General features: G+C 44.9%; 2 protein-coding genes across 2 annotated transcripts; both read left to right on the forward strand.

Annotated features, from left to right (window-relative positions):
* Window positions 1-10,331: 10,331 nt before the first annotated feature.
* On the forward strand, window positions 10,332-95,882 carry CORO1C (coronin 1C). The gene is made up of 11 exons (XM_036734943.1): window positions 10,332-10,487; window positions 45,303-45,502; window positions 71,755-71,877; window positions 83,283-83,412; window positions 85,882-86,063; window positions 87,302-87,421; window positions 88,083-88,187; window positions 90,725-90,870; window positions 92,189-92,246; window positions 92,336-92,584; window positions 93,701-95,882. Exons 2-11 carry the CDS (start codon window positions 45,308-45,310, stop codon window positions 93,818-93,820), a joined length of 1,428 nt encoding a protein of 475 aa, XP_036590838.1. The 5' UTR covers window positions 10,332-10,487; window positions 45,303-45,307; the 3' UTR covers window positions 93,821-95,882.
* Window positions 95,883-125,422: 29,540 nt separating this feature from the next.
* On the forward strand, window positions 125,423-141,322 carry SELPLG (selectin P ligand). Its single transcript, XM_036741785.1, has 2 exons — window positions 125,423-125,613; window positions 139,602-141,322. Exon 2 carries the CDS (start codon window positions 139,607-139,609, stop codon window positions 140,849-140,851), a length of 1,245 nt encoding a protein of 414 aa, XP_036597680.1. The 5' UTR covers window positions 125,423-125,613; window positions 139,602-139,606; the 3' UTR covers window positions 140,852-141,322.
* Window positions 141,323-143,642: the final 2,320 nt, after the last annotated feature.

The following is a 143,642-nucleotide window of genomic DNA, read 5'->3' on the forward strand; positions in this document are numbered from 1 at the left end:
TCTCTCTCTCTCTCTCTCCCTCCCTCTTCTCCCTGCAACCTCCCCCCTTCTTCTCCCTCCCCCACCTTTTCCTCTTTCTCAGACCTAAGGCCTGGCATCTTTGGAACATCTGACGCTGTCAGGGGGAGGGCCAGGGAGCTTTACAGCCTGCCTTCTCACCTGCCTTGGGTGTTTGGGTTTGTAATTCCACCCAGTTTTCATCCCCAGAGCAGCTTAATCCCCTTTGAAGCAGCGTCTGCATTTGCATACATGAAAAACACTGTCAGAAATGGAAGCCTCTGGGAACAAGGAGCAGATGTGGGCCAAGGGTAGCTTTGAGAATTGAGCTTATATTTTCCTCCATCTCTGAATAATGAACGCTCAAGGGGAATGAATGGAGGCTGATGGGGTGGGGGTGGGAGACACCAGTGAATGGCAGTTTCCTGCAAACAGATGGCTCCTCATTCATAGGGTCATAGACTTAGGGCTGGGAGGGACCTTAGAGACCACTGAGTCTGAACCCCTCCCCCTCATTTTACAGATTCAGAAACTGAGGCGCAGAGTAATTGACTGACTTGCCCAGAATCACACAGCTAGTAATTATCTGAAGCACCCAGATTTTTCTGACTCTCAAGGCCAGTGCCTTTCTACTCTATCTACTATACTGGACTGCCTCCCATTTTAAGGACATTCGTTAAAGGCATCCCGTAGGTAGGCCCCTGATTGGGATACACAGACAGATGAAACCTTGCTAGCTCTCAGAAGGAGCAGAAAGGCAAAGGACAGTCTTAGCCTCAGTGGTCTTGGGGGTCCTTCTGTTGGGATCCATAGAAGATGGGAGGAACCCATTCCCTCCTTCCTAGCTTTGCACTGGTAGGAGGGAGAAGAAATGCAGCTACGGGCCTGGATTGGAAGGCCCAGGGTTCAAGGCCCAGCTCTACCACTAACTAATTGTACGGAAAGTCTACAGGCAAGTCCCCTGTGGAATAATGGATGAAAGCAGCCTCAGCAGTCAGGTCAGAAAGACCCAGGAGCTCATGCAAGTTACCTGACCACTAGGGCTTGGGCAATTCTGTTAGGATATAAATGACCAAACAGGTACCCATTGGCTTTGGAAGAGGGAGGGGCTGGATTGAGAATCAGATGAAACAATAGAAGTTTTCCTGTCAGATGAGGGGTTGGCCTACCTCATCCTGAAGGCCTCTCCCAACTCTGACCTTCCCTGTTCTAAGGCCCTTCCCAGCTCTGACCTTCCCTGTTCTAAGGCCCTTCCCAGCCCTGATACCCTCTGTTCTAAGGGTCCTTCCTGCTCTGACCTTCCCTGTTCTAAGGCCCCTCCCAACCCTGCCATTCCCTATTCTAAGGCCCCTCCCAACTCTGACATCCCCTATTCTAAGGCCCCTCCCAGCCCTGACATTCTCTGTTCTAAGGTCCATCCAGCCCTGACATTCTCTGTTCTAAGGCCTTTCCCTGCTCAGATGGAAGGAAAGAAGGGAGGAAGTATGTGCCAGACACTTCTGTTCTGAGAAGAAAGATTCAATCGATGGAAGAGAGTGGGGACCTGGGAGGACTATTTTGGAGAGAGAAGCCAGAAAGAACAGTGATTGGGATAATAGGGCAAGTGATGAGATATTGGTCCATGGCAGGATTGCCAGTGCAGATAATCTGATTATGTCCTAAGAGCCAGGGCTGGAAAAAGGGGATGGGAAGATAAGGTTTAGAGGTCTTCTCCTTCAACCCCCTCATTTTACAAATGAGGAAATCAAGGCCAGCGAGTGACTTGCTCAGGTGACCACAGGCATACACCTCAAAGCCAGAGAGAGCAAAGGACAGAAGGTCAGTCTTAGGGTCAGGAACACCACTGGGAGTGGAGTCCTGGTGGCCCTCCCATTGCTCAAAAGCCAAATGCTGGTGTTACCCTGACCACAACCTCTCGGTGCCCCCATGGCAGCCTTTTAATTCAGTTCCAGTCAACACTCATTTTTAAAGCACCTGCTATGTGCCAAACTCTCTGCTGGGAATCCAAAGAAAAACAAATTAAACATTCCTACTGGCAGCTTACATCCTTCAGGGCTCTAATCTGGGGCTATCTCCAGTCACTCTCATCTGGCCACTGGACCCAGATGGCTCTGGAGGAGAAAGTGAGGCTGGTGTCTTTGCACACCCCTCACTCGCTTAAATCCAATTCATTTGCAAGTCATGGCATCACCAACCCGAGGTCATGGTCCTGTTTGAGAACAAAGGAGAAACAACAACAAGGTGCAGAGAAGCAGCGTCTGTTCTGCATGATGGAGAGAGATTCCATACTGGGAGTTCCACCCTCTGAATAGATCATTACTTTGGACAAAAACAAGACAAAACAAAATATAAATGCTGGGGCTGGGTCGGAGGGCCATTAAGCTTCCTTTCCTCCTCAAATAACACTTATGAGGGTGACAACTTAGGACACTCAGTTTCCTCAGTGGAACCCAATAGCTTTCCCAGATTCAGGGACTTTGCATGGGAGCTTGAGGTCCTCCTTTTGTGCAATCACTCGATCCAGAGCTAACAAAAACCAGTCCTTCCTCCTTCTGATGGAGGTAAAGGGGAGATCATATCCTTCATCAGGTCAGGTTTAAAAAAAAAAACCAAGGGAGTGAATGTAAATCAATATTTGGCTTTGGACCTGAAAACTGAATGATGGGTAATTATAATGACCCAAGTTTGACCCCGAGGAAGAGATGAGAAAATCCACGTCCCTCCTTCGTCTTTGCAGAGATGGAGGACAGTGGGTGCTTAATAATTGCTTATGTTCAGCAACACCTAAGCGTGTGCCTGAGTTTTGTAGGACTGCCCTCTTTTTTTCTTGCCCTTTTAGTCTCTGGTGATGGAGCTCTCCAGGGTGCCCCAAAAATCTTAGTACAGTTCAAATTCATCCTTTTGGGGGGATATCCTGTATTTGGAAATGACAGAGAGAAGGTAGCAATGCAAATTCAAAAAAGGGGGGACATAACAGAAAAGTAAACCTGGAGCCATATTATCCCAGAAAAGGGAGATACAATATCTTGATGTGGAGTTCAAGAAGACCTGCGTTCAAATGTCACTTCCTCCACATTCTGGATATGTGACCTTGGGCAAGTTTGACTCCTCTGAGCCTAGTGTGGTACAGAGGAATGAGTGCTGCCTTTGGAGTGCCAGGGGTCATAGATCTTGAGCTGGAAGACACCTTAGAGGTGTTTCAGTGGCTAGTGCAATGGTCCTGGACTCAAGAAGAAAGACTTGAATTCAAACCCAGTCTCTGATCCTTATTAGCCGTGTGACTATGGGCAAGACATTTATCTGTCTGCCTCAGTCTGCTCCTCTGTAAAATGGGGATAATAATAGCACCTGTAGCCCAGGTTTTTTGGTGAAGATTGTGCTATATTTATAAAGTGCTTTGCAGACTTTTAAAGTGTTCTATAGTTGCTAGCTATTATTATTAGTCCACCTCTCTAGTCATACTCATGAGGAAGCTGAGACCCAGTCAGGTGACTTGTCTAAGGTCATACAGTCTGACTCCAAATTTTTCATTATGAGCATTTATACCTTGGAGGTCAGTCAATACTACAGATTAGTGCTTGATTTACTGTTTTTGCTGATTGTTAACACTTAAGAAAGTGTTAATATTGCAGATGGAACTTGAAAGTAGGTGATGGCCCATTTTTCCTTTTTGGAGAGAAGGTTGTTAAATTTTGACCAGCAAACCCCTGCCTCAGTCATGATGGAAGATGCAGATCAGTGAGTGATTATAATAGCAAAGGAACCTAACTAGTCCTTTGGGTGTTCTCCCTCCCTCCCCTCCTCTCCTCTTACTGAGGGTTAAACTGAGACCAAGGAGAGTTAATTACCTAAGATCATAGAGCTAATTTATGACAGACCCAAGAATAGGAGCCAGATGTCACAGAATCACAGAAGCTAAGCCTTGGACGGCACCTCAGCCTCCATCTTGTCCAAGTCTGACCCAGAAAAGAATACTCCTGACAAGCAGTCAGTGAATAAGCATTTATTAAGCACCTACTAGGTGCCAAGGCTGTGCTAAGTGCTGGGAATACAAAGACAGACAAAAGACAGTTCCTACCTTCAATTTAATTTTTTTTTTTTTGACAAGGCAATCTGGATTCAGTGAGTTGCCCAGAGTCACACAGCTAGTAAGTGTCAAGTATCTGAAGTCACATTTGAATTCAGGTCCTCCTGACTCCATGGCTGGTAGTCTATTCACTGCTCCACCTAGCTGCCCCTTTTTTAATTTATTCCTTTCTTAGTTCCTGCCTTCAAGCAGCCCCATTTTAAGGTCCCATATGTAGAACTAGAAGGGACCAGAGAGGCCACCTAATTCAAACATTTCTTTTTTATAGAGGAATAACCAAGACCACATTCTAAGCGGGAAGGGGGAGGGGAACAAACCTACTATGTGCCAGGCTCTGTGCTAAGTTAATTATTTGAATTCATTTGATCCTCAGGACAACCCTGGAAGGTAGGTGCTATTATCCCCATTTTACAGTTGAGTAAACTGAGGCAGATAGCATTGGAGTGACTCACCCAGCTAGTAAAGTGTCTGAGGGTGGATTTGAATTCAGCTCTTCCTGACTCCAAGCCCAGCAATCCACCCACTGTACAACCTAGGGAGGACAACATGTAAATAATCATGTGCCTGCAAGGTAAATGCAGGATGATTTCCCATGTATTATTGCTATCATATTGCTTGCCTTTCAATGGGTGGGGAAGGGGCTGGAGGAAGGGAGAGAATTTAGAACTTAATTTTTAAAAAAAATGAATGTCAAAAATAGAATAAAAACAAGTAATAAATTTGAAAAAAGATCTATGCAGGAGTTAATTGGAGGCAATGGCAGAGGGAAGATAGTAGCTGTTGAGGGACACCTGGAAAAGCTTCCTGGGGAGGGAGGGATTGGAGCCTTTCACAGAATTACCAAATTTGAGAGCTTAAAGGCCCTCCAGTGACCATTGGTTCCACTTTACATATGGAGAAATTCCCACGATCCTGTACCTGACAAGTACATCCAGCTTCTTCTTGAATGCTTCCAGTAAGAGGAAGCCCATCATCTCCTGAGGCAGCTCTGGCCATTTTGCATAGCTCAGACTAGGTGGCATAGATACACAGAGTGCTGGGCCTGAAGTCAGGAAGACTTCAAGAGTTCAAATCTGGTCTCAGACACTTCCTAGCTGTGTGGCCCTGGGCAAGTCATTTCACCCTGTTTGCCTCAGGTTCCTCATCTGTCAAATGCACTGGAGAAGGAAATGGCAAACCACTCCAGTATCTTTGCCAAGAAAATCCCCAAATGGGGTTATGCAGAGTTGGACATGACTAAAACATGACTGAACAACAGCAAAATTGTTAGGAAGTTTTCCCCAGGACATCCAGCCTGAATTTCCATTTTTTTTTTCTGATTCCAAGTCCAGAATGTCTGCACACAGAATGTCTCCATACCAATCCTACTTCCAGATGAAAATGGAAACATTTACCCAAACATCCAGCTGTTTTTTACATAGCACTTGTCTTTTTGTTATTGATGGGACAAGACCACTGGGGAATCAGATGAACATTCCGTCTTTTTGCTGCCATGGTCCAAGGGCCTTGTGAATTAGAGCTTCTGTTGCCCAAAGTACATGGCATTCACTGCTTTGTGGTTCTGATCCACTTGGTGCCTTCTATTTCCTGTTTGTGAGTAGTTGGGATCGGGGAAAGGAGTTGGCTGGCTTGGGTGTCATGAGCTCTGGCCAAGCCAGATGCAGACTCTGGGTCAAGGGCTTATGAACTCAGTAATGATAGATATATGCATGAGAGAACCCGCTTCTTTGCCAAGATGCATCCAAACTTGAGTACCACCTGGCAGGGCTTCTGCTGAGTTTATCTAGGAGTGTCATTTTTCTTATTGGCATTTATTGAACACCTTAGATTTTGGTGGGCTCTTCTTTTGGAGTGATGCCAATACCTTAACCCAGACTCTAGCTGGCTTTCCTCTTTGGGCTCTGCATCAGGTGTTGCAGAGGGAAGAAAACACCCCTCTTTACGTCTAGGCCCAGGCAGGAGGATCCTAAGAGCTTAGGTTTGAAGCCAGAAGGGACCTTGAGAACCCTCTGATTTTAGAGACGAGGAAAGTGAGGAGACACTGACAGGTAGAAGTTGTGTGATAGGGAATAACACAGCTTGGTAAGTTTCTGAAGGGGAACAGTCTCTGCTTCCAGCATCTCCTCTTATCCCTATGAAAAAAGCCTACGGGAGAGTTTGAGCAGGTGTTTTGTGGAGGAATATCGACCCAGGTGAGTACCTGAAATTGAGAAAGGAAGGTGGGAGGCGTGGGAGGATGGGGACAGATGCCACCTTCATAATCCTATCAGGCCGAATTCTCCTTTTCCCTCAGAACTAGCTCTCCCTTCTCTTCTGGGTTGTTTTTCAGTACTGGTAATAAAGGGCAGGAATTCTGTGAGGTTACCAGGCATGCATGGCAACTGGGCACACATCTATGGTCTCTGGAACTTAATCCTGGTCTCCTGGCCATCAACACCCTGGCCTGCGGGCAATACTAGTTGGACTTTACTCTGGCCTCCAGTGAGATGTTTATTCACCCCCCAACATTCCTTTAGAGAAGGAACTTTCTAACCCAGAAGTCAGAGGATTGACCCCTCTTATCTTTTAGTGAGAGAGGCAGCTGTAACAGAAAGAAAGTGGATTTGGAGGAGTTAGGAAGATTTGAGTTAAAATCTTGCTCCAGACACTTTACTAAGTCACTTGGCTTCTCACAGGCTTAGTTATCTCATCTATAAAATTTAGGGACTAACAAGAGCCTCTATCCCACAGGGTTGTGAGGATCAAAGGAGGTAATCCACGTAAGGCATTTCACAAATCTTAAAGTGCTATATAAATGCTAGCTAATATTATTATTATCTATTTATGTTTTTTTTCCACTTAGAAGGATGTAGGCTCCTTGGGGGCTGGAATAAGGACAGTGCCTGGTTAAACTGAATTGAATCCCCTTCAGTCTGCAGGCTAGAAGGGGCTGGTGGAAGTTTGTTTTTTTCTTTTCTTAAGGCAATCATCCTTCCCTGCTTATAAATTGTTCACTGGGTTTTCCACTATTGCCCATGCCCAGGGCATGCTGTATCTGAATGCTGTATAAAAATCAATCCTCCTGAGAGTGCACATTCATTTTCCCCTGAGCATCTCCAGCCCTACTGGTGCCTGACTTTGGATGCTGCTTGTTTTCATTCTGGGGGCTTTTGTGGGCTCCTCTGATTTGTGTGATTTCCTTAATTGTTTTGGTAGGATTAACTGACTTCTTTTTCCAGGTTACTCATGGAAAATCAGGGTTAATAGCTCTCTTTCCCAGACAAGGGAGCTGGAGGCTTTGCAAAAAGTCAGCTGGGGATGGGCACCAGAATTCCCCATCTCTTTGCATGCTTGTCAGGTTCAGGGATTGTTCATTTTGCTTGTATCTCCAGTTCAGGTGTCTGGAGCTTCTGCCTGGCTAGAGCATCTTGCTTGTTTGTCCTAGACTCTCCAGTTTACAGAGAAAGAGAGGGGCAAGTCAGAGGGCCTCCAGGGCCTCCATGCCAACTGGCCCCATGAGCTTCTTCCAAGTATCTCTTTCTTCCTGGCTCTAGCAGAGGCTTTGCTGGGAGGCTCCGGACGGCTGGGTGCTGTTTCCTCTGTTGTGGCTGGTTGTGCAATCTCTTCCTGCTGTCTCTGTAAGTAAGCAGCCACTCATCTGACCAGCTGATGAGGTGGCACTCACTGATCCTTGGGCAGCCGCCAGGGCAAAGAGTAAATCACCAGAAACGACACTTATGTCCTAAAAGTAGGAGTGAAAACATGCAGCTGAGTTTCTCAAATACCACTGCCATAAATGTGGAGCAGGTAGCCTGGAACAGACAGCAAGCATTTATTAAGTGCCTACTGTGTGCCAGGCACTGTGCTAAGCCCCAAGGGATACAGGGAAAGGCAAAAGCCAGTTCCTGTCCTGAAAGAGCTTACAACCTAGTGAAAGAGATTTCAGTAAACATTTAAGTGCTTACTGTGTGCCAGTCACTGTGCCAAGCCCCAGGGATACAGGGAGAGGCAAAAGCCAGTTCCTGTCCTGAAAGAGCTTACAACCTAGTGAAAGAGATGTCGGTAAACATTTATTAAGTGCTTACTGTGTGCCAGACACTGTGCTAAGCCCCAGGGATACAGGGAGAGGCAAAAGCCAGTTCTTGTCCTGAAGGAACTCACAATCTAGTGGGAAAGATGTCAATCAATAAGCATTTATTAAATTTTTCATAACTTTTTCAGTATTTTTTAATATGTTGGTGTCCTTTGTGATCCTCAATATTTTATTTTGTGTATTTAAAAACATGATTCTGAGAAGTGATCCATAGACTTCACCAGACTGGCTGCCAAAAAGGACCATGACACAAAGCAGGGTAAGATGCCCTGCTTTAATTAATGATTAGATGTGGGTTAGAGGCTCTGCCAGCCCAGAGCAGGCTTTGGTAATAACTGACTCTTATGAGGCTCCTTAATGTTTGCCAAATGCCTTGCATGTAACATCCCTTTTAACTTCACTCTGACCCTGTGAGGTAGGGTCTTGGGATGGCCTCTTTTTACAGATGAGGAAACTGAGGCTCAAAAGTGGTCAGGTTTTTTTGCCCATGGTCAAACAGCATTGTAGGTGAGATTCAAACTGAGGTTCCTGACTGCCAGCTCAGCATGATAATCTACTACCTGGTAGGTGAAACTGTGCCCCTGCTCTGAAGACCCGGCACAAAGGGAGCATAACCAAACCAAATCCACTCTTTTCTAGTTTCAAAGAGAGGAATCATAGAATCAGAGGATTTTTAAATGTCAGAGCTAGAAGGGACTTAGAAATCATCTTGTCTTAGTATCATGTCAATCAACAAGCGTTTACTAGTCAACTACAATATTTCCAGGCACTGTACTAAATGCTGAGGATACAAAGAAAGGCAAAAAGAAAAAAAAAATCCTCTGCCCAACCTCAAGAAGCTCTCACACTAATAATTTCACTTTAATCGGGTTGAGTTTGACACCTCTGATCTAGTCCACTCTCCCTTACATTTACAGAAGGAGAAGCTGAGTCCCAGAAAAGTAAAGATGCCTTGCCCATGGCTACCACTTGGCAAGATAGTGTGGCGCTGGCTGGTTTATAGATTTAGAGCTGGACAGGACAGCCCATTGTTTCACAGAAAAGGAAACTGAGGTCCAGAGAGGTAAATTTGGTTGCCACCAGACAAGACTATGGCAGTCAGAATTTATTTTACAGAGAAGGGAAACTGAGGCTTAATTAACTTGTTCAAGGTTATACACGTAGCAATAATAAGACATTTTTAAAAATCTCTTTTGTTGAGGCAGCTAGGTGGTGGAGTGCCCTGCAGGTAGGAGGACCTGAGTTCAAATCCTGCCTCAGACACTTGACATCTACTAGCTGCGTGACCCTGGGCAAGTCACTTAAACCTGATTGTCTCAGAAAAAAGTCTCTTGTTCCTCAGGACAACATTGGGAGGTAGGTGGCTTATTTTCCTCATTTTACAGATGCAGAAACTGAGTCTGAGAGAGGTCCAGTAACTTGTACAGGGTCACACCCTAAAGTACCTGAGGTCACATTTGAACTCAGGTGGTCCTGTAGGTCCAGAGCGCTATCCACTGCACCGTCCTGCTGCTTCTTGTAGCAAAGGCAGGATTCAAACCCATGGCCTCTCATTAGGAGTCTTGGCTTCTTTCCAGGTTTGCTGGTTTCCCACTGAATAGGGAGGAGCTTTGGGGAGTACTCCTTGTAACTGGGAAAAGAAGAGGGGGCGGGGTGGGACTGTGAGCCAGCGCCCAAGTGCAGGTGGTGGGGCCCTCTCAGGGGCCCCAGGCCGCACCTCGGATCAGGAGGCGGGGCTAAGGATGCAGTGGGCGGGGCCATGAGAAGACAGTAAAAGCGGAATGAGGGAGTTTCTGGGGGGAGTGGGCGGAGCTCCATGGTGCTAGGCTTGGCTTAGTCCTGAGGGGAGGAAGGAGAGACCGGGAGTAGGCGGAGCGCATGCGCGCTATCATTTGCGAGAGCATCGGGAGGCAGAGAAGGCGGGGCCTGAAGCCTCCCCTCTCTGCGATCCAGGGGCGAGGCTAGAGCAGGCGCGGTTCCGTCTGGTCCCCACCTCTGGGCAGGGCAACCCTTGGCTAGGGCGGTGGCCCTTCGGGGGGGAGGAGGCGGGGCTTGAGCTGGCGCTGTTCGACGTCGCCCCTCCCCTTGGGCCGGGCCGGGGGCGGGATCGGGGGCGGGGCCGGGGCCGGCGGCGGCGCTCGGGTCCCTCTAGGCAGCGGGCCCCGCCCCCGGGCCGCGCGCTCCCCCGCGCGCCGCGCCGCGCTCAGTGCCAGGCGGGAGGCGGCAGCGGTTGGACGCTCGCTCAGCGGCTGTGGAGCTTGCAGGACTTGGGCGGCGGCGGCGGCGGCGGCGGCGGCGCCTCGGGCTCCTGGCGCGGGCACCTCTAGGCAGGTGAGCCGCGCGGGTGGTGGGGAGGCCGGGGTCGGGGAGCCGGGCCTGGGCGGGGCCGGGGGTTGCTTCTGGGGGGTGAGCGCAGGTGGGGCTCTGCGTCCGGGGGATCGGGAGCCAGCCCCCTTCCCTTGGCCCTTTCCCTGCTCTGTGCTTCCGCCCCTCCCCCCTTCCCTTCCCCACCCGGGGGGAGGCTCCTCTCACTCCCTCTCCCTCTCCCCATGCCTCCTGTCCTCCTCCTCATTCCTCCCTTTCTCCACCTCCTCTCCCCCTCACCCCTCCCCATACCTCCCTTCCCCCTCCCCCCTTCCCATGCCTCCTCTCCCCCTCCCCCCCCTCCCCTCCCCATGCCTCCTCTCCCCCTCCCTCTGCCTTCCTTACTCCTCCCCATGCTTCCCTCCCCCCTCCCGTGCCTCCTTTCCCCTTCCCTTTTTCCTTCTTCCTTCCCCTTCCCTATTTCTTTCCCCTCTTCCGTGCCCCCTCCCCCTTCCCTTTGCCTTCCTCTCACTTTCCCCTCCCCCTTCCCTTCCTTCCTTTTCCCTTCCTCCCTTCCATTCTCTTTTCTCTCCCCCTTCTCTTCCTCTCCCCTTTCTTCCTTTCCGTGCTTCCTGTCTCTTCCCTTCCTCTCCCCCTTCCCTTCCCCCTTTCCTTTTTCCTCCTCCCTCCCTTTCCCCTTTCTCCCTTTGCCTTTTTCCCTATGCCCTCTTCCTTTCCCTTCCCTCTCCCTTTAACCCTTCCTCCTTTCCCTTCCCTTTCTTCTCCCCCCTCGTTTTCCCTTCTTCCCCCTCTTTCCTTTCTTCCCCTTCTACCTTTACCCATTCTCTCTCTATCCCCCTGTTAATATCTGTTGCCGCTTCTGTCCTCCTCCCTGTTCCTCCCTGTCTCTTCATTTCTCTTCCTAGCTTCAGTGATTTGAATTTGTTCAGGGAATTAGTCTGACAGGCTCAGCAGAACCCCAGAAGAAAAGGGGGCCTTTCCAGGCCTTATCCCCTTGTAGTCCTTCGGGAGGCTTTGGAGTCCTGGGAAAGGAAACCGTGCTGAGTGTACTGCGTGCATCTTGGTGGAGAACACTCACACACACACCCTATATTTGGCCTTACTGTAGGCCGCCCATTTCTTGTAGTGTATGGAAGTCCCTGGCATCTTAAATACTCAGTCTTAGTTGATAGCGAATGTGGGGGGGGGGATTCTCTTTGCTCACCCCCAGGACAGTTAGGCCAAACTTCCTTTTTTTCCTGGACAATTTTTTTTTATCAGAATTAAGTTTTGTAATCTTTTTTCTTTTACCCTTGTACAGGGTGAGGATATTTACTAAGGGTGGTAGTTATATAAAAAAAAATCATATCCTTTTATGGTGTAGACTTCATGCCTGAGACCACATTTGTCTTCTCTAAATCAGTAATGGCAGAAATCCTAGGCACTCTAAGAATGAATTTCATTGTCCTCACCCTACAGATCACTCACTCTCCTGACACCAACATCTGATATAATAGAGGGGAAAATGATTAAGTATAGGCAGTTGCTTTGTACCTTCTGTTCGGTTGTAGTACCCGCATTCCATATTCATCTATATTCACTCTAAAACTAAAAGGGAGTGGGTGTGGATTCTTGACAATCCAGACCTATTTCAAAAGAAACTGACTCAGGAAAAGGTTTCATTCTCTTACTTGGAGCTATATGTTGTAGCCTTTGGCCATGATTCCGGCAGTTATGGGAATATGGGTGAGGAAGATTTTTTAAAGAGTGGTAAAGGTCAGATACCCACATTTGTTAATAAATTTGGAATGGGTTCTTGCAGGGTATGTGTATTTTTGATTGCTTAAAGAAAGGCCTTTTGCATTTTAATCAATTGTAGAAATACTGCACGTGATAGTTTTTAATAATCATTTGTTAAATTGTGTGCTGATTGCTTTAATCAGCGTTTATGTCTATTCCTTTATATATAATTTCAGATAAGATTCTTTTTAGCAAACAGCCTTTCCAAACACTATTGGATTTTTTTTTCATTAAATCTTCATGCTTACTGCATCTGTCACTTCTGGGATCTGCTCCAAGCATGAGGTGGAGATTCACTATAATGCCAGTGAAATGGAATGCTCAAAAGGAGGGATAAATGAACGGTTCCTAGTTCTATAGCAAGGAATGGAAAAGATGTTATTAGATACTTTACTAGATGCTAATTACTTAACATTTAAAGCATATGTGTGGCTTTTTGGACAGTTTTGTCTCTTTTTTTCCTCCATTTATCATGTGAACATGAATTTGTACTCTCCTCATTCAGAGCCTGAAAAAACCTTTCAATCCCATTTGGTGACCTCAACATATGCCACTCCCTCCGTTTCAGAATGCTGTCTCATACTTGTGAACAGAACCTTTTTAAACCTAAGAAGTATTTTATAGATGAAAATCTTGAATATCTTTATGAATATTTCAGCACCGCCTAGTACCTTGGATGTTAAGTAATTGCATCTCTCAGGATTTTCCTTGCCCTAGTTCAGTTCAGATCCGTAACAGGGACCGAGCATGATTCCATATTTCCTTTTTCAAGGGCTCACTTTGTACTCTAGTTAGAAATTGTTTCAACCTTAAATCACAGCCTCATCAACCCTTTAACATGAAAAGCCAAATGTGAACTTCATTAGGGTTAGAGGAGGCTTCAAATTGGTTCTTTTTAATGCTGTGCCTTAGATGAGTGCAGGATCTGTACCCTGAGGGCAGTGGACGTCACTGACTATTACTAATGAATGAATAAGCTACCCTTCTTTCTTAAGGTTGAAGCAACTTGGGTGCTGGGCCCAGTTTTCACCCCATTTTTTGCCTCCTACCTCCTCAGCCAAACCCAGCACTTAGGAAAAAATCATTCAGATGTAAAAACCAAACGTGGTCAGCATTTTTCCCTAGGGCAGAGAATCCGATTTGTCTAGGTGTTTTTCACTTTATCCAGAGTAATGACTGGCACGGAGCCTATATTGGGGCAGATTGCCCGGGAATATATCGAGTGTGGTACATTTCAGTGACTAAAGAGAGGCAGTTATGTCACTGGGGTCACACCTGGTCTTATCTCAGGGCCTTTTCACAAGTGACAATGGACAGAAATTGGATTTTGCTGGCCCATGTTTTCTCTTTTTTGTGGGGAGGGGGATTATTAGCTCAGTCTTTTTCTCTGGTAATTTTGAAGCCATCTTTAGTGTTTTGCTTTGTTCTTTGTTTTTACTTTTTATGTTGCCTATTTTGAAATCATTTGAGAAAAGGTCTTTTGCCATATTTCCTGCGAATTCTGAGAAACCGTTTGGCTTCTTTGGGGGCACATTTTCTCCTGATGGTTCCTGCCCATTAAAGTGACTGGATACCCAGTACAGTCAGCATCATCTTGACAAATTGGGCCCAGTGAATTAATTGTTGATATTTTTAGAAAGTTTTTTATTCTGATGAAGGTTCACATTTTGATCGTGATTATTCTTATGGAGGCAGTGAGGTTAGAGGAGTTCTGGGTTTGAATTCTGCCTTTGATGTATCCTGTAGGGTTACTTGTGGATCCATCCCCAGCTTTGATTTGGGAGGGACCTTAGAGGCTCTTTAGACAAGGAGCTCTTAAAGATGATTCTTTTTTTTTTTTTAAGTTAATTTATTTTTAAGTTTACAGCAGTTTTGTTGTTAACAGTTTACATCAGTCACAAGTTTTTGAGTTCCAAATTTTCTCCCCCTCCCCCCCCAAGACAGCATGTAATCTGATATAGGTTCTACATATACCTTCACATTAAACTTATTTTCCCAATAATCAAGTTGTAAAGAAGAATTATAACCAATGAAATGAACCACGAGAAAGATGTAACAAAACCAAAAAGAAAAGAAAAAAAAAGAGCAAATAGTTTGCTTCAATCTGCGTTCAGATTCCGTAATTCATTCTCTGGATGTGGATAGCCTTAAAGATGATTCTTAAAAAATATTTTGAAAATGATTTCAATATAATTTGTTTCCTTTGTACTCTTGTGTATTTTATACATTTAAAAACTTTATTTTGAGAGAGGGGTCTGTAGGTTTTACCAGGCTATCACAGTGGTCCATGATGGCTAAGAAATTTGATTTAAACCAACTGGAACCTGAAAAAGAATCCTCTCTACAACGGACTTGAGAAAGCCATCCAGCCTTTGCTTAAAGGCCTCCAGTGAGGGGTAGCTACACATCGTCTCCCAAGATAACTCATTCCAGTTTTGCTTCCATCAAACCTGAATTTGTCTTTGTTACTTTTGCCCATTGCTCTCTTGGGGCTGGATTTGGTGTGGGTCTCCCCTCCCCCCAGTTTGCTGACCCCCTGCTCTAGGTTAAACATTCCTAGGTCCTTAAGCCAGTCCTTATATAGCATGGACTTGAGGCTCTTCAGCATCCTGGTGGCCATCCACTGAACAGTCTTCCCCCCTTCCTAAAATATGCCCCAAAGCAAACATGGCAACTTCCTGAGCCTCAGTTTCTTCATCTGTAAAATGAAGATCATAATATCTGTAGCACTTGCCTCCCAAGGTTGTGGTGAGGAACTAGTGATAGATCATGCGTATCATGTGTGAAGCGTTCTGTAAATGCCAGTGCTTATAGTGTCATGATAATAGACCGTCAGAGCTGAGAGGGCCATCTCAGTCCAACGCCCCTTTCGTTTCATAGCTGAAAAACTAAGTGATAACAAAGATGTTGCCTGGACTCTAGAATCTAGTAGAATAAGGGAAAGATGTCTTTTTTTCTGATGCTAAGAAGTTGTTAAAAAAAACCATGAAGTCTCTTAACCCTCCTGTCAGAACTGAAGTTGAATCGCTAGAGGATTATATGGGAGAGAGGAGGGAAAGACCCTTTAATATAAGGGAAGAAGAGAAATGTGGAAAATGTGAGAGAATATTAAGCTTGTCTGCACTGCATCAATAAGCCCAAAAGGCTTCTCTTGCAGACAAATAGCTCCAACTGAGAAAGGAAGTGCATTTTAAGATCATGGCCGAAGATGGATGCTGCAGTGGTTCTACAGGAAGTGGCAGTGTTGAGTGATAGCTGCACTTGTGGTTCTAATCGTTGAGGCAGAAGCTTGGTCTAAAGCCTGTTATAATCCTGTGGAAATGCAGGCTGGCTGGGAGTGATATAGGTTTTACATTCACATCTTTTGTGAATTCAAAGGAATGAGAAGCCTCAGTGGGAAGCGGTGGGTAGACCATTATACAGCCAAAGGCATGAGTACAAACATAAAATAAACTTTGGGGGGGTTGGCTAAGTATATTTTACTTTTTGCATAATGACTCATGTGTTGTATCACATTTTTTTTTAAGTGAAGGCTTGGAATCCTAGAATGTTAACATGGGATAAAATGACTTGGGTGCAAGGAGGTGTACCTGATCTAACCTCTTTATTTTTACTTTGTATTTTTAAAATATTTTAACCTTTTTATTTGATAGATGGGAAAACTGAGGGCCCAAAGTTTCTGCTTGCTTAAGGTCACACAACTAGGCTGGGTCGAGCCCCAGTAGAGGGCAGGGCTCCTATTGACCCTGCCACTTATTGCACTTAAAATATGCCACACTGTTTCTAGGTGGTGTCAATTCATTTATATTTCTCCATGGTTTCTTCACTTGCAGTTTGAATTTCAGTTTATAGTCTCTTTTTAGTCATTGACCTTCCTCTTCCTCAAAGCATTCCCAATCTACAATGCTTTAGTTCTTTTCTTTCACTTGATCAACTGTAATTTTTAGAAAATGACTCAGCTTTTGTGTTGCATTCTAATTTTGGATCCAGATTTTCAAGAGATTTGTTGGGATTGTGAAGATAGGTTATTTATTCTGAAGATAGGTTATTTATTCTGAAGATAGGTTATTTCAGAAATTCTTACATTGAGCTAAGACTGGTTTTACATGGATTTTCTCTTATAGGCGTTTGGATAACACAGATCCACCACATTAGTTTAAATAAGGTATCGACAAACCCTGGTAATAGTTGCAGCCTATTGGTTACCTAAAGGACTAATAATATTCCCGTGTTCTCTTGAGGGCCTGTACAGTTCTAGGATATGTATGATTCTTGGGTCTCTTCTGAATAGATCCTATTTTGAGTGCTCAGTAATGGCGGTACTGTATAGGATTGATAAGGAAAAATGACCAAAAGTCAGACCAGAGCAGCTAAAGTCCAGTCCTGACAAACTATAGCAGGTTGTAACAGACACAATTAAAACCACCAGAGATTAGCAAAAGATGGTAATTGGTTCAAAGCTGGACCAGGCTGGCTCTCTGGGGACTCAAACCAGACGTGATGGACTGCGCACACGAGCACTTTGGATCCAGAGTCTTTAACCAATGTGAAATTGAACTGCTATCAGTGAGGCTTTAGTCCTCGATCAACAAAACCATAGTGTCTGAATTATTCTGAACAGCTATAAACACAAATTTAGGTACAGGAAAGCAAAATGGTGACATGTGGCTTGGAGGGTTTTTTTCAACCAAGGTCCTAGGAGCTAGAAACAATTCATGCTTCCTTTCTTCTAGCAGGCTCCCCCTCCACCCCCCCCCCAAAAAAAAAACCCCAACAAAACCAAAAACAACCCATCCAAACCCAAACCCACCTGAGACAGAAGTTTGGTGTTATTTTAGCTGAGAGTTGGAATGATTCTTAGTATCTGAAAGGAGTTTTTCACTTCCCCCATATATAAGCATAAAGTAGTATGCTTGCTAATAATTTTTGTAAAGTAAAAATTCATTCACTATTTGCTTCATAGTAAGATAGAAAGCACTTACATTCCTTTGCATGATCGTCAGGCATTCCTTCTTAACAAAGATCGCAATTCCTTTCATTCTCAGGGACTTGAAAGAATGGGAAGCAAATTATTAATTTAAAGATATAGCTGTCTGATGCTACAGTAACATATCGTAGCGCTAACATGCACACATAAGTTGTCAGACATCTAGTAAGTAGGGGGATCTCTTAGGAAGCCCTACCCCTTGATAAGCTCCCTGTTGTAGCTTTTTTTAATTGATTATTTTTAGATTTCACCATTCACTTTTATAAAATTTTGAGTTCTAAAATTTTCCCCTTCTTTCACCCGCTGCCCAAGGTGGCATGTAGTGGGCTCCATGTAGTGTTAGTTTTGTGGTTAATTGTGGTATCTTTCCCTTGCCTTTGGCATATTAGTTTTTCTTGGCCAGCGGGAGAAAGTGTAGAGCCTCTTGGTGCTGGCCTCATCTTTTTAAGGTGGTGTTAATGAGATGATGCATTGGCTACTTTGGACATGCACAGTGTACATGGGGCCCTTTTCTACATTCAGCATGTATAGTAGTATTTCTCAATCATTGGACTAGACCTTCCCAGTTTTACAAACTGACTTCATTTCCTCTTCCTCCCCATGGCCCACAACTTCCCCATCCCTTCTTCCTTTGCTGTTTGAGTTCTGGAAATTAGTGGAGATAAAGTCTTTGGTGGTTGTTTTAAACAGATCCATGGTGGCTTTGGGCTTTACCTAAGACTGTCAATTTGCTGGTCCATAAGGCTACAAATAAAGAAGTTTTAAATGTATTTGTTGAATTACATTGTAAAATTGATGGAATGGAATTATATGCTGGCTTGGCAGATGCATGAACCACATGATCCTTCAGCAAAGATGGACATATTAGAACCCAGATGCAATTACTGTTTAGTAGGCAGCTTGGACAGCTGCTGCCCCTCTGCTTGTGAATGGATACTAACCCACCAATTTCTTACATCCATTGTTGGAGATTTAGAATTCCCTTTCCTTTTGAAACAATGTTATCAATGGCAGGTAGGGTAGGCTAGGCCACAGAAACCAACTATACTCCTAACGTGGCTGAAATCTCCCACTAACTTGAATTCTGAAACATTCATCAGCATCGTACCTTCGGATGGGGGAGAGAGGAAATTTAAATATAGTGCCATCCTTGTCCTCATAGACCTGCCTATTTAATGGAGGGATGAGCCATAAACAGCGATGTTTTATACAGTATCCCAGAACAAGAACATGAGAAAGTTACCAGAAAAGTGCCATGGGAGGTGCCAAGTGAAGGAAGATGGCCATGAGTGATTTCGTATGGCGAACCTTTGGCCTGGAGGCCACATGTGGTCTTTGAGGTCCTTGAGTGCAGCCTTTTGACTGAGTCCAAGTTTTACAGAACAAATCCTTGTGTTAAGGGGATTTGTTCTGTGAAGGTTGGCTTCAGTCAAAGGGCCACACTTGAGGACCTAGAGGGCCACATGTGACCTCCAGGCCACAGGTTTCCCACCCCTGGATTGTATTTAGGAAAACTTTATAGGGGGTAGCTCTGGAGTGAGGCAGCAGGCAGAGGGAAAAGGCAAGGAATCTCTGGGAGGGCAGGGTAACTAGTTAGATTTGGTCTCAGTATAGAGTATAGAAAGGGTTGAAACAAGAAGTTAGGTGGGAAAGTCAGGTTGGTGCCAGATTGTGGAGGGCTTTGCCAGGAAGAGGCTGTTCAGCTGTTTTTTGTGAATTAGTATAATTTAGGATCCTGAGGCTCATTTGGTACAGGAGGCCTCTGAGACCTTCATCCTTCTTTTCTGGATGCATGGCTAGTCCTAGACAAAATTTGGAAACAGGCCAAGTTTTTATCTTTGTTAACCTTCCCGCTAGTGTCTGCCAAAATCCTCCAAATTATCTTGTTCCAAAATTACCTAACTCTTCTCACCTCCTTCTCCATAGATGATCATTCCCATATAGAGGTCATGTGCAGTGGAGCCTGCCCATGGACAAAACTCAGACCTCCTTAGCATCACTTTTCTTCATTTCTCCATCTTGCACAGACTCAGAATTTCAGCATTAGAAGGGACTTTAGAAGCTGTTTAGGTCAATTGACACCTAAAGAAGAATTCCCTCTTCAACTCGGCTTATAAACAAAGGCTGCCAATGAAGGGGGAATCCAGTGCTCTGTAGGCTGCCTCTCAGTCTGCTTACAAGAAGGCCTAATGGAAAATTGTTTTCCCTTCAAATCAAGCCTAAATTTGCTTTTTTGTAGCTTCCACTCATTAACCTTAGCCTTGTCCTCTGAGACCAAGCAGAATAGTTCCATTCCTTCTTTCCCATATCAGTCCTTCAAACATTTGAAGATAGTTGTCATATTTCTCTTCTTCTCGCTCTCTGCCCCTTCTCCCTGTCTCCAGGTAAACACCTGTGATTCTTTCGGCAGATTCTCATGGCTTTGAGCAAAGCCCTTCACCATTCTGGTTACTTTTCACTGAACGCTACAGTTTATCAATGGCCTCTCTAATACTTGCCACCCACAACTGAATCTAATACTCCAGATGTGATCTGACCCAGGCAGAAGACAGTGTAATCACTGCCATATTCTTGGAAGCTATATTTATCTTGATGTAGCCTACAAATGTGTTTTACTTTATTGGATGTCATGTCATCCTATTGGCTCATTGAACTTAGGCCATACAAAACCCCCTAGATCCCTGAGGCCCTCACTCTACCCACTGGAGAACATCTTCCAGATCGACATCAGGTACATTCTTCACTCAGCTGTCAGATTTACCTTCTAAAATGCAGGGTCATCTCCCTTTTCAGTAGATTCTAGGGGCTCCCTCTTACCTCCAGGATCAAATAGAAAACCCCCAGTTTGGCTTTTAAAGCTCTTCCTACCTTCCCAGCCTTACACTTTACTCTCCCCTCCATGTCTGGGATTCAGTGACACTTGCCTCCTTGCAGTTATTGGAGGAAGACACTCCATCTCCAGCTTCTGTGCATTTTCCCTGGTGTCCTCCATGCCTGGACATCAAAATTGGGGTTTACTGGCTAGATTCCTTCCTTCCTCCCTTCCCTCCTCCCTCCCTCCTTCCCTTCCTTCCTTCTTTCCTTTCTTCCTTCCTTCTTCTCAACCATTTCACTCTGAAGCTCATAGATTGGACCACAATAGGTCCCTGCCCAAGCCCCATTTAATGGCCGTATTTTGGGGCCCTCCTGGCTCAGAGTGCATGTCAATGGTCAGTGGGCTTTTGACTAGCAACCTTGTTTTTTTTTTCCTTCTGATTAAAGGAGCAGTCTCTTGACTGGCTTCCTAAAGAGCCTATTCACTGAATGGGCATTACCTCACTCAAAAGTGAGAACCTAAAAAAACCTTAGCCTAAAAGGGCCAGTGTCTCCCACTGCATCCTAGGCCATTTCTAGTCATCCTGATGAATATCAGGCCACTGGACCTAGATGGTTCTGGAGGAGAAAGTGAAGCTGGTAACCTTGCACAGCCCTCCCTGACTCAAATCAAAGTCAACTGCAAGTCATGTCATCATTTCCCTAATGTCATGGTCCTCTTCGAAAACGAAGGAGAAACAGAACAACCCATGCCTGGAACATTCTCTCTCTTCATCTCCCCCTCCTGACTTCCTACAAGTGTTAGCGAAAGTCCTATCTTCTGTAAGTGGCCTTTCCTCCAGTCCTCCTTAGTGCCTTCCCTCAAAGATTACTTCTCACTACCCTTTCTGTATCTCATTTGTACAGTCCTTTGCATGTTGTCTCTCCCATTAGACAATACAGGGGTGGGGAACCTGTGGCCTCAAGGCCACAATCCTCAAGTGGGGCCCTTTGAATCTAAATTTCACATCCCTTAATAAGATTATCCTTAAATCCCATAATGAAAGGATTTGTTCTATAAAACTTGGAATCAGTCAAAAAGACCACATGTGGCCTCCGGGCCATAGGTTCCCCACCCCTTGGACTATGAGCTCTTTGAGGACAGGGACTGTCTTGGCTTTTCTTTGTATCCTCAGCCCTTATCACAGTTCCTGGCACATAGAAGGCACTTCTTAATGCAACTTGACCCCTTGAGTCTGGCATTCAGACCTGGCAACCAGGTTTGAATCCATCTGATTGTGCCGTCTTCTCTCATACAGCTCCATCTTTTCCATAAGAATCACATGGAAGACTTATCAAGTGCTTTGCTAAGATCTGGGTGAACTGTCAGTAGCCCAATAATTATCCAAAAGGGAGTGAAGTTAGCCTGGTGGGACTTTGTCTTGCTAGAAGCCATACTGCTTCCTTTTACCTTTGTTCCCTAGCCTCTCCTTGGCCATTCCAGAATTTTGTCTGGAATCATGGTTAAACTCACTGTTCTGTGGTTTGCAGACACGTCTCTTCCCTGTTTTGAAAGTTGAGACATTGCTCTTCTCCAGTCACGCCTCACCTCTCATGTTTTCCATGATCCTCAAAGACCACTGGTGATAGTAGCTCAGCAGACACATTTGCCTGTTCTTTCCTCACATGCTATAGAAATTAGGGACTTAATGACAGCAGTTCACTTTAAAAATACAGACTTTGCAAAGTGTGTTTGTTTCTTTAGTTTTATGTTTTATTCATAATTTAAGCCCAAAAAAAGAACATTTCCATCTATGTGGCAGAACAGAAAAGAGGCCTGTACGTTAAGCTGCGATTCTCCATTTCATAGCCCTAGCTTTAATGTAGGTGATCATTCTATGTTCTAGGCATTCACAACTGCCCCTTTTTTGAACTTCCTTTTGTTCCCCCTATTGGGGGCATCATTATTTCAGCCTTCTCCCTCCCCTGTTAAAAACCAAGAGGAAGGGGAAAAAAAACCCTTGCAACAAATAAGAGTAGTCAAGGCTGATTAAACCATATAGTGTCCATGTCCAAAAAATTTACTTCTCTGCCCCTTAAGCCTGTCATCCTGTCACAGATGGGTACATATGTCCTCAGGAGCTGGGCTTGGTCATTGCATTGATCAGAGTTCTTAAGCCTTTACAAGTTTTTCTTTACAATGTGTTCCTTTTATAGGTTATTTTCCTGGTCCTGCTTACTTCACATTGCATCACTTCTTATTCCTTATATTCAGGATTTTTTGAAATAGACTTGCATTTTCTTTGACCTACTTATCTCTTTCCTGAATTTGGGCTTTGTGCTAGGACCAAGTTCTGCTTTGTGCTGTGCATTCACTCTGAGTCTTCTGGGTCTTTTTGCTGGCCTCCACTTCCTGGATCTTTGCAGTTGAACATGTTCAATGTTCAGGGTCCTTCATTGTTTCTGGAACCCCAGGGTCTGGGCTGTCTTGGTTTGAATACCTTCCTTATGGTTTTATGACTTCTTGGGTCTTTCTAGGGGTTCCTCCTCTCACTGACCTCGTGGGTTACATGTGTCTATGTAGCCCTTGTCTCTGGCCTGTGCTATAGCTTGTACAATTCAGGCTCTTTGGAGTCATTGTAGTTTTTTTTTGCTGGGTTAGATATGTGAGACTGCAATGGTTCTTCTGTTCAGACCACCATTTTCACTGGAAGGCCACAGAGAATGTTTCAGTGACATTGGTGTTTTGTTTTGTTTTTTAAACATGCAGGGGTCAAGAAGATAGTCATTTTCCTTTGATGTTTGTCTTGAGAATACAGTGGATGGAATTCCCTGTATTGGCTTTTTAACATAATAGAAAGTATTGATATGTATGATATACTAAATCTTTAGGAGGTTATTTACTTAGTTCATTTCCTAACTTCATACTCCTGGATCTGTATTGCAAAGTAAATGTTTTGATAGGTTAGTTGTTTATTCCACTGATAGTTTATGGCAACCTTGAAAGGCCTCAGGCTTAGTCAAAAACTAAGCTAAAAAAAAAAGAAAAGCTAAAAAATGAAACGTTTGTATTGCTTCTTTGAGTATTTTAATTGATTAAAGAGAGAATATAATCTTTGCATATTGCCTGTCTTTATAGTGTAATTTCTCATATTTGGAGCAACCTTTCTGGATTGTCTTCAAAATAGTATATAACTCATTAGGCTGTGTTCTCATGAGTCCTGTTTCCTCCCTCCTTTTGTTTTTTTTTCTTTTTCTTTCTACAAACACCTACTGAATGACCAGCCTAATTGATGAGGCATGAGATGAAATTCCACTTTTGGGAAAGGTCTTTTTGCTACTGTTGCAGGTGATATCATTTGTATAATTTGTATCTTGTGGTTGACCAGATTGTTAGACATATATGGTGATGAGACCATTCGGTTAGAGTGTAGTCACATTCTGCAGAGGGATTAGTTTCTATAATTGGAAGGTGAAAATCATGTACAGTCACAATTACCCTTCAGGATCCCTTAAAGGGCAGCATCTGGTAACTAGGGTCTGGGGTGGAGCCAGCTTATGTAGGGGATATCAACAAGATTCGGGATCCAAGAGTATTGTGATGGCCTGGAACATTGGGCTCAGTCTCATAAGGTGAAATTTAAGGGAATAAATGTCAAGTCTTAAGTTACAAAATATCAGCTTTACAAGTCTAATATAGGGGGAGTGTGACTGGACAGTAGTTCTGAAAAAGCCTGTTGTGGGATTCTTTGTTTTGAGGGAGGCAGTGAGTAGGATGATGGTAGGCCCAATAGTCTCTGCTCTGGTCAGACCTCTTCTGAAGTAGTATCATATTCAGTTCGGGCCTCTGTCCAGAGGAGGGTGACCAGGATAGTGAAAAGCCTTGTGTCCCTGTCATAAGAAGAGGGTTGGTTGTAGGGCCTGGAGATGTTTGGCTGAGAGAAGATTCTCTCCACATATCTAAAAGGCTGCCCAGTGGAAGAGGAATTTGTGTGTGTGTGTGAGAGAGAGAGTTTTTTGGGGGGGGGGTGAGTAGGGTGGGCTGTGGAAACCCTGGAGAGGCTAGTTTAGGTTTGAGGTCAGGAAGAGCTTCCTGTCATTAGAGCTATACCACCAGTGTCAGGGATGGGTTTGAAAGGTGGTAGGGTTCCCCTCATTGGTGTTCTCCATTTGGTGTATGTGATGGTGATTTCCTTTGTGTCTAGATTGGTCCAGATGGCCCTTAACGTCCTTTCCAACTCTCAAATTCTGTGCTTCTGTAGCTTTAAGAGAAAGCAGTTTACAGCAGATCTGTTATGGTGGCTATGGAAACAAATGGATGTAAATTTTATTTTTTTTTCTATTCCCTGCTAAGCTATTGATGAAAAGAAAGGGGGAGGGAGAGGGCAGAGAGTCAAAACTGAAATAAAAAAACAAAATTAAGTGAAGACTTAGGTAGCAGGAAGACTGGTGATTAGCGAAAGATACCCTTGAAAGGTCTTCATGCAATAAGCATGTTTATATTAGAAGGTGATCTCACCGCTACTTAACTCTTTCTTCCTGCCTCACAGTAAGACAAAAGGCACTAGGAAATATTAGGGACTGAATTGGGGGGGGCCATGGCAGCTTGTGGCTAACCAGGAAGGCGAAGTCAGACTGCTGCTCTCCTTAGCTCTACAAGCCTAAGCAAGGGAAACCGACTGCCTGTGGGCATGGCATAGAGGAGTTTGGAATTACATTCTGCCAGGAGAGGTGTTCACTAGACCTCAGACAGCAGAGACAAGCCAACAGTAGATTAATGGCTACCGTCTCACGCTTGTTCCCAGGCACATACAAAATTGAGTGGTGTGATAGAATCACCTGTGCTTTAAAAAATGCCTCTTCCTTCCCGCCCCCCCCCCCCCCTCCACTTAAATGAATGAAGGGGCAACTTCTTTCTTACTAGTGTGTGTGTTTAGCTCTGCTTCAGGCTGTCCTCAGGAGCCTTCCAGGTGAAGTCAGAATAGCACATAGCACAAAAGAGAACACAAGAAAGAAAATCAAACTAGGGAGACAGAGTGAAGAAGCATCATATGAGAAGGCAGGATCCTTGGGTTCTGTTTTCAGTTCTATACATTTTACAGTTGGGAAAACTGAGGCCCCAGAGAGGTTAAATAAACCTTTTGCCCATCACACATATGAGTGGCAGAGCCAAGATTTGAACATAGGTCTTCTGACTAAAACCCAGTGCTCTTTGCATTATCTCATGCCACAGGAATCCAGAAAAGGGAGCATTCAGTATGGGTAGGTTAGAGTTTTCAGGTAAAGCTTCAGAGAGAAAGGAGCCTAACCTGAGCCTTAAGGGCTGGGTAGGATTTGTTTAGGTGAACTGGAGAACAGAGGAAGTGGCATTTTGTCCAAAGAGGCAGAATCCTGGGAATGGGAATGGTAGGATTGAGGTGCCCTTCCTTGCTGAGTTTGCTGTTAGTGTTCCATGAGCTGGACTTTCTCTTGGTTCTCCTCCTGCCTTTCAGCCCACTCCTCAGTCTCCTTTGCCAGTTCAGTAAGGAAGGGCATCCCCCAGCCTCTGTCTCTGGGGCTTCTCTCGCTCAGCAGTTTCTCCCTTAGTGAACTCACCAGCTCTCTGTACGTGCCTGGAAATCAGAGTCTTCAGCCCTGAACTCCGACCTGAACTCCAGTCCTTATTACCAACTGCCTGCTCCACATTTTCACCTGCATGTCCCATCCCTTAGGCACCTGAAACCTCAACATACTCCCCCACTCTGTTTCCAAAATCTTGTCCATTCTGCCTTTCTAATCTATTCACATCTGTCTCCTTTTCTCCCCTCACAGCCTCTGCCCCATTTCAGACTCTCATTCTCTCTTGTCTGAACTCTTACACTGGCCTCCTACTTTCCATATCTTCCCTCTTATCCATTCTCACACAGTTGTCAATTTATTATTCCTAAAACACAGATCTGACCTCGTATCACCCTCTGCCCCTACTCACAAATCATCAGTGGCTCGCTATTGTGGCTAGGGTAAAGTACACTATCTTCAGAATTGCATCTAAACCTCTCTGCAGTTGACTTCCATCTAGCTTAGTCTTATTTCAGTTACAGTGGAGAAGAAAAACAGTTGTCCGAAGAGATGGATGTGGATGCTCAGAGAACTCATCATCCTATGGAGTTTTTAAAAGATTTGTAGAGAGTGTAGAAGCAGGGCTGGCACCTTTCTGAATACAAAAACACCTTGGTGGAGAGTGTTAGGAACACCTGGGCCCAGAATGAACAACAAAAAGGTGACTGTGGTTTTTGACTTTTTAAAGATTTTATTTTATTGGAAGAAAGGAGGATTAAGGATGTGATAAATTGGGTGAAAGTGATCAGTCAATATGTGATTTTTGGGAAGGCAGAGTTTCTCATTTCTGATTTTGCTTGTTTTTTTTCCTGCCAAGGAGAATGAATGACCTTTCAGCTGAACAGGACAGTATGAAAATAGGGATTTGGTAGCCAAGGTAAGCACCGAGGTAGTAAGAGAACCTTGATGTTCTTAGTGAGCCCCTTTCACCCAGCCCAGAGGAATCCCATGTATTCTGGAGGTCCTGGTAGGGTGTGGGTGCCAGTCACTGAGACTGAAAGATCCTGAGGAGGTACACGGCACACCTGGAAATTGCCAGGGTCTAGGTTTGGGGTGTTGTTTTTTCCAAAGAAAGAGAATTAGAAGCAGCAAAGTATATCGGTAAGTGGGCTTGATTTGGATCCTTGGCAGAATTTTAAGAATGGCTATTAGAAATGGTAGCAGAACTGTCCAGAAGGAGAAGATCCCCTAGAGCTCTCCTGGTGTTAAGGAAGCCCAAAGCCTGCAGATTTACAATATGGCCCTTGTTTGGTAGGATACAAACTGGGAATCCGGGACATGCTCTGTTATGTAATGGACAGAGCATTTGGCAAAGTCTTTCATGATGAGGCATTGTGAAAGATGAAGAGATGTGGTCTGGACACACCAGTCAATGGATATGGAACTGATTGGCTAGATTCAAAGAATAGCTTTTAGTGGTTCATTGCCAACTTAGTGAGTCTCTGGCAGAGTGGCTCAGGGATCTGTTCTCTTTCCTGTACGGGTCACCATTTTTAGCAGTGATTTGGTTAAAGGTATGGATGGTATGATTTTTGAATTTGCAGGTGATTCTAAGCTAGGACAGATAACTATCAAATTGCAGGAAAGTTAGGATCCAAAAATACCTTGACAGACTAGACTACTAGATTTGGAGTTAGTTATGGGACCTGAGTTCAAATCCCACCCTCTGCTGTGACTTTGGGTAAGTCACTTAACCTTAGCCTTAGAGAAGAGAATTAATTTAGATGATCTCTAAGGCTCCTTCAAGATTGAAATTGTCAGTCTTTGAAATTTGTAAGATGCAACTTAATAGGGATGAATGCACTTGGATTCAAAAAATTCACATGCTGAGAGGAGTCTCTTACTACAGTGTATTGAGTAGAATTGGGGAATGGAGGAGGGGGCCACACCATGGAAATCTTTCGAGAGCTAGTATGAGAAATATTTATCCAGCCATTAGTCGGTGCTTGCTGTTTGCTGGCCACTGGGCTAAGTGCTGGGGATACAAAAAGAGGCAAAAACACAGTCCTGTCCCCTGCCCTCAAGAGCTCCTAGTTAATGGGGAAGATGACTTGCCCTTAACTAAATCCTTACAAAATGGGTGGAAGGTAAATGGAATAGAGAGGGGTGGGGGGTGGGGAAGACTGGGAAAAGCTGAAGATGGCTTTGAAGGAGGCCAGGAGCCGGAGGGAAAAGGAGAGAGCACAAAAGACCTGGGGTACAGCACGAGTGGGAAATGGAGGTTCTTGTATGAGGAGCAGCAAGCAGGTCTGTTATAGCTGTATTTATTACAGAGTACAATGCAGAAGATTTAGAAAGGAGAGAGTATAGGACAGGCCTTGAGGCCACAGGTTCCCCACTCCTGGTATAGGAAGACTGGAAAGGAAGGAAGGGGCCAGAGTGGAAAGGGCTCTGCAGACTCTAGGATTTTATGTCTGATCTGGAGGCATTCGGGAACCACTGGAATTGATCGTATTTAAGGAATGATGGGATCAGACCTGACTTTAGGAAGATCCCTTTGGCAGCTGAGTGGAGGGGCTGGTGGGCCAGCTAGAAAGCAAGGTGATGAGGGCCTGCCAGAGCAGATGACTGCTATGTGCATCCAGAGAAAGGGGCAGCTCTGTGAGATGGTGGGAAGGCAAGAAATGAGAAGAGCAGACAACAGATTGGATCTGTGTGGGGAGTTCAACTGAAGGGCCAAGAAGGGCACCAAGACTGGGCAGCTGGCATGGAGACGTGCCTTTGAAAGGAATAAGAAAGCGGGATAGAGCCAAGTGTTGGGAGGAAGGGGGGATAACAGGTTGTGTTTGTCCTTTGTCCTCGAAGAGGCCCATGACATCAGGGAGATGATGACATGACTGGTAGTTGACTTTGATTTGAGTGAGGGAGGGCTGTGCAAGGTCACCAGCCTCACTTTGTCCTCCAGAGCCATCTGGGTCCAGTGGCCTGATATTCACCAGATCGACTGGGGGATAACAAGTTCTTTATTGGATATAGCGCATTTGAGATGTCTCTTAAACATCCAGTTTGGGATGGACAAAAGACAGTACTGCGGTACTGACTGAGCTCAGGAGAGAGGTCAGCCCTAGATATTATATAACCCGGGAATCATCTGCAGAGAGGTGATAATTGTATTTTGGAGCTGATGAAACCACCAGATGAGATAGAGGGAGAAGAGGGACCAGGACAGAGACTTGGGGGAGACCCATTAGATCCTGAGCTCTTAAGAGCTCAGCAACATCTTCCAATAATGTTTTGAAACCTTTGTAGGTTATTCCCATGGCGATTCTACCACTTTCAAGTCCTTGAGTGTTTTTTAACTTTTTGTTTATTGAAAGAATCAAGGCTGGACTCATTTATAAAGGGATGCCGGGGATAAAACTGGGAGACATTATTCCCATTTGACCGAAGGCAGGAGGCGGCACGTTGAGGTCAGACAACCATAAATAAATAGCCAGCCTCAGCACCTTTGCAAAGAGCTTTCTTTACACAGGCTATCTCATTTGATCCTCACAGTAAACCTGGGAGGGGGGTACTACCATCATCACACCCATTTTACAGATGAGGAAACTGAAACGAAGTGACTTGCCTAGGGTCACCCAGCTAAGGAAGGATCTGAGGCTGGATTTAAACTCCACCCATTGTACCACTGAGCTCACCTGGGTTCAAACAAAAGCTTGGCTTTTGACTTTGACCAAGTCACCTGACCCTTGGGCCCTTGATCTCCTCATCTTTAAAATGAAAGAGTTGGGTGAAATGATGACCTTCAGTGGCCTTCCAGGTCTAAACCTGCAAACCTTTATGTAGGGAAGGGAACTGAGGAGATTCCCAGGTAAAGCCCCTTTTGTCTACTCAGGTAGTAAGTAGGGCAGCCCCCGGAGGGAAGGGAGGGAGGCAGTGCTGTTTTCAGGAACCTTTGAGAGAATCTCCTTTGGCCGGGAGCGGATCAATTTGGGAGGACATTAAAGTTGGAGCCAGGGAAATCCGATTGTCGATCAATCACATGGCTTTGTGACTGTGAGAGGCCATGTCACCTCCAGATTTCCTTAGAATCCTGAGTTTGGGGTCTCCAGACCTAGAGGCTGGTGCCACCTCTGCCCTTGGGATCTGGATGAACTTAACCCCCAGGGCCTCCTGTACCTACTTCATCTCTAAAATCAGGGGGTTGGATGAGATAATCTCGAGGCCCCTTCCATCTTCTCTGTCAGTGAGTTGGACTCCAAGTTTTCCAGCAAAGCTCTGAAATTTTGTGCTTCTGTATGTCTCTTTGTACAACAATAACATTTGGAAAGCTTTGGGCACTAATTGATAAATACCTTATTTAGCTACAGCTTTCCAGAAGATCCTCCGTTGCTTTTGAGGTTGTGTCAGTTTGGAGGTGCGTCTAGAAATGGCATGTGAGTGTGAGCTCTCAGCGGCACCCATGGCTTGATAGTTGTACTCCACTCAAAATCTTTTCAGCGTGAAACCGCTGGCTCTGTTTTGTGGTAGAGTCAATTTTCTTTCATTGGTTAGCGCTGCCCAGCCCAGTTAGTTTTTACTTGGAAATTTTGGTGCTGAAATTGTCTTTTTTGGTCTCGACACAACAAAAAAAAGAAAATGGGGTCGGGGTTGTCAGGGTTGCAGCTCTAAGAAACTGGGGTTTAAGATCCTACTGCTCTTAGAATGAGAATCCTCCCTCACTCCCTCCCCATAATGTGAGCTGCAGTTGTTGGGTTGGTTTTTTTTTTCCTGGAAGAGGCAGCTTCTTTGGTGAAACTGAGGTGACGTTTTCCTTGTAAAAAGCAGAGCTAGCCCATATCAGGTGTTGGGGAGTGGTAACAGTTTTATTTGGTAATAAACTCGTCTCCCCCAGCAACGAGTTACATTCTGGAAGTTTTTAGTCCCTTGTAAACAAAAGGGAATGTAAAGTGATAAGATAATATTTGGAAACTTAGTAAAAGGCATCAGGTGCCTATGTATGTATATTATATAATAGACACATATGTCTGTATGTGGGTACGTATGTACATACATGCACACTTGTTCTCAAATGAATCTGTCGGAATAGTCTGTCTTCCTTCCAGTGAGCTTAGATTTGAAGAGCAGGAGTTGTTGCTTATTTAATAAGGAAAAGCTCTCTTTGGTCTCTCATTCATGTCTTTCCTAAGCTGGTGAGGAGGTGTTGCCTCTGTCAGACTAAGGCCTAGGAAAGGCCTTCACTTACAAAGGCCATGGTCTCCCACTGCATCCTGGGCCATCTCCAGTCGTCCTGATCTATATCTGGCCACTGGCCCCAGATGGCTCCGGAGGAGAAGGTGAGGCTGGTGACTTTGCACAGACAGCCCTCCCTCGCACATGCGTGTCATGGTCTCACTTCGATGCTGTCGTGGTCCTCTCGACGGTGCAGTTCTGTAGAGCTTTAAGCTTGACAAAAGATCTTCCTCACAGACATCCTGTGCGATGGGAATTAGGAGTATTATGCCCATTTTGCAGTTGAGGACACTGAATCTTGGAGCAATGAAGCAATTTTCCTAAGCTTTCTCATGCAATTACGGAGCTAGGACTCCAGCTCAGGTTTTCTGGCCCTAAATAGAATACATTTTCCTCTTGGTTTAATTAGCACTTACGTAATTTAGTGCTTGCTATCACTAGACAAAGTGTGGGGTGGAGTGCAAGAACACTGGCCTGGAAATATTTAACAAAATAAATAAAAATACAGCAGGACATGGATCATGTTAGTGTGTGATGATCCTTATGTACCACAAGGCCTAGTAAGTTTGCCACCTGGATTAGATAATTGCAAAGGCCCTTTCCAGTTCTCAAATTCAGTTTTATTCATTGTACAAGGGACTGTGCCAGGTGTTGGGGGAACAGAGATGACAAAATAACCTAGTCCTCCATCCTCTGGATGCTTTGAATTTAGTTAAGGGATAAGAATGTGTACAAAGGGTTATTGTGGACATTTAGAGTGTAATAAGGGCACGAGAGAAGGTTCGGCACTCTCGGAAGCTGATTTACTTGCTACAGAAATGGGAAAGGCTTCATGTAGAAAGTGATGCTTGAGCTGGACCTCGAAAGAGCCGTTCGTCCCATCCATTCTAGGGGATGGACCAGGCTTGCCCAAATGCATCGAAATGGAGCCAGTGGAAAAAGGGTGGGTGAAGAGCTGGAGGGCAGAGGGATTCCTTCCACAGTGGTTGGGCCCCCCATGATTCCTGTTCACTTTGGACATTGCTCTGATTGTATCAAGCTGGGGAATAGCAGAGAATCTTTGAAATGATGTGTCCAGGCCCTCTTCCAGGCGCTGGGGTTGCAAAGACAAAAGGGAAGGAGGGAGATCCTGCCCATGAGGAGATTCTGTTACACAAAGAAGAACAGTAGTACGTATAGGGAAATAAGTACCAGGGAGCAGAGTTTTGTTCTGGAAAGTCACAAGGATGAAGATTGGATCTATCAGACAGTCCACTGTCATACATTTTCCAGAGTCAGGAGTAGGGGTATTGATTTACTGAGCCCAGAGCAAGGGGTGGGAGATGGCCAGGTGCTTCAGGATGTCTAGGGTAGACGTACATGAAGCCTGGGTTGGGGCTGGCCAGATGAGTTTGCGTTCCCTGCCGCCAAACTGAGGGGAGACATCCTTTCCAATCTGAATGGAGGCTGTTGTGGTGGGTAGCAGGCTCTTGTCCAGACTCTGATAGAAGGTGAATGGAGAGTCCATAAACAGCTATTCCATGAAGACCCCAATGGGATAGACCCTGACATTGGAGAGGGAGCTGTGTGGGCCCACAGTAGAATTGGAAGAGAATGGCTGCCTCAGTTGTACCACACTTTCCAAAGTCTGACGCCATTTGTTTAATTTAGTCCTTATTTCCTTTTAGAATTCTGTTAATGCTTTTGGTCTCCAAGGTAGCCATTTCTGGACACCTGCCACCGTCAGCCTTCCCGGTAACAAAGAAAAACAGACAGATAAGCAGACATATCTGTCACCGTCCCCATCCCACATCCAGATCCTTATTTGGAGCTAAGTGGGATCCAGAAGTGATCCAGAAAAGGGTGGGGCTTGACCCAAAGTGCTTGGGGCAGAATTTGAACTCTGGTCGCCCTCATGCCTGAGAAATGATCCTGAAGTAGAATTGACAGGATGGGGAAGGTGAAAAAAAGGGAGGAATCGGGCTTTTAGCTTAGGGACCTAGTGGCTCCATCAAAGAGATGGGAAAGTTGGGAGGAGAAGATTTTGGGAGCAGAAATGAGGGTTTCTGATTTGGACCTGTGTGCCCTGGATACTGGAGGGCTGATGCCAAGCAGGCTGTGGGCAGTGTTGGGCTTGGGCTCTGGAGGGCCATCAGGAATCCTCATAGAAATGATCATTGAAGCCATGGGAGTGCATGAAGTCTTCCAGGGAGAGAAGAAGAGAGCTAGAGAAGGTCTTGGTGAAGGAGAGGGAAGAGTGACTCACTGAATGACTGCTGTGCACCAGGCCCTGCTGAGGCTGGTGATAGCAGTACCGAGGTGAGATCGTACCTGCTCACAGGAAGCTTACATTTAAAAATGTTTTTCTTTTGTTATTCTAAACTTGAACAAACACGGACATCTTCATATACGACAACCAGAAAGGCAGCTTTGAAATGAAAACATAAATCAGACTTCTTGGGAAACTCAGTGTACAGCTTGTTGGTTTTTAAAGTGTACATTATATTGTATAAAGTATATATTGTATACTATTACAAAGGATATATTGTATAAAGTATATATTATATGTCGGTAGTATCAGCACTCCTGCTTGTCTGTCTCCTTTTGCTTTTCTCCTTAATGTACTTTTGAAAATGTTTCATCCAGATGTCCTCCTCATCTTTCTTCTCACGCCCCCCCCCCCCCACCCCTCGTTCCCCAGTGTAACATTCTCATGGGGAGTGGGGGGGAGACAGCACATGTATAGATCTAGGAGTTTGGTGAGGGAAGGGACTGTTTGGTGAGTCATGGTCACAGGGATGATGAGTAGATCCTTCTGGCAGTCAGTTGACCTGCCCTTTCCAGGAACAATGGAAGTAGTGATTTAATTACTGAGCCCAGAGTCAGAAGTTCAGGCCCTCTGCTCCTCTTTCCCTTTTATTTAATCTATTGCTTTCACCTCCTATTTGATCATACCTCCCTCCCTGGACAGCTAGGTGGGCAGGGCATAGAGCAGCTTAGACACTTACTAGCTGTGTGACCCTGGGCAAGTGACTTCATCCTGTTCGCCTCAGTTTCCTAATCTGTAAAATCAGCTACAGGAAATGGCAGACTATTCCAGTATCTTTGCCATGAAAACCCCAAATGGGATCACCAAGAGTCAGATGCTGGGCAACAAAAGCAAGAATAACAAGCACCACCACCCTGCTTCCAGCCTTTTTCCTTCACTGCCCATCCTTTTCTGCCACATTGATGTTTCTGAAGGGCACTTCTGGTCTTGTTCCCTCTCAGCAAATGGCAGTGGCCTCTTTTTGGCTCCAGGATCAAATGTAAACTGGCATTTAGAACTCTTAACTACCAGGACCCCTTTGCCCTCTGTAGTCTTCTTTCTCACTAGTCACTCCTCTGTGATCTCTGTGGTTGCTCCATGTTGGCCTGCTTCAGGATGGTCTCCGCACACAGGCACTACGCTTGTAACCTCTCCTGTGACTAGAATTCATCATGACTTCCGGCTCTTCTCAGTCAGTAAACATTCATTAAGCACCTACTGAGTGTCTGACCCAGTTGTTGCCTCCCTTGTTAGAGTATAAGCTCCTTGAGGGTAGATACTGTTTCCGTTTTGCTTACTTCCAGGCCTGGCACATAGAGGATACCTAATGAAAGCTCGGTTCCTGGTTGTAGTAGAAGCCGCAGGGATGACCAGCTGGCCTTCGTGGACTCCTGGGTGGGATGAGAAGATGATCTTGGCTTGTGGTCTGGGGCCAGCTAAATTTGGTGGTTTATTTAAGTATGTACTCACTAATTAAGACTGGAATGGGAGTTTCAAAAATGCTGCCACAATTGGGAGACATTTTTTCTGGATATGTCTGGAGGTAAAAGAAGTAGGGAAGGGAGACCAAGAATACAAGTGGAAAGGGCTTGAAGTCCCCAAACTTGAGTTCGAATACAGGAAGGCTCTCTGCCTTTCCTTTTGTAACTGTGAATGTAGGTGAGTCATTTTACCTCAGCCCCCTCCAGTCTGAAATAGACGAAGTGACTGAACTTTGATTCCAAGGGAATAGCAGGTTGGGAAGTGAGAGAAAACCTAAGGAAGCCTTCTGTAGTTATGTGGCTTGCTCAAGAGCATGTGATATGATAATTAGTAAAGTCACTAAAAGCTCTTTTTGGGGGCGGGGGCGGGGGGTGGAGAGTTGAAATTTGTTTTTATGTTTTTGGCTCCATTTTCCCTGGAACTCTCCTTATTTCTAAATGGGAAGCTATAGAGCTTTGACCAAATGTCCTAGTGATTTCATTCCACAGTAGAAAAAAGACTAGCCAAGAGTCACTATAATTTTATTCAAGAAGAAACAGCTGTCTTTGAGCCAGGCAAACAAACAGTGATGAGAACTGTAAGTTCTAGTCCAGTCATAGACTGTAATCTTCAGTGAATTGTTGATAAGGAAAGTAGGTCATCAGTATAGAAAGAGGGTTTGTGTCTCTCGACCAGTTGTGGGATGAGCTTAATGAGATTGTTGGGTTGCTCATGTCTGTGAAAGGTCTACATTTGTTGTCAGAATTCTTTGGGGATTAATGTGGAGCTCTGAGGGACCTTTTTTTTTTTTTTGAAAGTATAATCAAGAGCTCTGGGCTTGGAACAGGGGTCCACATGAGAGGCAGTACTATCAAAAGACAGCACAGGCCCTTTCCTATGGTTTGCCAATGTTGGTAGTTTTCCCTGGAGCCATCTGAATCAGTTTTCTCTCCTGAGGATTCTTAAAGGAGCTCCTTCACTGAAGAAGTCAGGCAGTGAATTGGAGGCCTCTTTATAGCTCATAAGTTAAAGATGTTCTATAGAATTTACTATTTATTAGGACCATCCGGTATGCTAGATAAACTGATGGAATATAAGAGTGCTTCCTGTTGAATTATCTCCCCCCACACCCCCTCCCCCAAATGCTTCATGCTTTCTGCCATTTGTAGAGTCAATGCACGTGTGTATCAACACATACACATACCACATTGGAGGATGTCTTTAGTGTAAATATTTGTTATGTTTAAGTATCAGCAGACGCCAACCAACCTTTTGCATGTGTGCAAATTTGCATTTTGCATACAAAGATAATTACAATCATAGATAGGCTTTCTGTGATGCCATTCTTTTTTTAATTCCTATTTTTTTGTTTTACTATGTTATGCATTTTCATCCTCCCTTTCACTCCCAGAAAGCTGTTTCTTATAACAAAAGAATAAAAAAAGAGAAGAGAAAGACAGTCCAGGAAAAATGGAGCAACATCTCTCCAGTGTCTCGCTCTGATCAAATGGGGAGTTCTTCTTTAGCTATAATCACCTGCCCCTGTACATGAGTGGGAGGAGATGTCTTCTCAGCTCTGCTTTGGGGCCAAGTTTGGTCATCAGAATTTTGCAGCATTTGCTTTCCATTGCCCTACTGGTTTTTTTTTTTTCCATTTACCTCATTGTCGTATGTATTTTTACCTTGTTTCTATGTATTTCATTTTGGATCAGATCATATAAATTTTCACATGCTTCACTGTACTCATGTGTTAGTGCTTATTCCTTTTAGAGAACTTTAATCTGATTTGTCTCAGTGTGGGGTTGTTGAAGCAAGGAAGTTAAGAGTTGGAAAGGACCTTAGAAATTTTGTGCACACTTACGTTGTTTTCCCTGGCTAGTATTCAGGCTTCTTGAGTGGTAGGGACTGTATAAAATGATTTTTGTCTTTGTATGCCCAGTGACTAACAGAGCCTCTCACTATGTGGGAGCTTAATAAATACATATTAATTGGTGATCTAGTCTCCTCATTTTAAAGATGAGAAGAAAATTGAAGCCCAGGGAGGTAATGTTTGGCAATAGCAGGAAGAGATATGGATTTGGGGGCAGAGGACCTGTGTTCAAATCCTGCTTTGCCACTTAACCCATCTGTGTGACCTTGAGTAAATCAGTTCACCTCTCTGGGTCTTGATTTCCTCAACTGTAAAATGATGATGGTGTTCCAGAGGAACTCAGAAGCTCATTTCAGCTGAATTCTATGATTCTGTGATTTTCCCCGTAGTCTCATGACTGGTGGCAACTCATCTGGCCCTGAACTCAGGGCTCCTTTTTTCAAGATGACATTTTTTTTCCCTCCCTCATTTGTTTTTAAGTTGTGTGAAAGAGATCGATTTTATGATGTGACCCCTTTGTCTTTGGGATTTCTTGGTCTTTGGTGTTTTAGCATTCATAATCATATTTGTTTCAACTTGTTAGCATCCATTTAAAAAGCCATAGTAGCCTCATCTTTAAAAAATCTGGTCAATAAATATTTTCCCATAGAGTAATGGCATCATTTCTTTTATGCTTTCTTTGCGTGCTATTCCTTCTTACTTCAGTTTTCTGTTTAGCATAGCTGTGTGAACCTGGGCAGAATCTCCTCATGCCTTTCCTGGGCCTCAGTTTCCTCACTTGTAAGATGACAGGTTGCCCTTTATCCCTTCTAGATAGATCTCACATGTAAAATTTTCACTTTCATGTTTATTTTCAATTTTTGTCTGGTATTATGATTGAAAAAGAAGATGGAGGGGGTCACGTGAGGATTGGATGATCCTTGTGCCCCACTGGTATTCTCTCATGTCAGGAGAAAGAGAGGCAGCCCCTGGGCACAGTAGAGGTACCTGGAGGCCTAGTGATGACCAGGAGGGGCGGGCTGCAATTTGAATTGTGGGATGAACCATACACATTAAGGAGGTCCCATTTATCTGAGTATTGGCTGACCCGGTATTTTCAGTGTGGTGTAACTGAAGACATGTTTGCCAGATTTGGACTTGGATTTAAATCCTAACTCATCTTTTTCAGTACCTGTGTCCATCAGGCAAGTTGCTCACCCTCACTGATTCATGATTTCCATGTTCGTTTGGATGGTGGCGCTCTTTGCGAGGTTTGTTTTAGGATAGAAGAAAATAGTCACTACATGGCAAGTATGTCAAGCCAGCCCTGCCGAGGGAGCACTGCCCAGTGAGGACTCCTCCCTGCGGAGCAGCTCAGGGGCAGAAGGAAAGGGCCTGCATGGCAGAGCAGGTGCCCATCGTTTGAGAAATGGCCAAACACGCTGGTAAATGAATGGGATGTAATGATGACTACAAGGAGTTCAAAGTAACTTGGGAGAACTTGGTGAAAGGATGCAGTTTAAAGTCAGTTGAACCAAGATAACCATTTACTCTGGGGTTTCCTTACCCTTTTGTGTATCATGGACCCCACTAGCCCACTGAGCTAGAAGGCAGAAGGCTTTGAAATGCACATTATTAAAAAATCCAGGCACCTAGAAGTAGTTATATTTTTAAATATAATTAGAAATAGTTTATTCTAGTTTAAATATAAACCAGAAATAGTTTATTTTTAAGATACGCTCAAGGACACCAGCTTAAGAACCCTGATTTACATGATGACCATGAAAATGTAAAGGAGAATAACATTGAAAGATTTCCAAACTCCAATGAGTGCCATAATCCCTTGTGACTTCAGAGGACTGATTGAAGAAACCTACTTCGGGGCCTCTCTCCAGAGGTTCTGAAGGAAGAATCAGTCCCATTTTAAGACAAGGTGGTGAGAAGAAGCAATACAAGGATACTCTCAACCTCTCTCTCAAGAACTTTGGAATTGATTGTGTGACATGGAAGACTCTGGCACAGGACCACTCAGCATGGTGTGCCCCCATCGGAGAAGGTGCTGTGCTCTATGAGCAAAGCAGAATTGAAACAGCTCAAAGGAAATGCAGGATGCACAAGTTTGGAGTGTCCGCCCTAAATGTTCACACAGACTATTTGTGCCCAACCTGTGGTAGAGCCTTCTGAGCTTGTGTTGGTCCGATCAGCCATAGTTAGACACATTGAATCTTGACTCAAGCGTAGTGATGTCATTTTCGTCGTCTTTGAGAAGGAAGGACAGCAACCATTACTAGGTAGGGTTTTGGGGAAGGTCATTGGGAAGAAACAGTGATGTTTGATTTTTAAATTGAAGCTTTTTTTTAAAAGAAAGTTTATCATTCTATATTATCTTTTTCTTTTTTCTAAATTTGTGTCCTTTGAAGTGCTGGGGATTGGGGGAGAGAGGAGAGGAGAGGGGAGTGGGCACTCCCAGGCTGTTTGGCTTGAAAAGCTGTTTCTGACCTGGGGCAGGTTCACCCCTTCCAGGCCGGTGGGGGGCCCCCCCCCAATTCCTGAATCTCTCTAGTAGGGGATTACTACCCTACACTATACCCAACCACCCACAATAGTCTTAATGTATTTAATCTTAACATATTTAAAATTCCACTTTTGTAAATAAATAAATTTTTCTTTGACTTTGTTGTTTACATTTAATGAACTTACATTTCTGCCTGGCTTTAGGAGATTTGCCTTCCAGGCTTTTTGAGATGTTGGCAGGCCATCTAGCCCAGCCTCCCACTTTAATCCCGTTTCTATCCCCTGGAATAAGTACTGAGTCATTCAGCCTCTGCTTCCACACTCCAGAGACCAGATCTGTTCCTCCTGCCCTCCATGGTTGTACTGCTGTGATTAGTACAAGCTTTCTGGAGAGCCACAGTTTAGGAAAGGTGATTCTGTGGAGAGGGTGAGGAAGGTCACCCCAGAAGCTCCTCCAGGTTTGGGGGTTTTGTCTCTAGCTCCCTTCTGCCCATACATAGAGTTGAAAAGCTTGCTGAATTGAAGGGCCTCAAGTCCTGGCAGGTTGGGAACCTGCTGAAGGCCCTGAGCTCTTTAGAGAAGACTAGAGGAACATGAAATAGGTCTTTAAATACTTGAAGGACTGTTATGTTATCTGGGCAAGGGATTAGATTTGTTCTGTTTTCTCTGGTCCCCTTCATGCCTGGACCTTGCTTTTCTCCAGTTTGTCCTGGCTCTTGTTTTTCCCACTGAGGGCTGAGATTGTCTTTTTCTTATTTGTACACCAAAAGGGCCTAATAAGTGCTTGTTGACTTGCTTTGTCCCAGAGAGTAGTATGAGTCAATAAACATATACATTCCTACTTTGTGCCTGGCACTGTGCTAAGCACCAGGCATACAAATAAGAAAAAGACAAGTCTTGCCCTCTGGGAGCTTCCAGTCAGGGAAGATTAGACCACACACAAAAGAAAACTGAAAGGGGAGTGGAGGAAGAGACTTCAACTAAATCCAAAATGAGTGCAGCCCTGTGGGAAATGAGGAAATGTCTGAGAAACCTCTACTGAGGAATAGTAAGTGGCTCCGCCTTCCAAGTCCGAGGGGCAGAAGGCACTGATGAGACTGACTGGATGCTGCAAGATGGGATTTTCTCTTGACAAGTTCACTTATTTTGAGGGCTTGTGTAAACAGATAAGTCACAAAGTGATCAGTTTAGGCTGAAGGCCCTCCTGACGCTTTAGAGCTGGGGGCAGGTGCATTGGGCTTCCTCTGGAAGGAGGGGATGCCCATTCCCTTTTTCACATTTTCAAGCAGAGCCTTTTCTCCAGAATGTTGTCATTGGATTTCTTTTTGAGCTATGGGTTACACTGTGGGTCCTGAGGTCTTCCAAATCTGATGTTCTGGGATTCAGTGTGATTCCTTGTTGAGCCAAAATCTGCCTTCTTGGAACTTCCACATATTGGCCCTGGTTCTGCTCGATGGTGCCAGGAACTCTTGGGTTTCACTGCACTTCTGTGTTGTAGTTTCTTTATTTGAATAATGGGGATCAGGACATCGACTACCTGACAGGGTTCCCAAGCTTAGACGTGGTAATGGAATAATAGCCGTTTCATATTTACTTAGCATTGAAGTTTGCAAAGCATTTTACATATGTTAACTCACTTGAGCCTCAGCATCCCAGAAAAGTCAGTAACTTTACTATTCTCATTTTACAGATGAGGGAAACTGAGCCTGGGAGAAGTTAAAGGATGTATTTGCCCAGGGCTACACAGCCCTGGCAGTAAGTGTCTGAAATGGAGATCGAACCTAGGTCTTGCTGACTTCCAGTCCTCTGCTGTCTGTGTGAAAATGCTTTAAAAATATTACAAAATACACTGTATCATCGTGCTCTTTGCTTCTTGACTAAATAACATCCCAAATCTTCAGACTGGTTCTTCAGTTTAGTGATATTAGTGTTTATACAGTTGCCCTGGGTATTCAAAAAATAAGCCTAGATTTTTAAAGTGTTTTACAATCAAATGATTGAGTCTTGCTTGTCTTTTAAGAAGGAAATATATATTTTTTTCCTCTATAGGCGATTTGGGGTTTACCTAATGTAACTATTGGCCCAGTCACTCCTTTTAGCCTGCTGCTGTGTGCTTCTGAATAATTGAACCCTTGGAATAATCACATGGATGCCAAGCAGGATTTTGCCGTTAGTGGAGGGGTTTTCCTGTATGTGTTCCTAGCAGGATGCATTTCCTCTGGCATAAACAGACTGCAAGTTCTCAAAGCCCCAGAAGTACATCTGTTTGAATCTTTAGATGGATGCATTTTTGTTACAGAAAAATTGGCAAAACTGTGGCCATTTTTCTGATCCTTGATGGAAGTAGAGAAGGAAGTTAGGTACACAGACATTTATTCAGGTGTTTTCAGTTTCTTTGTTGCCATTTAAAAGAAGACAAACCAGTGTCTTGCCCGCATTTGTTCTCCTAAAGCATAGTTCTTAACCTTTTTTTTTTCTCTGTGCCCTGAACACCTCTGGCTGTCAGTGTGCAGAATAAAATACATGGGATTACAAAGGAAACCGTGTATATTGAAATGCAGTTATCATGGTATTTAAACAAACGAAGTTCATGGACCCCAGTGTGTAAGAAAGAAGGGCTCAGCATCTAACGTGGCTTCAGTTGGGTTAGGAGGGACAGATAATCCAGTAGCAGTTCTGTTGGCACCAGCTTTGAGACCTCATTTAAGTCATATTCCCTCGTGTTGGCCTTTGAGGACTGAGTTGGACCAAGCTAATCTCTAAGGTTTCAGGATCTGTGTGTTAGTGCCCTACCTTTGCTGGATCTCCTGAAATGCATGGAGGGGCTGCAAAGAGACACCTCCTAAAAGAAATAGCTATTGCAGGAAGGCCTTAGATCACATAAAAAGTGGTTTGTTGTATAGTTTAGTGTGGAAAGGTGGAGTCCTTTGTAATTTGGACACCATGGCCCCTATTGTGTAAAAATTGGTTAGTTCTTTTCAGTTTGTTTATATACATAGTTCTAATCACTAAGGAGACTAGTGATAGACTTAGATTAAAAAAAAATTATCTGACTGCAACATAGGACAGATTATCTGCTGATTTGAAATTGGTAATTCCTGGATACTCAGTACTAATCTCTTTCTTGGCTTTGAGTATCATTTTTAATAATAAAACTCCTTTTTTAAAAGCAAACAGTTTTGTTTTAGTTATCTTGACCACCATATTAATGACCTTTCATTAGTGGTCTTATTACAACTCGCTTATCTTTTCTGTTTTTTTTTTTCTTTTTTCCTGGAGAAGAGCCAAAGCAAAATGGCCTTGATCCAAAGCCAAGTATCATTCTCTTTGATATGGAAATTGGTGCCAGTAAATCTCTACAGCTGGTGTTTAATGTACAAGATTCCTATAGAGAACAGTAAGTGGGGGTAGGCGACCCTAGTATGTACTTTGTGTACCATTCTTTAGATTGAATTGGGATTCTTAATTTTAATTAATTGGTAAAAATGAGGGCGACCTTTTTTAATCTCTTTTCTAAAAAGAAAACAGAAATTGAATAGAAAGACATAGAAAGAATGAGTTGGACAATTGGAAGTTTGGGGCAGTGCCTGGAAAATTGCAAATGGAGAATGCTATTGTAATTACCCAGAACATTAGCTTGTGTGGGTGAAATGGTTCTGTCACATCCCCAGACCTGCCAGCTTTCTGTATTCAGACTGTTTTGTTTTCTATTTGTAGCACTTTCTTTAAAAATTAGGGTTTAAGTTTGGGGAAACAGGTTTGAATAGTTCATTGCATGACCCTGCTGAGTTTAACTGGACTCTTTGGAAGCCTCCTGGTAACCAACCCTTGCAGCTAAAGATTTCTAACTGGATGTTTTTAAAAATGGGGCTCCAATATGAACTGACTGATGAAGACAGCTTCCTAGGAAAGGGAGTGGGGAGTATTCCTGTTCTCTGCATGCACTCCCATATTGCTTTTCTAATTTGGGATAGTTCTCTTTGCCTTAAAAGTTACTAGATTGCTCCATTCTAATGCCCAGTTGCTCCAAAGATGAGGTAGTCCCAAGCTTGATGAAGGGCCCATCATGCTCCAGTCCACTTGCCTTTCCTTTGTGGTCACAATGCTGCTGACCCCTTACTCAGCATGCACCATTTCTCCTCTTGAGTTTTCCCCTGATTCACCCTTTCAGTGATTGTCATTCTCTGGTAGTTATGTGGCCTGAGCCACCTCATTGTGCCCCTAATTATAGACTGTACTGAGTTCTCAGGAGACCACAGGGCCCTTTGAACATGGAGATGTGAGGCTCACCGATAACAGGAAACTGGCCCATGTGTTTTCTATGTTTGTGCTGGGGGAGAGGGCGGGTCATTTCTGACTTGTCATCATGTTATCTTGTGTGATGGAACAGGGCCTAACCACCGTGAAATAGCAAATTCAACAGAATGCTAATGGTCATCCAGCATCTCAGCTGATTAATGAAGGAGCTGATGGCCAGAAAACCCCAGCTCTGCCTAATGTCTTTAATACCAGACCTATTTGTTAATGAGCTCTTTTGGGAAGGCTTTCTGTAGTTGAGAAACTTGATGAGGGTTGTGAAAGGGGGATGAAATCTAAGGGACCGATCTGTATAGGTCGTAGACTGTGGAAGGGAAGGGACCAAAGACATTACTCCTATGCTCTGGGAGCATGCCTGCCCCTCATGGAAGGTAGAAAGCCCCCAGCAGCTCGGAACTGACTCTTACCCTGCACCACTTGTAGTTGGGATATGTGGATCCGTGAAAACGTTGCCTTCCTGGAAGCTGGTCTGTTTCACTCATTTAACTGTATTTTAGCACTGCCTTTTGTTAGGAGTAATTTTTAGTCATATTTAAGCCTATAGTGGACTATCATCTTTTCATTGTTTTCAGTTGTGTACAACTCTTTGTGACCCCATTTGGAATTTTCTTGGCAGAGAACCTGGAGTGGTTTGTCATTTCCTTCTCCAGCTCATTTTACAGATGAGGAAACTGAGGCAACAAACAGGGTCAAGTGACTTGCCTGGGTCACACAGCCACTGAGTGTCTGAGGCTGTATTCAAGCTCTGGAAGATGCGTCTTTCTGACTCCAGGCCTGGCACTCTATCTGTTGCAACACACTTAGCTGCTCTATCATCTCTACCAAGTACTTAAAATTTATGGTTACTGTAGGCAGCTGTAAAATCCTGGCAGCCAGTGGACTGAAAAAAACAGATGTTCGGCTCCCTGCCCATGTATCTGTGGTTGCAACCCAGCCTCATGCCACCCGGGCTGGAAAGGGCCTGCTTTTGCACGTGACTCTGAACTGAGACACTGAGGCTTGGGTGCAAGTATCTGGTCTGCTTTAGGGGTGGGCTCATGGCAATCTACTGAGAAATCTGGGAAGACAATCCGAAGATCTGTTTCTGCTTGAGCAGCCTGGATCCCAAGTGTGTATATGTGTTTTAAAACTACCATTGTCTTTACTTTCTCTTGCCAGAAGGCAAATATCACCCCTTATCCCTTCATGGGGGTGAGGGAGGGATGAAAGTGATTAGATTGAGAATTTTAATTTCATGGTTTTAAAAAAATTATTTTTGATTTCCCATGTGTAAGCCTTTCTGTCTCTTCAGTTTATCTTAGCCAGTAAAGGAGGAATGACTTGTTTTGACCAGCCTCTAGAGAAGTGAAATCTGGAAGATTTAGGCCCTTCTTTGTCCAGTCATTCAAGGCCCCGTTCTAGTCCTTTGCTGCCCAACACGGTCCTAGCTCTTTGAGTCTTTGAGCTGCCGTAGCCCCTGAATCCTGACTTTTGGGGATTTTAGTTTTTTCATACTTTATTTTGTCTTCTTGACATCCATAAGTTTTTTAGAGCAGGGACACATTTTATGCTCATCTCTGTCCTCTAACACTTCAAGCACACTGCTAGTCCCATATAGGAGGCACTCAGAAACTTGAGAAAGGAGCCCTGCTTCTCTGAGAGCTGGCTAGGATGTGGTGGAGGGGAGGGCCAGAGACCTCTCCAGCTTTGGGTTCTAGGGTTCCCCTGGGTCTCCTCCTTCTCTCTGGTGTTCTAGGGTGGTATTGCTGGTGAATTTTCTGGATTCTGATTTAGAAAATGCTCATTTCTAGATGACTTTCCCTGGCTTATTCTTTGCATGTTCTGCTGAAGGAAGTTCAAGTGGCAAGTTGAGTAGTTTGTGGGAGTGAGGAGAGATTCGGGCCCTCCCCTCTCTTCCCCCTTCATCTCCTCTGCCTTCTCATTTATTTCCTCTTCCCTCTCCCTTCACATCTCTTCTCTCCCTCTCCTTTTCCCTCTGCCCTGCTCTCTCCTTTCCTCTCTTCTCCCTGGCATTCCAGGGGTACTGACTGACTGACCAATGCATCCCCTGTTCTTCCTCTGCAGACACCATGAGACGAGTGGTACGGCAAAGCAAGTTCAGGCATGTGTTTGGCCAGGCTGTGAAAAACGACCAGTGCTATGATGACATCCGGGTTTCCCGCGTCACCTGGGATAGCTCCTTTTGTGCAGTCAACCCCCGATTTGTCGCCATCATCGTAGAAGCGAGTGGGGGCGGGGCATTCCTTGTGCTGCCCTTACACAAGGTAGGTGCTTTTGGGTCATCTCCCCCCAGGTCTAGTCTTGGGGATGATGTTTGAGGTTGTTTGAATGCTGAGAAACCTAGAGAGATGCTGGGGTGCTGACAGACAAGTTCCATGCACTTTGGCAGGCCCATTCACTTTCCTCCAACAGAACTAACCACTAAATGGTTCGTTGAGTGTTGTTTTCTTTTTTCGTTATTCGAGGGGGGAAGGCAGGGCAATTAGAGTTAAGTGACTTGCGCAAGGTCACACAGCTAGTAAGTGTGTCAGGTGTCTGAGGCTGCATTTGAACTCAGGTCCTCCTGACTCCAGGGCTGGCGCTCTACTCACTGTGCCACCTAGCTGCCTCCTAGTGTTGTTCTAGAGATGCAAAGCTCTCCTTATTGAAATAACACCAGAGCCCAAGAATCTTCCACTTTTGTTACTTCTCTTCTACTCTTCACAAATGTCTTCCTTTTGGACTTAAAGTCTCTGAAACATTTGGACGTAATGAAATCGAGTTGGACTCACTCGGGCACTACAGCATCTTTTTAGGGAGTTCCACAGAGGACAAAGGAACGGTGCTTTTGTTGAGCTTCTTTTTGGAGAAGAGAAGCCAAAACTTACGTTTTTTTAGAAATTAAAAACAGTTTTGGAGATTATGGTTTTTATCCTTGTCTATTGCTATGAAGCAGCGAGGGTCCCCATTAAAACCGAGAACTCCTGGTGCTTATTCTAGTCCAAATTTGCTTCCACACTTTGCAGACCTCCACCATTCTTTTCTTCATAGAACAGGGTGGCTTTAAGAAAGAGGTTCTGTGCATTCACTGGCCGGTTGCTAACATTTCAGAGCAAGATATATTTTGGCTTCCAGAGTTAGAAACAATGAGAGAATATGAAAGGATGGAAGAATTAGTGAAAGAAAAGAGAGCCTAGAAAAGATCTTTTCCTGATTTTAGGGTTTTCAGGAGAAAAAATGAATTTGTCATCTAGTCCGCACATGTTATTATGCTGTTGGGCTTCAGGAGAAATGTCCCAGTTCACTTGCTTCTAGTAGACATCTTGGATGTCTTCTATGGAAGTTATGTCTGTTAGATGCTGGTGCTGTCTTGTGTTAGTAGAACCAACAGCTTCTCAGCGCTGTCCGAGTCCAACTGCTATGAAGTGGAGGTGGTCAAGGTTTGAGGCTCAGTCTGCTGTTGTGTACCTCTGCTGAGAGAATTTTTGACTAAGAGAGGCTCTGGAGTTGAATGTTGCATTTGCATGAAAGATTTTAAGAGTGAAGGGTTGAATGCATGCTACTGCTAGCAGCATCTGCCTCCTAATTACTGCATTTGGGTTATCTTTCAGGAAAATCAAGTGACATTCAGAAGCCTGGCTTTTTACTGGTAAATTATTATAGAGGGTTGGACAATTAGGTGGTGTAGTGTTTAGAGCACCAAGCCTGCAGTTAGGAAGACTCATCTTCTCCACTTCAAATCTGGCCTCAGACAAGTCACTTCACCCTGTTTGCCTCAGTTTCCTCATCTGTAAAATGAGCTGGAGAAGGAAATGGCAGAGCACTTCAGTATCTTTGCCAAGAAAACCCCAAAAGGAGTCAGGAAGACTCAGACGGGACTGAAACAACTGAACAACAGAAATTATAGAGGGTAAGTCATGAAAGATGAGAATAATTACCACTTAACAGGGAGTTTCAGCTTTATCACCATGTAAATGGATTTTTTTTTTCAGAGCTGTGGCTCAAGTGAGTTACACAATTCAAAATAGCATTTGAAGGCTTGATCTTCCTTCCCAAGGTTAGCCAATTGGCCCTTCTTTCTTAGACAAGTTCATCTCCAGCATTCACAACACGATGCATGACTTTGACTAAGTGATATAGAAATAAAAGAGAATGTGCCCAGGACAGAGCCTTTGGGGGCATTCACAGTTAGAAGGAGCAAAGGTAGAGCTAAGGTGGCAGAGTATTAGAAAGCAGTGCAGTGAGCTCCCCTCCACAGATGCTTCCAAACAGATGTAGAAAACTTAATAAGACTGAATCTTGATGGGAAAATACAGGAAAATGTTGTGTTGAGGCAGCTGTCCAGCCCAGCTGCCTACAGGGAGAGAGACAAGGTCGAGACTCTGGGGTTAGGGATGGGCCAAGAGCATGCCCCACACGGACTATTCCAGAACCCTAGGAGGGGCTGTGTACGAGGACAAGAGGAAGACCACAGTCTATACTAGGTACCCTCAGACTCATAATGGGGCACTTGGATGCAGCTATGAACTGGCAGCTTTGTCACCCACTACCCAGGACTGGCATCGTGAGTAGGGAGGCCTTGAACCGTGTGTGGAGAAAGGAGAAAGCTGAGTGACCAGCAGCAATAGCAGCAGTATTGGGGCAGAGCAGAGTCCAACTTTCTGAATCTAATCCAGCCTGTGGAGGAATAACCAGGACAGGAATCTCAGACCAAAAGGGGAGGATACACTTCAGTCACTCCAGCAAAGCTTTCCAGCTGGCTGATGGAGCTGAGTCCAGCAGTCTCCTTCCAGAAGAAGAGAATAACTCTAAAACATCTACAAGTAAAGTCTCAGAGAAAAATTACAGCTTGGGCATGCAAACTCAACCAGAATTCCTGGAAAAAAATGAAGCAAGAATTTTGTAAAAGAGTTTTAAAAATTTTTTTGAATAAATGGAATGAGAGCACTTGAAGGGAAAATTGGAAAAGAAGTGAGAGCTATGGAAGAAAAAATTGGAGGGAGAACTAACAGTTTGTCAGAGGAGGCACAAAATCTTGCCCAGGCAACAAAATCCCTTCAAATTGGAACGGACCAAATAGAAAGACAGTGATTCCATGAAGTAAAAGAAGTATTAAAACAAAGTCAAATGGCTGAAACAATAGGACATATAAGATAAAGCATAAAACAACTGACTTGGAAAAAAGATCAAGGAGAAAAAAAATGTATGAAGCATTGGACTGTCTGCATGCTATGATGAAGAAAGAGTCTAGACACTGTTTTGGGAAATCTTAAAAAAATAAAAGCAAAATAAAACAAAAAATTTGCTCAGATCTTTTAGAACCAGAGGGCAAAGTGACATAGAAAGAATCCAGTCACTTCCTGAATGACATTTCAAAATTAAAACTCCTAGGAACATCATAGCCAAAATTCAGAATTTCCAGGTCAAAGAAAAAATATTGCCAGCAGCTAGAAGGAAAGTTTTCAAGGCCCTGAAATGCCACAGGCAGGGATCACACATGATTTAGCAGTGTCCACATCATAGGAGAGGAGAGCTTGGAATATCATATTCTCAAAGACAAATGATACGGTCTGTCAGTCACTAAACTTTTATCAAGCACCTATTGTGTGCCAGGTACTGTGATAGGCCCTGAAGATTTAAAAAAAAAAAACCGGCAGAAGACAGTCCCCGCTCTCAGCTAAAGAAACAAATATGTGCAAGCAAGCCATCTACAGGATCAATAGTAAATAATTAAAAAGAAGGCACTAGAATTAAGAGGGATTTGAAAAGGTTTCCTGTAAAAGATGGGATTTCAGTTGGGACTTCAGGGAGCCCAGGGAAGGGAGTAGGTGGAGATGAGGAGAACAGCATTCTAGGCCTGGGGGACAGACAGGGAAAATGCCTGGAGCTGAGAGGTGGAGTGTCTTGTTTGAAGAACACCCAGGGAGACCAGTGTCACAGGTTTGAAGAGTATAAAGTGGGGTGGGGTGGGGTGGGGTAGTAAAGCGTAAGAAGACTGGAAAGTAGGAGGGGCTAAGTTAGGAAGGTCTCCTTTAACACCCGAGGACTTTCGTATTTGATTCTGGAGGTGATAGGGAGTCATTGGATTTTATTGAGGAGGGAGGTGACTGGTAGGACATGTGTGTTTCAGGAAGATCCCTTTGGTGGCTGAATGGAGGCTAGATTAGAGTGGGGAAAGACCCGATGCAGGCCTCCCCCTCCCCTGCATCTAGTGCAATAGGCTGCCCCAGAGTGGGAGCAGTATCACAGGGTCTTGGCTATAAGCCAAGAATAAGTTACCCAATGAAACTGAGTTCAGTACTCTAGTGGGACAGTGAACCTTTAATGGCATTCCTGATGAGAAGACCAGAGCTGTGGAGAAAGTGGGAGCGAGACAGATGATGCACAAGCAAAAGAAGCTGAGAAGCGTTCAGCCTGCTAGGTGGAGAGTCAGGAGATAGTGACGTGAAAACCTAGACAGGGGAATGGATCTGGGGGAGGAGTGGAGAAGGAGGGGAATTGGGGAAAGGCCATTCGTTAGATTGGCAACTAAGGGATCCTTGGAGAAGGTTGTGTCATTTGAATGAAGAGGTGGGAAGCTAGATTGCAGGGTGGGGATTGATTATAGGGGAAATTCATGCTTCAGGTAGGGGGCGGTTAAGAAAACCAGAAATCATTCTGTGGTTCTGTTGTTTGGATTGACTCTGCTGGAACCATAGGATCTTTCCCAACTGGAGATAGTAGGTAACCTTCTTTCCTTTTCAAAGTCCCTGAGAGTAAGTCTTTATGTTTTCCTTTCTCTTGCCCTTTGTAAGTTGGTATAGAATCCATGACTTTGGTATATAGATTGAACATGGTGATCAGAAACTTGTTCAGGATGAGGAATATGCTTGTCTTACAGTTTAGGCACTTGGGCATTGTTATTGCCTAATGGCCAGTTACTACTGGGTATATTAGATGGTGATACTATATATTAACATATTACTCATAATTATCCCCACCTCCCCATGCCCCATGTGACCTTCCTCTGTAGCTATCAGAGGCTGCATCGTGGTAGAGAAGTGAGAGCTGAGGAGAGGCTGAATGGGTCTCTTTGATGGCCCATCTGCCAAGCTGCCAAATGGTGCTGGAGGAAGTCACACTAGCATGATGACTGAGTCTGCCACAATTCATGTGATCTCATCTCAACTAGGCTCTTAGTTGATAAAACAAAATTTCCTTTCTTGATAGTCTTCATCCTTCCCCCACCCCCACCCTCATCCTAGTGGCTGTTCTAAACCTCTTCTCTCCTCCAACTCCCAGGCATCTCTCAGCAGATGTTCTACTTGGAGGAAATAAAAGCTATGCTCCCGACTCCCAAACTCCAGCTCTGTATCTCCCCCACCAGCCTCTCCTTTATCCCTGTCTTCCTTCTACCTTCCAATACTAACCTTACTACCCGGTATCCTCCCTTCTCCTCTAGGGGTTTGGACACTGACCATTCCTTTTCTGCCATCTTTAATCTCTTCCATCTATAGGTTATTCTCCCCACAACGTAATTTCCCCTCCCCCCCCCCCAAAAAAAACCAAAAACCTTCATTTATCCCTGCCATTCTTTTAAGTTCTCATCTTGTATCTCTCCTTTCATTGCTGGATTCCTAGGAAGAATTGCCTGCCTCTACTTCCTCTCCACCCACTCACTTTTCAATCCTTTGTAGCCTGACTTCTGACACCATGACTTTACCAACCCACCAAGTTTCTAAAACTGCTTTCTTCAGGGTAAGAAGTGATGATTTTAATTGCTAAATATTAAGGTTGTCCCTCAGGCCACATTCTCTTTGAACTCTGTATTTTCAATCTCTTGACCACCTCCTCTAGGCAGATGACTCCGTTTATTTAGTGTGTGTGCATGAGGTCCAGGGCTGCACTCTAGGGATGCCAAGACAAAACCAAAAGTCATCCTTGCCCCCCAGATATCTACTCATTCTCTCCTGAATGCTACTTATGCACTGTGAACTGCCTGATGGGTACGAGCTCTTCCTGCAGTGTCCAGAACTTAATCCATAATTCTGCTCTCCCCCAATCTGCCCCTTTTCTGAACTATTTCTCTTGAGGCAAGCACCATTATGGCAGCATAGTAAGATCACTGATGGAGGCCCTCAGAGCCAACTACATCATTTTACAGATGATGAAACTGTGGCACAGAGAGGTTAAGAGACTTGCCACAAGTGTCTGAGGCAAGATTTGAAGCTGGGTTTTCCTGACTCCAGTCGGGGCCGGTGCCCCCTTCTCTGTGTTGCCTTTCATCTTCTTGTTCCATGACCTTGGAGTCATCCTTGGCTTCCCTCCCACCCCCCAGCCACTTTCATCCATCCTACTTTCTCCATTCCCTCTAATTCAGTAACCCCCCAATTGACATCTACATTATTCCTGTCTGCCTCCTACATAACTTCTAAAGTAGTCTTCCTAAAGTATGATATTCGCCTACTCTGAAACCTTCTGTGGCTCCCCTTTGTCTGACATTGAAGGGCCTTCCCAGTCTTTATTCCAAATGCAGTGATGCTCCCTCATCAGCCCTTTATGAACTAGTATCCACATTCTACCTCTCCTTCCTCATCCTTGCCTTGCAGAAACTGGTTGTCTTTGAGGCTCAGCTTGAACGCCTCTTCCTTTATGAAAGCCCTACAGGCCCCAGTGGATAGTGCTTTCTTTCCGGCCCCAATTTTCCTGACTCAAGAATCTTCCTGATCTTCTCTGAGATAAAACGCAAACTCCTTAGCTTGGTATTGAAAGCTCTCTTTCTCGGGCCCCAGCCTGCCTCTCCAGACTCGTTTTAGGTTACTCTCCTTCACATGCACTGTGTTTCAGCCAAACTGGTTTACTTGCTCCTCCCCAAACTCCACACTCTGCTTCCATAGCCGTACTCACCTAGGATTCCCCCTAGTTGTTAGTGCTTCCTGATCTAGGTGTTGCTTGAGTAGAATTTAAGTTTCTTGAGAGGCACAGTTTTTTGATTGGCGATTATATCTCCTGTACCCAGTATCATGCCTTTCCAGTTGGGAGATGAGGAGGTACTCTTAGTGGGGTCCACGCCTGTGGGAGACTCTACTACTTACTGGCATCTGGGCAGTTTATAAAATTGCCTGGCATTAAGTGACTTGTCCATGGCCATGTGGATAATAATATCTGTCAGAGGCAGGCCTTGAACCCAAGGTTCTGCAGTGTTACATAGTTGCCCTCTCTCTTCCTTGCACATAGTGTGCCTAATAGAATGCATGTTGAGGAAGAAATTGAGGCTATCAATAGTCAAGTGAATGCCATAAACTGTTATTGATTAGAGAAATGCAAATTAAAACAACTTTGAAGTATCACCTTGTACTTATACTGTTGGCTAACATGACAGAAATGGAATATGACAGCTGCTAGAGGGGATGTGGAAAAATTGGGACACTAATGTACTGTTGGTGGAATTGTGAACTGGCCTAGCCTCTCTGGAGAACAATTTAGAACTGTGCCCAAAGGGCTATAAAACTATGCATACCCTTTGACTCAGTAATACTAGGTTTATATCCCAAAGAGATCAAAGAAAAAGGAAGAGGGAGCCTATATGCACAAAAATATTTGTAGCAGCTCTTTTTGTGGTGGCAAAGAATTGGAGATTGAGGGGATGGATGTTCCTCCATTGGGGAATCACTAAACAAGTGGGGGTATATGATTGTGTTGGGATACTATTATGCTATAAGAAATGATGAGTACGATGGTTTCAGAAAAACCTGGGAAGACTTAAATGAACTGATGCAAAGTGAAGTGAGCCTAACCAGGAGACGATTGTACACAGTAACAGCAACATTGTACAGTGATCTCTCGTCATAGACATAGCTGCTGTGATCAAGGCAGGGATCCAAGACAATTCTGAAGGCCTCATGATGAAAAATGCTACCCACTGCTGGGGAAAAAACTGACGAACTCTGAGTGCAAGCAAATTGAAGTATAATTTTCTTTATTTTTTCTTGTTCTTTTTTTTTTTGTTGCAACATAGCTAATATGGGAATATCTTTTGCATGATTTTGCAAGTATGACTGATACCATATTTCTTGCTTTTTCAATGTGTGGGGGAGGGCCTAGAGGGAGGGAGAGAATTTGGAACTCAAAATTTATTTAAAAAACAAAAAGAGTAGGGGCAGCTAGGTGGCACAGTGGAGAGTGCCAACCCTGGAGTCAGGAGGACCTGAGTTCAAATCCATCCTCAGACACTTGACACACTTACTACCTGTGTGACCTTGGGCAAGTCACTTAACCTCAATTGCCCTGCCTTCCCCCCTCAAAAAAAAGAATACTAAAATAAATAATAAAATTTTAAGGGATAGAAATGTAAAAAAAAAATGTTAAGTGGAATTGACTGTTATAAAGCTCCTTCCCCAGTAGAATGTAAGTTTTTTGAGTGTTGGGACTTTTTTTTTGTCCAGGATCTGGCATAGTAATTTGCATAAAGAATTTATTATGTAGCCAGATGCTTTCATAGGTAGATTATGGGATTGTACAAGTGGTTCCTAGCCTTCAAATATAGAACAGAATAGTATGGACACATCTACCACATAAGGCCAGGATTGTATGTGAGTGCTTCTGTGGCTCTGTGGTCTTCTTGGTGGGGGGTTTCCTGCCTTTGGTAAAGATCATACCATACCTCTGTATCCCTGACCATTTTTGATCAGGTTCTCCCATGGATAGCTTCTACCCAAAGTCATGGAAGCAGGCCTTTGTCTTTGGGTTGGTACAGAAGACTTTGTGAATAAATGACTTAATTACATGCATTCATACACATAAACACACACACACATGCACACTGTTGTCTCTTGCCCATTGGATCAACAAAAGATCACAGTTTTAGAAGGGGAAGGGATCTTAGATATCTAGGCACTTTTCAAATTTTCATATGAATATTTTGCTTTCATTGAATGGGTAATAGTACATCTCCTCACCATAATTCTCATCTGTGGTTTTGTTTTGGGGAATATTTCTGGGGGATATGAGGGTTATTCTCTTTTTCTCCTGAAATATGGATTTTTTTGTGCTAAAATTGCAGAATCCTCTTCCTCTGGAAAACAAACAGGTTTTCAGCCCCCTCTGGACTCTTCCTTGTTTGCCTGGAAACATGTCTCTTCCTGTATGGAAGGCAACCCACATTGATGATCCAGGACTGAGTCACCAGTGTGCGTTACTGGTGAGAACAGATAGGGCAGTCTGATAGCACATTGTTACTTCCACACCCCCAGTCTCCAAGGAGGACCCTCCTCGGGCCTTTGTGTTTTGCCATGGAAGTACAGGGGGATGGCTGGTGTTCTTCCATCACTGCACCCTCCTTTGCCTCTGCTTTCTTCTTCCTTGCTCCCTCACCTAGAATGTGACAGTATGAGACAGAAATGAGTTCAGATTCTTAAGTTGCATTGATAGAAAATGTGTTAGTCATCTGGGAGCAATCACCTCCTTGTAGACTGCTCCCTTCTGGTAATCCTGGGTGTGGTATTGGCACCTGCCTTATTCTTGTGACTTGTTGTCCCATCACATGTTCTCTAGACAGATCTGTGCCAGTGTAAAGAGCAGTCAGGATCTTCTTTGCCATCGTTTATTTTTAAGGCTGTCAGAATAACTGAAACCTGTTTTACTGGTCTCTTTAAAACTATCCTTTCTGCTCATCAGAGATCCTCATTTCTGAGTGGGCTGGTGAGGAGAGGCTTGGCTGCAGCTCCCCAGATAGCCCTGAGAGCCTGGTGATATGGTGGCCTACTATCCCAGAGTGGCCTGGTGGAACCCACAGCATCTGATGCCAGTTATGCCTGATATCCCTCCTTTTCAACAATATCAGCAGACTTGGTTAAGCTTCCAAGGGGGTTGTCATGAGGAGGCAGAGGGCCTTACCTGATGGCAAGAGGGAATCTTGTGCCCATGGGACAGGATTCATTTCATATGATTTTGTTGTAAACATTGGTTGTAAGGTTGTGGCAATACCCCCTTTTGTGCTTAATATTCTTGGAAGTATTACCCATCTCATAGTACTATCTGTTTGTTTTGTAGGTGCTTACATACATAGGCACATGTTCACATGAACACATTCCTGCCCGTAAAATAAAGACAGAACTGGTTGTTTTTTTCGCAGGATATTCCTGGTGCCTAGTGTTGTACCTGGCACAGAGGAGAGGTTTAACAAATGCTTGTTGATTGATTGAATTCCAGTCATCTCAACTGTCGCAAAATTGTGTTGTTAGTCCAGTGCTGCAAATTATATTTCCTTTTGATAGGTACACATGCTCTTTGGGTGGCTTATGAATACGTGTTCAGTGCCTGGTAGGAGAAAGAAGGTTGTGGTGCTGCCTCTCATCCAGATTCCTCCTCCTAGCTCTTCTAATGTCCTTGGGGGGTGGGTGGGAAGCTTAAGGTGTCTTTTCTGGTGCTTGTGTTTGGGGTGTTGGAGGTGGAGATGGATAGGAGCAGTTGATGGGTAATTGTTGTTTGACTGGTAATTAGAGCTGTGGAATAGTCACAGCAGTATTGTTCGATGAAGAACTGTGAATGACTTAGCTCTTCTCAGCAATACAGTGATCCCAAGACAGTCCCAAAGGGCTAATGATGAAGTATGCTCTCTGCCTCCACAGAAGGGACTGATACCGATTGATACAGACTGAAGCATGCATTTTTCACTTTCTTTCATTTTTTCATTTGAATTTTCATGTACAAAATGACTAATATAGAAATGTTTTACATAGTGCACATGTATAATAATATCTGATTGCTTACTGTCTCAGGGAGGGGGGAGAGAAGGAAGAATAGAATTTGGAACTCAGAACTTTAAATAAAAATGTTTAAAAATTGGAGAAAAAAAATTAGGGCCGTGAAGAGAGAGCTTAGCTGCTGCTCAGCTCCCTTCTGGCTTCCAGGGCCCAAAGTGGAAAGGAGGCACTGACCCACACAGATCAGAGGTGAAAGGGGCCTCCCAAGGCCTCACAGCCAGCCTGCTTCTCACCAAGAATCTTCACAGTCTTGGCTGGGCACCCTGCGGAATTATGGTTGACATCAAGAAAACATTGTCTTTGGGGAAGTATGTGTCTGAGAGTTTTGTTATGGGACCCACCCATAATGATACACCTTTCATTTAGGGTTTCATAATTTTAGGGTTATAACTTTTCAAGTGCTAAGGACCCTTGTAATCATCTGCCTTTTTAAGTGGGGTGCCTGAGGTCACCCTGTAGATTGTGTCAGTGGCAGAATAAGAACCCAAGCCTTCTGATCTAGATCCTGCTTCATATTCTATGTTCCCTTAGGGACCCCTTCCCCACCCCACCAAGCTCTGCCCTTCTAAGATCCAGTTCCTGACCTACCTGATGGTAAGTCTTGTAGTCTTGTCTGCCCTTACTCAGTTTTCTCCTTCATTCATTTACACTAATTTTGCCCCCTTTATCCTCACCACTCACTTGTGAGGAAGGCAGGGCCCTGGGGCTGCTCTCACTCATTTTATAGAGAAGCTAGAGAGATGAGGCCATGTCTGTCTTTCTGTCTCTCTGTCTCTGTCTCTCTCTCTCTCTCTCTCTCTCTCTCTCACATGCACGCTCAGGTTGAGTAGGTTCTGTGGGATTTGACTTATTTGGGGCTTATTTCGATAATTTGTATGATGCTGGTGCTAATGAGGTTAGACTAGATGTCATCTTCCACTATCCTGACTTTACTTCCTCAGAATCAAAACATAATTTTTAAGACCTGGAAAGGCCCCCCAGGACCCTCTGGAGAGTTCAAGGGCCCATAACCTTGGGCTCTGTGAACTTTAAAAAGTAGTACTCTGACAACTGTATTTCAAAAATAAACTAGGTGGGACAGTGGATAGAGCAGCCTGCTTGGAGTCAGGAAGACCTGACTTCAAATCCAGCCTCAGACACTAGCTGTATGACCTTGGGCAAGTCACCTAGTCTGTTTACCTCGGTTTCCTCATCTATCTGTCAAATGAGCCAGAGAAGGAAATGGCAAACCAATCTAGTATCTTTGTCAAAAATCTCCCCAAAAGGGATCGTCAAGAGTCAGACATGACTGAAAAATTACAGAACAAAAAATTTCAAAATAATTGTTTTTCTTTGTAATCCTATGTATTTTATTTTTGCACCCCAAAACTGTCATTAGAAGGGGTTCCTGGGCAGCCCCAACACAAAAAAGGCTTAGCCCTAATACCCCCCTTTTCCATCCAAGTGTACGTGCCCGGGGTGCGGGGCCAGATCCGGCTCCAGGGCCTTGGTTTCTCGGTTCCCCCACAGCCCCGGGGCTCTCTCCCCAGCGCCAGCCTCCTGTCTGTCGCCAGCCTCCTATCTGTCGGCCCAGTGGGGCCGCTCATTCCCCAGACTAGATCGCGGCGCTCCGGGAGAGACCTTTGTAGGAAGGTGTGAAAGCTCGGAGCAGATGGGGCGCCGGGCCGGGCTCCCCGCTTCTGTAGCTCTTGTGACATGGGCTGTAGTCAGGTGGCACCTCAAGATTTAACATGGCCTGGGTGGGAGGCGAGGGGCCGAGGGGTAGGGCGCCGGGTGCAGAACAATGACTTCTGAATTATGACGTAAGCGGCAGCCCTGAGTGCCGGGCCGCTTCATTACCATAAGAAGGGCCGCAGGAGGGGCTTTCTTTTTCTCCCCCCGACCGTTTACCGGGACCCCAGGGTTCACTGTGAGCGCAGGCGCGGAAAGAGCCCTAATGCCTTCGGGCGACTTTGGATCGCTGCGGGGCTGGGGCTGGTGCGGGGGGGGGGGGTGTGGGGTGACTCCCGCCCCTCCCGTGGGGCTCCTGCTGCTCTCCGGGGGCCGCCGCCGCCACTGCTGCATTTCCCTGATTTGTCTCCCAGCCCTCGGCACTGCGGGCTTCTGGCAATGGTTTTTACCTTATATGGGCATCAGGGCTCTGAGGCTGTCAGCATCCCGAGTCCTTTCCTCCCATAGCTTTGATTGGCCACTGTTGGCCGGGCCCAAAAGATGGGGAGATCTGGGGGTCTACTGGAAAGAGAAAGGCCACTGAGCCAAGTGCAGGCCACACTTAACCGTTTCCAGCTCTGGATGGAGATGTGTCCTGGCTGGTTTGTGCCCACAGGCTCAAACACCGTGGTGGCTAGCTAAGATTTTTGCTTACTTTGGGTATATTTCTTGGGTGTAAAAAGCTCTTCTTTAGAGCCAAGAGCTTAGCTGACATTTTACAGATGCATTTTGGCACCCATAACTTGTTGGGATTACTGCACTATGAAGCAGTGTGTGGCATTGCCATCTTATGAAAAGGACTTAGTTCATTCAGTACACAGAAAATTGTGCCAAAAGTCTAGGGCCCCTCCTGCTTTGTCCTGGAGAAAGGTAACTTCCTCTTCTGGCTGATTGATGAAGGGAAGGGCTCCTGTTGGGCACAGTCCTAATTGTAATTAAGAGCAGCTGCTGCCCCAAGGAGTGGTAGAAAGGGCCCAGGCCCATCAGGCCTCAGGGCAGTGCTTGGGGCAGGTGAGCTGGACCCTGGTTTCATTATCGTCTAAATAAAGGCCTTGGGCCAGAATGGTCTCTGAGGTCCCTTTTAACTCCCAGATACCTAAATGCAAGTTGATAGTTTCTTTTTTTAGCTTTTAGAGTTTTTCTCTCTCCTTCCTGTGGGTTTTTGTCCTAAGGCCTGTGGCTGCCAAGCCCTTAGAAGGATGGAACTCTTCATTCATAGAGGGCTCCCAGCAAGAAAAATCCCAAGTGTTGGGGAGTTGTAGGCCTGCCTCATAGAGCCTCTTGTTTTATTTTCCTGGCTTAATATCGGATGCTTTGTCTTAATTTCCTGTTTTTGCTCTTAAGTCTGGAGATCTGTGGCAAGAAGCTGGCCTCCAGTGCTTTGAGAGCAGGGAAATTTTATTTTGACTAGGTTCCTACTTTTTTGTTCCCTGTTTTTGTTTGGCCTTGATTCAAAGGCATCATATGGAAATGGTGTGTGTGTGTGTGTGTGTGTGTGTGTGTGTGTGTGTGTGTGAATAATGTGCAGGAAAAGAAGACCTTCATTTTTCCAAGGCATATGGAAACGGGGAAGTTAGGAACTCTCACTTTGTTGTAGGCAGTGCTATTTATTGTAGAATCTAGGTGAAATTGGGTAGGGAGAGATCAGATACATGGCTGTAATGCTGGTGAACTTTATAATATTGGACTTCACCCGGTCCTTAAAGACTTTATGGCCTGTCTGTGCAATTCTGTTAATCTCATTTCCCCCAGAGAAATAGCAGTGCCCAAGTAACTCAACGCCAGAATTCATGCCAGTCCCAGGTCTGATGCCCTGCCCTGATATGCTCTGCCTCTCACAGGAAACTTAAGATTTTGCCTCCTTGCTTGCTTTCCTCCAGGAACAGTTTTGAAGGGCCTTCTTCCTTTCCCTTCTCCTTAGCTGTCTAATTCTCCTACAACATGTATTTTATGGCTTCCAAAGCCTGGATTCCAAGGGAGTCTCTTCAGTTACCTACGGTGCCAGGGACTTGGGGAAATGACATTAGACTTGTAGGTTCTAATCTCAGTTTTGCCACTTACTAGCATGTGTCACTGCCAGTGGGCCACTTCCCCTCCCTGGGCTTCAGTGTCTTCATAATATTTGAAGGTTCTTGGATTTCGTCATTGGGGCACCTCCCACTGATGCAGATTGTAGCTCCCGCTCTACTGCTTGGTATAGATAGCTGGTCTTTGAGAGTCACTGGCTTCCGGGAAGATTCATTTTTATGTGCCCATCTTGATGATGTGCCTTTCTGAAGGTTAATTAGGGCAATTCCTGAATGACAAGCCAGAATGTATGTTGTAGGGCCTGAGAGAGTTTATGCTTTGACTGAAGAGCCTTCAAGAATTCAAATTCAACAAAGAGATACTGCAGCTGGCCTTTAGCTGGACTTCTCCCTCACTCTTCTGCTTTCCTCTCCCTTCTTCCCCCATTCCTTTCTCTCTGCCTCCTCTTTCTGTGTCTCTGTCTTTCTCTTCCCCTTTCCCTCTCCCCCTCTATTTCTCTCTCTCCTCCCTCTCCCCCTCATCTTAAAGATGGTCAGGATCAGCATTTGGGCCACCAGCTTCAAAGGCTCCCAGAAGCATCAAATGAGACAGTGTAGGCAAAGAATTTTGTAAATTGTAAAGGCATTTCTCAGGGTCCCACTCTGCTGCTAATTTGGGGGTGCTCAGGCACTTTGGCTCCTCAGAGCAGGGCCTGAGAGCCTTACTGGAGTTGAGCTGACCTTTGTCAGCATGAATAGTACTGTAAGAAGAAAAAGGATGTTGGAGAAAGATGAAAATCGGCTTCAATAGACATCCTTTTGACTCCTTTGAACTTGCTACAATGTGAATGGAGCCCTTATGCTAGAGCAGAAATTTTCTCCTTATTTCCGCAGCACATGTTGGCTTGCTGTTCTCTTTCTGAGGGCTTGAACAATTCTATACAATTTATGGCCCCAAACCGGCAAAGGGTTTATTGTTGATACTTAACAAAAGGCCCCAGTTTGGTGTGTGGTTTAACAAAGTTAAATTGAAATTTCGCCTGCCTCAGTGACTCTGGAACCATTAGCTGTTCTGAACATCAGAAGAAAATGGATCTATCTTTCTTTCACGGATCCATTGTAGATGACCAGTTAGGAGGTTCTCCAAATGGACCATATGTCTGGAGTTGAGCACTACAAGACTACTTGTTACTTCTCCAGGAAGCAGTGAAGCCTCCGGGAGCTAGAACAACTTGGCATTTAGAAGAGGCTTTGAGAGGTTCAGGTATCAGTGGCTTCTAACTTGGAAGAATCCTGGAAGAAGAAAGTAGAGTTGTAATGGCCTGGCTACAAAAATGGGCTGTGAAAAGGGATTCGAATCTTTGGTCAGAAATAGTTGGGCTTTATGTTATTGAACTCTGCAGGAGACAACAACAAGGTTTCCTGTATGGTAGATATCAGCCTAAAGTGCTGGGAAGCTTTAATGTTGTCCCTTACCAGGCTTGCCTTATTACTTAAAAAATAAACTTTTATTGATAATCTTGGTTTTTATATTGCCTAGATTTCCCTTTAGGTCCTTTGGAACAGAAAAAAAAACCAATAAAATCTTCTCTTGAAGGAACTTGTAATTGGATCAGTGTAAATTATTCCTGACCCACAATCTGGCAGTGTTTTCAGACTAGCCTGTGGATAGAGGAGATGTACCCATGTGGCTGGTCACTGGGCACCCCGGATTCCCCATCGTTCTCTTGGAATGATCTGCCATGTTCTGGGAGGGACATGTTCACAACATCTTCACGTTCTTTCTTGAAGATTGGCTTGGGACAGTGATCATTTCTGTGGCTACATGTGTAAGCTATTATTAGAGACAGCACCATTGATTTCAAAAAGCAGATCGTAGCAGAAAAGATCCTTGGGGAATGATATTTGTATGCTTTGGAGTTTAAAAATGAAGCATTTGCTGGTTCAGCACAGGGTCAGATGCAGCTGTTCACAGGTTGTGGAGCCTGTGCTGATTCATGGACATGAATGAAAACAGCTGGAGTCTTGCCTTAACCTGCCCCGCAGCTGAAACCTGGCACCCGGAGTCCTCCACAAATATGGCTCTGCCTTCCTTAGCTCTGCTGCTTCCCTTCAAACCTCCCCCCAATGGTCATGCCAGCTGGCTGAGCATACCTGGACCTGCCAGCTCTGCCTCTGCCTGTGTATATATGTCAGTGTGGTCCCTCCCTCACCATCAGGTGATCCTGGCCATTCTTTGCCATCATTTCCACTGATAAAATCATGTCTGAGGTTGAAACATTTCCACAGTTCCAAGGGGTTGAGAACTTTATTGTAAACTATATTTAGAGACAGTTCTTGCCCTGTGTAAGTGGACTGTTCTGCAGACCTCTAAATAAAGTGATTTTAATGTAATGCACATATTTGCCCACTGATGTGAAGAAGGGAGGGAAGGAGAGAGACAGGAAGGGGGCCTGCATGTGGTTTCAGGACACATGGGGGTTGGGGACAGAGAAGCAAGAGCCAGTGGGGAGGAACATGTGAGGATGGCGACAGACATGGGAGGGACCTAAGACAGATACAGGACTGATGGGCAGGACAGGGCAGAGATCTCCTCTGTTGGCTTGGGATGTCCCAAGCCAAGCCCAGCTTGGCTATTCCATTCTTCTGCTTTCACATGGAAGACTTTTTAATGTGGGGGGGGAGTTGTCAGGGGGGGGAGTGGGGGTTGGGATGGGACCAGAGCAAAGGACAAGAACAGAAAGAGAGCATAGAACTATATAGGAAAGTTAACATAGCTGGTTTTTTGGAACAAGACTTTTGGAATTCTTTACATAAAGTTGCATTTATGTCATACAAATGCATGTAAAGGGAGGACTGTCTGTTTTTAGTAGTCCTCAGGGATGGTAGAAATGACCACCTAGCAGGCAGGAGCCTGGGGCTAAGGGTGCATATCCTAAGGAGGCCAGCCGGGCTTTCCGGGAATGGGCAGCACTCTCCTTGGCATCTGTGCCACGTTGTAGATGTTACACTCATGGGGAGCTTTCTTCCCCTGCCCTCCAAATCTAAAGTAACTGTCCTCTTTCCTGCCACACTTGGTATCATGTTTATTCCCATGTTTGTCTTATTTCTCTCTTGAGGGCCATGTTTGTGCTTTCATACTTGTCACTCCTGCTACTTCACATGTGGCTGGGCTTGTTAAAGTATCTGTCAATGAGGTTTGGGTATTTTCTTTTTGGTTTCTGGGTTTTCAAGAACTTTGAATGCCAAGGAAATGGCTACAAGTCCATGGAAAGGTTTCTGTCCCTGTGTGTCCCATCTGCTCTGTCAGCAGGGACTGTCCCTTCCTAGTGCCCAGCACGGTGCTTTGCACTCAGCAAGTGCTTAATAAAATGTCTTTTTGTTCATTTGCATCTACCTGTCCTTTTAGCCAGGTAACTGAAAAGAGCTGTGGTCACTAGGCTTGGGAGCTGGAAGGGACCCCAGCCCCAGATTCCCTTCCTCCTTGATCTCTCTCTGTCTCTCTCTCACACATACACACTCACTCACACACTCATACCAGCTCACACCAGAAGGCAGTTGCCCATGGTCCCACAGGCGCAGCTGGTAACAGCCCAGGCTTGGCCCCTCTGTCTCTTGGCTGAGCAGCTGTGCTGTTTGCGCCCGAGAAGCTGCATGATCTGATCCCCCCTGAGATCAGGTTGCGGCACAGCAGCCAGGCCACTGGATCTCTCCGATCCTTTTTACAAGCCATGTCGCTGACCTTATTTCCATTCAGTCTTGAACTTCTCTTAGGCAGTTTCTTGTCTTGGAGCCTTATGTGCTTACTTCCCCTTCTTTTTCAGTGGAGCATCTATGCAGTAAAGGCTGAAATTAAAACCGTGGCTATCTTAAAGAAGCCACTTTTTTCAGCAAGTGTGATTTTAGCTAAGAAGTAAAGTTGAGCCTGGGCAGAGGCTCACCGCCTCATTATATATCATCTGTCAGTGATGCTGCTGTAGAGGGTGCCTGTGCCTTAGGTAATAGCTGGCTTAGAGCACCTTGGAGGACCTTGGACAGATTATGTAATGCGATCCCCATGTGGAATCTGGATCTGAAAGGTCTCCTCTGTATGTTTGTGTGGAAAAGCAGCTGGGGCTCCTGTTCTACTCATTTCAGTTGGTTGTCTCCTAAAAACAACTCTGGTCTTGTAGGGTTCTTAGCCCTTTCCTTTTTAGGTCAGCTGTAAATACAGGGCTGAGGGAAGCTGAAGTCATTTGACTCCTAGAATTGTTTTATCTCCCAGGAGTCTTTACATAAACCTGCATGTTGAAAGCACTTTGATGGGTGCAAAGACATTTCTGAGAATAATCTGCATGCTGTATCTCAGCCTACAGAACTTGCTTACTTTACGTGGTCAGCAGGGAGGGAGCCCTGCATCTGCTCTTGAGGCTACAGGTCCATTTCTAGATCTGCTGCTTAGTACCCGGATGCTTAGTACCTTGGCCGAGTCACTGAAGTCTGGGAGCCTCAGTTTTCCCCAGTTGTAAAATGGGGCTAATGTTTCTTTGGCTGCCTACTTTATCAAGAGCCTTTATAGAATTTTGGGAGAGCTGGGGTAAGTAAGGCATTTGGTAGAAGCTAGCCATCAGAATCACATTGTCACTGATACTTAACATAGGAAAGTCGTCATCTCCAGGCAGCTAGGTGGCTCCGAACTTGGAGTCAGGAAGAGCTGCCTGAGACAGCTTACTGGCTGTATGATACTGAGCAAGACATTTAACTTCTCCCTGCCTCAGTTTCCATGTCTGTAAAATGAGGATGATAAAATTGCACCTGTCAGGTGGTTGTGATGATCAAATGAAATAACGTGGAAAGCACTTTGCAAAAATAAAGTGCTATATAAATCCTAGCTGTTGGTATTGCCACAGGATGATGATGATGATGATGATGCAGCAATTTAAGGAATGCTTTCTCAATAAAATAAAATAGATTGGTTTGGAAGTAAAATGAAATTGCCCTATACGTAAAAGATCCTAAAATAAGTTACTTTTTAATGGGGAAAAAATTATAAAAACCATCGTCAGGCACCTCATAAATATTCCTCATAGGCAAAGTCTTATTTTGTACTTGCTGTGTTTAGCCATGTAGGTTTCGAGTAAGTGATACATGGTTCTCCCAACATGTGCCAGTGTCTGTTTCACAGAGTGGCGCTTTGGAATCTTGGGAATTCACCATGGTGCCTTGGTATTTACTGGGGGATAAACAAGGATTTGTCACGGTCACCCTGTGAGACGCCAGCCACGTAGCCACATCCCAGACGTGCTAGTACTCCTAGGTTAAGCCCGTGTAGAGTGGTCTCCTTTAACTTTGGGGGGCCCCAACGCTCATTTGCCCAATTCTGCATTTTTGTGCCCATCTTTGACTTAACGAAATGAAATCGGTATGGTGGTGAGGGCCAAGTTGGGGCAATAGGATGTTTTGCATCGAATTAGGACATTCGGTTCCTAACTGGGGACCATGTAATTTCTTAAAGAGAGGTAGCATTGTAAAGAGTGTGAAGGAAAGAGTGCTGGACTGGTTGGCGCCAAGAATCAGAGGGCTTAGTGCTGGGAGGGAGCTCCATCTGTCCCCTTCATTTTATAAATTAGGACACTTGGGTTCTAAAAAGGGGACATTTTGGCAAAAGCACCACAGGTAGGGAAATGGCAGAATGAGGGCCCGAGGCACAGGTTTTGGGGTCTTAGATCTGGAGCTGGCTTCAGGTGGGCGCTCCTTCTGCACCTCGAGCCCGCCCCTATACTTAAAGGACCTGCCTCTGGAGAGGCAGTTCAAGCATCATAGCTACGGAGGTGAGTATCATTGTTATTATTATTGGCTCTGTTACCGTTGTGTGCCTCAGTTTTCTTATCTGCACAATAGGCGCTCCAGTAAGAGTGCCGCATGCAGAGTTGCTTCTGTAAAACTGTGTAGTGCCGTAGAAATATGAGGCATAGCTGATATTTCTGTGGAGATCTCCCCTTCCTAGGGATTTGGGAGGAATGATCAGAACAGTTATTCTGTCAAACACTCTGAGTATGTTCAGTTTGCATTTCAAAAACCCATATTATGTCTATTTATTCCTCCACTTGCTTGCTTTTGAAATCACTCTATCAACAAATGGTGGAAACAGTTTTTCTTGTGCAACATAGAGCTTCTTTTCCCATTTCATTTGTTTTAAGAATTTATGAGGACATCACAGCCAGAGGAAGCAGCCGTTCTCTGAATATTCTTCTTTCTAACCATGGACTTTCTGTGTTTCAGATGGCTAGCTGCCAATCCTTTTTCAGCTCCCCATTTCCTGGGCCTTTTCTCCAACCCTTGGTGCAGCGGAGAGTTTTCTTCCTTTTACAGCCTGGTTTAGCTTTGTCCCAATGCTTTAGCGATTAATAGGAGGAGGGGAACAGGTGTGAGTTAACCAAGGAAAAGCTATCCAGGTCTCTAGTAAAACTTGGGGCCCTGGGACTTTCGATGATCCCTTTCCCCCAAAAATAATAACTCTTGTTCATAGTTCTTCGTGTTTGCAAAACACTTTCAGTGTATTTTAGCAGAGGAAGGAGCCTTCTGCTGGTACTGGAAGGCCTGAACACAGTCATTCCCTTGCTCCTGTATGGTCTTGGGCAAATGACTAATTTATAAAACAAGTTGGAGTGGGATGAGCTCTTCTGACCTGTATCCACTGCATGTGACTCTATTGGCCACTTTTTCCTCCTGGGCTTTCCTGGCACTGTTCTCTCCTGGTTCTCCTCCCTGTCTGCCTGGTCCCTCACACTGTTTGGAGGAGGGCTTCTTCTCCATCCTCTTCACTTTCTCTCTTGAATTCTCAGGTAACCTACATTCAGGCCACGTCTTTCCTAACCCCAGTCCTGCATCGCCCAGTCCTGAATGTTCAGGCTGGATTTCTTGGAGACATCTCAAACTTGGATTATGTGACAACAGAACTCATTTTCCCCCCATATCTACTTCTCTGTCAAACTTACCAATGTCTGTTGAAGCACTGCCATTATTTCAGTCTCCTAGATTTGTAGCCTCAGCCTGCCCCATCCATCCTGTTACCAAATCTCTGCCATTTTAACTTCCACAGCATCCCTCACCTCTCACAACTACCACCTTACTTAGTTCAGACTTCCACCACCTCTTGCCTAGACTCATTACAGTGGATTCTTAGTTGGTGTTCATGCCCTAAGTCTCTTCCCCACTCCAGTCCATCCTCCGCTCAGCGACCAAAGTGATTTTTCTAACACTCTCAAAAAACTCTAGTTGCTTCCAGTAACCTCTAGGATAAAATAAAAACTGGGGCCTTTAAAGCCCTTTGCAGCCTGACCTCTGCCACCCCCCACCCCCACCTGCAGCTCGCCTTCCCTCACTCCATCTTCTGTCTGTACTTTGTCCAGGGCTGCCCTAGTACCTGGATTCCCAGGCTTCCTTTATGATACATCTCCAGCATCATTCCTTATACAGAGCACTCCCCACCCCCAACTGCTTCTGCCTTCCCTCACTATGATCTGGCCGTTTTCTTGTATTTATTATGGATATTCTTAGACACATTGTCTCCTCCTTTAGAAGTTCCTTGAGAGCAGTGATTATTTCTTTATTTGTATTTGTATGCCAAATGCCTGGCATAGAGTGAACTCTTACTGTGTGTTTGCCGATTTTCTGATTCTCACCTTAGAGCCTGGTTGGGTAGTTGGTATAGCTGTTGGCCCCATTTACAGATGAGAAGTAAAGCCCTTAGCTACACAGGCAGAGGCAGAGTCAGAGCTCGCACCCGTGTCTCCTGACTCCCAGGCCAGTGCTCGTCCTGCGGTGTAACTGTTTGAAACAAACAATTTGGTAGAGAAGTGACTGATTTTGAAACAATCCTCCTTCAGCCACACATGGTGGCAACTCCCAGGATGGGTAGGCTTAGGGATCTGTGACATTTGTCCTGGAAGCCAGGGCCCCCAGGTTGTCAGAAGGGTCAGACTTGTTCTCTGCTCTTGTAGTGGGAAGTGGCGCAGGTTAGAGCAGCGGGTCAGGGCCCCTGCATTTCCAGCCAGCTCAGAGAGGGAGGCACAGAATTTTTTCCTCCATTAAAATCATAGAAGTGGTATTTGTGTGCTGCATTTGTGTTCACTTCTAGGTGAGAACACCTGGATTTTTAAAAAAGTCATTCATTCATGCTATTTATTTAAGAAAACTGGTGAGATGTTCTCATTTTTGAGATGCCCCAGAGCTGCTTTTTACCTGATGATAGATTCTCTTTGTAATTCCAGTAGCTTCATCCTTGTACCCATCACTTGGCCTTTACCAAAGGAAACCCAGCTTCGTTGATAATTGTGTCTGTTTTTCTTCTCTTATCTGTTGTTCAAAGGCCCTTAGTAAGTCTTGGCTCTATACTGAGTATCATGTTAGATGCTGGGAAATAATACAGAAAGGTCGATGGATGCAGGTGGGGCTTGCCCTTGTGGAGATTACCTGTTAGGAGAGAAACTTCTAAAGAACAGCACCTGGGAATGGCTGAGCAGGCTTAGATGATTGAAAGCGAGAGAAGGAAAGGATCACTGTGGGGTGAGGTCAGCCGTGCAGTGAGGTCAGTTGAGGATGGCTTCATGGAGGTTCCTTGGGAGATCTTTGACTTAGTGATGGAGTGGCTTCTGCTTCTAGTCTGGACATGGCCCCGGTTGGCCTAGACAGGGCTCAGTCTTCTCTGTTCCTAAGTGGTGGACCGTCCTTCGTTTTATCAGGGAAATGTGGTATGAGGCCAGATCTTTTCCACTGGAAAGCGAGTGTACAATTTAGGTTGTTAAGTGTCTCTCGAGAGAATGCCGCTGCTGAACATATTTTGAAAGGTGAGGATTATCAGTATTGATTTTGCACCCCTAAGGACAGAAAGAGTGCCTGCCCTCACTTTGTGCTTTCAGACTCGTCTTAAATATGATTGAGAATTGGAAGAGATGGAGAGAGTGGCAAGGCTAGGGCAGTCACTTTACATTTTAGAAGTTTAATACCCTCCTCAAGGTCTCAACAGAGCTGAAATTTGTCGGAATCCTGGGGCTTTCCAACACATTGGGCCTTCTGGTAGTTGGAGGAATAAGGGAAGTGGTCTGAAGCTAACTGAATTTTGAATTTAATTGTGAAGTGTTCTGTTTGAGAGGCGGCCGCTTGTCATAGAAAAACCCCACTGGCTTGTGGAAGTCAGGAGGCCCAAGGCCATGTTTTGTTTCTCTGTGAATCGAGGGCTTGTTGGAGATGCCTCCAGTATTCTGTGGATATGGGAGTGTTCTAAGAGCATGCAGATTGTGCTTCTGTTTGGAAACTTTCCAAGCGTTCATGTTAAGTTGATTCTATGTATTATGTTGCTTTTGTAACTTTAAAGGTACATTGATTAGAGAGGGGGAGGGGCAAATAGAAGTTTTTACTGTAATTAAAGTTTTAGAAATTTTACCAGTTGTGATCTCCAACAATTCCTCTTGGTTCAAAAGCACTTGCAACATTAGAAGAAGCCATTGTGACTAAGGGCCTCTTCTTTTCTCATTGTCCTGTTTCATGGTTCATTAACTGGACTTGACAATAAATATGCAAGTTCAGGATACATTTCCCTCACAGGAAGGAGGTGGGCCAGCTGGGCCTGGCCTTTATCCTTTTGAGTTAGACTGTCCCCTTTTCTCACACACTCCATGCAAACTTAATGTTTCTTCACCTCCCAATTGCTCCACCTTCCCCCATGTATCTAGCTAAGAAAGGAGCGCTTTAAGGAGATCAGAGTCAGCCTTTAAGGTAGTTAGAATAAATTGTGTTTGAACATCCCATTTTTTTTGGGCTAAGCGTGGTTGGTCACAGACCCCTTTTAGGAAGCAAATGATTGCACGGAGTATTATGTCATTACCATACATCCTCAATGTGAAATCACTGGCTACATCTTTCTGTAGTGCTGAAGGTAGGATGGCGGGGTGGGGGTGGGCAGGGGCGGGGTGAATGGGAGGCTTTGAAGCCTGGCTGGCCAACAGGTCTAGGTCCTGGTCTCTTGTGGCTGGAAGGAGCAATGGCATTGGGAGACTGGACTAGGACAGGTTAGTCCTTCAAGAGTCGAGGCAAGGCTATTCCTTTCCTTCTCATTCCTCTGAGATAGTGTGGGGAGAAAAGAAGAGAAGGATTTGCTTGGTTTTTACTGCAGGTGTCTGGGGTAAAAGGCTCGATAACAGTCCTTGAGCCTATTGATTTACACTAGATTATAGCTTCTCTGTCCCTCCCCCTTATTCCTCCCCCTTTAATGCTTGGTATTGATTCTTATAGTTTGATTTTTCTCCCAAGGGCCCAACATTAATCTTCATAAATAAGTCTAAATATCAGTGCTAAAATGGTTTGTTTTGCTTCCAAATTCTTTTGTAAATGAAGACCCTGGGGGTATCCCTTTCTCTGCTTAATTTTGTATTGAATCTTGCAAATTGCCAGCATTATTAGCTGTTGTGCTATCTACAGAGTCCAAAAGAGAAAGAGAAATTGTCAAGAAGAAAAGCCTCTTGTTGTTTTGACACGGTACCACCTAGTTGGAAAATGGAGTATCATCTCTGCAAAAAATAGGGGCAGCAAAAGATGATTTACCCAGAAGTTGGTCATTTCTAATATGTTGCTGGCTGCCTTTTGAAAACACTCTAGTTCCCTTCCTCCATAATGCTCTTTCAGGGACCTGGGTATACAGGGTGCACAAGGAACAACTCTGACTGATCTTTATAATCTATCAAAAATGGATAGAATTAGCTGTTTTAGTCTTAAGATCGCTTCTCTTAGATGACAGCGTTCTTATCGATGTCACACTTAAAACAGGAATGTTGGCTTCAGGGGACCAGTTACCTTTGAGGTGCATGTAAAGGTGATGCTCCTTTACTGGGAACATGAGCTCATTTCCATCTGGGGGTTTGACAGCAGGCAATGGAGGGCATCTTTAGTACAGCACTGGGCCTGACTGATCAGCATTTCTGCTGGTTGAATTTGAGTAGAACGGGACACTTTTCTTGCACTACTTTTTCACTCCTAGTTGAAGCTTGGTTTTATCTGGTTTTAGTTTGTTTTTTTCTAAATAGCTTCAGCTGTATTTGTTCAGGCAAAAAGGGGCATCCGTTCCCGGCATCTTTCCATGTACAATATATTCTGTTGCTTTACAGGTAGGCGATGTCAGAACTTGTTAGATTTTGGATTCAGAAAAGTAGTTGTTACAGTTTAATGTCATTGTGACAGGAGGTCTCCAGTGGAGTGCCCCAGGGATCTGTGCTTGACTTTGTGCTGTTTTAAATGTTTTATAAATGATTTAGGTAAAGGCATAGAATGGTCTGCTCATTGGATTTGCCAGGCTGCAGGTTAAGTGGGGAGATTTGGGCGGGGGGTACATTGACAGTCCAGGGACAGCAGCTGGCTTCACATCCCAAAGGACCCTGGGGGGGCTTGACAGCACTTCTCAACCTTTTTGGTATCAGAAACCCTTTATTGTCTAAAAACAATTGAGGACGCCAGGGTCTTCGATGACCCTCAATAAGTTGAGATAGAACTCTTCCACGGGTGATATCTGTCCATACTTATTGTTGGTGTTTTCCATTTCAAATAAAGGACATACTTGGAATTTGTAGTTTAGGTTTCTTGAGCTCTTGCCACTGTTAGCCATTACGTGAGGCAGCTTGGTTTAATGACAATTGTGGTGCAGTGTGGCCTCTGAGGCCTTTGACTTGGGCCTGTTTGACCCTAGAAAGGCTAGTCATCCATCTTTGTAAAATGGACCTCCCCTCTTCCCTGGGAGCCGAGTCCTTTTGGGAGATCCTCTCCACTTGGTGTCTGGTGCAGCCCCCGCTTTTTATTTTGTCTTCTTTGGAGGGCTCATGAGAATTGTAATGGTTTCTGTAGTGGGAGCTGGCAGTGCTCATCTGTTGACATTTGCCACATCTATACAGTGTGTCTGCCTCAGTGTCCCCCTGCCTTCCTATAGCCTGGTCTATCCCCTTTAATTAGAGAGTTTTACTGGTTTGGGAAGGGGGAGGGGCAGATGTGCATAAAGGGAATCCAAAATAAATACACGATGTCTATAATACATTTTTCTCTCTTTTGCCGTAGACTGGTAGAATTGACAAATCCTACCCAACCGTATGTGGCCACACAGGACCCGTGCTCGACATCGACTGGTGTCCCCACAACGACCAGGTCATCGCCAGTGGTTCCGAGGATTGCACAGTGATGGTGAGTGTAAAAGCGAATTTTGGAACGTTTTACTGCTTTTGGAAATTACTCCTGCCAACCACAGAGGCCTCTGAAGTGGGTGCCATATTTGCACTACGTATTTCCTTTGAGTTGAAACCAGTGACCATGTTTTACATAATAACTTTGAATAATGCTGTACGTGCAAACCACTGTGCCGGGGATCCTCATTTCCCCCAATTGGGACCTGACAGCCATAGTTCCAATGAGCCCACCAGGAGCCTTGAAGATGCCAGGAGAGGATTTTGAGATCTTCCTTGGCTAGCAGAGAATATGAGCCTTAGGCATCTTTTGGTTCAGATAGCCCCAAGGAATAGGGAGGAAATAAGGAGCTGTTACCTCCGAGTTTCACTTATAGTAGGGGTGATTCAAAGATTGTTGCGCAGGGAAAGGGCTGGATTTTATTCAGCAAATCAGACAAACCTTTATTAAAGGACCTACTGCATACAAGACACTGTCCTAAGCACAGGGGACAAAACCAAACCAAATCTGCCCTTGAGGAACTTAGATTCTGTAGCTAGCAAAAGTTCTTATGTAGTATTTTGTGGGTATTGTCTATTATATTTGAGTGGCTTTGTGTGGATTTTTTTTAAAAATCTACTTTACTTTCCTCTTTCTAAAACCCTTAGTTTTTATGTGGGTCCTTAAAGTCAGGGTGCTGGTGACTCGAGAAAAGGTGTAGAGGTTAGAATAGATCGAGTCAGTCAGTGCCCAGGCTAGGCCAAGCTGAAATTCCAGACTGACCACTGGGGGTGAGGGCTGATTTCCTACCCCCCTCTCCCTCCTCAAAATGGGTTGTGGATGTGGGAACGTACATAGAAGAGGCAAGGTGAGCACTGTGGGGTGGTATGGTGGTGATAGGAAGGGCAGATGGCTTGAATTAGATCATCACGGCTGATGCCCGCTTACTGTGGGACCTGGGGTAGTCATTTTCTCAGGGCTGTATGGCCTTCAATCATCTTTTCCCAAAATAGTGTATTTCACACAGTGTGACAACAGTTCTGCAAGAATATGTTGATGCTGTTCATATTTGTCCTTCTGATATCTAAGCTCACAGGACTTAGATCTGGAAAGGACCTTTAGAAACCATCTACTTCCACCTCCTGGTTGTATAGAGGAGGGGCTGAATGGAGGCTTTCTCACTTCATGACTTTGGTATTTAATGTGAAAATATTCAGTAAAGCAGACTTGCATTGTGAAAGTAAAAAAACAAAACAAAACAACTCTGGTTCCAAATTTCCCTAATTCCCATAGAAGCATAGAATTTTAAGAGCTGGAAGGGCTCTAAGAGATGACCTAGGCCAACTCGCTTATTTTACAGCTCAGGAGACTGAGGCCCAGTGAGGCGCCATGACCAGTATCAGACCACTGGGTGGTGGCCAGGTCCCCTCATTCCTAGGCTTCTGGTATTTGTCATGTGCTTCATCATTTCTTGTTCTGTGCAAAAGCTAAATAAAAATCTCCCAACTTTCCTCTGCTTTTTTGCTAAAGATATCTTATACCCCCAGGCTCCCCAAGGGGTGTGTACATATAGCGTCTAGCAGTGTATTTCAAGCCACCCAGGGCTCTCTGCTACACTAGGTTGCCGGGTCTGTGATTCCAAGACTCTTAATTGGTTGTCTGTTACCTCTTACATTTTGCAAGCTCCTTATTAGTTTGCTTTAATTTTTAAAAATGCTTGTGGGAATCATTTAGGGTAGTCATTAACAGGTAAAGAGCCCCGAAAGCTGGCATAGGAAGAGCTGGGGGTGAGTGTGTGTGCCATCCTAGGGACTTGGAGTGAGGAAGACCTCCCTGTGTCCTCATCTTGCCAAACAGCCAGTGGGCTGTGACCTCGGGCACTTTCAACATCTATCCAATGGGGATCCCAGTCCTAAGAGCAGCCACTCCCCTCACAGTGGTGTCCATAGGTCCACATATGGCCCACACACAAAATGAAGTGGAGAGATCCCTCGTCCTCTACTTTCCATGTACTTGTCATTCACTAGGCCTCATTGGTTGAAGTCTCCTTGGACATGGACAGAGGAGTTCCTTTGCTATCCCATCCATCCATTTCTCTACCTGGAGTATTTCTAGGATGACTCCACCTACAGTGAAGGCATGTTAGCCAAGTCTGCTGCTCTCCCGAAGACCACTTCTGTTTTGCTCAAGCCCTTCAAAGCAGGGTCCTGCTGGTTGCAGAAAAGGTCTGTGAAGAGAGGAGGTCAGATAGAGCCAGTTAGTGCCCAAGTTGGACCAAGCTGGAAGAGAAATTCTGCCTGTGGGATGTTGGGGAGGGCCGCCATCCCCCAGTGGAGAATGGTATGGTTCAGAATTTGGCCTGTTCATTTGAGTTTTGATGAATTCCATTTTTTTTTTTTTTTGGCCTGGAAAGGGTTTGGTTTTGTTTTTCCTCTTATCCCTCACAATAAATTCTCCAACTTAATTACTTAGAAGTCATGTGCTATCACTGCTGCAACCATGAAAAAGAAAGTTTGTTGCTTAATACTGGAAATGAATGCTTTTTAAAATGAAGTGCTTCGATATTTCCTCACTGCCTCTCAGAAATTGAGAATTCCCGAGAGAGGAGGGCCTCAATTCGCCATTTGTGTTTTTTATTGCCTTCTGAATCCGGGCTTTTTAGCTTTCTTTGAATTAAATGTAAAACAAATGATCACTGTAGTCATGTGTCTCAGTCAGAATGTGCCAAGCGGGCAGTTCGATGGCAAAGTGGATAGAGTGCTGGGCCTGGAGTCAGGAAGAGGAGCCAGCCTCAGACACTGACTAGCTGCATGACCCTGGGCAAGTCACTTCACCCTGTTTGCCTCAGTTTCCTCATCTGTAAAATGAGCTGGAGAAGGAAATGGCAAACCACCTCAGTATCTCTGCCAAGAAAACCCCAAGTGAGGTCACAGAGAGTTGGACGCAACTGAGAGTGACTGTGCTAGACGCTGAGCTAAGCACTGGGAATATGATGAAGGCAAAAGACAATCCCTGCTCTTTCTAGCCAGCAGGTTGTGGTCTGACAAGGAGCTTTGTGAGCTCCATTGAGCTAATTGCCTATTGACTGGAAGCAGCACATGCTCACAGCAAATTCTAGCAGCCTGAGAGGACTGTGACTTCCCTTGACAATGGTGGTTGCCCTTCCCTGCTGCTTCATGGGACAGGGAGGTGACTCAGAGGATGCCCTGGAATAGAGGCTCAGGCCGTTCTCATCTAGTCCCCATGGCACCTACCCACCTGGCCTGGGATGGCCTGTATTCTTCTCTCAGGTCTTAGGAAGTTTTGGAGAGGCTCAGTGTCATATACACTCAAGTATTTGTTAATGTCACATGAATGTTGGACTTTACCATTGATAAAAGGCTTTCCTCACATTTTTAGAGAGTTTTAAAGTTTATTTGGCTCTTTCTTCACAATACAAGCCTGTGAAGTAGGCAGGGCAAGGAGATCATTGGTAACTGGTGCAAGCAGTGTCAGTAGATGAACAGGAAGCCAGACTTCAGAGAGTTCAGAAGAGTGAGAGGGATGGTTGTTGTAGACAGCCTTCCAGGGAATTTAGCCATGAAAGGAAGAAGAGATAGAGGAGAGGATGGTGGTGAGGAGGGGGAGCTGCATTGGTGGATCAGGGATCAGGCAGACAAGGGTGTGTTTGTAGTCAGGAGGAGATGGAAGATTAATGTGAGGACATGTCAATGATGGAATCAGGGACAGTCTGCTAGAAAAAATTGCTCTCCGTGATTGGCCTCTGTGAACTATGAGGCAGTGCTTTGGGAGAAGAATTGGAGGATTATGGGTTGTTTGAGGCAGGATGAAAAGATGTAGAAAAGCTGCTGTGATTGGAGAGGTGGAAGTAAAAGGGATTGCCTGGTAGCAGTGAGGGCCCAGTTGTGATTCTGTGACACAAATTTACAGCATAGTGGGTTAGCATAGTTTCCTGATTTTTCTTGAGCTCCATTCAGCAGCCCACAAAAAGAGAAAAATCAGCAGATGGTGGGAATCATCCCAGGTTGAGGCACGGCCAATTAGTATTTGATTTCTATACTTTTCCCACAGCTGTCTTCTCAATCGACCTCCTCCTCCAACAAGAGACAGTATAGTGGAGAGAAAGGAACCTGGTGTCAGGAGACCTGGATATTAGACCTGTCTCAACCTCGGTTTTTTTGACCTTGTGAAAATCACTGCCCCGTTCTGGGCCTCAGCTTCCTCACCTTTAAAATAAGGAGGATTAGAGTTGCGTGGCTTTCAGCTTACCATTTTCTGATTCTGTGAAAATCCCTGTGTGTTAAGTGCCTCCACACACAGTACATGTGGTATACCCGGGAAATACTCCCAGTAAATGTTGATTGAATCAACTTGAATATATTGTTATGTTCACCTTTAAAACATTTCCGTCAATATTATTTAACAAGAACAATCCTGGAAATGTTCACATTGATGACTTAAATAGAATCCTCAAAATTGTTTCCTGGAATAATTTTCCTTTATCCTTCCTTCATTTGTGGGAATAAGGAGGGGGCAGAATGTATGCATAAGACAGTTCTGTTCTGGGCTATTTGTCGATGGATGTCATGACTCCAGGAGCCTAGCATTCCCAAATTCAGAGATTTGGACCCACCCTTTGGTTAATTTAGGAATGCACTGACTGCCCTTCACACTTCGAAGGGAGGCTGATGAGGTGACTGGACTGATCTGCAGCTGCTGCAGGGTGCCACACGTGTGGTTCATTCCTCCGCCAAAGGAGCCACCATCTTTCAAGATTTCTCCTCGGCTTCTCTCTTGATATTTTAGTCCTTTTGTGGAAGGGTGCCTGGCAGGGTTAGTATAAAATCCAGTGGCGCGTTCACAATAGGTGATTTTTTGGGAAAGGTTCAGAGAGGAAACCAGAGTCTGTGTACGAAGAGGAAACCAGACACTGGGGGTGCGGGGGGGGGGGGGGGGGGGGGGCGGGGTGATAAGGGAGGGTGGCGGAGGAATCTCGACGGTTTTTTAGCCTTGAGCCCATGCTTAAAGATTTCTTGAGAATCAGCCTGGAGGAGCTTTTCATGTTTTGCTTTGAGTAGTTTTCTCCTCTAACTTATTACTCCGACCTTGGTGGGTAAAGGTGATGATTAGTGACCTACCATGTCTCTAAAACAGTTTCTTAGAGTCATCTTTTCCCCAAAATGGGAGTAGATTTTTAAAACTGGATTTATTCTCTGATTTCTTTCTTCCAGCTCCCCATTCTGCCACATGTGTTTTTTAAGATGGGTTGGGATGTGGGTACAGGTCAGTGACATAAAGCTGGGACAGACCCACATCGTGATCAGAGCCGTGACTTTGACCTCATTCGCACTGTCCTCAGGTTATCAGGGCGATTTGCCTTGGGCATCACTAAAGTGGAGCAGACAGAAGCTTTTGGACTTGAGCTGGAATGCCATGTATTCTGTAGTAAAGACTCAAAATAATGTGTTTGAAGTTGGAGCCAAGCTAGGAGGGAAATCCTGAACATGTTTGGTGTCTGAGCTGAAGGTGGAAGAGAGAAAGAGTGAATGGCTGCTCTTGGTGTTCTTTGGCCTGTATAAATGCTTGTTGTTTGCTTTGTGGGTGCCAAGGCCCCCTAGGAGAGAGGCAAAGAGAAGATCAGATTCCTGTCTTGAAGGAGTTTATAATCCAATATATATATATATATATATATATATATATATATATATATATATATATATATATATATACATATAATAAGACAATAATAAATGAAAAATTTCAGAACTTAAATTTTTAAAATTTCATATAGGATAGGGACCAGTGATGGGCTTGTGATCTCATTGGTCTGTGGTCTGTAAGCATTTATTAAGTGCCTACTGTGTACCAGGTATATAGTGGGGTAAGGGGCTGGGGTCAGTAAACTATACACCAAGGGCCATGATGGGCCCTACTTGTTTTTGGTATGGCACCCAATCTAAGAATGGTTTTTACATTTTTAGATAAAATAAAATTTTTATTTTAAAAATGTAAAAACCAGTTTTCCAGTCCCTGGTATTACCCACTTTCTCTGCAGTTGATAGGCTTAGTGAATGGTTGCCTCCAGTTCCATGGCCAGTACATCTCCAGGTGGTACTTGAAGAAGCCAGCCTTCAGATTCTGAGGCTAGCTCTTGACCTCCTGACCAACTGCCTCTCTGAGGCATCAAAATTAGGCCTTGAGAAGTGCTAATAAGTGTTCATTGAGCGTGTGATATAGTGGGTAGAATGCTGGCCTAACTAGCAGGAAGACAGGTTTGCCCTTCTCTCTGCCTCAGTTTCCTTATCTGCTCTTGTACCTACCTCTCAAGCAAGATAATAACCTTTAGGGCAGGTGTAGAAGTGTCAGTTGTTAATAATTACTATTGAAGTCCATCCCATTGGCTTGGTCAGATCTACCAGGCTGAAAAGGCCTCAGGTGTGTGTCATTGGGTAGGAGTAGCCTGCCGGGACCTAGATGTCAAGGAGTTGTGATCTGTGCCAGTGGGGAGAGGACTCCCAAAGGACACACTTGTAGTGATAACTTAGGTCATCGTGACTTCTATAGCTGACAGTATGCTTTCCCTGCTGAACGTGTGGATCATTGTCCCCGTTTAGAATGTGAGGAAACAAGTCCAGAGCCATGGTTTGCCCTGTCTGTGGTCAGCACAAGTGGGTTGCACCTTGTACTTGGTCCAAGACCATGTGTTGTGTTTTCTGTTGTCCCATGAAGGCTGTGGGTTCGAGGCTCTGCAGCGAGGACAAAGATGAATAAGCCAGGGCCCCCATCATGGAGGAAGAGGGATTACTCTGTGTTTTAGGGGTCCTGTTCAGCAAATTCTAGAGTTTGCTCCCTCATCGATTTCCCTGTTAGCTCTTCTGCTACTATTTTTGTCAACTGTAAGCACATATTTGAGAAATAGAACCCATTTGAAGTACTGATTACTCTAGAAAGCCTCAGTAGCCTGCCCAGCCTGATTAGGTTTAAGTGCAGGGAAGCCAAGACAGGTGACTGCGGGGACTGGGGGGCATGGTGGTTGACTGACTCCACGGCCCTTTAGATCCTGGGAGAATGGTGAGGAGAGGCGAGGCTGGGGGTCCCTCCTTGCTTGTCTTCACAAAGCCAACCACCTTCTGGCCATGGGCTGAGCACCAGGCCCTGCCATGCTCCTGCAAGGGTTGGCTAGAAATGGTGCCATACAATGTGTTTGTTTAATCACTTCTGTACAGCTTTGTACCTTGCAGCTAGCTTCTCCACCACATACAGCTTTGGAAGAGAAGTCAGTCTTTCAGAGATATTATGCCCTAAGTCTGCATGAAGGCAGCTTGAGCACCAAGGAGGCATCCTCATCAGTCTGTTTGTTTGAAAGAAAACAAACCGCACTCCGCAGGAGTACCTCCACTCCCCAAGGGTTTGACCACCTCCCAGTGTTTGATGTTATGCTTTGTCAGATCAGTGTGCCGGGCCCTGTGTTCCCCTTGAGGGACACAAAGAGGAATGGCAGGCATGCTTCTAGACAGGAGGAGGCTTTGGATGACCCAAAGAGGGAGGCTGAAGGGAGGTAATCTGAGGTGATAGCTGAGATGGGCCTTGAGAGGATGGGAAGGATTGCAGTAGGTGGGGAGGTTCTCCCTGGGGAGAACAGAAGAACCTGTTCTGGGCAAAGCAAGCCAAGTCCAACGGACCTAATGCTTGTACTTCATTTTCCTCTGGGCAGCTAGGTGGCTCAGTGTATAGAGCACTAGGCCTGGAGTCAGGAAGACCTGAATTCAAATGCAGCCCCAGACTCTAGCTGTGTGACCCTGGGCAAGTCACTTCACCCTGTTTGCCTCAGTTTCCTCATCTGTCAAATGAGCTGGAGAAGGAAATGGCATAGTACTCCAGTAGCTCTGCCTAGAAAATCCCAAATGGGATCATGAAGTGTTGGACACGAGTCAGACACGACTGAACAATGACAGCATGTATTGTAGCAGCCAAGAAATGGAGTTTTGATCTGGGAAGTAAGTCACTGAAGCATATGGTGGATTAAAATATAGCATGGTCAATTGGCATGCTCCTTCCAGAAGAATGGTACTGTCTGACTTGATGAGGGAGGGAGGGAATGTGGCAGAGAGGGTGGCCTGCCAGGTAGAGGGCTTCTTGGACATAGTCTGGTGTCTAGGGCCCATCAGGGCTCATCCAGTGTATTGGTCACCAGTCACCTGGCCTGGGGAGCTCCAAAGATGAGCGGAGCTTGGGCCCTGGACTCTGGCCCTGGTGCTGAGCTCTGCCCTGTGGCGAAGGATTACTTATTGAAGATAGGTCTTTACTTTTTTGTGACATGGACCCCTTTGATAGTCTGCTTAAACCTGTGTTTCTCTGCTCAGAAGAGCATTTGTAAATCTATAAAATAGAACTATAAGAATGCAAAGGAAGCCAGTTAAGTTATATTGAAATGCCCTTATCAGAGAAGTGATTATAACAAGGTCTAGACCCCAGCTTAAGAACCTGACTTTACAAAGAACTCGATATTCTCTAAATTGGTCCTTAAAATCTTCTGGGCTAAGGGGTTATTTTTTAAGTAAACCACAATTATTTTCCCCCAAAAAAGGGCTTTGACCTCTGCCTTTGCCTCAGGCTTTCAGTGTGGACTTGCTACCTTTGTGTCCCCGGGCCAGTGCCTTTGCCTGCACACCTGCTTCTTGGAAAACCCCAGCCCCATTTATCTGGCTGCCTGCAGAGCTGTTACCCTAGACCTGGAGAGCCCTGCACGGTGCATGAAGCTCTGCTGCCACCTGGAGGGAAGAGGGTGCCATGACAAGGCTGACCGTTGGAGCTGCATTTGTCTAGAGGTTCATGTTGCAGGCAGGGATGCTCCCGTTGTCAGAGATTACTCACGGGAGATACACTTCATGATTGCCCCAGTGCTGGCTTGATGCTTTGATAAAATTGCCTTATTGTTACTTAGCTGTGCAGTCTTCATGACCCCATTTGGGGTTTTCTTGGCAGAGATACTGGAGTGGTTTGCCATTTCCTTCTCCAGCTTATTTGACAGATGAAGAAACTGAAGCAAACAGGTTAAAGTGACTTGCCCAGGGTCACACAGCTAGTAAGAATCGAGGCCAAATTTGAACTCGTGAAGATAAGTCTTCCTGCCTCCTGGCCCACTGTTCTATTGGCTCTGCCAACTACCTGCCTGTATGTTTGTTTTCTTCTAAATTTCACCTTGGTCTTCAGAAGAGCTCCATGACAAACCTCATGGGGCAGTGCCCCCCAAACAAGGATCTTGGTCAGAGCTTTGTGCACAACAAATAGCCTGTTATTTTCAAGGCCTCTGTGTCTAGATAATCTGACCCTCATGAAACAGCGGCCTTGTACTGAGCAGAATGCACCCAGAAGCATTCCAGGAGATCAAGACAGACTCAACAGAGAAATACACTGTTAACCTCATAAGGTCTTTGCCCTATGACACCCCGTGCTGGCCTGCAGGACAAATGTTCTTTCCATTTTTTAGGCAAGGAAACTGTTGTGGTGACTTGACCAGGGTTACACAGCTAATAAGCATCTGGCTTAGAATTTGAACCCAGGGCTTCCAAAGACACTGCTCTTTACTGTCTTTTAAGTAAAAGCAAGCATAGGACTGGGAATCGGAAGACCTACCTCTGCCACTTGGCTGCCTCGGCACTTTAGCTTTCTGAAACTCCCTCAATGATTCATCTACTAAGTAAGAGGCAGCTCTGACATTGTGTGACATGTCAGTACAAAGGAGGCTGCCCCAGGCAATAGCCTGGCAGGAGCAAAGATGCTGCAGGGCCTGCCCAACCTGGTGGTTCAGAAGCTGCTTGTAGTGAAGAGAGGGCTGAGGTGGCTATGGCAGAGGCACCGAGTCCCAGATGGGACGTGTTCTTTTCCAGGAGGACATTTGTCTTAGTAAATTTGCTGGATGGGAAGAGAGGGAGAGGTCAAAGGGAGCCATGTTTGGTCTTGGAAACAAATGACAAGAAACCCTACTCTTTGGGTCACAAATGGCAAGTGGGGCCTGTTTTGCAGCATAGCTAGAATTTAGCTGTAAGAATGAGGACTCAAATTAACTCTAGACTTTCCCCACATTTTAGAGTGAGGGACTTTTTAGTTTAATGTTCACAAGATGATAGTAGTTCTAGAAGAGACATCTAGAGCACCTCCCATCTGAATACCTGTCTACAGACAAGGCCGTCTGAAGATAGAGATTTCCCTCAAAGGGAAATGCCATCAGTTTGGAATAAGCCTTAGTTATCAGCGGGGTCTTCCTTGTGTCTGCATGAAGTCATCATGCTGCTTAAAGCCTGTTTCTTTTTTTATCCCCTGGAGGCCACACAATCTGAGGTCAGTAAGCTTGGAAGGGTGAGGTAGTAAAATATAGGTCAGAGGAAGATGACGGCTTGCTCACTGACTGAGCGCATGACTGGCAGACCTGGGCCGGAAACCCAGGCTTTGTGAAAAATGACCAGTCAGTCCTCTTTCTCCTCCTCTGTGGACTCCCAGGGCTTCATTGTGGTGGCAGTGACCCTGGGGTCTTACGGATTAGGGTTGCCTAGCAGCAAGCCTAAAAGACTTTCCCCAGTCCAGTCTGGCCATTCAGTCAGCTAGGGTTTATTAGGCTGACTGTGTGCTAGGCTGAATGCATTTATTAAGTACCTCAAGGAATGTATTCTTGAGGGCTTCAGGAGTTTCTCTCCCAGCACTAGGCTGGCTTCATGATGATTGACTTTCTCAGCCATAGCAGCTCATAAAGAGCCCCCACCAACTAAGACATTAATAGGGACTGTAATGTGTATCAGAGAGACTGAAGCTCAGAAAATCTTGGAGATCTTAAGTATCATATTGTGAGCTCCTTGAGAGCAGGGACTGGTTTGTTCTTATTTATTTGTTCACATTTTTAATTAAATTGAAGTATAAATAAGCCATACATACAAGGGTGGTAGTTGTATAGTAATTTCTTGGCCTTTGTTTTTTTTAACCCAAGTATCATAGTCTTGTTGCTTTATATTAATGAAGGATGCACAGTGTTACTTACAGATGTGTTATTATGCAAGACGTAGGGGATTTGGGCCTCCCCTCCATAGCATCCAGCCCCGCTCCTCTTTCATGAGAATGAGCCCTCATTTTTAGTGCTTTGTTTATTTCTTGTCTTCTCTCCACCATTTCCACGAGCATCCAAGCGTGGAGCCCTTAGCTGAGCAGGATGCTCTCAAATGTAAATGAAGCAGGAAGAGGCCTTGGTGCTTCATAGGCCACATTCTAGTTGAGCCATTCCCGTACCATGGTAGAATTTTTAAAAAAGGATAACTTCACCGTCTTGCTGCCTTCCTAATGTGCTCAGCATTGTGTTCTGAAAAGGAGTGATCACAGGAGCCTCAATAACAGTAGATGGCATTCTGAGTGTTTCTCTTCCTTGTTTCCTTGTACAGGTATGGCAGATCCCCGAAAACGGACTCACTCTTTCCCTGACTGAACCCGTGGTGATTTTGGAAGGCCATTCCAAGAGAGTTGGAATAGTGGCATGGCATCCAACTGCACGCAATGTTCTGCTCAGTGCAGGTATGAGCAGTCTTTGCTGCCAGCTCTCTTGGCTGCCCTTTGTGGGTGTCAGAGAGAAGCCTCCCTACCCTTCTGGCCTGGGCACTACTTGTTGGTCTTTGGCCTCCCTGTCCAGACCTCTAGTCCGGGATGGTGCATTAAGCTGCTGCAGGTCATTGAACAAAGACTTGGCACTCTCAAGGCCACCCACCCCTTGTCACTTCTTCCATCATTGCCAAAGCAAGAAGCTGCACAGGGCCGAGGTTCATGGCCAAGAGAAATTGGCCTCCTGGTGGCTCCCCTCCCTGTTTGCAGAGACCTGTATTCAGAACCTTTCCAGCCTAGGGGAGCATGCTGACACATCTACTAATCTATGGGCACTTCCAGTCCAACATGAAGCATTGGGAGAGGAGCCTTTGATGGAGGAAGAAATACTCTTGGTCACAACATCCAGGGGCTCTGCACCCTATGTAGTATGGACAGTGTGTGCAGGGTAGTTAGGAGTGCCTGCCATGTGCCAGGAGACAGAGAGAGGCAAAAAAGCCTCTGTCCCCAAAGAGTCCCCATCTGTTGGGGAGCTTACGTCCTCTCAGGGGAGGCAGCTTGGACATCTCTGAGTAGACACAGAGGAGGTGCAAAGCTCTTCCATACAAGGAAGTTTGGGGGAGAAGGACGACATGAGCAGGTGGGGAGGGGGTTTATGGGGGCATCAGGAAAGCTTCGTGTAGAAAGTGGGATTCAAGATACATCTTGAAGAAAGAGAGGGATTCTGGGAGGTGGAGGTGAGGAGAGAGGACCTGCAGTATGAAGGGCAGCTGCTCTCACCTGGGAGGAGCCACCCTTTGGGGGTGCCCAGGCCTTGGTGAGGGAGCCACAGTGTCAGGTGGCAGTGTTCTCCTCCAGTGCAGCACAATGCAAGGTTGGCATAACTAATGTATGTGCTTTCAAAATGCTGAGACTGACACAGATGGAAGAAATGAGGGGTGAGGTGGTATATGTTAAGAGTGTTCTTTCAAAGTGAGGCTCCTTTGTCTATGCCTGCTGCCCCATGGGTCTGCCTTTGTGCCCTCAGGGATTCCCTAGTATCTTACAGGAATTTTTGTTTGAATATTTTTTGAGATCTTTGGGGGGAAAATAGTGTAGGAGAAAAGTATATTCTCACCATTAATAAAAAGAATAATTGCTACCATTTTTATAGCATTTACTGTGTGCCAGGTGTGTGCTGAACTCTTTACAAATATGATGTCATTTAATCCTCACAACAACCCTGGGCGGTAGGGGCTGTTGTTATCCCTGCTTTATCGTGAGGAATGTGAGGCAAACAGGGTGAAGTGACTTGCCCAGGGTCACACAGCTAGGAAGTGTCTGAGGTCACATTTGAACTCAGACCTTCGTTACTCCAGGCCCAGTGCTCTATCCACCGAATTCACCTAGCCTCCCCTGACCGTTCGGGAAAACCCAGGTCAGTTGTTCTCTTTAACACTGAACTGTGGAGAGTTGCTTTTAGTTAGATAGAAAATCAAGGTCTGAGCAGGCAGTGGCACCCAGAGTTCCTTTTTTCCAAGTCTTACACAGTGCTTTTCTGTTCCTTTCAGGTTTTATATCATGTTGCTTAGTGTTTTTTGAGAAAGACACTAAAAAACATTGAGATGTGAAATTAAGAGTTCTTTTATGGTGAAGTCCTAGGAGCCCATCCTGGACTTGTCCCAGACACTTGGTCTTAAAAACAGAGTGAGAATTGCAGAGATGGGATTCCATCCCGGCCACTGCCCCGTCTTTAGTGGCCCTTTAGGTCAGAAGGGAGGCCGGGAGCAGATAGGCAAGTGTTGGTCTGAAGCTGCAGCCCCTCTGGTGAGTGGCAGAAGCCCACGGTCAGCTTTCAGGCCCCTCGTCGGAGTCTAGCCTCTTCATCCATTAGGCCTTTAGGCTCAAGGCCTGATGAGTTACACTAATTCATACTGTGTTACAGAGCAGGCATAATGCACGATGAGGAAAGATTTCTGGAAATATTCCGGCTGGAAAAATTTCTGTCATTGTGACAACACGTACATTTCAACAACGACAGACTCTCCGGCTCGTGAGCACAGTGACGAAGGTTCTCAGGCGCTCTCCACACCCTTGTCAGGGCAGCTCAGGGCTGCTTTTCTCTTGGGGCATCTGTGTCGACGGTTCCAGACCAATTAATTTTGGGGTTCTTGGCCACCGTCAGCCTGTTCCTTCCTCTTTCTGTTTGAAGATAAAGATTATTGTTGTTTATCAGTCAGTTTTGAGCCCTGAATAACCAGAGCTACAGAATTAGAAGTGATTGGAAAAGACCTTAGATATCATCTAGTTCACACCAGTTGTTTTTACAGTGGGGGAAATGGAGGCACAGAGCCTGGTGATGGAGCCAGGCTTGGTCAGCCACCCCCTCCCCCTTTCACCTTCCTCCTTCGCTTGGGGCTTCCGTCAGGTGCGTTCCGTCTTAACGGGAGACATCTCTTCCTTCAGGTTGTGACAATGCCGTCATCATCTGGAACGTGGGGACGGGGGAGGCCCTCGTAAACCTGGATGACATGCACTCAGACATGATCTATAACGTGAGCTGGAACAGAAACGGCAGTCTGATTTGTACGGCCTCCAAAGACAAGAAAGTGAGAGTGATCGACCCCAGGAAGCAAGAGATCATAGCCGTGAGTACTGGGGGCTGTGACTGCTGCGGTGTTCTGCCTCGTTCTGGGGCTCAGAGACAAGGGTTCATAGTGGCCCCTCTTCTGGTTTTCTTCGCCATTTTTAATGTCTACTTCCCAGTAAAAGTCTCCCCTTGGTACTCTCCCATTTAAAAGGTATAGCAGTGGCAGTCGTTAGCACCCATCCTCATCATCATAATACAAACGTAGGCTGAGCTCTTCTTCCTCAGCATGCAGCCTCCATCCTGTGGGATGATGGTGCCTCCTGGCTTCCTGGTTCCAGGCCGAGGAGACTGCAGATGCCCAAAATGCTGGTCTAGTCGGGCACTCTCTCAGCACGTTATTTCCTCTTAAGTTTGGGAAAGTCTTTAATAATTTTCTATGGAGTCAGCTTTCCTCCTAATTGGAAATCTCTGCCCCGCCCCCCCTCTTCCCCCCCCCCCCCCCCCCCCACGAAAATCATTTGATGGGGGAAAAACCACCACCGGTCTCATTAGAGCCATTGTGTTTGTGGCCTTCCTGGGACCACAGACTTTGCTCATTCCATCCTGTACCAGTTTATCCTGAACTTCCTCTGTGGCTCTGAATGCCTCAATCTACCAGCATGGTGATCTTCTGTCAATTGTCTTTCTGTAGTCCCCTGACTGAGGACTACCTACTGTGACCATTCTGGTCTCTATGGACCCTTCCTTTCTGCCTCTGACACCTTTGGATCCCTGAGTCAAGGGTGTGATGGCCTGGTGACATTTGTGACGTAATTACAAATTGTTTCCAGAAAGGTTGGACTAATTAGTGGCGGTGGGTGACTTTATGCCTGTGTCTTCCCACAGCCCTTCCGTTATTCACTGTTAAACGTCTTTGTTACATATCTTGGCAAAGTTGCACCTAACAGAAGGAAACAAAGTAAACCGTGCCACCTGTTGAGAGGAATTCAGTCATGCCGTCGGCCCCCGCTCCCCAGTTCCCCCAGTTCACCGGGGGCCCCAGGACGGTGTTGGGTGGCCTCCATTTTGGTAACTTGGCTGCTCCGCTTTCACAAGACTGAACAGCAGCAGCTCCTTTGGGAGTCTCATCATTCGTAGCTGGATGTTTCAGCAGAGCTGGGTTGGATTTCTCTCCCCTATCACACCGTCTTTTATGGCAAACTCAGCTTTGGCAGAGCCCTCTCCTGTTGATCACACATTTCCCCGGGGCAGCTGTTTGGGGGAGTGTCGTGATTTTTCTTGGTGAATGTGTTTCAGGAGAAAGAAAAGGCACACGAAGGAGCTCGGCCCATGAGAGCCATCTTTTTGGCAGACGGCAATGTCTTTACCACTGGCTTCAGCCGCATGAGTGAGCGGCAGCTCGCCCTCTGGAATCCGGTAGGACCATTCCAAGACCTAGCGTTTGCTTCCAGGGGTGTTTGTGACTCTCTACCCCTTTTTGCATGTGTGTGCTCAGTCCTGTGATGGGTGGCATCAGTCTCTAGGGGTCTGCCTCTCACCATTGACTTAAGCAGGAACCTCCCAAGTCCCCTGTCCAGCCCCACAACATCTCCAGGAAAACAAACTCGTTGGCATTGCAGACTGTTTGGTCTCTGCCCCCCAGCACCTAGAGCGTACAATCAGCATGTATCAGCAGAGCTCTTTACTGCAGAAAACTGTTAAATTAGCTGAATGAGAAGGCCCTTTTTACGAGTCGTGGCAGAGTGGTCATTTGTCTGTGCTTGAAGACTCTGTGATAAGGAGGGGCTCACTACTTCCCCACCAGTGTGGCCATTCAAAGCTGGGCTCTCTGTAATGCACATGACCTTAGAATTAGAAGGAAGTCAAAAGGCCATCCAGGCCAGCTGGCTCATTTTGTAGATGAAGAAACTGAGGCTGAGAGAAGGGGAAAAGGTCCCAGATTTCAGTCTGATTCCTCTCTTGCGTAAGAAACCTTCCTGTACTTGCAGTCTGCCCTCGTGCTTCCACTGGAGTCTTCTCTAGCTAAGAATGTGGTGCCTTAATATCAACTCTTAACCTTCTTCACATTGACTTGCAGAAAAATATGCAAGAACCCATCGCCCTTCATGAAATGGACACCAGCAACGGCGTATTACTGCCCTTCTATGACCCTGACACCAGCATCATCTACTTATGTGGGAAGGTAACCAGCACTGCCATGCCTGTTGTCGCTGCCGAGTCCTGCACTGCAGACTGGGGGAAATGGGCCCTTAGCCGAGGGAGTCACCGGCGGGGCACAAGAGGGGCACGGGGATTGCTCACCATGCCTGAGACAAGTCAGCTTGGAAGGGAGTTTGAATCTGAAGGGAAAGGCAGGAGGAGTGTGGTGGTGGCCATTTGTTGTAAAGGCACAAGTGTCTTCACTACTAATGGTCCCAGTGGATGACCAGTGGGACAGAGGGAGGGCTCATTTGTCACATGCAGCATAGGGATCCATTACCTGACCCTCGGTTGGCCTTTCCTGTTGGTGACATTTCATCTCGTTGTGTCAGGAGTCTCTCTTGGGTTGCTTCATGGTGCCCCAGTGACCAGACAAAGCCAGAAGCATTTAGTGAGTGCTGTTCTGTGCCTGGCACTGGGCTGGGCGCCGGGGCCCTGTGTTCACTGAGCTGACATAACAGAGAAAGGACACACAGGAAGAGGAAGAGCCAAAAGAGGGGTGGGGATGATGAAGGTGCCCAGACAGGGGCGCAGGGCTCGAGTCTAGAGAATGGCCTGCCTGCGCTTCTCTTCAAGAACAGAGGCACAGAAAAAACTAACTAGTGTAAGAAGGGGCCCAGTGTGGTTGAGGGTGAGAAGAACCCAGGCATTGAAGGTGGTTCCAGGGGAAGGCATGGGGGTGGAAGTGCGTAAAGTCAGAAACATAGCCAGGAAGGGAATGGCTCTAGAATGGGAGAGAGCTCTGGGCCTGGAGTCAGGAAGATCTGAGTTGAAATCCTACTTCAGACACTTATCAGATAATGAGATCCTGGGCAAGTCATTTTCACTTTAGTGCAAGTGAGAATCAAGTAAGGTAATTTATCCAAAGCGTTTTGCAAATCTTAAAACCCATAGGAATGTGAGCCATGATTATTAAAGACTCATGCACCGTCTGGGTGAACTGTGGCTCTTCTTTTTCTTTAAACCGAAAGAACTTCATTCTTCCCATTTCCACCAGATCATTCCTTGATGCTAGTAGCCCCCTTCTGTGGATGGGGGGCCGTTGGTCTCCGTTACTTCCTTCTCACAGCTGATTGAGCATGCCACAGAAAAATGGGCTTTCGTTTTTTCAGGGGCACCATCTGTTTGTCTTTGGAAAATAGTTCAGGGTAAGGGCTAATTCCCGTTATTAAGTGCCTGTGTCTGAACGTGGCTACCCGACTTCACCAACCACACAGCCCATGATGAGCAATTTCTCACGTCTTTCTAGTTGGCTGGGAAAGTATTCTTAATGTGCTTTTGGAAGGATTAAAGGCTCCTGTGTCCCAGGCACTGAGCACTGGCACGCAAAGGAGAGGGTCCCTGCCCTCCAGGAGCTGATGTTCTTGATGAAGGACTGAGGGACAAGGCTGGGGAAGGGGGAGCATTTTCCTCCTTTCTCTGTTACTCCAGAGCCCTCTCCCCTAGGATCCGCTGCAGGTTTATTCATCCATCAGGAGCTCCCTTTTCCTCCCCTTTTCAAACTGTCCACTCCTGCCCTCATCACTGTCCAGATCACTCTTTGGTTAGGTACACCAGCTGCCAGGGGAGTCCCTGCTCTACATTTGACTCACAGGGCATCAGTTTAAATAAGCTGAGCCTCAGTTTTCAAATCTGTAAAGTGGGGATGATGATGCAAGTAACAAAGTTGCCGTTAGTTAAAGTGAAGGTGATCTGCTGGCTGTGCTCCTGGGCTTCCAGGACTGACATGGTCCCATATTCTGTCCCTCTTGAATTTTTATTTGTGCGTTGATGTTTCATCCTCTTTATTTTGGAAGCCCCAGATGGAAAGTGAACTCCAGCACAAAAACTCTTGTCTTGGAATCAAATAGCATGTGTAGTATGCTGGTCATCCACTCCCTGAATTTCACATCATGCGCTGGCTAATTAAGCCTGTGGAGGAAAACGGTATCCCTTATTCTTTCACCTAAAGCACACAGAAGACATTTTCCCAAAGTGTTGCTTTTTAGATAATTCAGGAGACTCTACTGGCGGGAATGACAGTGCCAGTCCAGTTTAGCACCTCCCCTGAGCCGGAATCCCCTGTCCAGCAGGCCTGGCCTCCCCTTCAAGACTTCCAGGGATGGGATCTCACTGCCTGAGGATGGACTCTTGTAGTGTCTGCCTCTGCTCTCGCTCCACCCTCGGCCCTGGGCTCAGTGGCCAAGCAGGACAATTCTTCTTTCATGGGAGCAGCCCTGATTGTCCTTTTCTTTTAAGGACAAGGCATGTGTGTGTCGTGTCTCTCCCCGCACCACCCCCACCCCCCTCCCCCCACCCCAGTTTCCTATCCTGCAGGCTCAGAATCTTGTGCTGCTTCCAGGCATCTGTCCTGCAGCCTGGTTTTGAGCTTCTTCCCTAAGGACTAGGTCTTGGAGGACAGGCCCGGGCTGACATGGCACTGTCTTGGAGGAAGAAGAGGCAGCCAGCTGACGGGCCTGTGTTTGGGGCTTGGGCTCTCGGCCACTGGTGAGTTACATGACCTGTTGTTGCCTTCCACAGGGTGACAGCAGCATCCGTTATTTTGAGATCACGGATGAATCCCCCTATGTCCACTACCTCAACACGTTCAGCAGCAAAGAACCCCAGCGGGGGATGGGCTACATGCCCAAGAGAGGGCTGGATGTCAACAAATGTGAGATTGCCAGGTAAGGCCACTGAGGCACCATGGCTGCACGCTGCGCAGAGCTTGTGTCCTGTGGGGTCTAAGTTCACTTAATCCCATGTCAGAATTCTACTCTGCTTCATTGATGTTCTCAAGCATGAATCCAGCACATTGAGCACCAGCAATGTGCCCAGGAAGGGGTGAGCCTTGGTGGTGTTGAGCTGTGTTCCTCAGCCTGAGGGGCCTCTCATTGCCAGCTGGCTGTGTGCCGGGCTCTGGGCTGAGCAGTGTACAGTGATCATCCCTGGGAGGTAAATGCTGTTATTAACTCCATTTTACAGATGGGGAAACTGAGGCAGACAGGACCCCAGTCTTGGTGCTCTATCCATTGTGCTACCAGCTGCCTTTTTATAATCAGATAAAGTATGGACATTGAGAACCCTGAGGCATCTTCAGCCAGAGGTGCAATGGGTAGAGGACCGGGTTGGGAGGCAGGAGGACTGGAGTTCCAATCTGGCCTCAGACCCTAGGTGTGTGACCCTGTGCAAGTCACTTAATCTCTGTGAGCCTCAATATCCTCCTCTGTAAATGGGGCTGAGAAGAGGGTCTGCCTACCAGGCCATTGCATGTGTGAATTGCTTTCCCAGCTTTAAAGTGCCAGGTAAACGGTAGCTCTTTGAATAGAAGGGGAGAGAGGGAACGAGGTGGGTCCAGCTGGCTGGGAGCACGGCTCAATTCAGTCCGTGGAGATGAGCGGAGGGCTTGGTTCTAGATGCCATCGGCAGAATGAGAGCTGGTTAGATGTGGCCACCCTCCTGGCCTGGACTCTTGCCCCATCTAGACTTTCTGATGGAATCAGCTAGTGTGACCAGCTGGCCCCTGACGCAGCTTTGGGCTGGGAGTTGTGCGGCATGATTCAGGATTAACAGCAGGAAACTGTGGGAAGAGAGAGGCCTCTGCCTGCTTGGGAGGTGCCTAGCAGAAGACGATCACGTTTCTGGGTGTGGGACACTTTCCTCATCAATACTGAGAGTGGCTCCATCCCACTTAAAGGCGTGGTTTTCTTGTACCCCTTGTTAGCCATCAGTCAGCATTGCTGGGGGTGGCCCTGGAGCGCTCTGGTGGTCAGGATGAACACTGGGGAGGGGGTTTGACTTAATGCTTGTGCCTGTGAGCAGGCACGGGGCTTTGTAGAGAGCTTGGATTTGGAACCGCAGCTCCCCCCTTCTCCACTTAGCATCTATGGGGTGGGAATAGCGCTGCCACCAGCCTCACCGCCCTCCCCCTCCCAGCGTGGCAGGAGGTCTGCATGGAGCATCAGCCTCCCCTTCTTTAATGTCTTCCTATTCCTTTCTTTGAAGATTCTTCAAACTCCATGAGAGGAAGTGTGAGCCCATTATCATGACTGTTCCAAGGAAGGTAAGGGGGCTGTTTTCCAGGCGGTGGGTGTAAAAATGCCTGCCCTGCCCTGCCCTGCCTCACCGCTCACCTGCTTTGCTTTCTTGCAGTCGGACCTTTTCCAGGATGACCTGTATCCAGACACAGCAGGACCCGAGGCCTCTCTGGAGGCAGAGGAATGGTTTGAGGGCAAGAATGCCGACCCGCTCCTCATTTCCCTGAAACACGGCTACGTTCCTGGCAAGAACCGTGACCTCAAGGTGGTCAAGAAGAACCTGCTGGACAGCAAGCCCTCGGTCAACAAGAAAGGCGGCCTGATGGGCCCCACCAAGGGAGTGGCTGACGGTATTGGCACCGTGGTGAGTGGAAGGGAGTGGCTGATGGTGTTGGTACTGTAGGCAGCAGGAGGTTGGGGCCTGGCCTGGCTGGAGGAAATGCTGATGGCCACCCCCACCGCCACTGTCTTAGACCATGAGAGCTGGCAGTGACCTTGGGCAGGCTGTCAGGTCCAGAACCCTCATGTTACAGATGAGGAAAACAGACAGGCAGTGGTGAAGTGAGGTGTTGGGTCTTCCGGAACCCAGGCCTGGCACCTCCTAGTGGCTTCAGAACTAGTTGGCATCTTTGTAAAGCATCAGAGCTGTTGGTTACATTGAGTCGTTCTTGTGTTTGGGAGAGGTCTAAAAGGAGCTCTGCTTCTCACAGGCTGAGGAAAAGGGTGAGATGCCGGGATGCAGTGTGTCTTATGGGCGGTGGCCCCCAGGGAGCAGCCCCTTGTATGCTGTTGCTCTGCTCCACACTGCGTTCTGGTGTGACAGCAGCCTCTGAGAAGCGGGAGTCTCCAGGAGAAAGGGGGAGCTAGGCCGAGCAGCCTGCAGCTCTGCCGCTGTGGAGAAGGCCGGCGAGCGTCCCCAGCCACTGTACCGTCATTGCTGCCATGAATCCTGTCTGGGAGCTCTCTTCTCCCCAGGGTCTGCAGGTGCCCACCCACCTGCCCTCCTGGTAGCTCAGGCATTGAGACAGGCCTGCACAGAGGCCACAGCCACCCTGGTGAGAAGCCAGATCACTGATGTCCTGGTCTTGAAGACCTGACGAGACCTTGGATGACACAGAGCCCCTGCTCACCTTTGGGAGGCCGTGCAGGAAGGAGAACTGGAATGAGAATCATGAGTGTGGAGCTTAGGTCCCTGTATCTGCCAGCCAGATTGGGGAGGTGTTACTGGTAGAAATCTAGACACTTTATGGGAATGTACTGCTGAGTTCTAAAAGCACACAGTGTGCCATGTGTTTTCATCCTAACCTTTAAAGGCTTGGCCCATCGTCATCCAGTCTCCACAGGTCGGGAGGGACCATGTTTTTATCGCTCTCCTGAAGTTCGGGAGCCGGGCTTTTCCCCAGTCATGAGATCAGGTTCCTAATACTCTTTATGGTCAGTTGCCCTTACAAGTGTCCCTTTTTGTCTTCTCCTTCCTTAGCAAAATGAAGCCAAGTTGGACGAGATCCTCAAAGAGATTAAGTCCATCAAAGACACGATCTGCAGTCAGGATGAGCGCATTTCCAAGTTGGAGCAGCAGATGGCCAAGATAGCCGCGTGAAGGCAGAAGAGAGGGGAAAGTGGGAGGGAGGAGGGAGGCGCCGGGGGAGGCTGCCAGCCGGCAGCCACGTTCCCACGGCCAGCCGCTCGTGAGTGAGTCGCCATTGAAAAAGTGGAGCTTTTTATCAAAAGCCTTTCCGATGTTTTAAGTGTTCCGTGACTGTTTGTTGAACTTTAAAGAAACAAAAAAAAAAGTGCTACTTTTAAAGTTCCAGATCTTCTGAATTTTGGAAACCAAACCATTGAGATTCAGTGTTGTGCCCAGGCCTCTTTTTAGCATTCTTGTGTTGTTGTTGCAGAGTAGGGACCAATGGATGCCACGTCGCTCTTCAGACTTTGTTTTTTAAACTTGCCAAAACCAAAAGGAGCTTTTTTTCCCTCTGTATTTCGCTACTTTGCAGTATTTGTGTGTGTGTATTTTTCCTTAATTTGAAAGGGACAGCACTGTGTATGTTTATAAAATGAAGATAAAATATTATTTTATATAAACATTCATCTTAGAACAATCAGAGCCGTAGCCACTTTGTGCTGCCCCGTCTGTGGCATGAAGGGAGTCAGGGGAAGGACTTTGCAAAGGGAAGCCTTGAACAATCCGGGGGGGCGGCCTGGCCAGCCCCACTGGCCTCCCCTCTCCTTGTGTCCATCAGCGTGAAGCCAGGCTCCCTGAGCCCCTTCTCCCTTCTCTAGACGTGGGGCAGCTTTATCATCGTGCGGTTGGACTTGACGTTTGGTCGTCCCAGGCCTTGAGCTCTGGGGAGGCAGCTCTGTCCAGACTGGCATGGCTGCTGGCGTCTTGGCCGTTTCTTACTTGAAGCATCATGTTTTCAGGTTCAGGGCTAGTGCCCGGTGGGCGTGGATGCCCCTGGACAAGGATGTGGGCATGCAGTGACTTTCTTTGTGCCCCCTGCCCCCCTGCTGGGGCACCGACCACGTGGAGCTCAGAAGGGGAGCACGGATCTTATAGCCCTGCCTGTTCTGTTGTTTCCCAGTCTTGCTCTGATGCCGTGCCAGAGGAAAAAAAAGATTCTTTCCACTAACAAGGCTCCCTTCCCTTTGCGAAGTCCACACATACAAAATTACTGTACTCAGGGCCCCCCTCCCCCTGCATTTTGTTCTCCCTCCCTCTCTATTTCAGACATATTTTCCATTAAACTTCTGAGACCCGTGGACAGACGGTGCTTAGTGGTGGAGTGAGTGGTCTGTGACAAAGCCACGAGTGGTCAAGTAGCTGGGGTCCAGTTGGGCCCTTCGGCCCTTCTCCCCATGCCCGGGGCTGCCCCTTTAATACCCTCAGCCCTGCACATGCTGATACGCTCAGCCTTTCCCAGGGGGGCACACACCAGGTTCCCAAAACCTCGGGGCAGCTGAGGCCTGGGCTCTGTCCATCTGTCTCATGTCTAGCGTAAGGCTTCTGTGGAAGAACTGAGTGTCTCAGGTTGGATGTGGAAAGTCTGACGGTGGGTTGGAGCAGGGAGCTTCCGTGGCCGCTAGTGTAGGTGGGGAGAGAGGCCTAGGTCTGAGCAGAAGAGGACAATGGGAATTGGCCCTGCTGGCTCTGTGGCTTTGACTTTGGAGCCGATGCTGGGAAGGCTGGCCCCAGGGTCTGAGGGTGTCCAGATGTGTGCTGCTTTCCCCCTTTTGTACGGAAGTGTATAATGAGATGTGTAAAAGAAAAACAGTCGTTGCAGCGACTTGGGTGCAGAGAGCTGTGTGGTGTTCATCCATGCAATTTTCCAAGACCCTTCCATTGTAAGATTGGGGCCCAGACCTGATTGCTGGTGGTGGCAGGATGCTGGGAATGTGGTTCTGAGGTGGGAAGAGGGCAAGGAAAAGTCATTCTGATTGCTGTTTGTTGCTTGCGTCTTATTTAAGTGAATGGATGCCTGACTAGGCACAAACAGGGTCAGTGCCTGAAGCTGAGGGGTGGGCAGGGGGGGGTGGCTGCCGTGATAGCCCAGAGGAGAACCAGTGAATTATTCCACGATCGGCTCTTATAGAGCGGCCATAGTATTCTGTCAAAATATCTGCTTCCATTTTCAACGATAAAGTCATTGATTACAAAATTGTCTCTGTGTTTATTTCCTGCCCCAGCTTTGATTTTGTGGCAGTGAGCTCTGTTCTGTTTCACAAAGCTGTTCTCTCAGGGTTACTGACCCGAGAAAACTGACTATGAAAGAGAGATGGAGAGATGGAGAAAGGGGAAGAGACAGAGAGAGGGATGGGGGGAAAAGGGACAGAGAGAGGGGGAGGGACAGAGGAGGAGAGTGAGAGAAAGAGAGGAGAGTGTGTGTGTGTGTGTGTGTGTCCAGCCTGAAATGTGAAGCAGCAGGATCAAGCACATACCACATAGGAAAAGGTGGCTCTGCTTTGGATGACAGGGTGGAAGTGAGGTCCAGTGTCCAGGGTCTTGCTGCTCAGCTGGCAGTGGGGGTAATGAAGGCCTGCTCTGCTTCTCTCACCCAGATTGCTCAAGAGATTGACAGGAGAGGGATGCAGTGCAAATCCTACATCTGACCTTGGGCCTCAGTTTACTCATCCGTAAAAATGAGTTTTGGACCAGACCAAGGTTTGAGCAAAGATCGGTTGAGAGGAGGACCATGTGACGTTGCTTTGTTCCTACAGAGGATTTGTAGTTGCGTGGGGTGGGTTTTTCCCATGGTGCTTTCTGTGGAATATCTCAGAAAAGGACTTAGCAGAATGCCTTTTCCCCCATCACCCATCTTGTTTTTGGTTTTGATGGGATGACCATCAGTACAAATGGCTACCTTCTCAAATATCTTCTCAGGGTGGCTCGGAGGGAATGGTCAGACAGGATGGGCCACGCCGCCTGTGACACCATGGGAAGGCAGGGCCTCGTTTTGGAGCCCCTTGGCTCTGTGCCAGTCAGCAGTGTCTGAGCCTGCTTATGATGAGCAGCAGACAGTTGGGCAGACCTTGTCTGGGGAGCACTTCCATGTTTTAAAGTTTACTTCCTTTGCTGTGTCTAAAACCTTTGTCTATTAAAAGGCTGTTTGTCCAGTGCTTTTTGTGTCTGCTTTTTAGGAACGATTACCTCCAGGGTCCCCTTGATCACAGTGTCCTAATAAAGGCAGTGAGTGCCCTCGACATTAAATGTGTTTTCCCTCAAATCGATCATTGCCCTTGGACCAATCATAGGCTCACAGAACTTGGAGATGGGAGAGAATATAAGGGTTACCTAGTTCTCCCTCTTTTGAGGGAGATCTGAGATGAGGAAGCTGAGGCCCAGAACGGAGAGCGGGTTGAGAGGACCAATGACATAAGCAGGGTGATGTCTTGGCTTGCAAGTGTGGACTTAAGTGAGGCGGTGCTGTGCGAGGTCACCAGCCTCACTATCTCCTCCAGTCATCCCAGTCAAGGTCAGGATGATTGAAGATGACCCCAGATGCAGTGGGAAATCTTGGCCTTTTTAATAAGCCAAAGTCTTTCCTAGGTCTCAGTTTTTCTGAGGAACCACCCATTCAGTGATTAAAGGTTAGGTAGGAGTTGAGACAAAAGATGGCCTAGTTTGACTACAGTCTGGGAGGGAAAGACCCCCAGAGTTTCTGTCCAGAATAGAAAAACCCAACCAATGAGCAAGTGAGGTTTGGGCTGGGGCCTATTATTGGCCAATCAGTGAGAGCCAGAGAAATCTGAGTTTAAAGGCATTGTCATATAGCTTCATTTAAATCCCAGTGAGCTTTAGCAAAGCCTGGTTTTTCAGAGCTATATTTCAAGAAATCATGAATGAAAACTACATGAGACAAAAGAGTTAATTATCCCAGTTTTTTTAAAAAATGATAGAATAAAATAGGGAATGGAGAAAATCTAGTCCCCAAACCCCAAGATATCTTGCAAAGTGTAAATGATGAAAAACCACATGTAAGGATACGACTACCCACCTGGACAGAGGGGGTTGGAGGAGGAAGGAAATAGCAGCATTGCCCAACTGGAACTGGCCAGTTGGGTCCCCAGGGGGTGGCCACCACTACTCACAGATTGTTGTTTGTCCTTTGTTCTTGAAGAAGACCAATTATATCACACAAGTCCTAAGTGTAAGGGCCAAAAGGCGAATTCACAAGGCCTCTGGCTCCCAGTTGGTTTGGCTCTTCCCTTTGAACCAGGGGCTCATGGGTCATTGCTATGACGTTTGTGCATAATAGAAAGATTGGCTGGGAGGGAAGATGACAAACGTAGGTGAGCAACAGAACCTTGGAATCCAGTGTGAGGAATCCCAGTTTGGCGCTAAGACATTTGGAAGCTCAAGAATTTTGAGGAATGCATTAAGATTGAGTTTGGGCATGAGGAATGACCTTAAAAGAGGCCATGTGGTGTACTGTAAAGAACTGGGGTCTGAATCCTGGCACTGTATTACCTTGTGACCTTGGGCAAGTCATTTACTTTTGTTAGGCCAGTCCCCCTCTAATATTGGGGGAATGGGGTGGGAGTCAGAGGTAGACTAGGTGATTTCTTTTTTTTCTTTTTTCTTTTTTTATTTTTATTTTTAGTTTACAATACTCAGTTCTACATAATTTTGAGTTCCAGATTTTCTCCCCTCCCTCCCCAAGACGGCATGGAATCTCATATAACTACCATGTATAACTTCACGTTGAATTAATTTATACACTAGTCAAGTTGTGGAGAAGAATTATGACCAATGGAATGAATCATGAGAAAGAAGAAACAGAACCAAAAAAAAAAACCCCAAAAGCAAAAACAAAAGAGGAGAAAAAAAAGGCAAGCATGAAGTGTGCCTCAATCTGCATTCAAACTTCACAGTTCTTTTTCTGGATGTAGATAGCATTCTCCATTGTGAGTCCTTTGGAGTTGTGCCTGCACCTTGTGTTACTGGGAAGAGCGAAGTATGTCAGGGTTGGTCCTCACAGAATCCATATATCTGTGGTTGTGTACAATGTTCTCCTGGCTCTGCTCCGCTCACTCAGCATTATGTCGTGTAGGTTTTTCCAGGTTGTTACGAAGTCCGTATCATCCCCATTTCTTATGGCACGGTAGTATTCCATTACCTTCATATACCACAGCTTGTTCAGCCATTCCCCAATTGATGGGCATACCTTTGATTTCCAATTCTTGGCTACCACAAAAAGAGATGCTATAAATATTTTTGTACATATGGGTCCCTTTCCCCCTTGTGTGATTTCTTTGGGATACACCCCTAGAAGTGGTATTGCTGGGTCAAAGGGTATGAACATTCCTATGGCCCTTTGGGCATAGTTCCAAATTACTCTCCAAAATGGCTGGATCAGCTCACAACTCCACCAGCAATGTAACAATTTTCCACTTTTCCCAAATCCTCTCCAGCATTTATCATCCTCCTGCTTTGTTATTTTAGCCAATCTGACAGGAGAGATGTGGTATCTAAGAGTTGTTTTGATTTGCATTTCTCTAATCAGTAGTGATCCAGAGCATTTCTCCATATGCCTATAGATAGCTTTAATTTCTTCCTCTGAGAACTGCCTGTTCATGTCCTTTGACCATTTCTCAATTGGGGAATGGCTTGTATTCCTAAAAATTTGGCTCAGTTCCCTGTATATTTTAGAAATGAGGCCTTTATCAGAGATACTAGTTGTAAAGATTTTCTCCCAATTTTCTGCTTCCCTCCTAATTTTTGTTGCATTGGCTTTTTTTGTACAAAAACATTTCAATTTAACATAATCAAAATTATCCATTTTGCATTTCGTAATGCTCTCTATCTCTTGTTGGACTAGGTGATTTCTAAGGTCCCTTCTGGCTCTAAATCCTATGACCTTGTGAATTTGGTGCCAAGTCAAAGCCCCTAGATCCTAGAACAGATCCTACATGTGGGACTGGGAGGGTCCTTAGAAATCAAGTGCCCCACATTTTAGAGGGGAAAATGGAGCCCATGGAAAAAAGGAAAGTGCTGTGCCCAAGGTCATGCAGTAGAAGCAGCACCCACTCACTCTACTTACCTGCCACAGGTTGGGATGTAGAGAGGAAACATTGGCCTGGAATACTGGCTTAGAGAAATAGATGGGGATGTGGGCAACAGATTTTAGGGGGAGACTAGAGAGAGCAGGGTTACTCATTGGGCAAAGGAGTAAAAAAAAAAGATAAGATTTGCCAGAGGGATGGTATTGCCATTCCTGCCCTAACTTGCAGTGGAGAAAAAGGATCCCGTTCAGATGGCTGGTGCTAAAAGAGGAGGCCAGTCAGGAGAGGGTTCCTGGAATAATTTAGTGTTACAGGAGAAGTATCTCCCACCAAGATTACTGCTGCCGAGTATGTCTACCAAGGTACAGAAATTATAGAGGTAAAACCCATGGTTGTACTGCCCTTAAGCACAGGTTCACGAGTCAGAAAAATAACCCAGGACAAAGATTGGAATTTCTGCTAAGCCTTTATACTGAAAATGATGCAGGTAGGAAAATAAATTCTTTTACATATTGCCATCTCATAAATTTGTCCAGGCTATACAGATTCATAATCCCATGTTCCCCTAGGTGTCTTTAAGGTGGAACAAATTAGTAAACATGTTTTAGCCCAATGAATTTGAGAGGAAACGGGCTTCAGTTATCAAATGTTCCAGGAGGAAGGGCATAGTAAACATTAGATAAAAGGAAAAGGGAAAATTATCACCACACTTAGCTCACAGCTTTTAGGAAGGATAAGAACCACAGGTGGTAATAATTGGTGTGTGTGTAAATGTAACTCAAGTTTGCACAAAGCTTACTTCAGCTTCTCACCTCCTTTTTGAGGTATATGTTTTCAGGGTTGTTACCTCAATTCACAGGCAAGGATATGGGCTTATAGATGGTGACTACTTATAGTCGTCCAGTGTTGGAGGAAGGATTCGAATCCAGATCAACTGACCCAGTTACTTTGGGTGGGAGGGTCAGGAGAAGAAAGCTCTTAACAAGAACCAACACATAGTTGGGAAGAAGTAAAGGAACATATTTGGTCAGAAGATTCAGACTGGAAAGAGGTCACGGGGCTGTGGGAAATCCTCTTTGAAAGCTATTTAGCCCTAACACAAATTCCATGGAGAGGGAGCCTCCTGTTTGCCAGGGCCTGGGCTTACAGATCCACTGTATATTTGATGAGTCCTGCCATTTGTATTCCAAGCCGGAACCCCTGGGCACAATGACTTAAAGGTGCCTTCAGAATGGAGACACTTCCCTAACTTCCCAGACTTCTCTCACCTCCAAGTCTGTTTGGGGGATGGAAGGGTAGAGAAAATGGGTTTTTGATGTTCTGAGTTAGAATTTTCAATAATGCATTGACCCCTGACAAGCAATTTTATAAATTATGTCTGGGTGTAATTGTCATAGAACTAGCTTTCAGGTGCTTCAGATTAAATTGGATTTTATGAGTTGACCTGGAAAACCATATGGCATTGTTTCTGTGGATAAATGTATTATCATAAAATTGAGCAATTTTATCACATGCCTACTATATGCCTAGTGCTGTGCTCAGCAATGGGGAGAGAGCAGTTAAAAAGCATTTATTATGCACCTATACTGTGCTAATGGGGTGGGGGAATGTTAACAAAAAAGGCAAAAAGATAGTCCTTGCTCTGGAGAAACGCACAATCTTAATGGGAGAGACAGCACTCTGTTCAAACAGCATGGACAGATTAAAGTTGGAGATGATTGGTGACTGGCATTAGGGGGAATTGGGAAAGAGACAGAATGTCCAGTGTCCCTGGACTGTAGCATATGTGGAGGGAGCAAAGTGTGAGAAGACTGGAAAGCTTTGGAAGGGCTTTAAAAGTGAGAGAGGGATTTCTATTTGCTCCTTGAGATGATAGGGAATTTCTGGATTTTATTGAAAGGAAAGCAGCAAAATACACATACGAAGAGCCAGGGAGGGCTGAAGTATAAGAAAACCATGGACTTGTACTTCACAGGAGTTCAAAGGAAACTTAGAGGTCATTTCACCGCTTTATGACATCCAGTAAAAATGTGAGCTCCCTGTAGGCAAGTACTCAAATTCAGATCTTTGTATTTCCAGTGCCTTTCATGATGGAGAGAGACCCTTAATAAAGGTTATACTGAATCAAGGCACAAAAGGAATTGGAAGGAATTTGAAATCTGGTCTTCTGAATCCAAATGCAGTAACATTTGACCAGGGTTTCAGATGTCTGTTGTTATTATAGGATGTATACCATTCAGTCATAGGAATTAACGAGGAAGTTCTCTCCAACATAGAGGAGCAGATCATTGGCTTGCCATGGTAAGAACCTTAGGGGAAGTGACCATTACATTTGAGATTCTGTCACTGAAGAGAGGAAAAACCAGGTGTAGTTCGGATGTACCCTGGGTTTGAGAAAAGCAGATTTCAAAGTGTTCACAGGAAACACTGAGTCCCATGAATCAGAGACTGAATCTGATTTTCTGCCAAGGAGTGTGGACTGAAAAGGAGAGGAATTAACTGGTGAATAAGGAGATATTAAGAGAATACCTTGCTACGCTAGATGAGCTCAGCTCACCTGGCTCAAAGAAAAAACTGGAAAGTGGAATTGTTGGGCCATGGTCCACATCCTTTGAAAGGCTGCCAGAATCCAAGAGGTGTCTCAGAAGTGGAGGCCAATGGCCCAAATTTTGGAAGAAGGAAAAAAAAAACCTGCGAGCAAGTATAGGCCAATAAGCTTGCCTTCAATTCTTGACCTGCTGTGGAAAAATGAGCCTAGTTCACAAAAAGCCAGCATGGCTCCATCAAAGACCACGTGCACTAGGCTAACGGATTTCCTTTCTTGACCCAGTTCTTTCACTGAGTGATCTAATATGATGTACCTAGATCTTAGCAAAGAATTTGATAGTCTTTTCTGCCAACTGGTTGAACAGTCAGACCCAAGGAATAGGGTTGTCTTGACAAAGACACTGGAGTGGTTTGCCATTTCCTTCCCCAGCTCATTTTACAGATGAGGAAACTGAGGCTAACAGAGTTAAGTGACTTGCCCAGGATCATAGTGTCACCTGCACTCTATCCGCTGCACCTGTCAGTGATATGAGAGTTGTATTGGGGAGGGAATGAAATAGAGGTGGGCAGACAGGATGAAAAGGCCATGGATCTGAGTGGCAGTCTAGCCTTTTGCAGACAAAACTGATGAATATGGCTTAGGTGTAAATCAGCTGGTTGCTAGTTAGCTATCATGTCACCAGATGGCAGAGTAATTGTTTTCTTCCACACTCACCAACCCAAAAACCAAAGAAAAAGAATCATGGGTCAGCAAGAGTAACTAAAGGCAATTCAATTAATTGAACAAGCAAAGTTAGAAAGGCTGCGCAAGTCAAAAAATCTCACGAAATGACATTGGAAAACCTGCTCTACCCACTGTCACCACCACCCCCACTTACATCTTCGAAAACATTTAAAAAGGCATTTAATAAACAAAGTACAGTTTTTAAAGCTAGGCCATCAGACCACCCATCCTGCTTTCAGTCCAGTCCTTCGTAGTCATCATTTAGGGAGGGGGGCTCCAGTGGAGAAAGGGCCAGCCATCCCAATCAGCTGCCACTCAAGGACAGGCAAACCACATAGCCGAAACAGCAAGGCACCCTGAGGGAGAGGCAAGTCAAACCATCATCACCTTGACCACCATTTTGCTTTGGACCCTAGATAGCCCAGAACCCTGAATATGAAAGCCTTTGGAGTAGCAGTGCTTCCAGTCCAGTCAAATGGTTCAACATCAGAAACTGATGAATATCTTATTAGTGAAAATGAAATTAAGAAAGAGGCATTAACATCCTCTTTGCTGCTGCACCCCAAGGACCATGGGGGCTTTTTCATCTGACTTTCCATTCCTGTTGTCTTCCACATTGGGATGTGAGCTCCTGCATTCCCAGCACTAAAGCACACTGCTTTGCCCAGAGTAAGTGCCTAATAAATGCTAAATTCATTCAAAATTAATCCAAAATAAACACCAAAGAGAGCATTTTGAAAATTAGAAGAGAAATAGATAAGATGGAAAGCAGAAAGACTTTAGAAGTGATTAAAAACTTAAAACTGGAGGGTTTTTTTGAAAAGACAAAGAGATAAACCTTAAGCAGCCTTTGTTTGAAAAAGGAAAGTCAAAATGAACAAAATGTAATCATAAGAAGTAAAAGTGTTTCCGAACTGTCCATAATTATGCTAGCAAAGCTGATGACTCAAAAGAAACCAAAGATTGCCTATGAAAGCAAAAGACCCAGACACCTTGACTCAGTCACAGACAATGGAATTGAACAAACAATAAAGCAGAGGGGAGGGGAAACTAGTAAGGATGGATTCACAGATACGGCCTCTCAGTCACCAAAAGCCTAATTCATGTCTACATTGCCCAAATTAGTCTCAACTGAGAAAGGAAATATTCTTACTGGACACTTTGAGACAAATAATAGTCCTCATACCTAAACCAAAGAAGGCTAAACAAAGCAATGAACCTAAAAATTAGTGTCACTAATAATTACAGATGTCAAATTTTTAGATAAAATTCGTGCAAAAAGCCCAAGGTAATATTTCCCCCAATGTTACTTATTATGGCAAAAGTGGATTCGTACCAGAGATCTAAGGATGGTTTTACATTTCAAAAGCAGCTAGGTGGCTCAGTGAGTAGAACACTGGCCCTGGAGTCAGAAAGACCTGAGTTCAAATGCGACCTCAGACGCCTGACACATGTATTAGCTGTGTGACCTTGGGCAAGTCACTTAACCCCAATTGCCCTGCCCCCCCCAAAAAAAACCAAGATTAAAACACCTCAAGATATTATATCAAAAGGTACAGAAAAAGCCTTTGACAATATAACATTTGTGCTAAAACAAAACAATTTTTGGCCATTTTAAAATGACATGAGATACTTTAAAACCTTAGAATGGACCTGTGTTATTTGCGATAGGAAAATAGCTTTTTCAAATATCAGAATAAAGCATGAATGCCTCTTTCCCGCAATTCTTTGATGTGATTCTAGAAGAGCTCAAAGGAACCTGAGTCAAAGAACCATAACCACAGCAAAGGGAACATAAAATTAACGTTATTTGCAAGTGATGGTGGTTTTCTTAGAAAAACCTGAAGAATTAGGAAAGCAACTGACAAGACAATAGCTTTAATAAAACAGAATACAAAATAAATCCATAAATACTGTCAGCATTCTTATATCATAAAATCCAGGAGAAAACTGTAAGAGAAATCCATTCAAACTAGCTACAAAATGCATATATGATGCCCCCCCACCATGGACCTATGTCCCCAACTCCCACTAATAGTTTCAGGTGGGTCCCCCAGAGGGCAACTGAATATTTTTCTCCTGGAGTCCTAGGGGCTATCTTGAGGAGGGGGAGGGGGGTTTCTAATACTCTAACTATGGATACTCTCAAGGTCTCAAGAATTTTGGAATTGATTGTGTGACACGGGAGACATTGGCACAGGACTACACAGCGTGGTGTGCCTGCATCAGAGAAGGTGCTGTGCTCTATGAGCAAAGCAGAATTCACCAGTGAGCCAAAGGATGTTTACTAATGTTGTGTTGGCGCAGTGGATAGAGTGTCAGGCATGGAGTCAGGAAGATCCGAGTTCACATTCAGCCTCACACGCTTACTAGCTGTGTGATGCTGGGCAAGTCACTTCACCCCCCTGGCCTCAATTCCCTCATCTGTCAAATGAGCCCCAGAAGGAAGTGGCAAACTATTCCAGTATCTTTGCCAAGAAAACCCCAAACTGGGTCATGAAATCAGACAAGACTGAAATCACTCGACAGCAACAGCATGCTAAGAACAGTTGAAAAGATTCCCCTCAAAAACATCAGGGACACAGTCTTCCACAAGTAGGCATCTAGGTAGTCCAGTGGATGGAATGCTGGGCCTGGTGATCAAGAAGACCTGAGTTCAAATCCAGTCACAGACACAAACTATGTGACCCTGTGCAAGCCACACTTTTGTCTGCCTTCATTTCCTGGTCTGTAAAACGGAGCTAATAAGAGCAGCTACCTCCCAGGGCTACTGCGAACACTTGGAAAATGTTAAAGTGCCATCTGTGATAAACACCATGCTCTAAGCACACACAGAGCAGGGGGGAAAGGGCTCCCGTCTGATGAGAATGTGTGGCAAACATAACAAAAATACTGAGTTCAACAGAAGTCCTTTTATCTTTTAGCAGAATTCCCTTGAAGTTCTGAGTTGGGGTTCTGCTGGACTGTGAGGTTGGATGCCTCTGTAGGGTCCCCACAGGGCTAGTGCTCCTGCAGTGGCTTTTCCTTGCTTCATCTAGTTTGTTAAACCCCCGCTGGTCCTGGGACACTGTTACCAGTTTCCATGGGAAATCCAAACCTTTTCACTCTTCCAGCTCAAAAGTCATCCTCTGGTCAAAGGTTGGGGGACAGTAGGGTCTCCATCAGCCCCACTCCCTTTTCTGCTCTCCTCTGCAAAGGTTTGGCTTCAAAGCTTAGCTTCAATTGCTTAAAGTCTCTAATACACATCTCTCCAAAGAAGTCTCATTCTTTCAGCCAATTCCAAAAGTTGGTTTACACCTTTGATTGATTCAGTCTTGAATCTAGGATTTTTTTACACCTAATTTACTCCTTTGACTGATTGATTCTGCCACTCACTACAAAACTTCAAATTCTAATGTGAAACAGTAATCTTGGTATAGGTTAAAAATGGATAACTAAACTGATGGAACAGTAAAAATAAGGGAGGATCAGAAATAATTCAATTCAAAAACCAAATTAAAAAAAAACCCAGTACTCGATAAAACTGAGAACATAAAATTCTTATGTAACAGTTCCCTATTTGAAAAGACCTGCTGGAAAAACTGAGAAGTTTGGCAGAAATTGGGTTTTAGTTGACATCTAACACCATATACCATGATAAGATCTGTGACCTGAATATAAATGGTTACACACAGGAAAAAAAATAGAAAAGAACAAGATTAGGTAATGACTAGAGGGAGAATTCTTTTTTTTTTATGCCACCCTCCCCCAAGGGAGGGGAGGAAATATTTATTTAGTATTTTATTTTCCCCTAGTTGCATGTAAAAACAATTTTTAACATTGTTTTAAAAACTTTGAGTTCCAAATTCTCTCCCTTCTTTCTTCCCTATGCCCCCTCATTGAGAAGGTAAGCAATTCAATATAGATTATACATGTGTAATCATGCAAAACATTTCCATAATAGTCATATTGTGAAAGAAAACAGGCCAAAAAGAAAAAAAATAAAGAAAATGAAAAAGTCTGCTTCAATCTGTATTCAGACGCCATCAGTTCTTTCTCTGGGGATGGATGGCATTTTTCATTTTAAGTCCTTCACAGTTGACTTGGATCACTGTGTTGCTGAGAATAACTAAGTCACTCACAGTCGATCATCTTACAATATGGCTGTTACTTTTTACACAGTACTTTTCATTTTGCATCAGCTCATGCAAGTCTCTCCAGGCTTTTCCAAGAGCATCTAGATGAAGAATTCTTAACCAAACAAGGGATAGAAAAATATCACAAAAGACAAAATAAATAATTTAATTACATGAAATTGAAAAGCCTTTGAACAAACAAAATCAATGTACCTAAGACTAATCACAGCCACTTACTGAGAAAAATTTTGCTTGAAATATCTCTGATATCCAAGATTTATAGGGAACCAACCCAAATTTATGAGACCAAGAACTATTCCCTCATGAATCAGCGGTCAAATGATGTGAACAAATATTTCTCAAAGGTATTGCAAAATATTTACAGTTGTATAAAAGATTGTTCCAAATTACTAACGGTCAGAGAAATGGACATTAAAATAACTCAGGTTTCACCTCATATCCAACAAGTTGGCAAAGGTGATGAAAGATGGAAATAATAAATATTAGAAGGGCCGTGTGAGACAGGCATACTAAATGAAATTGAGCTACATGAATGCATGGAGTGTTACAGAGTTGTAACGGGGAAGGGAACAAACATTTATTAAGCCCTCCTATGTGCCAAGTACTGTGCTAAGCTCCATGCCCAGCACTCTGCCCACTATGCCACCTAGATGCTTAGGATGAATAAGAAGGTTTCAAAGACTAATGGGAAGATTTATATGAACTGATATAGAATGGAGGGAAGGAGAATGGAATAAATATTTGTATTACACCTACTATTGGTCTTGTTTTCTAATAAGCCACTTCTCTGTCCCTCATTTGTCCCCACGAGGAGGCTTCACTAGACCAAAGAATCTTCACCTAGGGTCCATAGACTTCAGGGGGTTTGTGAGCTTGGATAGGTAAAAATTACATCTCTATTTTCACTAACCTCCAACTAAAATTGAGCATTTCCTCCAAGAATTTAAAAATATGTTTCTAAGAGGCCTATAGGCCATATGACAAAGGGATCTATGACAAGATGGCAACAATTTATCAAGCACTTACTATGTCCTAAGTACTGGGGTTACAAATACAAGCAAAAAGAAGGACGGTCCCTGTCCTCAAGGAGCTTACATTCTAAAGGAAGCAGATTCCATAGTGTCTCCAGAAAAAAAAAATAATCAAGAAAAAAAGGGATTGGACTAGACCTCGAAGATCCTTCCAGTTCTAAATCTGTGATCTTACAAATGGATCCATGACCTTGCCGTCTCGGTGTCTTCCTCCATCCATGACTTCTTGTGCTGTGTAGTATTTATCCATGGCCCTCCCATAAATCCTCTGCCAGAGCTTTGATCACTGCACTGGAGGCTGGCCTCATTCTTTCAGTATTTCATGGGTACCTTTGCAATAACTAGACCATCTTGTCATCCCTCCCTCTTGCTACATGACCAGCCCACCTCCATTGTTGGTCATTCACCTTCTTCATGACTTTCCTGCCCCTTTGTCCAGGTCCATTATTCGAGTCTGTGATCTGCCTACAACCACCAAATATTCTTCTCTTGCTCTTTGGGATACCTATGGTTTTGGTACTTCTGAGATGGTGGCATTTCATGGTATACAGTCATGGAGCATCGCTGCGAGGACATTAGCCTTGGTTTTTGTCATGGAGAACAGTTTGGGAACAGAGAGCGAAGGGAGCAAGAGAGCAAGCACCTATTAAGCATCTACTATGTGCCAGGCATGGTGCTAAGCACTTTACAAATATTGTCTCATTTGATCCTCACAACAACCCTGGGAGGTAGGTGCTGTTTTTATTATCTCCACTTTGCAGATAAGGAAACTGAGGCAAACAGGGTTAAGTGACTTGCCCAGGGTCACACAGCTAGTCAGCATCTGAGGCCAGATGAATCTTCCTGACTTCCTGACTATCCATTGAGATACCTAGCTGCCTGATACGACTAATATGTATATGTATGATATGACTAATTAGTATTTGTTTGAAAAAGATCTGGGGGTTTTAGTAAACCACATGCTCGGTGAGTTAACAGTATGATATGGCAGCCCAATAAAGCTAATGGCATTCTAGATGCTGACAAGCTGCTTCTCCTCAGCACGCCCAAATTACCTGGAATTTATCTTGTTTATAGTTTATAGTAGTAGTAGTATAGTGGAATTTTCACTTTTTTTGTTTTCTCTTTCTCATGGTTTTCCCCCTTTGTTCTGATTCTTCTTTCGCAGTATGACTAATGAGGAAATATGTTTAGCCTGATTGTACGTGTATAGCCTAGCAGATTGTTTCCTGTCTTGGAGGAGGGGGCAGGGGAGGGAAGGAGGGAGAAAAATTTGAAACTCAAAATTATAGAAACATGAATGTTGAAAACTATCTTTCTGTGTAATTGGAAAAAAAAATACTATTAAGGGGGGGAAAAGTAGGAGAGTGTTAGCTCTGAAGTCGGAGGACCTGTATTCAAATCTTGCTACTGATGCTTACCACAATTATGACTTTGGGTGATCTTTTGTTTTTTGGCAGGGAAGGGAGGGCAATTGGGGTTAAGTGACTTGCCCAAGGGCACACAGCTAGTAAGTGTGTCAAGTGTCTGAGGTCAGATTTGAACTCAGGTCCTCCTGACTCCAGGGCTGGTGCTCTATTCACTGTGCTACTTGGATGATCTTTTTAACCACCTTGGGCCCCAATTTCCTTCTATGTAAAATGAGGGTCTTAAGTCTAGAGGCAGCTAGGCAACACGGAACCTAGAATCATGAAGACCTGAATTCAAATTCAGCGTGACCTTGGACAGATCATTTAATCTTTCTCTCTGCCTCAGTTTCCTTGACTATACAATAGTAGCATCTACCTCACCTTGTTACGAGGATCCCATGAGATAGTACTTGTCAAGGGCTTAGCACAATGCCTAGCACATGGTAGGCACTTAATGAATGCTTATTTCCTTCCTTCCTGTACTCTGTAAGTCTCTTTATCTTCCTGGGTCTTGGTTTCCTCACCTATAAAATGAGAAGGATGGACTAGATGGCCTCTGGGGTCCCTTTGAAATCTAATGCTACGATTGACAAATGTCTCTCAGTCTCCTTGGGCCTCATTTTTCTCTTCGGTAAAAGGTGGACGTCGGATATAAAATGAGGACATTGTAAAGCAGTGGGCTTGCATCCTCTGGGGTGCCTTCCAGCTCAAGATCTACAAATGACAAACTGGGAACTATGGTTTCCCCAAAAGACTGTAAGCTTCTCGAGGGTAGGGATTGTGCCATTTTTTTAAACCTTTCTGTCCATAGGCCCTGGATAAATACTGGTTGGTTGGTTGGTTGGTTGGTTGACTGAGCTAAATATACTAACATGGCACATAGCCCAGTTCTGTTTCTGTAGAAAATTGCATCACTTTTACAGTTGATGTTCTGAAAGCTTTTTCCCGGCCCAATAATGGTACAGATGTTGTAACAGAACAGAAAGAGTGCTTCCCATTTGAAAAAGAGAAGTCAGTGGTAGTTATTCATTTCATGTAGGTCATATGGAGCTATTGCATGGCCTGGACTGTTTACCTTTTTCCCATGGAAAACAATGAGAAGGATTTTTCCCAGAGAGAGGAAATTACCTAGCCAGCTTCCTGAGCATTTTCAGATCTTAGAATCCCAAAGCTGGAAAAGACCTCAGAGGGGCACCTAGGTGCAGTGGGTAGAGCATTGGCCCTGGAGTCAGGAGGACCTGAGTTCAAAACCTGACCGTAGATACTTAGTATCTCTGTGACTCTGGGCAAATCACTTAACCCCGATTGAAAAAAAAGAAAAGAAAGAAAAAGAAAAAAAAAGGAAAGGACACCAGAGGCCATCTAGTTCCCTTGTACTTGGACAAGAAGTCCCTCAAGAACATCCCTGTCATGTGGTCAGCCATCCTTCATTTGAAGACCTCCAATAAGTGGGATCCCACTGCCTCTCAGGGCAGCCTGCTCCCCTTTTTGATGGAAGGAAAATTTCCCTTATCTAGCTCTACATAAGCTCTGTGAGTTCCTATGCCAGTTCCCACTGGCACTGATGAGCTGAGTCTTTCAGAGGGCTTGCTTGGCTAGATCTGTCTCGGGGTTCTAAGGGTGATCCCAAGGGCCTATTGGGTTTCCTCTAATGTCACTGCCTTGAGTCTACATTCCAATGTATTTTTCCCTGTGTCATTTGCCAGCGATTAGCACTCCAGTGTCATTTGACACATTAACATCAATTAACTTTTCACAAAAGGATATTTAGTGAGAAGATACAGCGAGAACAAGTATGAAGCATTCCTCCCTCCATCCAGGGGCACATATATCATTGCCTATACCACCTTGGTCTCTTGACAGTGCTTGGCCTCAAGGACCTTACAGTCTAATGAAGGAAGTTGAAGGCAGAAGGAAGGTGGTTCTTAAATGGAGGTCCTAGCACCCATTACCCTCCCTCCAGTCTAATGGAGGACATATCTTGTTCATACCATTCCTGAAATGTTCAGCATCTTTATTTAACAGACAAAGAAACTGACCTCCAGATGCGAAACATGCCATGCTTGCTCATGGTCACAGCACTAGTAAGAGGCAGGGCTTGGGATTCAGACTCACGTCTTGTGACTTCAAGCACATCATTCTTTCCCCCAGGCCACATCACCTTCATTTTTCTGCTCTTAAAAGCAGTACGAGAGAGCTTTCAACTTAGGAACAGGCTATGTTCTAAAAATTCCTTTGAAAATAAGTCTGGATATTAAAAATTTTTTTAAAAAAGAAAAGAAATCTGGAACTTGGAATGTATTTTCCCCCTCTACGTTGTGTATAAATGCCAGCCTTGCTCTCAGGCTCACCCACATAATTGGTCACATTCAGCCTCTAACATCTAGTCCAAGGGTGGGGAACCTGTGGCCTCTAAACTTCACTGTAGGGCCATACTTGAGGACCTAGAGGTCCATATATGGCCTCAAGGCCGCAGGTTCCCCACCTCTGATCTAGTCCAATATAAGCTTCTTGAGGAAAGAGAATGTCTCAGTTTTAATTTTGCTTCCCTACTACCTACACAGTGTCTAGCATATTGTAGGTACTTAATAAATGTTTGTTGATTATCTTAGAAAGTTTATAAAAGCAAATAAAAAAGATCTGGGGGTTTCAGTGTACTGCAAGCTCAAACAAGATAGAAGTATGCTATGACAGCCAAAAAAAAAAATGAATGCTCTCCTGGAAAGGCAATGTGGTGTCATGGACAGGGAGAGCAAGCCTGGAAGCCAGGAAGCCCTGGGTTCAAGTCATTGGCCATGAGACCTTGGAGAAGTCATTTAACTTCTCAGGTACTTCAGGCAACTCTCTAGGAAAGTGCTCAGGAAGTGGGAGCTTCCCTCTACTAATCAGGTCCAGCCCTAATCCTAAAATAAACAGTATATCCCAAAAGTCTTATAGCCACTATAAGCACATCCTGTATTATGTACAGGGGCTGCTAGGTGGCACAGTGGATAGAGTACTGGGCCTGGACTCAGGAAGACCTGAGTTCAAATCCAACCTCAGACACTTACTAGCTGTGTGACCCTGGGCAAGTCACTTAACCCTGTTTGCCTCAGTTTCCTCATCTGCCAGGATCTCTGCCAAGAAAACCAAAAAATGGGGTCATGCAGAGTTGAACATAACTGAACAACAATAGTATTATGTACAATGATGATTAAAACTCACATTTATGAAATACTTCACAAATGTTGGAAGGCCTTTGAACCAGATTTCTTTCTATGACTAGCCTTGTAACAGTCCAGAGAACTTTGGGCCCCTCCTGTGGGCTGCCTCCACTCTGGGCACTAGATATGACCTGCTCCTCCTGCCTGGGTCTGGAAACATCCTCTGTCCCATGCTTTGATCCCAATTGGATTCAGATTGGCTTCCCAGACCAACACCCAACATCTCTGTGCTTGTAATATTTAATAGATCAGCATTTATTAATCAATCAACATTTATTAAGTGCCTACTATGTGCCAGACACTGTGCTAAGCACTTTACAAATGTTATCTCATTTGGGGTTTTGTTTTTCTTGCCCTCTCAATGGGTAAGGGAGGGGAGAGGGGAAAGGAGAAAATTCATATTTGTTAAACAAAATAAAATTTAATTTTAAAAAGATAATAAAATGGCAGTCAGGTGGAGGAGAAACAAAAGAAAAAAAAACATAAACAAGAAGGGGCAGAGCCAAGATCGCAGAATAAAAGCAGGGACTTGCTTGAGTTCTCCCCCAAACCCCTCCAAATACCTGTAAAAATGACTCTTAAAAATTCTAGAGCTACAGAACCCACAAAATGACAGAGTGAAACAAATCTCCAGCCCAAGACAACCTGGAAGGCTAACAGGAAAGGTCTATCACACCAGGTTGGGAGTGGAACGAAGTCCAGCGTGGGCCATGCCAGCACAGACTGGGGACTGAATCACTGGCAGCTGCAGCAATTTCCAAACTTCTCAACCCACAAACACCAAAGACAACGTACAAGGTACCTAGAAGTATCTCTGACAACAGCTGCGCAAAACCCCTGAAACTTGGGACAGAGCGCTCTCCACTCTGGAAGCAGAGTTCTACCTTGACAAAGAGCTCAAAAGTCAAGTAACTAGTTGGGAAAATGAGCAAACTGTAAAAAAAACAGACTATAGAATCTTACTTTGATGACAAAGAAGATCAAAACATACAACAAGAAGAAGACAACAAAGTCAAAGATCCTACATAAAAAGCCTCCAAGAAAAATATGAATTGGTCACAGGCCATGGAAGAGCTCAAAAAGGAGTTTTTAAATCAAGTAAGGGAAATAGAGGAAAAATTGGGAAGAGGAATGAGAGTCATGTAAGAAAATCATGAAAAATGAGTTAACAGTTTGCTAAAGGAGACACAAAAAATACTGAAGAAAATAACACTTTAAAAAATAGACTAACCCAAGTGGAAAAAGAGGTCCAAAAAGCCAATGAGGAGAAGAATGCCTTGAAAGGCAGAATTAGCCAAATGGAAAAGGAGGTCCAAAAGACCACTGAAGAAAATAGTTCCTTAAAAATTAGAATGGAGCAAATGGAAGCTAACGACTTTATGAGAAATCAAGAAATTATAAAACAGAACCAAAAGAATGAAAAAAATAGAAGACAATGTGAAATATCTCTTTGGAAAAACCACTGACCTGGAGAATAGATCCAGGAGAGATAATTTAAAAATTATTGGGCTACCTGAAAGCCATGATCAAAAAAAGAGCCTAGACATTATCTTTCAAGAAATTATCAAGGAGAACTGCCCTGATATTCTAGAACCAGAGGGTAAAATAGAAATTGAAAGAACCTGTCAATTGCCTCCTGAAAAAGCTCCCAAAAGGAAAACTCCTAGGAATATCATAGCCAAATTCCAGAGTTCCCAGGTCAAGGAGAAAATATTGCAAGCAGCCAGAAAGAAACAATTGGAGTATTATGGAAACACAATTAGGATAACACAAGACCTAGAAGCTTCTACATTAAGGCATCAAAGGACTTGGAATATGATATTCCAGAGGCCAAAGGAGGTAGGATTAAAACCAAAAATCACCTACCTAGCAAAACTGAGTATAATACTTCAGGGGCAAAAATGGATATTCAGTGAAATAGAGGACTTTCAAGTATTTTTGATGAAATACCAGACCTGAACAGAGAATTTGACTTTCAAATACAAGAATCAAGAGAAGCATGAAAAAGTAAACAGGAAAGAGAAATCATAAGGGACTTACCAAAATTGAACTGTTTTGTTTACATTTCTACATGGAAAGAGGATATTTGTAGCTCATGAGACCTTTCTCAGTATTAGGGTAGTTGAAGGGAATATCTATACCTATATCTATATCTATATGTACACACATATACACAGAGGGCACAGGGTGAGTTGAATATAAAGGGATGATATCTTAAAAATAAAATTAAGGGGTGAGAGAGGAATATGTTGGGAGAAGGAAAAAGGGAGAGAGAGAATAGGGTAAATTATCTCACATAAAAGAGGCAAGAAAAAGCTGTTACAATGGAGGGGAAGAGGGGGGGAGGTAAAAGGGAATGTCAACCTTATTCTCATTGGATTTGGCTTAAGGAGGGAATAACATACACACTCAATTACCCAATCTTACCCTACAGGAAAGTAGGGGAGAAGGTAATAAATGGGGGGATGATAGAAGGAAGAGCAGATTGGGGGAGGAGGTAGTCAGAATCAGACACTTTTGAAAAGGGATAGGGTCAAAGGAGAAAATAGAATAAATGGGGGGGCAGGATAGGATGGAGGGAAATTCAGTTAGTCTTTCACAATATGACTATTATGGAAATGTTTTGCATGACTACACATGTACAACCTATATTGAATTGCTTGCCTTCTTAATGAGTGTGGTTGGGGAGGGAAGAAGGGAGAGAATCTGGAACTCAAAGTTTTAAAAACAATTGTTAAAAATTGTTTTTATGCGCAACTGGGAAATAAGATATACAGGCAACGGGGTATAGAAATCTATCTTGCCCTACAAGAAAGTAAGGGGGAAAGGGCTAAGGGGGAGGTGATAGAAGAGAGGGCAGACTGGGGAAAGGGGTAATCAAAATGCATGCCATCTTGTCATGGGGGAGGGTAGAGATGGGGAGAAAATTTGGAACTCAAAATCTTGTGGAAATGAATGTTGAAAACTAAAAATAAATAAATTAATTTAAAACAACAACAACAACAACAAAAAGTAAACAAAACCCCAAATATCTCATTTGATAGGTAGGTACAATTATTATCCCCATTTTACAGTGGGGTGAAATTAGGCAGAAAGAGGTTACAGGATCTGGAAAGGTCACACAGCCAATATAAGGCAGAGGCTAGATTTGAAGTTAGGTCTTCCTGACTTCCTGCCCATCCTCTAACCACTGCACCACCCAGCTGCCAGGAAATATGCTAATAGCTGGGGAATATAAATACAAAGACCACAAAGACTGAAACCAACCTAACATACCAGGGTGAGACAATGCCCTTTTCTCTAAAACCCGTGCCCTTTGGCTGGTCTGGTTGTAAAAGTGATGACAAGCCAGGTGTTTGCTACTGACTGGGATGGATGATGGCTAGCTCAGTGTGGGTGAGTGCACTCAATCTGGGGCAGCCTCTCCAGAGGACCATCACTGCTCCCCCCCAACCTTCTTCCTGCCAGGGCCCAAAGACCAGCCCCTCAGGGCCAGCTCCTCAACCTGGCTGTCTCCTTCCCTCCCTGTCCCTGTCTCCTTCCCTCCCTGTCCCCGTCTCCTAGATGCTTTTGCTTCTGAATGTATTTTTATGGTTTTTAAGCCTTCCTCTTGTATGAATGAATTAAAATGCATCATGATATGAAGCTTCCCATCTGCAGCAGCCAGATTCCAGTGGTCACAGGCATTGGAGGTCATGAGCAGTATGATTTAGCTACCCTCAAGGGGACTAAGACAGGCAAGGTAACATAACCCCTGGCCTCTGAGTCACAAAGACCTGGGTTCAAGTGACACTTCTTGACGGATACTGTCTAGGTGACCCTTGGTCACTTCAAACCTCTCTGTGTGCCAGGCAACCCTCTAAGAGTCAGGGGCTGAGAAAGTGCCAATCTGTATTGGGAGAGGGAGTGCCCTCCAGAGATGAAAACGCAGATTTGATTTCAGTTTTTTAAAAGGGGAACTTAGTCTCGCATTGTTATCTCTGTCATAACGAGCCAGTCTGAAGAAACTGGAAGAAGGAGAGACTCTTATCCTGGATTTCCCCTTCTAATTCTATAGTCACCTGTGCCTTGCAGAGTGACTTTGGACAAGTCCCTTCCTATCTCCCTGAGTCTTACTTTCTTCTTCTGTAATAGAAAGTTGGCTGAGATGAGTTCAAAGATCCCTCCTGATTCTGTCATTCTGAAAAGTCGATAAAGCTCACATGGGCACACAGACTTTAGGAAGATGTCCTGAATGTTGTCCACTCCCCTTTGCTGTCCTGCCTGGTTTTGACTCCACAGAACAAGATGCCCTCTCAGGATAAACCCAGCATATCTCATCTTACTATCTGTTAACTCAAGCCTGAACGGGGTTAACACTTCCTCCCTCAGCCTCTTCTCCCTTCTGATTGGAGGGCTGGAGGACAGAGTACCAAATTCCTCCCAATGCCATTCTTTCTCGAAACTGGACTCCTAGCCCGTATATGCATCTGCTGCTCTGCCTGACTTCAACTCTGTGGAACCAGATGCCCCAGGCTGGCTGGGTACCTGTTGGTATCCCTTTCCTGACTCCCTTTGTGTCTTGTTTCCCCCTTTAGATTGTAAGCTCCATGAGGGCAAGGCCTGTCTTTCTTTTTGTTAATTGTATCCCCAGAACTCAGTCCAGTGCCTGACGCATGCTTAATAAATGTCGATTGGATTGGATCGCTCCTTCTCTCCTGTTGTTCCAGATTGGCTTAGAAGGCTATTTCTAGAGATGAGAAGGACCTCAGAGGCTACTGAGTACAAACCCTTGTTTTCTACATGAAGAAACTGAGTTGCAGAGACATCAATCATCAGGCTGGTGATTTCATTGGTTTAGGGAACTCCGAGGAGAGAAAGCCCTCTCTGAATTCAGGTCAGCACCTTCCCTGCAACTGAGACATTAAGTGACTGGTGGGGTTCCCAATATCTTACAGGGAGTAAATGTCAGAGGTGGGATTTGAACCCAGAGACCCTGTCTCCAGATCCAGGACTCTTGCAATTGTACCACATTGTTTCATGGGATCATAAATCTAGAGTTGAACCTGAGACATTGTAGAGTACCCTTCTTTTACAGATGAGGAAACTGAGGCTTAGGGCAGTTAACTCTCTAGGGAAACAAGCTGAAGTTTGTCGTGGTGGAGTAGGGATGGAAGTAACTAATGTGACCAAGGGGCAGTGGGCAGATGTCTGTAAAACTTGGTGGGGGAGGTGGGACAAAGCAGAATCAAATCTTTTGGTAGAGACTTGAGGTTGGAAACAGGGAGGAAACATCTGGGAAGATGTGGTAGGATAGTACTGAAACTCCCACCCCATAGTGGCTTCCAATAAATTTTCCTGCAGCTGAGAATACACCTTCAGCTGTAGACTACACTGGACTGTGCCCCAGGCCTGAGCCTTAGCCCCAGGATAATTGAGGCTATTGGCTTCAAAGGAGGTGCTGCTCTGCATTCAGAAAAGTTTCCTCTCGAGTTTCCTAAACCAATGAAATTACAGACTGAGTCCCTATCATACCAAGTGCTAGGTACAAAGCTGGGCATCGCATAGGCTGACAGAAATGAAATAATACCCATTTTCAAGACGTTTATGGCCTCAGATTTTCTTTTTCTTTTAGGAATGGATTTATCTTTATTTTGTTTTTTAAAGGAAATTTTATTTGAAACGCTAATGGATTGTTGGTGGAGTTGTGAACTGATTCAACCATTCTGGAGAGCAATTTGGAACTATGCCCAAAAGGCTATAAAAATGTGCATACCCTTTGACCCAGCAATACTGCTTCTAGGGCTGTATCCCAAAAGAGATCATACAAATAGGAAAAGGACCCATATGTACAAAAATATTTATAGCAGCTCTTTTTGTGGTGGCAAAGAATTGGACATCAAGAGGATGTGCATCAATTGGGGAATGGCTGAACAAGTTGTGGCATATGAATGTAATGGAATACTATTGTGCTGTAAGAAATGAGGAGCAGACAGACTTTATAATAACCTGGAAAGACTTATATGAATTGATGCTGAGTGAGAGGAGCAGAACCAGGAGAACATTGTATACAATTATAGACACATTGTATCTTCAGTGACTAACTCTGATAGACTGGGCTCTTTTCAGCAGTGCAAGGTTTGAAGACAGCTCCAAAAGACTCATGGTGGAAAAAGCTATCTACATCCAGAAAAGGAATTATAGAGTCTGAATGCAGATTGAAGCAAACTATTTGCGCTCTCTCTCTCTCTCTCTCTCTCTCTCTCTCTCTCTCTCTCTCTCTCTCTCTCCCCCTTTGTTTCTTCTTTCTCGTGGTTCATTCCATTGGTTATAATTCTTCTTTACAGCTTGACTGTTGTGAAAATATGTTTAATGTGAAGGTATATGTAGAACCTATATTGGATTACATGCTGTCTTGGGTGGGGAGTGGGGAGGAGAAAGAGGGGGAGAAAATTGGGAACTCAAAAACTTATGGAACTGAATGTTGTAAAGGGAAAAAAATAAATTTAAAAGGAAAAAAAATTCTTTAGCATTTTATTTTCACCCAGTTACATGTAAAGACAATTTTTATCATTTGTTTTTAAAATTTTGAGTTCCACATTCTCTCCCTTTCTCCCTCCCCCACCCCCCACTGAAAAGGCAAGTAATTTGATATAGGTTATACATAGGATTTTCTTTTTTAAATAATTCTTTTTCATTCTGAACTTAGCCAACACCCAATAAAATGAACATTTCCACATCCATATTAGAAGAGAAAATGAAAACACCCTGTGAAAATGCAAATCTCTCTTCTGCATCCCTCAGCCCCTCTGTTTCCAGAGGGGGAAGCGAAAGCTCAGAGAGAGGCACCAGCTCACCCCAAGTCACACAATGAGTGAGTGGCAGAAGCAGGGACAGGAGCCAGGGGCTCTTTCCACTGCCCAAGTTGCGTTTTCTGCAGTCTTCCGCCTTAGCAGGAATGGTCCCTGCCACCCTGGGGACGCTCAGACCTCAGAGCTGTCCTGGTTTGATCTCATTAAGGATGTGATGGGTTTCAGTCTGAGTGGCAGAAGTCTGAAAGGGGAAGGCGAGGGGTGAGCTTGGTTCCCGCACACCTTCCCTCCCGCAGGGTAGCCACAGACTCAGAAAGAGGAGCTGCCCTTCTGAAGTCACGGCACTTTTAGGTTTCGCCAAGAGTTGTTGAGGGCTGTAGGAGCATGGAACTGAGACTCTGAAGGGCCTCGGTTCTGGACCCCATATTGCCACCACCTTCCAGCTGTGTGGCCTGGAGTACAATCTTTAACCCCTTGTGAGACTCAGTTTCCTCCTCGGCAACCCCTCCTCGGGGTTGTGAGAATGCTTTGGAACTACAAAGGCCTGGGGGAAGGGCACAGCCTTATTATTGTCTATTTTTGTAGATTTGGGATCTGGGTAGAGGGTCAGGAAAGGCTGGGAGCTGGCACTTGAGTTCTGTTTTGGAGGAGGCCAGAGAGTCCAAAGGAATCGGAGGCACTGCATAGGTGAAGATACTGAGTCTTAGGGAGATTAACCCACCAGAGAAAGAACAAGCTGAAAGTTTTTTGGTGGGAAAGGGAGTGGGTAATATGACCGAGGGTCAGGGGGCAGATGTCTGTAGAATGTGGTGGGGGGGGGGGCAAAGCAGAAATCAAACCTCTTCGGTTGGGAGCTAGGTGGTGCCTTGGAGAGCGCTGGCCTAAAGTCAGAAAGACCTGAGTACCAATCTGGCTTCAGACACTGACAAGCTGCATGACCCTGGGCAAGTCACTTTACCCTGTTTGCCTCAGTTTCCTCATCTGTACAGTTAACTGGAGAAGGAAATGGCAAACCTCTCCAGTACCCAGATGCGGTCATAAAGAGTCTGAAATGACTGAACATTGTATGTAAAGCTCCCAAAGCGAGCCAGTTGTGATTACAGATTTTGGAACTAAGAGTAAGCTCAGAATCCATCAAGTTCAATCTTTTGATTTTTCTGAGGGCAGTGAAGTAACCACAGAAATTGTAAGTAGCAAAGTCAGGATTTGAATTAGACTCTATCTAGGAGGCAACATGGTACCATCGAAACAGTACTGGCTATCATGTCAGAGGACCTGGGTTCAAATCCCTGCCTTGAGTGACCCTTGGAAAGTCACCTCCTCTATCTTGGCCTCAGTTTATTCATCTTTTGGACTCAGAAGCCTCAGAGGTCTCTTCCAACTATGATCTAATAAGCCATTGAGGTACAAATGTTTCCCCTCAAGGAGCTTGGAATCCTGGTAAGGATATGGAGGGTACAAGCACTTATTAAGCACCTACTGTGTACCAGGCGTTGTGATAAGTGCTTTATAATTACTCACTCATTTTTAAGCAGATATAATTGCCATTCTCTTGTCTGACTCAGCCCTATCTTTTAAAAACTACTTTTTACTTGACCTTTATTTCCAAACATATTCTATTCTCTCACTATTCCCCCTGGGAGTGGAGTGGGGGGAGAGATGAAGCAGTTCAGCAAAAACGAATCGACTCATTAATAGATCTGATAGTGTATGTAATATTTCACACCCATGGTCCCCCACTTCTCCAAGAAACGTAGGGTCAGTTAGCCACTTCTTTTGACTTTGCCTTCAAAGACAGCAAGCTACTGCCTACACCACATACTACATGACACTACCCCACTTCTGTCTGACAAAGGCAAAGTCGTCCCTGCCTTCCCAGAATCAACTTTGCTCTTCCCTTCCCTCTGGTTATTAGAATTAGTGTCGTGACCAGTAGTTCAAGGCTTCTGGGAGTTTCTCCCCAATGTTCTTCCTGCCCATGGGCCACAGCCCCCAGGGTCCCATCATTGTTGAACCCCTCCCTCTCTTGGACTTGCTTACTGTCCTAATAAAACACACTGTGAGTTTAGCACAGTGCCTGGCAAGTTTTTGTCGTTCATTTGTTTAGGTAACGTCTGACTCTTTGTGACCTCATTTAGGGTTTTCTTGGCAAAGATAGTGGAGTGGTTTGCCATTTCCTTCTCCAGCTCATTTTACAGATGAGGAAACTGAGGAAAACAGGGTGAAGGAACTCACCCAAGGTCACACAGCTAGGAAGTGTCTGAGGCCACATTTGAGAGAAAAAGAAAGATAGCAAAATGCTTATCCTTTTATTAATAATGTGTTGGCCTTATTAGTAAAATAATTGAATTACCTAGAAACTATGTTTCTCAAACCTTTTTAATTGTCACAGATTTGAACTCAGGAAGATGAGTCTTCCTGCCCCAGAGCTCCCCTGCCTGGCCTGTAGTAGGTGCTGTAGTAATGCTTATTCCCTCCACCTTTCCCCCCTTTCCTCTTCCCAGGGGGCCATGGGCCAGGCTCTGTGAGGGGATACAGATAAATGGGAACAGACTGGCCTCTGCTCCTCCAACCCCACCCCCACTCCCACCAATTTTCCCCTGGCACAAGCCTTCCTAGTTAGGGCTTTTGGTGCCAACAGATATGTCCCCCTGGGATGAGCCTTTCCTATCCTCTGAGCAAACACCTAGTTAGGCTGGGTCCTAGCTTTACCCTGTGGCTCTTTGGCCAAGAGAAACCTTTCCTGAAACATCCTCCTCTGGCTCTGTGCCTCAGTTTAGCAGGCAGTATCAAGCCTCATTCTTTGTTTGGAGAGAACTTGGGGTGACAAAATAGAGGAGGGCAGGGGGTGTACTAATTGAGGGCTGTTTATATTGTCCTATGTTTTCCCCCAACGCCCATGCAGGACCAATGGGGACTTCCACAGTGAGGCTTCGAGGTTTTGCTATCAGTGGTCTGGGATATGTTTGGTATTTAGTGCTGAGTCCACTTTTCACCATAGTAATAAGAAAACAAACAAAAAACCCGCTTCTTTCTTTCTCTCTTCCTTCCTTCCTTCCTTTCTTTCTTTCTTTCTTTCTTTCTTTCTTTCTTTCTTTCTTTCTTTCTTTCTTTCTTTCCTTCTATGGAGTCTGAATGCAGATCGAAGTATGTTATTTTCACTTTGTGTGTGTGTGTGTGTGTGTGTGTCTTTTCTCTTTTTTCTGTTTCTTCTTTTACAACATTACTAATGTGGAAATATGTTTCCATGATTGCGCATGTATAACCTATATCAGATTGTTTGCTCTCTTGGGGATGGAGGATGGAGGGAGAGGGGAGGGAGGGAGGGAAAAAAATTGAAACTCAAAATCTTCTAAAAATGAATGTTAAAAACTATCTTTACGTGTAATTGGAAAAAACCAAAATTCTATTTACAAGTAACAGCTTGTAACAACAAACAAGTAACAACAAATAACAACAAAAGTAACAACAAAAGTAACAACTTTACCTAATCACTAGGCTTTGAATATTAATACAGTGGATACTTTTAAAATTTTATATTAATGAATGAGCTTTTATTAAAAAATTCTCCATCTTGCCTTGCTCTTGCATAATCTCAAAAAAGATTCTGGGTCTGATTTTCATTCTCATAAGCTAAAATAGAGGCTTTCCTATCGTCCTTTCTTCCTTTCTTCCTTCCTTCCTTTCTTCCTTTCTTCCTTTCTTCCTTTCTCTCTCTCTCTCTCTCTCTCTCTCTCTCTCTCTCTCTCTGTCTCTGTCTCTCTCTCTCTCTCTCTCTCTCTCTCTGTCTCTCTCTCTCTCTCTCTCTCTCTGTCTCTCTCTCTCTCTCTCTCTCTCTCTCTCTCTCTTTCCTTCCTTCCTTCCTGCCTGCCTGCCTTCTTTCCTTCCTTCACTCTCTCTGTCTCTCTCTGTCTCTGTCTCTGTCTCTGTCTCTCTCTCTCGGCAAGGGACTACTACCCTTTATTGCAGTAGGCTGTCTCTGTTTTGGCACCTTCCTTCTTCTCTTTTCTAGACCCTTCTATAACCCATACTTGTATAGCTCCGGCCCTGCTGATCAAGTCCCAGCTACCTGTTACATCAGAGATGAGAAACCAGTACGGTGAGTCATGGTTTTGTTTGCTTGCTTGTTTTTGTATCCTAAGTGACCAGCACAGAACCTAGCACAAAGTAGAGGTCCTCATTTATGAATGCTTGCTGAATTTAATAGAATTCTATAATCTTAGATTGCTTCCATCACTAACATTCAATGTTCTAAGATCTCTCAAGACTCAAACATTCTATGAACTAAGGCCTGATCCCGGCTCTGAAATTTTCTGTTCCAAGATCTTTCTGAGCTTTGACACTATATTTTGAGGTTGCTTCCAGGTCTGACATTTCAAGTTGTGAGGTTCCTTCAAGCTCTGACATTCCACGTTCTGAGGTTCCTCCCAGCTCTGACATTCCATGTTCTAAGGCTCTGACATTCCATACTCCAGCTCTGATACTCTGTAAGTTCTCTCTCAATATTAATGTTCTGTGTTTTATGATGAGTAACTACTTGAACTGATCCAACCATTCTGGAGAGCAATTTGGAAATATGCCCAAAAGGGCAACCAAACTGTGCATACATACTCTTTGATCCAGCAATACCATAAAAAGGGGGAAAGGACCTACATGCATAAAAAGAGTTATAGCAGCTCTTTTTGTGGTAGCAAAGAATTGGAAACTGAGGGGATGCCCATCAGTTGGGGAATGGCTAAACAAGTTGTGGTACATGAATATAATGGAAAACTATCATGCTATAAGAAATGATGAGCAGGCAGACTTCAGAAAAACCTGGAAAGACCTATATGAACTGATGCTTAGTAACGCGAGCAGAACAAGGAGAACATTTTACACAGTAGTGTGATGATCAACTGTGATTGACTTAGCTCTTCTCAGCAATACAAGGATCCAAGACAATTCCAAAGGACTCATGACGGAAAATGCTATCCACATCCATAGATAGAACTATGGAGTCTGAATGCAGATCGAAGCATATTATTTTCACTTTGTGTGTGTGTGTGTGTGTGTGTGTGTGTGTGTGTGTGTATCTTTTCTCTTTTTCTGTTTCTTCTTTTACAACATTACTAATGTGGAAATATGTTTCCATGATTGCACATGTATAACCTATATCAGATTGCTTGCTGTCTTGGGGATGGAGGATGGAGGAAGAGGGGAGGGAGGGAGGGAAAAAAACTGAAACTCAAAATCTTCTAAAAATGAATGTTGAAAACTATCTTTACGTGTAATTGGAAAAAAACAAAATTCTATTTATAAAAAAGTAACAATTACACCTAATCACTAGCCTTTGAATATTAATACAGTGGATACTTTTAAAATTTTATTTTAATGAATGAGCTTTTATTTAAAAATTCTCCATCTTGCCTTGCTCTTGCATAATCTCAAAAAAGATTCTGGGTCTGATTTTCATTCTCATAAGCTAAAATAGAGAACTTGACCCTATTTCTTATCTGATTCCTCCTTCCCCTTAAGAGAGGGGTGAATATTTTCACTGGCCCTGAAGCACTGGGGTGCAGCCCTCTTGCCAATGGGGTTCTTTCTCCCTGCTCCATCATTGGGCTCCTCAGAAGGCCAGTACCAAGGTTCTAAGCTGGCCTTCGAGGTCCCCCAACCACTTAAATGGAAGCTTGGCTGATGAACCATGCAAGGTGTTTCCAAACCCCAGAGGTCTTTGCTACCGCCCCACCCCTCACCCCCTCTTCTCGCTTCCCTTCCAAGCCTTACTCAGCTATGCCACAAGGGTCTGATAAACAAGGAGGGGACGGGAGGGTGCTATCACATGGCCTAACCGCAGTCTTGCTTCCTCCTTTTGCATAGTGCTAGACAGCAGAGACCCAGGCAGGTAGTGTCACTGATCCCTCCGTGGGCTCTCAACCTCCCGGTTCCCTCTGACTCCGTGGGGATAAGATGTCGTCACAGCAGTGAGGCGGTTAGCGAGCAGTCTTTCCTGGTCTGAGGACCAGAGACACCCCACTGGTCTCTCCTCCACAGTCTGCAGAAGACGGTAAGCTGGGCTGCATGTGTGGAGGGGAGGAAAGGCCACCATGGGCCTCCATGCTGTAGGCAGGCATCCCCAAGGCTTGGCAAACCCCAGCAGGATCCACTGGGTCCTTTAGGACCAGATAACCTTGGCCTTGCTGTGATGACAGAGAGGACACCACCTTTTCTTTAGTCTAGTAAACATTCAGACTGAGTTCAGTGCTTGGGGCTGGACCCCATTCCCTTGTCTCCACAAAGACACCTCCTAGAGCAGGAGGCAGGGTGAGCTAATGGGTGGAACACTAGACTTGGCGAGAGAAGTCTAACTGTGGGGAGCTTACAAAGTGCCACAGTAAAGGACTTTGGCTTTATGCATCAAAAGCCAGTGTGCTTTAGTGGATAGAGCATCGGCCTTCAAACCAGGAAATCAAGGTTCCCTATCCTCCGGGGTGATCCTCCAGAATAAGTCACTGAATTTCTCAATGCCCCAGACAAAACTCTAACATTAGGACCTGAAGAGAAACCTCATTGGCAGTCTGGTCCCTACCCTGCCTTCATGCCTGATTGGTCTATCCTACTCTTGTTGGCTTTCCTCAAGTTTCCCAGGTTGGTAAAATGCTTGATAGTCTGGGTTCTGCTCCTTCCTAGTTGTGAGACCTTAGCAATGCCTGCCCCCTCCCCTTCTATAAGTCTTCTATTTCTTGCTCCTCGGTTTGGGTACAGGTGAACCCTAGGGACCCCTTCTCAGACTTGGGCTTTTAAATGCATAAAGCACAAGCTGACAAAGGAAACCAATTCTAGTGAAATAAAGATGGATTTTTTTTCTCCATCAAAATTCATAGACCCCTTAAAAATTAACCAATGATTCCCAATTAAGAACCTGTATTCTAGAAGACCTCGAAGATAGCTTCCATCTGGGACATTTTCTATTCTATGCATGAATGCCCAACCCAATAGGGTTCATGGACTCCGAAGCCTTGGGAGATAGGCTGGGAAGTCCAGTGAGTATACCAGGCAACGCCCTCTGCACCCTCCCTGTGGGTGGACCTCCTTCCTTCCTCTGTGGGACTCAGGCTCCACCCTCTCTTTGAGAGCTCCTCCTGCGGCATGGCTTCCTGGGAAGGAAGGTGGATTTGCTCCCCTTGCTTCATCCCCAGATACTGCCAGGCAGCCCAATGCAAGTGCTCATTCCTAAGCTTGCCCTCCGTTACCAGCTTCTCTCTCTGCCTGGTATGCTTGGCTGCACGCCAGGTCGATCAGGGGTGATTGAAACCCACAGACACCAGAAGGGGCTGTGCTGCCTGAATGATTTGACTTCTAGAAAGCTGCTAGTCTTCTCTTGAAGTCACAGTCTGGTGGTGGTGACAAGGCTGAAACCCTCACAGGTCCCCTTGGGGACGTGGAGCGTGTCTGAGGATCCATGCACTCATGGGAAGAAAGCTTGGGCCTGGGCTAGGCAGCCACAGTCCACTTCATCCTAACCTGCTCCATCATCCCAGGACTGGATGACCCTCAAGACCCAGAGTAAATCCAAGCCCATTTTCTCAGTCACAACATTCAGATGACAGTCACCAGGACCGACAAAGGTGTCCTTTGATCAATGCATCAACCAATCAACCAACAAGCATTTATTCTGTGCCTGGCCCTGACTCTAGCTGCCAGAGATACCAAGACAAACAAGAAACATGCCCTGCCCTTAATGAGCTTATATCCTAATGGTGGAGATAGAAATGATAAACATATACAAGACACATGCAAAATGAATGCAAGGAGGAGGGGGAGGCACTAGCATCTGGGGAGGGGGCAGGGTATGCTATCAGTATCACAGATTTAGAGCTAGTCCAGTCATCTAGTACATCCCTTTCATTTTACAAATAAAGAAACCGAGGCACACAAGTTACTTCCTAGAGGATCTTAGGGGACCAAGGATAATTGGGGTGGTAGGTTAGGACCTCCAGTAAGCCCTTGTCTCCTGCTTCCTGCTCTTGGCCATGCTCTCATCTGCCCATGTGCCTCCCTACACTACCCAGATTGTATTTGCGGAGTTAGCATCAGACAGGAAAAATCGCTCTGGATTTGGTGTCAGAATTTGAATCCCAACTCTGTTAGTTATGCCTTATGATACCTTGGAGAAGTCACTTCCCATCTCTGGACCTCAGTTTCCCTACCTGTGGAATGAAGAGAGGGGCAAGGTTGGGTGAGGTAATTTCTGCAATCCTATCTGTAGAGCCTTGTCTGAGTGTCTATCCCTTCTGCTCCCTCTCCTTGGTGCCTTATAGATCCTATACTGGCCCACCCTTCCTGTCCCAATCAGGCCCAGGAAGAGACAAATTGGAAAGGGCCATTCTAATGATTCACATTCATCTAAGTTTTTAAATTTAATGAAATATTTTCCTTCCAACAGCCTTTTGGGGAGAGGAGTGAAAGGATCATTATCTCCATTTTATAGATGTGGACACTGAGGCTCTGAGAGACCAGTCACACAACCAGAGCCTGTGTCTCCTGACTCTTATGTTCAGGTCTCTTCCTATGACACTGCTTGTACAAAGGGGCTGGGGACCCCACCCCCACCCTCCCATTCCTGACAGACTCCCTAACCTTCCCAGCCCTCGTGGGCCTGGGCGTTGAAAGCAGAGGGCTCCCTTGGTCACTGTCTTAGGAGAGAGGATGAAGTAGGCTTTGGGATACAACATGGCCCTGCTATAAAATAATAAGCTCACATGGACAGAGGGTTTTAAGGTTTGCAAGATGATGTACAGATGCAACCTTGGGAGGTAGGTGCTCTTATTATCCCATTTTACAGAGGAGGAAACTGAAACAAACAGAAGTGAAGGGACTTGCCCAGGGTCACGCAGCTACTAAGTATCTGAGGTCAAATTTGAACTCAGTTCCTCCTGACTCCAGGTCTAGCCCTCTGTGCACTATGGTGCCATATGCCCTTTCTGTTCCTTTAATAACCCCATATCTAAGGCCCCTCCTAGATCTGATATTTTGTGACATCTATGTTCTATGTTGTTACATTTTATGTTTAATATTGTAACATTCTATGTACCAAGTTTCCTTCTAGGTCTGAATTCTCTGAACCTCTATGTCCAAAATTGTAGCATTCTGTGCGCTGAGTTCTCTCCTACTCACTGTGCTAAGTGTTGTTCAGTAGTTTCCGTCGTGTTTGACTCTTCATGACTCCATTTGGGGTTTTCTTGGCAAAAGTACTGGAGTTATTTGCCCTTTCCATCTCCATCTCATTGTATAGATAGGGAAACTGAAGCAAATAGGGTTTAGTGATTTGCCCAGGGTCACACAGCTAATAAGTATCTGAGGCCAGATTTGAACTAGGGTCTTCCTAAGTCCAGACGTGGGGCATTGCCCACCTCGCTGCCTAGCTTCCTGACAAACGCTTAAGGACACAGAGAAAGATTAACAAACAGTCTCTGCTCTCAAGTAGCTCACACTGTAATGGTGGAGACAGCATGTAAGCAACTACATACAAATCACATATAGACAGAACAAATTGAGAGAATCCTTAGAGACAAGGCACTCAAATGATAGAAAGGACCAGAAAAGTCTTCTTGTAGAAAGTGGGATTTTTGCTGAGCCTTGAAGGAAGCCAGGGGTGCCAGGAGGCAGAGAGGAGGAGGGAGAGTGTTCTAGTCCTGGGGGACTGCCAGAGAAAATGCTCCAAGACAGGAGATGGAGGGTCTCATTTGAGGAACAGAAAGGAACCCATCATTGTGTCCAATGTCACTAGATCTCACAGTACATCAGGGGAGTGAGGTGTAAGCAGAGGAGAAAGGTGAGAGGTAGCCAGATGACGAGGGGCTTTGAATGCTAGACAAAGAATTTTACATTTGATTCTAGAGATGATAGGACTCCACTGGAGCTTACTGAGTAGAGGACTGACTTGGTCAGAACTGTGTTTTAGGAAAATTAATTTGACATCAGACTAGAGGATGGATTAGAGTAAAGAGAAACCTGGGGCAGACAGACACTACCTCCCCGCCCCCCAGGAGCTATTGCAATGGTCCAGGTGTGAGGTGATGAGGGCCTGCACAGGGGTGGAGACAGTGTATGAGAGAAGGGAGCACATTTGAGAGATGCTGAAAATCAACCAGAGATGTTGCAAAGGTGAAATGGGTAAGAGATGCTTCAGAGGTGAACTTGATGAAAGATGTAAAGGTGAAATGGACAAGAAATGCTGAAGAGGTGAAACTGATGAGAAATGTTGTAAGGGTGAAATGGACCAGAGATACTGCAGAGGATAAAGTGACCAGAGATGTTGCAAAGGTGAAATGACAAGAGATGCTACAGAGGTGAAATTGAGAGGCCTTAGCAACAGCTTGGTAATGGAAGGTGAGAGAGGGAGAGAAACTGATGATGACACCTAGGTTTTGAGCCTGAGGGACTGGGAGGTTGAAGTCAGACCAGGGCTGTCCAATCTTAGTTTTTTATTGGAACAATGGACAATATATTTTGATTTGCCATTTTAGTGAGAGCTCTGCAGCAGCTTGGCTTTGTTTACTAAAGCATTTATGTAAATTTCTATGCTTGTAGTGGGGCCATAAATCACACTTCAGTCCACATGAGCCCCACATTTTGGACAACCCTGTCTTAGACAATAATAGGGGAATTGAAAAGAGGAGAGCATTTGGGTGGAAAGATAGTGAGTTCAGTTTTGAACATGTTGAATTTAGGATGCCTATGGGACATCCAGTTTGAGATCCCCAATAAACAGTTGGAGATACAAGACTGAAGGTGAGGAGAGAAGCTAGATACATATATCTGAGAAACATGGGCATAGATATGATAATTGAATCCACCAAGATAACCAAGCGAAAGGTATAGAGGGAGAAGAGGAGAGTCACCAGGACAGAGTTAGTGGGCATTTCCTGGGTGAAGATCCTATGAAGAAGGTTGAAAAGGAATGGTCAGATAGGTAGGAGGAAAAGCAAGAGACAGTATTATCAAGGAAACTTGAAAGAGGGTAATTGACAGCATCAAAGTCAAGAAAGATCAAGAAATAGCCATTAGATTTGGCAGTTAAGATATTGGAGCCAAGATGGCGGCTGGTAAGCACGGACTAGAGTGAGCTCCGTACCCGAGTCCCTCCAAAAACCTATAAAAATGGCTCTGAACCAATTCTAGAACAGCAGAACCCACAGAACAGCAGAGGGAAGCAGGGCTCCAGCCCAGGACAGCCCGGATGGTCTCTGGGTGAGGTCTATCCCACACGGAGCTGGGAGCTGGGAGCTGGGAGCTGGGAACGGAGTGGAGCAGAGCCCAGCCTGAGCGGCGTGGACGATCCAGACCAGAAGCCGGGCGGAGGGGACCCTAGCACCCTGATTCAGTGAGCTGCGGCAGTTACGAGACTTCTCAACCCACAAACACCAAAGACTGCTGAGAAGGTTAGTGGGAAAAGCTGCGGGAGTGGAAGGAGTTCGCGGTTCGGCTTCCAGCCCCAGGGGCAGCGGAGGTGGGGCAGCTACAGCTGTTGTTACTTCCCGCTCCAGGCCCACCTGGTGGGAGGAATTAAGTGGTGGATCATAGCAGGAGTGCAACAGCCTGCTGAAGATCTAAGCCCAGTCTGGACTGGGGGTCTTTGGGGAAGGAGGAGTGCGGCTCTGACAGAGCTGGCACCTCCCCCCCAAACGTAGAACATAGAACTCGTTAGTCTACAAGCAGTCATACCCCACTGAAAAACTCAAGGGTCAAGTTAGTTGGTTGGGAATATGGCCAGGCAGCGAAAACGCGCCCAGATTCAGTCTCAGACTTTGGATTCTTTCTCTGGTGACAAAGAAGACCAAAACATACAGCCTAAAGAAGACAACAAAGTCATAGAGCCTACAACCAAAGCCTCCAAGAAAAACATGAACTGGTCCCAGGCCATGGAAGAGCTCAAAAAGGATTTGGAAAAGCAAGTTAGAGAAGTAGAGGAAAAATTGGGAAGAGAAATGAGAAGGATGCGAGAAAACCATGAAAAACAAGTCAATGACTTGCTAAAGGAGACCCAAAAAAATACTGAAAAATACACTGAAGAAAACAACACCTTAAAAAACAGATTAACTCAAATGGCAAAAGAGCTCCAAAAAGCCAATGAGGAGAAGAATGCCTTGAAAGGCAGAATTAGCCAAATGGAAAAGGAGGTCCAAAAGACCACTGAAGAAAATACTACTTTAAAAATTAGATTGGAGCAAGTGGAAGCTAGTGACTTTATGAGAAATCAGGATATTATAAAACAGAACCAGAGGAATGAAAAAATGGAAGACAATGTGAAATATCTCCTTGGAAAAACCACTGACCTGGAAAATAGATCCAGGAGAGATAATTTAAAAATTATTGGACTACCTGAAAGCCATGATCAAAAAAAGAGCCTAGATACCATCTTTCAGGAAATTATCAAGGAGAACTGCCCTGATATTCTAGAGCCACAGGGCAAAATAGAAATTGAAAGAATCCATCGATCGCCTCCTCAAATAGATCCCAAAAAGAAATCTCCTAGGAATATTGTTGCCAAATTCCAGAGCTCCCAGATCAAGGAGAAAATACTGCAAGCAGCCAGAAAGAAACAATTTGAGTATTGTGGAAACCCAATCAGAATAACCCAAGATCTGGCAGCTTCTACATTAAGAGATCGAAGGGCTTGGAATACGATATTCCGGAGGTCAATGGAGCTAGGATTAAAACCTAGAATCACCTACCCAGCAAAGCTGAGTATCATGTTCCAAGGCAAAATATGGAGTTTCAATAAAATAGAGGACTTTCAAGCTTTCTCAGTGAAAAGACCAGAACTGAATAGAAAATTTGACTTTCAAACACAAGAATCAAGAGAAGCATGAAAAGGTAATCAAGAAACGGAAATTGCAAGGGACTTACTAAAGTTGAACTGTTTTGTTTACATTGCTACATGGAAAGATGATGTGTATGACTCACGAGACCTCAGTATTAGGGTAGTTGAAGGGAATATGCATATATATATATGTATATATATATATATGTGTGTGTGTATGTATATATATATATGTTTATGTATATATATAAGTGAATGTGTATGTATGTATCTATGTGTATATGTATGTGTATGTATGTGTATGTATATATGTGTTTATGTATGTGTATGTATATATATATATGTAAAAGAGAGAGAGCAGACACAGGGTGAGTTGAGGATGAAGGGAGGATAGCTAAAAGAAATAAAATGAAATTAAGGGATGAGAGAGTAACATACTGAGAGAGGGAGATAGGGAGAGACAGAATGGGGTGGATTATCTCACATAAAGGTGGCAAGAGGAAGCAGTTCTATGGGAGGAGGGGAGAGGGCAGGTGAGGGGGGAATGAGTGAACCTTGCTCTCATCAGATTTGGCCTGAGGGGGAATACCATACATACTCAGTTGGGTATCTTACCCCACAGGAAAGAAGAGGGAGGAAGATAAAAAAAAATAAAAGGCGGGGGGATGATGGAGTGGAGGGCAGATGGGGGTGGAGGTAATCAAAACAAACACTTTGGAAAGGGGACAGGGTCAAGGGAGAAAATTCAATAAAGCGGGATGGGTTGGGAAGGAGCAAAATGTAGTTAGCCTTTCACAACATGAGTATTGTGGAAGGGTTATACATAATAATACATGTGTGGCCTAGGTTGAATTGCTCAACTTCTTAGGGAGGGTGGGTGGGAAGGGAAGAGGGAAGGGAATTTGGAACTCAAAGTTTTAAAATCAGATGTTCAAAAACAAAAAAAGTTTTTGTATGCAACTAAAAAATAAGATACACAGGCAATGGGGCGTAGAAATTTATCTTGCCCTACAAGAAAGGAAGGGAAAAGGGGATGAGAGGGGAGGGGGGTGATAGAGGGGAGGGCTGACTGGGGAACAGGGCAACCAGAATATAAGCCATCTTGGATTGGGGGGGGAGGGTAGAAATGGGGAGAAAATTTGTAATTCAAACTGTTGTGAAAATCAATGCTGAAAACCAAATATGTTAAATAAATAAATTGCATTTAAATAAAAAAAAAATAAAAAAAATAAAAAATTATATTGGAGCAAGTAGGAGCAAGTGACTTTACGAGAAATCAAGATATTATAAAACAGAAAAAAAGGAATGAAAAAAATGGAAGATAATGTGAAATATGTCATTGGAAAAACCACTGACCTGGAAAATAGATTAAGGATAGATAATTTAAAAATTATTGGACTACCTGAAAGCCATGATAAAAAAGAGCCTAGATATCATCTTTCAAGAAATTATCAAGGAAACTACCCTGATACTCTAGAACTGGAGGGTAAAATAGAAATTGAAAGAATCCAACCATCACCTCCTGAAAAAAGAGCCCAAAAATAGAACTCCTAGGAATATTGTCACCAAATTCCAGAGCTTCCAGATCAAGGAGAAAATATTACAAGCAGCCAGAAAGAAACAATTTGAGTATTGTGGAAACATAATCAGAATAATCCAAGATCTAGCAGCTTCTACATTAAATGATTTGAGGGTGGGGAATATGATATTCCAAAGGCCAAAGGAACTAGGATTAAAACCAAGAATCACCTACCCAGCAAAGCTGAGTATCATGCTCCTAGGCAAAATATGGATTTTCATAAAATAGAGGACTTTCAAGCTTTCTCAGTGAAAAGACCAGAGCTGAATAGAAAATCTGACTTTCAAACACAGGAATTAAGAGAAGCATGAAAAGGTAATCAAAAAAGAGAAGTCATAAGGGACTTACTAAATATGATACCTCAGTATTAGGGTAGCTGAAGGGAATATACATATATATGTATACATATATGTATACATGTGTGTATGTGTGTATATATATTTATGTATATATGTGTGTATGTATGTGTGTATATATATATATATATATATATATATATATATATATAGAGAGAGAGAGAGAGAGAGAGAGAGAGAGAGAGAGAGAGAGGAGAGGGGGGGAACAGAGTGAGTTGAATACGAAGGGATGATATCTAAAAAAATAAAATCAAATTGGGGGATGAGACAGGAATATATTGAGAGAGGGAGAAAGGGAGAGATAGAATGGCATAAACTATCTCACGTAAAAGTGTCAAGAAAAAGCTGTTCTATTGGAAGGGAAGAGGGGCCAGGTTAGGGGGAACGAGTGTTTTTGCTCTCATTGGATTTGACTTGAGGAGGAAATAACATACACACTCCATTGGGTATCTTGCCCCAGAGGAAATAAGGAGGAAGAAGATAAAAAAGGGGGTATGATAGAAGGGAGGGCAGATAGGAGGAGGAGGTAATCAAAAGCAAACACTTTTGAAAAGGGACATGGTCAAGGGAGATAATTGAATAAAGAGGAACTGGATAGGAGGGAGCAATATATAGTTAGTCTTTCACAACATGAGTATTGTGAAAGGGTTTTACATAATGATACACGTGTGACCTATGTTTTATTGCTTGCCTTCATAGGGAGGTTGGGTGGGGAGGGAAGAGGGAAGAGAATTTGGAACTCAAAGTTTTAAAAGCAGATGTTAAAAAAAGTTGTTTTTGCATGCAACTGGGTAATAAGATATACAGGCAATGGGGAATAGAAATCTATTTTGCCCTATAAGAAAGTAAGGGAAAAGGGGATGGGGGAGAGTGGGGTAACAGAAGGGAGGGCTGACTGGGGAACCCGGCAATCAGAATATATGCCATCTTGGAGTGGGGAAGGAGTGTAGAAATGGGGAGAAAATTTGTAATTCAAAATCTTGTGTAAATCAATGTTGAAAACTAAAAATATTAAATACATAATAATAAAAAAAAAGATTTGGCAGTTAAGAGATCATCGATAACTTTGGAGAGAGCAGTTTCTGTTGAATGATGAGATTTAAAAAAGTGAAAAGAAAGGAATTAGAGGCACCAATTGCAGACCACCTTCTCAAGGAATTAGAGGGAGGAGAGATATGAGAGGATAGTGAGCTGGGTGGAAGGTTAGATGGTTCTGACATTCTGTGTTCTAGAGCCCCTGCTATCTCTGACTATAGATGGTTATCTTGGCCATGGTCCATGGCTCCCTCCCAGAACAGAGTTTTCTGTCCATATCCTTAAGTTGCTCCCTGGGGAAATGAAGTATCCCAGGGAATTGTGGGTGTCAGGTTGTTGAACTCTCTCCATGTATCAGGCTGAATGCCCCTGAGTGTGGGAGATGTGTTTGTCTGTGAGTGAGTGAGTGTGTGTGTGTGTGTGTGTGTGTGTGTGTGTGTGTGGAGATGGAGAATCCATTCCATTCCAGGTCTCAAGTCTCCTACTATGTATTGGCCCATCCATCAACCTCCCCTCAGGTCAGGAGGGCAATCTCATGGGAGCCTCTTCCCCAGACTAGGATGCTCAGCTTTAGTGAAGATGCCACAACACCTCCAGAGAAACAGTGGGTGCTCTACTGCCCTATGACACCCTTTAGTTTCCAGGAAGTGGTTTTGAACTCAATCTTCCTGTAACTGGCCTCTGACTCCGCCCTAGGCCTGATTTTGGGTCAGCTTCTCCTTTGAAACAGTCCCTCTGTGCCTCTGCTGCCATGGAGACATTTGGATAGGGCAAGGTTCGCCTGGATCTAGTTTTCTTCCTCTGCAGGGCCAAGGAGAGCTGATTTAGGGAGCCAACGTGGCCAGCACTGGCCTGCACTCAAGACTGGAGAGGCTCACAGGATCATAGATCTGGTGTTGGAAGGGACCCCAGACACCATCAAGCTCAACCTCCTCATGAGGTGCAGAGAGGGAGAAAAATGTTCTCAAGGTCACACAGGTAGCAATTGGCAAGACTGAGATTTGAACCTAGGCCTCTCACTGTTCCACTCAGGCTAGAACTAGGGAGAAGAAAACAGGGAGAGACTTGTCCATGTTTTCTGACAGGTTCCTTGCCCAGAGCCTTCTAGAACCTTGTCCTGCTTCCCCAATAATAATAGTAACAGCACTAGTGGAATCAAGGCTGTCTTTGGAGTCCAAGGATCTGGGTTCAAATGTAGATCTTTCCACTCGTTACTTATGCAGATCCAGACAAGTAGCTTCATGTCCCCAAACACTCACAACATAGGTTCCTCACATGCAAAAATGAGAGGAGCTGGTCCCCCACCCCGCCATCTCCCTATGACCTCCGAGGCCCCTTTCTTCTAGATCTGTGATCCTAAGTCACTGAGCCTTAAAGAGAGTTTGGGAGTCCATTAGGCAAAGATAAGGATGGAACGCCTCCAAGCACGGACATGTGTGTCGGCACGAGGTGGAAGGTTCTGTACGAGGAGCCTGATGTAGCCCAGCAAGTGCACCAAAGCTGCTTTTATCACCAACTTTGCTTTACGAATCATAGCATCTTAGGGTTGAAATGATGCTTGAAATGTTTGCAGAACCATTTCTTCACAACAACCCTATGATTTGCATATTGATTCAGTTGTGTCTGACTCTTCATGACCCAGTTTGGGGTTTTCCTTGTAAGGATACTGGAATGGTTTGCCAGTTCCTTCTCCAGTTCATTTTACAGATGAGGAGACTGATGCAAACCGGGTTAAGCAATCTGCCCAGGGCCACACCGCTAGTAAATGTCTGGGGTCGGATCTGAAGTCAAGAAGATGAGTATTCCTGACTTCAGGCCCAGCACTCTATCCACTGTGCCCCCTGTATGTAACTTAGAGGTGTCTAATTATTTATACATGTTATCTCCCTCATTAGAATAAACATTCCTTGAGAGCAGGGACTCTTTTTTCCCCTTATTTTGCATGCCCAGAACTGAGCTTAGCATGGTACTTGGCATGTAGTAAATATTTAATAAGTTTTTGGTGACTGACCATGACTTTTCTAGGCAAAACATCTCGGTTCCATTAATTTTTTAAAAAAATTAATATAATTTTGTTCTTCACTTAGATACGTAAAAAAGAGCATTTCTTTTTACAAAGTAGAACAGAAAAAAATGATTGTATATAAAATTGTGAATTTCTATTATGTACTGTTTGCTTTATATATATTTGTAAGTATATATGTACATAAAAGTATATATATATATATATACTTTGAAAATAATATGGAACAATATCTGCATATAATTATATGGAATTATATATGTATATATGTTTTAAGTAGAATTGTATGTATGTATGTATGTGTGTGTGTGTATATATTTCCACATTACTTTTAAAGCTGTACCGCTTGTCTGTGTCTCCCTCTGAACTTTCTGTTCACTTATGTGCATTTTCTTTTAAATACTCCAGGGATCCTCTTTCCTGTCCCACTTTTTTATTCTTTGCCAACATTATTGCTAGCCCTCTCCTTTCCCTTCCCTTCCCCTCCTTCCATTGGAAAAGGAAAAGAAAATCTTTCACACCAATATAGATGGTCAAGCCAAACCCTGCACCGGCCTTGTCCAAAACCATCTGCCTCATTCTGTACCTTGAATCTCTCTTGTCTCTCTCGGGTGGTGGGTAACATACTCCATTATTGGGCTTCCAGGCCTTCCGTTGTATCAATCAGGGGTCTGGGTCCTTCAACTACTTCTCATGACAAATTCTTAGTCTCCTCCCAGGCCTGGCCATCTTCCTCTGATAGGTCAACATTGTAAATACAATTGGACATAGCCCTATTGATGTGGTATGATCATTGTAGAGCACAGCAGGACAGCTGTTCCCAAGCCTGGATGCTGGGTGGCTCTTAATGCAGCTTGAGATTGCATTAGTTTTCTTCATGCCTTAAGACATCATTAACTTGTATTGACCCTGAGGTCCACTAAGTCAGGGGTACCCAAGTCAGCTCAACCTGGGAGCCCATGGTTAAGTTTTGTCAAATCAGGGCCTGATTTATTGTTTTATTGATTGTCTAGACTTTAAAAAGTTAAGGAGGAAATTGTAATAATGCAGATCAGACTCTTTTTTTGGAGGCAATGGGGGTTAAGTGACTTGCCCAGGGTCACACAGCTAGTAAATGTCTGAGGCCACATTTGAACTCAAGTCTTCTGGCCTCCAGGACCAGTGCCCTATCCACTGGCCCACCTAGCTGCCCTGCAGATTAGACTTAAAAGTGGGTCCTACATTTACCAGCACAACCTTGGGACCCTCTCAATTTTTTTTTCTCACACAAACTGCTATCTAGCATCACCTCCCGCACCTTGTAGCTGTGATTTTTTTAACCCAAGTGTTAAGACATTATTTATTTATTTCTATTAAATACCATTTAGGCAGCTAGGTGGCACCATAGTGCTCAGAGCACCAGGCCCAGAGTCAGGAAGACCTGAGTTCAAATGTGCCCTCAGATGCTTAGTAGCTGTGTGACCCTGAGCAGGTCACTTCACCCTGTTTGCCTCAGTTTCCTCATCTGTAAAATGATCTGGACAAGAAAATGGTAAACCACTTCAGTATCTTTGCCAAGAAAACCCCAAACAGGGTCATGAAGTGTTGGACAAGACTAAACTGAACAACAAAAAATATCATCTAAGCAATTTCCTGCCCCCTCTCCCCCACCCCAACACCCCAGACCAGTCAAACTTGTCTCCTTGCTTTCTCTCCAAAAAGTTCATGCTTCAATTAAACTAAAATCTGTCTTTCTGCAACTTTCCCTCATTTTCCTGGTTCTGCCCTCCATGACCAATCACAACAAACCTGTTCCCTCTTCCACATGATGGTCCTTCAAATACCTAAAGAGAGAAAAAGTATTCTTCTCCACTTCCCAGCTCTTCAGCCTCCTCTTCAGTTCCTAGGACAGGAATAGATATGGGTTCATAGTACTTGGAATCAGGGTGACCTGAGTTCAAATCCAGCCTCAGACATTTACTAGCAGTGTGACCTTGGAAAAGTCACCTCTCTAAGCCTTAGTTCCCTCATCTGTAAAATGGGAATAGGGTGAGGAGAAGATGAGATAATGTGTATGTATAAAGTGCTTTGCAAGCCTTAAAGCAGCAGCCTTTATTATTTTCGTGGAATTTTGAGGTGTGCAGCATCTTCGAGCTCATCTCCCCTGAGCTCTCCAGATCACAGAACTGAGCTGCTGAATCAGTGAGGCCACTTGTCTGACCCTGTGTCCCTGATCCTCATCTTCCCTGTCTTTCAGGTGCCATGTCTATTATTGCTTTCTTCTTCTTCCTGACCCTACAGCCTCATGGCTATGGGCAGCCCACTGGGGCCAACCAGGCCCTGGGGATATGGCGTAAAGCACCAGGGACCAGAGAGCCCTTTGTTGACCGAGTCAAGAGAAGTTTCCCTGGGGACGATGATGATTATGAACCTTATCAGACCCCAGATCCAGAGCCGATGGACAACAGTTTCACTACGTGGTCACTAGTCACGACAAGAGGAATGCAACAGGGGGCCACGAGTGCACCTGTGACCATGGACTTGGGTGAACCCACGACACATGAGGCCACGAGAGGGAGATTGGCCACGGAGGAGCTGACTACAGAAGCCACATATAGGGGAACCACGAATCTCCCCCTAGCAGAGGAGCCTACTTCAGGTCTGTCATCCACAGGGCAGCAGACCACAGATGACCTCACAACGGAGAAAGTGGTTACACAGGTGCCAGAAATTGTGGTCTCTACCACAGAGGAGTCAACTTCCAAGGACCTAAGGCAGCAGGTCATCCATAACTCTACTGCAGGGGATGTTGGCACAGATACAGTAGTTATCTTTACCACAGGGAAATCAGCCACAGACTCATTGGCCACAGTCACCCCGGCTTTGGACACAGACAGGGCAGAGACTGTAACCCCTACCATGGGGCAGCTGGTCACACACTCTGCTACCACAATGGAGCTACCCACCAGCCTCCCAGCAGAGCTCAAACCTAATCACAGCAGCCCAGCTTCCTCTCTGAATGCTTCTGCCTTTTTTTTCGTTACAGTTCACCCCCTACACAATTTTTCTACCACTTTCTCCCTACCTTCCACATCTGAGGCACATTCAGATCCTCCCAAGCCCGAGGTAGCCACAGAGCAGATCGGACTGTCCAATGCCACTGCCCTGGTGGCTGTGGCCACCACTGCCCACCTGTTCATCTCTGACAAAATCCCAGTGAGGCAGTGCCTGCTGGCCGTCCTTATCTTGGCCCTCATTGCCACTATCTTCCTGATCTGCACTGTGGTCCTGGCCATACGCCTCTCCAAGAAGGGCCACACTTACCCTGTTCGGGATTACTCTCCCACTGAGATGGTCTGCATCTCCTCCCTGCTGGCTGAGGGTGAGGGACCACCCATGGCCAATGGGGGCCCAGCGAGTGCCAAGACCCAGCTTCTAAAGCCTACCCCAGGCCCTGGGGAGGACTGCGATGGGGATGATCTGACCCTTCACAGCTTCCTCCCATAACCCTCACTGATTCACCCTGCCTCTATGCAAATGCCCTGAAAGGGATCAGACAAATGTGGGCCCTGTGCCCAGGAAAGAGGGCATGGGAATTCTGAATACTTGGTCCCAGGGAGGCTGAGAGGCAACCATATGGAAAGTTTGCCTGAAGCTTCTCATTCTCCCTGGTTGTAAAGATGGAGTCCCAGGACCTGAGTTCAAATTCTGGTTCTGCCACTTACCTCTTGTGTGACTTCAGCAAGTCTCTTTCCTTCCTTGGGCCTTGGTTTTCTCATATGTAAAAAGAGAGGACTTGGACTAGCTAACCTCTAAGTTTGCTTCCAGCTCTTAAACATGATCAATGGACAAGGACATTTCCAGTATGGAAATTTCTTGAAATACCTTGGTAAGAGAACTGAGTTCCACAAGAGTAGAATACTATGAGTTTGGGAGGTCATGATGAGCAGGGAAATGATAAAATGCTTCTACTGTGGATATCTATGTTTGTAAAGGCATTCTATTTACACCAATACTTTAAAGATCTGTGCTTCTATTGAGAAGAGTATGCCCTCCTCCAGTGCTGATTGCAATCCCTCTTTGTTCTCATAGAGCTACTAGACATGAAAAATTCTTTACCTTGCAGCTGGCCTGGGGATGAGTGAGTGGGGACTTTGCTGGACTGGTCCTCGGACATGGATGTTCCATCTCCTCCTGAGACTTTCCTAGAACCTGCAGAAGTTTTCTGTCCTCTGGCATCTTCTTCAAGATCCTAAGATCACCTCTTGGCCACAGAGATAGGATAGACTTGGGGTGCACTGGGCTGCACAGGTTTACACTGGACTGCACGTGAATGTGCGCACACACACATAGACACGCGCGTCTTTAGCTTTTTCAAACAAGACACGCCATCTCTAGCCTCTGAGCATTTGCATTGTCTCTCCTCCAGGCCTTGAATGCTCTCGCTCCTCACCCCCCCCCTCTTCTCTTCCTTCAAGTCCCAGCTAAAATCCCGCCTTCTACAAGAATCCTTTCTCATCTTCCCTTAACCTTAGTGTCTTTCCTCTTAATTATCCCCGGTTTATCCTGTCCATCTATTTCTCGTTCGTACGTAATTGTTTGCATGTTGTTTCACTCATTAGACTGTGAGCAAGTGCTGGTTTTTGCCTTTCTTTGTATCCCCAGAGCTTGGCATAGTGCCTGGCACATAGTAGGTGCTTAATTAATAAATGCTAGTTGACTGACAAATACATAGACACAGACAGAAAGACAGACAGACACACACACACAGACATAGACACAGATACACACACAGCAAGAACAAGACCTGTTGGCCTGTTTTCCAAGGCTGGTTTTCATTGCCCTCCCCTTCTGACTCACTGCCGTGATTCTTTTGCTCATAATCCAGAAGGGACCGTCCAAATCCACTGGGATTCATGAGTCTCTGGAAAGACTGAAAGTCAAAAGATTTAAGTTTACATCCTATTTCTGCCACTTATGACCTGTATGACCTTAGTCGAGTCACTAACTTCTCTGGCCTTCCCTTTCCTCATCTGTAAAATGAGGGAGATGAGCTCCATGGCCTCTGAGGTACCTGAGTCATGATGTTTCTCAATGTTCCATCAAGGTAGAAGATTTATTAAATAGAGTCCTCAATCCAGGGGATGGGGGTGGGGTGGGGAGGTGACAGAAGTCCTGGCCTCAGGATTAAGGGATCCATAGGCTTCATCAGACTTCCAGAGCGTCCCTGACACAAACACAAATGGGTGACAAACTCCTAGGCTGGGAAAAGACGCCAGTTCCTCAGTCCGGCATTCAAAGACCTCCATGATCTGATTCCCGCCTACCTTTCCAGCCTCATTTCGTGCTATATTCCAACTGAAGTGGGCCACCGATAGTTCCCTAAATTGGATGCTCTGTCTCTTACCTCTCTCAATTTGGACAAGCCTTTCCCCGTGCCCGGAATGCCGTCCCTCCGCATCTCCACCTCCTGCCTGCCTCCAAGGCTCATCTCACGCACCAACTCCTCCACAAAACCTTTCCAGATGCCCCCGATTAGTGTTCTCTCCCTCCCCCAATTCTCTTCTACTATATATTACTGTATCAGCAGACATCTCCTTATGCACATATTTTTGCCCTCATAGAATGTAAGTTCCTTGAGAGCAGCAATGGTTACACTCATTTGTCTTTGTCACACCAGTGCTTTGCACATAGTAGGTGCTTACTGTTTGTCTAATTAAATTGATGACAGTAAAAATGTTCATTCCTCTTCCTTCTGCTTTATTTTCTTCATTCTATCAAGCCTCCAGGTGGCTCAGTTTTACAGGGAGCTGACAATCTCTCTTTTTTTCCCACTGGGCATTGATGGTGGTTTGGTCCTTCTATGATAATCTCCAAGGGGCTTTGAATGATGCCTTGGACTTTTAGTAGTCATGAAGAAGGAACCAAACATTTTATTTTTTTCTATATTGGAGTATGTGATTGTATATATGTGCAGGGGTGCCCAAAGGTGACAGTAAAGGCTTGTCCTATTTCTCTCACCAGTTATCCTTCCATTATCAAGTCATTGTATTCTCATGAGAAATCAGGTAAGTAAGTCTCCTGGGGGAGGAGAGGAGTGGAGAAGTTCTTTGGGGAAGAAATAGATGTGTAAGGTTAAAGAGGAACCGTAGCTAGGTAGCTAGGTAGCTAGCTACATACATACATACATACATACATACATGGTGTTCCTAAAGTCTGGACACATAGGCAAAAATGCATATTTTCAAGAAATGAAATGAATGAAATTTTTGACATTTTATTTAATTGGAATATTAAC

This window comes from Trichosurus vulpecula, chromosome 1, assembly GCF_011100635.1.
Source record: "Trichosurus vulpecula isolate mTriVul1 chromosome 1, mTriVul1.pri, whole genome shotgun sequence".
Taxonomy (NCBI): domain Eukaryota; kingdom Metazoa; phylum Chordata; class Mammalia; order Diprotodontia; family Phalangeridae; genus Trichosurus; species Trichosurus vulpecula.

Excerpts from the sequence above, each read along its gene's own strand:
- CORO1C (XM_036734943.1), top strand. The coding sequence starts at position 45,308 with ATGAGACGAGTGGTACGGCAAAGCAAGTTCAGGCATGTGTTTGGCCAG. Across the intron at positions 92,247-92,335 it reads TCATGACTGTTCCAAGGAAG|TCGGACCTTTTCCAGGATGA; the intron begins GTAAGGGGGCTG and ends GCTTTCTTGCAG. Across the intron at positions 92,585-93,700 it reads CTGACGGTATTGGCACCGTG|CAAAATGAAGCCAAGTTGGA; the intron begins GTGAGTGGAAGG and ends CTCCTTCCTTAG.
- SELPLG (XM_036741785.1), top strand. The coding sequence starts at position 139,607 with ATGTCTATTATTGCTTTCTTCTTCTTCCTGACCCTACAGCCTCATGGC.